At 45.8% G+C, this 144,179-nt stretch overlaps 1 protein-coding gene across 1 annotated transcript; it reads left to right on the forward strand.

Moving 5' to 3' along the window:
* The first annotated feature begins 1,093 nt into the window (after positions 1–1,093).
* Positions 1,094–107,171, forward strand: LOC147711541 (glutathione peroxidase 3-like). Its single transcript, XM_086922248.1, has 6 exons — positions 1,094–1,267; positions 1,641–1,811; positions 11,249–11,342; positions 39,102–39,232; positions 85,795–85,925; positions 106,870–107,171. Exons 3-6 carry the CDS (start codon positions 11,270–11,272, stop codon positions 106,958–106,960), a joined length of 426 nt encoding a protein of 141 aa, XP_086778374.1. The 5' UTR covers positions 1,094–1,267; positions 1,641–1,811; positions 11,249–11,269; the 3' UTR covers positions 106,961–107,171.
* Positions 107,172–144,179: the final 37,008 nt, after the last annotated feature.

The raw sequence follows: 144,179 nt of genomic DNA on the forward strand, positions 1-144,179 counted from the left end.
AACATGTCTCAAAGAGACAGCGCATATGCTATTTACGCTAGACCTAACAACTTCTAAGGGAAAGCCTGTATACTCTTTCCACACTCAAGTGTCTGGTTTACATCCTCTCATCTCAGGAATATCAGCAATACACTTCTGCCGCCTGGGGGAAGTAAAGTCCCCCATCCTATGCATATGCCCACAGCAGGGGCTTCAAAATGGAACCCACAAGCTGGTATCATATTGTCTCATTCAGGCACATATGTATGAACTTCACACTAACACATGCTGAGGATCACAGTACTAGTATTCCAGGTTCATCTGAGTAGCAGAACTGTGAGATGAATGGGCCTATAGGCTCACATTCATACAACATAGGTAAAAAGGCTTGTCACTGTAGTCATTACAAATGGTATGCTGCCACCAGGGCGGTAAACAGTGAAGCCAGTGGCAGCAGTTTATCTGTCACTATCCAGCCACACTTTAAGCACCCCTCCAGGTTTAGTGCACATCCTAAACCTATTGTCAGGCGGAGGCCTAGGCCTTCACCTACAAACTAGATTAGTATGCGGTGAAGCCAAAAATACAAAAAACAAGATTCTCGCACCTCTTGGAGGCAGGGCAGAGGACACGACTGTACATCAGGCAGGAGACATGTCCGTCCCAACAAACACAAATTACTTCACAAAAAATGGAATTCATTTCTCAGGCCCTGCCCTTTTACAATCTGAAAACATTAACAAATGGTCACTATTGTACTCCAAGATAATATGCAGCAACTCCTTTTGATCATACAGTGGTAGCTGAGATCGTGGAGCAAAATGTTTTGCAGGTGGAAATTAAACCACGATCCTGTGGGGGGTAAAATGGACGAAGGCAATGGTTTTAAGTGAAATTTGACAAAGGGGAGTCGCCCTTTGGACAAAGAGCCATTGGCACTGAAACAAGAGAAGTGCAGACCTGCACATGATCTGCAAATGCACACCCCCACCCAGCTGCCCTCCTCCCAAAGCCGCCATTGTGAAATGGATTTGCATAGCACTGCAGCCCGGGGATAACGGAGGCACCGAGGCAGAGAATCTGCTGAGCCCTAACAAAGAGGCGCACTTGAAAAGGAGCGGGCTTCGAGAGCAGGCCCCGGCGCTGCTCTGTGAATTATGAGCGGAGGCTAAAGTTAGCTGCGCGGGGTCTGTTTTCATTAATCAAAACAGAAGGCTGGGATGCAGATGATCGCCGGGTTCAGAACATAGGAAGGCGCCGAGAGATACAAACATAATTCTTTCGCAAGGTGAACGGGCACTGGGGCACCGGGGTGAGGGGCTCGTTTTAACCCTGAACTGCAGCTCTTCGAAAAGTTAGAACTAAACTTAAAGGAATGCATTCATACCCCGACGAATGGCAGGAATGTGTTAAATGGTGTCGATAGGAAAAGGAGAAACCCAAACAGAATTCAGGTTACAAAATCGGGCTGGAGTGTATTTTCTGTTAACAGATGTGTCGCAATAGAAATTAGATGTGTTTGTTGCCTGAACACTGTGAGAGCCAAAGACGACAAAGTGGACCCAGAATTATTTACTACTTATCCTAATTTCTTGCGTGGGTGGTTTCTGAGGGACACGCCATACACTGGCAGTGACAGCAGTGTCCTATGTCGTTGACAGGTTCTCATCCTCCTTGGGAGCGCGTGCTGGCGCGTGGCGGCGATGACGCGGTCCGTCCACGAGTTTACCGTCAAAGGCCTCCTGGGCCAAGATGTCTGCCTCGACAGGTACGGGGGCGTCGTGCTGCTGGTCACCAACCTGGCAACTTTCTGAGGGTCCACTCTGGAGCAGGTAAGAGACGGTTCTAAAACACAAGGCGGAATGAATGGCACATTAGTGTGAAAGCAAGTGGCGTTTACGTTATGGGCGATGCTCTTGTGGTTAAAGACGATAAAGATTTTTTTAGCTGATAGGTTTTTGTGTGTATACTATTTTATCTTTAACGACTGTAACCATTTCACCAAAACGAATCACTCTATTAGAATAGCTACATGAGATGTAATGGTAACGTTGAAACTCGCACTGCCTTTTGGGTAGGGATGCTGGAAGCTCAGGCCACAACTGTTATTGAGTTAAATATCACAAATACACGCCCCCCGCCACCGATTATCAACCTTTTCCTAGGAATAAGATTAATAGATAACAAATAATAGTGCTGAGAACTGCATAGTAGTCACCCTCGTTATGTGAGTGACAGAGTTATGATTAGCATGCATAAAAAAGCACAATCAAAAGAAAGAAGAGGGGTAATTTTACTGAGACGGGGCCTCATGTGGAGTACTGTGTCCCAGCTTCATGGTCTCTCATGGATTTCAGAGGAGGAGCACAGCAGTTGGTACACAACGAGGCGTTCCTAGGAGCTCGGGGCAGCACAATCAAATATTGGCCTTGCCTCCTCAGGGGAAACAACCATTACATCGCAACTTTTACAACGCACTTCTATTACAACGCAACTTTTACAATGCTGGATCAATTACATCGCATGCCTTTACAACGCATGACATTACATAGCAGATTCTATTACAACGCATGTTATTACAACGTAAGTATAGGTAAGTATATAATTTTTTTTAATTTTATTTAATAATATTTAATTAATTTAATTAATATTAATAATAAATAAATATATTAATTTATGTTTTTTATATTATAAATTAAATATATTAATTTAAGTAATTTTTAAAAATAAGTATGAGTATAGGAGTATATGTTTTGGGGTACTGAGGTATATGTTTTGGGGTATAGGGGTATTTTTAGGTTTTAGGGCTGGGTTTGGGTTTTGGGGTATAGGGGTATTTTTAGGTTTTAGGGCTGGGTTTGGGTTTTGGGGTACAGGGGTATTTTTAGGTTTCAGGGTTGGGTTTGGGTTTTGGGGTACAGGGGTATTTTTAGGTTTTAGGGCCGGGTTTGGGTTTTGGGGTACAGGGGTATTTTTAGGTTTCAGGGCTGGGTTTGGGTTTTGGGGTACAGGGGTATTTTTAGGTTTTAGGGCTGGGTTTGGGTTTTGGGGTACAGGGGTATTTTTAGGTTTCAGGGCTGGGTTTGGGTTTTGGGGTACAGGGGTATTTTTAGGTTTTAGGGCTGGGTTTGGGTTTTGGGGTACAGGGGTATTTTTAGGTTTCAGGGCTGGGTTTGGGTTTTGGGGTACAGGGGTATTTTTAGGTTTCAGGGCTGAGTTTGGGTTTTGGGGTACAGGGGTATTTTTAGGTTTCAGGGCTGGGTTTGGGTTTTGGGGTACAGGGGTATTTTTTGGTTTCAGGGCTGGGTTTGGGTTTTGGGGTACAGGGGTATTTTTAGGTTTCTGGGCTGGGTTTGGGTTTTGGGGTACAGGGGTATTTTTAGGTTTCAGGGCTGGGTTTGGGTTTTGGGGTACAGGGGTATTTTTAGGTTTAAGGGCTGGGTTTGGGTTTTGGGGTACAGGTGTATTTTTAGGTTTTAGGGCTGGGTTTGGGTTTTGGGGTACAGGGGTATTTTTAGGTTTAAGGGCTGGGTTTGGGTTTTGGGGTACAGGTGTATTTTTAGGTTTTAGGGCTGGGTTTGGGTTTTGGGGTACAGGGGTATTTTTTGGGTTTAGTTTTAAAATAAATCTTTTAATTTAATTAAAAAAATTAATTTTAATAATGTTATTATTTTTAAAAAATAGTTCTTTATTATTAATAGTTCTTTTTAAATTAAACTTAAAGTAATATATGTACAAAATAATTATTTAAAAATAATTTAATGTATTTAATAAATTAAATTTAAATGAATTACATTTTTTTAAAAAGTAATATACTTACCTATACTTACATTGTAATGGCATGCATTGTAATAGCATCTGCTATGTAATGTCATGCGTTGTAACGCCATGCGATGTAATGGATCCTGCGTTGTACAAAATGCGTTGTAACAGAGTGCGTTGTAATATTTCGCGTTGTAACGTCATAGATCCCTCCTCAGATATATGACTGTAGCTAGACTATGGGGGCCGAGTATCGGCTCTATGCTGGAGTCTCACCAGTCAGATATGCTTGGTAGCAGTGTACTTACTTGCAGAGAGCTACATGAAGTCATAATGGTTCACACACAAATCATTCAAAACACAACAATGGGAAATGAACTGCAAGAATTACTGTAGTACATAAGCCTTCAAGAGTCAATATGGCTAGTATACAAAAAGAGAAATGGCAACCCACCTACAAATAAAACCCGCTCTAAAAATAGACTTGTAAATCTAATACAGAAACACACAAACGTAATACAATGGAAATATATATATATATATATATATATATTTCTTTTGTTTTTTAAAGCATATAGACACGTTCTCAAAACAGTAATTCAAGCAAAAATCTATATAGCACGTCTCACCCCCACAAACAAACTAAAAATGTGTAACTCCAAACAAACTACAAGCACACCACTAGTATACTGCAAACCATCCTAGGAAACATTAAAACCTTTAAAATACATATGTAATCAGCCTTACGCAGCACCAGAATCCATCAAATGAGCATCACCTCAAACTGCTCAACTAATTATCACAACTTAATGCTACCTTAAATGATACATATAGATCAGATATATGAATTTACAGGTTGACCAGGCCATCTGTTCCTGTACACACAGTATATTTACACGTCATTCACCAGATATAATAATGAGAGAAAAAACATATTTCACAGATTCAATTTCAACTTTTGTTTAGTGTCTGAATTGCTGTAGCACAGGTGCCGATGCACATTTCGGTCTAAAGTGGTCAGCTGACCACACACCTTCTTCAGGGCGCACAAAGATGTTTCAACAATGACTAAAAACAGAGAAAAGGGGAGGGGTGGCAGCCTAACAGTTCTATAAAAATACAAAGAAAACCCATATTATTAAAATACTCTTCACGTTTATGTAAATACCTCTTCTAAATCAAACATACAAAACAATGAAAAGGACAAAGGAGAACACCGCATGGAAACACTTACAGACCCAAATTGTGCTCTCAGGAATCAAGTGCATTAAAAACCAGTGTCCACTACCGGACACATCAGATCAATTCCAACACCTCTTTTAACGGTTCTATTGTGTCTTAGGATGGTATGCAAGGTATGAGTGGAATGTGGGTAGTTTGAGTATGTGAAGTTATACATTTTTTCTTTGTTGGGGGAGATGGTCTACATATATTTATGTTTGAATTACTGTTTTGAAAACTATTCTATATGCTTTAAAAACAAAAGAAAGATAGATTTTTCCATTGTATAAAGTTTGTGTGTTTCTGTATTTGATTTACAACTCTATTTTTAGAGCGTGTTTTTGTAGGTGGGATGCCATTTCTCTTTTTGCTTAGTTTTTCCTTCTCCCTCTCCAAAATCAGTTCCTTTTTAGGGAACCCCTTTACTTATATTATGTCTGGTATAATCAGGGTGGGGCTGTCCTGTGTGCCTAGAGACGAAAAGCACATTTAGGAGCATATTTACAAGATAAGAATGCAGCACAGCGCTGCAAGCCACCTTGCTGCGCTGAACTGCGTCACTGGGGAAAGTGCCGGGATGTATCGTATTTACAACAATATGACAAATCCCTGTGCTTTCCTCTGTGCTGGTGCACAATAGGCTGCGTAGCACCAAAGCAGGCCCCCTTGCACCGCAGGATGATTATTTTTGTGCAGGAAGGGACACCTTCCTGCACAAAAACAATCATTGATGGCGTTTTCCTCCTTCTGTGTGGGCAGCAGAATGCAGCACATATAGAAAGAGGACAAAAAGTGGAGAAAAAAAGGTATTTGTCCCTGTTACTTACACCACTTTGACGCCTCCCATGGGGAGGCATTCAAATCTGACGCGTTCCCAGGTTTACGAAATCTTGAAAATCTGAGAATGTGTAAGAATCCATGGGTGTTGCTTGGGAATGCCCCTTTCACACAGAGTAATGCATGAACGGGAGCCCTACTTACAAGGCCATGGAAAGCCACACAGGGTGGCTTTGAGTGGCCTTGTAAATATGGACCAGCACATTGCGCCATCAGAGCTTAAAAAAAGTGACACTCTGGTAGCGCAAGGGACTTGTAAATAAGCCCCCTTTTTTTGCAATTTTTATTGCACAGACCTGGCCCAAGTGATTTGAGTGCTTTACAACAGATCCAGACTACACTACATATTTATTTCATTGCTTTAGGCACTCTGGGATATGGCAATTTGACCAGAATCACAAGATGATGAGCCAAAGCTGGAATTCTCACCTAGTCACAAAGTCAGCACCTCAATCCACCTCTCCACCCATGTGAAGCATATAGTAATGAATGCATCTATTATTGTTATATAGCACCAAACACAGTTAGTAGAATGAAACGTGTTTCTCACAAGGGCCCTCAGGTACTAAAGGTTTGAGTGAGCACTCATGCATTTACCTATCATTTTAAAGGCAGACTGGACTAGTGCTAAATTGTGTTGCATCACACAAGCATCCCTGCTTACTTTCATGAATGAGGGGCAAGGAGCTTAACTTTGATGCGATTCACGTTTTGTCCGACTCTATTCATATTTCTTCAGGGGTGTGACACAGACAAAAACTAAGCATTGGGAATGTGAGTAGGTCTGATTATAAATTAAGGGGCCTTTTGTGTCATTGATGGGTTTAGGCAGTCAATAAGTCATCATGCATGCACTCTGTCATTCATCTTTGCAGTCATTCCTCTTATTATCCATCAAGTAACTCATTCTACCATTCTCCCTCTCACACCTCAATAAAACACTCTCAAACTAGCAATATATGCAAAATAAATTCAAATAATATAAGAATGGGAAAAAAGCATGCTGCTGTCTAATCACAGTGGTAATATGGACATAATAACATAACTAATCATAGCAGCTTGTGTCCATCTTGCAATAGTATTGTACATAGTTTATTGTTGTAAAGTTCCATCATGGGCGCCCTGTTTGAAAACAAAGTGTTGGCCACCATGGCATAGTAAAATAATGATACACAATGGACAACAGCCTTCCATAATGGTCGTCTGGTTCAGGGAAAGTGAAAACGCAGGACCTGGCGCACTGCAGATAAAAAATGTAAATAAAAAAAGGAGAAGCAGATAATTTAAAGCGAAACTATAGAACAAGAAAACTGAAAAATAAAAGAATGATTAACCTGCCCTAGTGCTGTAGCACACTAATATTAAGATGGTTGTGCGCATGATCTGAAAATAACAGGTGAATGAATCCAGGCACAATGGATTCCGTATTTCAGTGACTTGTCCAGCCGGACAGTGGTCAGCAAGTATATTTCATAACAAAAATTAGAAAGAATATCCTTCAACAGTCTCACGGTGTGGGGCACAAGCCTGTACCTCAATTACACATAGACACTTTGTCACTTCTTATGAAATATACTTGCTGACCACTGTCCGGCTGGACAAGTCACTGAAATACGGAATCCATTGTGTCTGTATTCATTCATTTGATTCATCCTGTGTTGCATGGGACCGCTGTTGTTTTAAAAAAATTGCTCCCTGAGGTCCTTTGCTGATTCACTTGGGGTCCCTTGTTGTTTTGAAACATGATCTGAAAATGACATAATTCACAGAACAAGACAGCCAATTACTGATGTGGGCTGAACCATTACCGGATACAGTACACTGTCATAGATGGAAGCAGAGTGTGAATGGCACTCATACAGACCAAAAGCTGATGCGAGCTGACCGAAAAGCCCTCTGTGTCTATATGGATGTATGTATTTAACTTTTTTTTAATTATAAGAATCTGGCAGACTGCTAAGCCTGTCAGGCCTTGCAGAGAGATTCTAGCAAGAAACATTACAGGGCAGTTCTACCCATTGGGTTTGGCAAATGTGGCAACCAATTGCTAAGACCTTTTGTACAAAGGTGAGCTGTGAGATATCATGTTACAAAATACCTGACTGCAGGCTTTAAAACAGTGCAAAAACAACAAGCCCATAAAGACCTACGGGCTTTAAGATATGTGCTACATGGTAAACACAAATTGGTAAGGCCAATAAGTCTCACTTTTGGAACCTTCGGGCTTTGCTAATCATTTGAAAATGCTGTCCTGCATCACCAAAGGACAAAAACAAAGAAGATAAATAGTGTGATGACAATGCTATGTAAACGCTTGCATGCATGGTGTTTTATGCACAAACAAGCATCACCATGCACATGTTCAACTATTAAATCACGTGGGCACAGATTTGAGATTGTTTGTAAATATAAAAAAAATGAAATCGAAGTTGCACTAAAGCCTTTTTCAAGGAGGATGGACCAGCAGCAATTAGATGCCTGGCCCTCCCAGAAAAATAATATGTTACAAAAAAAGACGGAAGGTGTCAGGGGCAATGGACGAGCAGGTGACGGTTTGAATAAAACAAAAGTAAAGTTGGGAAGAGGGGAGTAGCAGCACGTGAGGGAGACAATACCAGACATGGTGGGGGTGGAGCACAGGAAAGGCAGAGCAACATAGGAGGCTACAGGAGAATTCCACGAGGGGGAGAGCAACATTTAGTATGTGGAAAGGGTGAGAAGTACAGAGGGAAAGAGCTAGAAAATACAAGAACTATTTTGGAGTGCTCAACCAATAAAGAAAAAAACGGCTCCCTAAAAGTGAGCAGTGGAAGGCTTCAAGTCAGCCAATCAAAAGGATAGTAAAGAAGTTATGCTCCAGTGGAGGGATAAATACAAGAAGAGGAAGTCAAGCCATTGAATAGGAAGCAAACAAATGAAAGTGATATTAAAGCCAACCAATGGTAAACAATGGGCGGGGCTCTAAGTTCACAATTGGTCTTTCCCAATTAGCCAATTTATGTTGTCTAGTAGGTGAGACATCATAAATCAGGCCTTCTGCCTTTGTCATACATTTTCACAAATGACCAGACCAGACCAGACATATGGCATCGGGAATACCTTTCCCCAGTGAACCAAGCAGATATATAACTGTTATCATATGGTTGTCATCATAACAGACTCAGACTCGGGCCTAATGTATTGAGTATACACAGTTACAGTTTGCAAAGCAAAATTCCAACTCTCCTAGTAGGGTCTAACAAGGATTCTCACTATGTAAATCTTCTATACCCAAGGCCACTGGAATTATGCGGTAGGAGAGGGCTAAATTATGTGGCAGGGTTGACTAAATTATGTGCAAAGCCACTGGAATTATGCAATTGGGCAGCTGCAGTGATTTTCACATAATTGTGGATTTGCCACTTTTGGCACATAATCCATCACCTGTTGCATAATCTGCAGATTTTAATTAAAAAAATAATTTGTTTCTATCTCAAACTGATCAAAGCTACTAAAAACCATGGACGTGTTTTGTAGAGAAGTGAAAGGTCCTTTCCAAGGTTTGACTGGTCACCTTTCTGTTTCTTATTCCTATATTTAGGCGTTAAACTGATAGCAAAGAGATGCAACCTATGCCTAGAGAGAGTTAACAACTGTGAAAATGACAAAATAATGAAATAATACTATGACTCATTATGCTGCATAATTTGCCTTTTCTTGCCGCATAATTTAGGCACCCCCTGCCACATAATTTGGCCGTCCCATACCCCTTAATTCCAGTGGCCCTGATTATGTAGCAAGAAAAGGCAAATTATGCAGCATAATGCAGCACATTTCCTGATACGATTCCTTCATTATTTTGTCATGTTTACACTTGTTAACACTGTCTGGGAATAGGTTGCACCTCAGTTTGATACACAAGCACAGAAATAAGCAATAGAAAGGTGACCAGTCAACCTTTGTTAAGGACCTTCCAGTGCACGGCAACACGTGCCGCTGCGAATTTAGCAACTTTTGAACATTTGAGCTGGAAACAATTTTTTGCAATAATATCAACAGATTATGCAGCAGATGATGGATTATGCCTCACAATCGCATAATTGCAGTGGCCTTGTCCATACCCATGGTTTTTCCAGAAGGGGTAACCATTACCAAACACATTGTCTGCCAAAATACTTATCTGTAGGCTTTAATAGAGTAATACCAATCCACCCCTAATTGTATATTGACTTTAACATACGCTTTTCACAATAAATCTATCAGACCTATTGCCTTTATCATAATAGATCATAGCAAACAACCAGACCTAAAAAATTATCACAGAGTAAATCTTCTATATCCATGGATTGTCACAGAGGGTAATCAGTATCAAAACCATTGCCTACTACAGTAATCTGTGAGATTTCATGTAACAAAATAATTCTCTGCAGGCTTCCATGCAGAGTAATACCATTCCACCCTTAAATAGATTGATGTTAACATATGCTTTTCACAATAAATATGCCTGGCATACTGCCATTATCATAACATTTCGTAATAAACAGATCAAGCCTATGGGCATAATCTTTGACTTTTCACAACAACAATCTCTGCCCTGCTGTATAAATAGAAGGTTTACCACAAGCCAAAACATGCAGTGTAAGCACTGATTTTATTTGAAGCAACTAACGTTGGCCAAATCAGACCTTGTACTGAGGAACGAACATATGAGTGGAGCCTAAGCAGCTCTCAGTAGTGCTCTGAAAGCTCTTTTTTGTAGAACGCATAAGTTTTGGTAACAACTGTTAGCTATTTCCCCACGTGCTTGCCACATAGATATTTCACTAAATTGTTAGAATGAATGTGGGTCTTCAAAGAACATCCATTGTACTTAGATAGAGAACATTTTTTCGTAGGTTTCCATTTTTAACCCCTTCAGTGCTGATGACGAGCCCAGGCTCGTCATGCAGCACGGTGCTCGTGTGCTTATGACGAGCCTGGGCTCGTCATGAGCCGTGGAACGCTCACAGGCGGGGCTAATTCCCCCGCTGTGCTGAGCGTTCCATTGCGCGGGCGGGTTCATGATGAGCCCAGGCTCGTCATGAGCACACGAGCACCGTGCTGCATGACGAGCCTGGGCTCGTTACGAGCACAGCGGCGCCGTGCGTGGCCCCCCTCCCCCCCGCACCGCGTGGAAATTAGCCCCGCAGTGAAAGGGTTAAACTCTGTTGAAAAATATATTTGCATCACTGATGGGCAGGAATCAAAACAACAACAGCACATCATCCAATGCAAGTCAAGTTTTTTTTACTAGAATTCAACCAAACCCATGTTTCTTTGGGATCGTAACTTTGCAGAAGGGCGTAGCAAATTGACATTACTAATCTGCATCACTTTTATGCTTTGAATAACTTTCAGATACTAAGACGGCATTTGTTATTTTCAGAGATGTTAACTCTGTAAAATAAATGCACTCTTTTATCTTTGCCAGTTTCCTTTGCTGAATAGACTGATGACCACCTTCAAGGATGCTTCCTTCTCAGTTCTAGGCTTTCCTTGCAACCAGTTTGGACTCCAGTCACCAGGTACGTGGGTGAAAATGTGCAGTTATCTCACACACAGAGATTAACAAAATGACCCATACAGATTTTGTACTTATGTTATTTTAAATTGGAGAGCGCAGCTAATCACCAGTGAGGGTATCAAGGCATATAATAGGGCACACCTGAGTGGGGAGGAGGAGATCCTGCCTGTTTCGTCTGGAAAAGCCATGTCTTGAGGTTTCTTTAGAAGTCCATGAGGGAGGGAAAGCTTCTGAGGTGTTTCTGGAAGGTGCTCCAGGTCCTGTCTGTGAGGTATAAGAAGGAATGTCCTCTGCTTCTGGTCTAATTGATGCGAGGGAGGTGTACTCTTGCCTGGGACGCAGATCGAAGGGGTCTGGTGGGTTGGTAGAAATTGAGGCGGTGGTTGAGGTAATCTGGACCATTGTTTTGGAGAGCTTTTAAAGCGTGGGTGAGTAGCTTGAACTTACAACTTTCCTGGACTGGGAGCCAGTGGAGATTGCTGAGGAGTGGAGAGAAGTGGTTATTTCACTGGGTGTTCAAGATAAGTCTGGCAGCAGCGTTCTGGGTGGTTTGGAATCAGCATAGGACATGGGCAGGTATTCTGATCATTTTCGTAATCTTAGTTTACTTGTGATAGGAGACTGGGGGACCGTCGTCAGGTGTTCAGTGAGATCTACTTGAAAAACTTGCATAGCATTCGCAGGATGTGGAGGCATGTTGAGAAGTCAGCATTGATCTGTCTGCCCATGGTGAGTTTGGTGTCTGTGTTTCTTTGCATGGTCCATAGGGGTGGGTGGGTGGCGGTCCAAATTCAGAGGGCCATCAAGAGGCACCCCCGGGGGATAGTTGGTGCTGAAGATTATGTCTTCAGTTTGGTCAGTGTTGAGCTGGTGACAGTTGTTTTTCATCCGAGCAACAAAGTTGCTCATCCAGTTAGCGAAGTTTGCATTGGCGGTGCTGGTTGAGTCAGTAAGGGAGGGGATGAAATGTGTGTCATCGGCAGAGTATGCTATGTTGATGCTGTGGGCTTTAACAATGTCCGCAAGAGGTGTCATGTAGATGTTGAAGAGTGTTGGGTTGAGCGACGATCCTTGAGGGACTCCGCCGATGAGCTTTTTGGGTTGTGAGGTGTGGGCAGTGAGTCTAACTCATTGAGTTCTGTTCATATTGAAGGAGGATACCTACTTGAGGGCCGGTCCACAGATACCCAGGTGCTGAAGCTTTCTGATGAGTGACTTGTGGGAGACCATATCAAAAACTGCAGAGAGGTCGAGGAGGATGAGTGCGGCCATTTCTCTTCCGTCAGAAATGCTTCTTATATCATCAGTGGTCACAATGAGGGCTGTCTCTGTGCTGTGGGTTGTGCAAAAGAATGTTTGAGAGCTGTCAAGGAGTAGATGGAGTTCTAGGTGGCTTGAGAGTTGAGTATTGATGGCATTTTCAATTACTTTAGCTGGAAAAGGCAGGCGATTGACGGGTCTGTAGCTGTTGAGGGTTTTAGGGTCCGCTGTTGGTTTCTTCAATAGGGCGTTGACGTCTGAATTTTTCCAGCAAGACAGTAAGGTGGCAGTGGTTATGGAGTTGTGGATGATAACTGTGAGCATGGGGGAGATGGTGGTTCTTCCAAGGTTTTATATGAAGTAGGGGCATGATCTGAGGGGGCTCCTGAGTGGACGGTATTTGTCAGGGGGTGGTTTCTTCATTGGAGTGGGGCTTCCAGTTGCTTACCTGCTGTTTGGCGATGAAGGAGGTGTTCAGCTGGTCTGGGGAGTTCGTGTCAATAAGCTGTGAGTCTAATGGGTTCTAGATCTTGGCAATCTTCTTCGTAAAAGTTTTTAGAAGTTGTTACTGAGTGCTTGAGAAGGGATGCTTTTGTTGTTGACACCTGCGGTACTGGAGAACTCATTGACAATGGTGAAGGGTTCTTAGCCATTGTTGGAGCTGGCTTGGAGTCCGGGAGTTAGGGACTTTTTCAGATAAGCCACACTTGACTAATACTGGCAGGGATTGCATTGTATAGGTAGGTACTGTGAGGGTAACCCACCCTTGACTAAGACTATGGCAAGGAAGTTATTGTGCAGATAGGGCATACTTGACCAAGACCAAGGCAGGAATCGCAGTCATTGATTAATACTATTGCAGGGATGGTATAGTTTGGGTAGGACACTCAACTAATACCATGGCAGGGGTGTTGTTGTACTCGTGGTCCAGACTAGATAAGCTGGCATTCTGCCAGTTCTGCACGGAGCTGAAAGGTAGGAGTCTTCACTCAAAGCTGAATAGACTGCCCAACCAACCCACACAGCATCCGTCCCAGCTGCAGTCTCTATTCCTCACAACAGCCCTCGTCATGTATGACAGCTTACCATCTTCATCCATGCCTCTTGTGCACACCACAAGTGTCTCCAATCACAAGGCCACATTGAATTAGTGTAGCTGCACACATAACCTTGTATGGCGCACTGTCAAGTACACTAGGAAGGAGCATGAAGTGTGGAGAGGAGGACTGAGCTGTGGTGTATCACTACTGAATTCAGATATTATCAAAAGAAATATCGTATTTCAAAAATGAAGTTTGCCTTTGAAAGGAGAACAATCTTCTGTACTTGTCTTTTACACTCATGCTTGAGATTTTGACGCATAATATTTAAAGATTTAAGTGTGTTTCAGCCATCCAGGTGGGTTTACCTACTCTCATTCAAAAGATGGTAGACCTGCGAATGAGTACATTCGTAGTAAGATAGTTCCACTGATGCACAGAAGCACTGTAAATATCCATTAAAATTATGTTGTTCCTGCAGAGAGTTCTGGTGTGTTGTCAATATTGGCTTTCCATTTATTCCAGATGCCTCCGTGTGTTGTACTGTCCTATTAACAGTATAACGCCCATGTAGAGACCAGTGTCACTTTGAACATATGGACTGCATAGCAAGTGCTTATGCAATTTCTAATTTTCACTTAAATAAAACATCTCTTGTCAAATGGTACCAATGTGTTCTTGTTGTGTGAGGTGTACGGTTTTCTCACACATAGCCGCGTGATTCCCTGATATGGACAAGTAATGCTCCTTACTCATGAGTACTGTGGTAGACTGAAACATTGGTATTTTGCGTTACATCCAGTTTAGAACTCAATCAAAACCGATGGCTTCGTAGCCATTATATTTGAAATAATGTGCTGTAAAATAGACTGTTTGCCCCCATTTTTTTCACAGTATCTTCAGTGGATACTCGTCAAAATATTCTTGGGGTCTGGCTCACCACACTTTTTTACTTGAGGCATTGCAGGGATGTTGTGGCAGTTTTTGCCAGTGCTGCTCTTGGTTCCTAGTCAGGTTCTACAAAGGTCCAGAAATTGACAGCTTGTTCGAAAGCCAGAAAATTAGCATTCATGCAAAAATAAATTGGAGCCTGATGTAAAAAGGACAGGGCCATGACTCAATGCACCCTGTCCCTTTTTTGCACTGTGTTGGGGCAGTGCAAAAGGGCTTTAAAAGCAGTGAAAAGATAAAAAATAATAAATAAAATGATAATAACTTTGTTATTATAATTTACATTTTGGTAGCTGCGGGCTGGGTTAGGGCGGGGCTAGGGTCACAGGAGGCGGAGTGGTGGGCACGCTCTAAGTGTACATGGCTCTCTTGGGCTGGAAAGTCATGCACACTTTGCATGTTCCCCACTAAGCTGCATTACACAGCCTAGTAAGAAAAATGCCCATAATATGGCCCATTGTGGGATAGTATTACTGAAATATTTTGACTTTTTTAAACTTGTTAGCACCATCTGGGCATTAGTTGTACCTCAGTAGTACTAGTAAAATACCCAAATATAGCAATTAGCAACAGAAAGGTGACCAGTTAACCTTTGCAAAGGACCTTCCATTGCGTTGCAACATGTATTGCTGTGGTTTAGTAACTTTTGAACTGTGAGCTAAGAGCACATTTTTGTTTGTTAAAATCTACAGATTATGTGGCAGATGATGGGATATGTGGCAAATGGGACAAATGTATAAGTATTTCCAATATCGCTGCGGCCTCACAATCACATAATTCCAGTGGCCCTGGCAAATGTTTGTTAATGGCCCTGAACCCGAACTATAGGTCCGAGCTGTAGGCAGGGGCCTTTAATGACTGGTATAGCCAGATGCAGAAGGGCTATCAGAAAAAAGGGAGAAACAGAAATACAAAGTATGGAATGTTGAAGCAGAAGGCTTGTACCAGACATTATTGGCCCGAAGAGGCTGTAATGTCTTCTGCGGCGCTCTCAACGTTCCAAAGATTTAATATAGGTTACAGAACTGGTTAGGTGATTCTGTCCTATGAATGGCTGCAAGAGGGTATAGATTGTTTTAGACCAGAAAGTATAAATCACCCATCACAGACCTCAAGCACTATGAGTTTGAGGGCTCTGAGGGCACTTTAGTAATTTAAGATCCACTGTATTTTATATAGATTCCTATCCACTTTCAGACATGTTTCACAGAGTTCCATTGTTTGCAGCAACCAAGCATGAATCCAAGGGTCTTTTGAATAAAAACCTAGAAGTGGATCTTGGGGGGCGTGGCTTAGGCGTCGCCTAAGATGGTGGCGTAGCGGCGAGGCTCCGGCACCGACCTCAGATTCCCGTCATCTTTCGGTGTTCTACCAGCAGCTTTTCAGCAGGGAATTGCTGCCTGATGCCTTTCCAGTTGCGGTGAGCCCAGCGCTCTAACTAATTACAGGATTTACTGCTTCTTTGGCGCTCCCTCAGATGCGACTCGGCTTCCCGGGTCCCGACCGCGATTTTGTCCACGGCACAGCGCGTCTCCGCCTCTGAGGCGACATTTCCTGACTTCACGGATTTCTGCACCAACGGAGCGCATAACTTCTACTTCTACGATGAGGTGAGCCCAGCGCCCTCATTTAATTCAGTTTGCCTGCATTTCTGGCTCTTTCATAGTCGCGACTCGGATTTCCGTATTCCGGCCGCCATTTTGTTCCCAGAAACGCCCGTCTTTGATAAATAAAGCGCTGAGATGCCGTTTTTTCACTCCTGCTTTCCTCCTGCACTGTGGATGATATGTTAACTATTTTTCTTCCTTCTTTGGTCATTCCTCCTTTGCCATGGTTCGCCCCATGATCTGGATGCCTCAATGACTTTCCTGCCATATTCGATTCCTCGCCATTTTGTTGGTTTTCCCCCTCTTTTTGGCTTCACTTCCTCTCAGGTTTTTCATTGACTTTTCTCTCACTTTTTGACCTGTGGTGGCCAATGCTTCATTAACTTCAATTCTCTGTATTCCTTCATGGGGAAACTTCGTAATTTGAAACTTTTCACTAAGGTACCTACGTGCTCAGATTCTGATTCTCCCTCACAGGATATGGAAGGGGGTGCGATGTCCAAGGCAAAGATGCATCCAGGAGCAATTTTTAAATCTCATAATGGGAGTAAAGCTACCGACTACCTCAGCATCTTCTAAACGCCTCAAGAAAGATCCTCCCTCCCCAGAAAGTTCCTCTTCCTCCTCTTCTATGGTAACTCTATGAGTGTCTACTTTGCAGAAACTATTGCCAATGCAAAAAACTCTACTAAGGCCCTCTTTAACATCGTTAAAGAGTTTACTAATCCCACTACTCTGTCCGCCCCAGTTTCCCCTTCCCAAGCATTTAGTGAAGATTTATCAGATTTTGCAAAAAAAATTGCCAACATCACGGCAACTATTCTTCAGAATGGTACAGAGATTACTGAAGTCCCTACCACCTTCTGCACAAATGCATTCACTACTTTTAAACCACTCACCAAGGAGCATGCCCTGAATCTATTTTTGAAATGTAAATCAGGCTCACCATTGGATCCAGCCCCGGCCCTGATTATGAATGAAATTGCCCCGTTAGCTATTAACCCCCTGCTTGAAATCTGGAACTCCTCCTTATATTCAGGTGTTGTCCCCTCCGCTTGGAAACACGCACTGCTAATTCCCATTAAAAAAAAGCAGGTGTCGATCTAACCTGCCTGAGCAATTACCGACCGATCTCACTCCTACCCAAGCCAGCCAATGTGCTCGAGAAGGCGGTACAAGAGCAGCTGTCCAACTACCTTGAGTCAAACTCGCTGTTTCATGACTCTCAATCAGGATTTAGACTGGACTTCAGTACCGAGTCAGCTCTACTTGAAGTGTCTGAGTCGATTAGGGAGTGCACGGATAGGGGAGAGGAGGCCATGTTGGTCCTCCTTGACCTATCCGCAGCATTTGACACCATCTCCCATGACATACTACTCACTCGCTTGCAAGAGGTAGGAGTCGGAGGGACTCCCCTCGCTTGGGTTCAATCTTTCCTCATGGACAGATTTCAACAGGTGATGCTGGGCTCCTTCCTTTCTACCAAGAAACCATTGATTTAGGGAGTTCCACAAGGTTCTGCCCTCAGCCCGCTCCTATTCAATGTGTATCTAAAACCACTGGCAAAAGTGGTGGAATCCTGGGGTGCAGAGTAATTTTTTACGCTGACGACACTCAGCTGGTGTTCTCCTTCAGGGATAACTCCGAAAATTCATTTCACAACTTTCGCCACTGCATGGTGAATATTGCCGCCTGGATGTCCTCTAACAATCTAAAACTTAAAACAGATAAGACGGAAGTCCTATTTGTTAATCAGAAATCTCCCATTTCTCCCAGTCTCTGGTGGCCTACTGAACTAAATCCTCCTCCGGTACCAGTCCAAGCTGACCGTAACTTAGGCTTCCAATTTGATACTGCCCTCTCCTGCAAGACCCAAATTAACAAAGTCACCACGTCTTGCTTTGGAAAGCTCCGTATGATAAAACAAATCATTCCTTTTTTGCCATTAGACTCACGCAAGACAGTAGTCCATGCCCTCATGACCGCTCATTTGGACTACGCCAATAGTCTGTATGTCGGAGCCCTGGCGTATCTCATAAATCAACTACAGACAGTTCAGAACTCAGCTGCCAGGTTGATTTGCAACATCCCCTACCGTCACTCCATCTCACCTCATTTGATCAAACTTCATTGGCTCCCAGTGAGATTCCGCATTCAATATAAATCTCTGACCCTGGCTTTTAGAGCTCTTAATGATCGAGGCCCTATCTACCTGAGACTTAGAATGAAGTTCTCACATGCACCCCGAAACCATCTCCGCCTTATGATCTGCCCCCGTTTTCGCCTCGTACGAACGGGAGGAAGGGCCTTTGCAGTAGCCACTTCCAGACTGTGGAATCACCTTCCTATTGAACTGATATTCCTGACTTCAGAGCCTCTGTTTCGGAAAAAACTCAAGACCTGGCTCTTTTCCCTAATCTAATCTGCCCACTCCCTCCTGCATCCCTCTGAACCTTTCGAGATAATGTCTTCAGCGCCGGGACACCTCCGTCGGAGGTAGCTGTGCGCTCTACAAACTACTAAATAAATAATAATAATCCTTGGACTCTCGTGTCCTAATCCTTGAACAATCAACGGAATCTGTGCAAAACTCCTGTTCTCGTATCTCTTCCATGGAAACTGAAATTCTTCAACTGAAAAAGGCAAACCGAGGATTTGGAAAACAGAAATCGCAGGAATAACCTACGCCTTTATGGACTTCCTGAACTTTCGGAGGGATCCAACCCTACTGCCTTTTTCCAGTCTTTTCTTCCCAAAATTTTGGATACACTTGCCTTATCTTCTAACAATATACAGAGAGCCCATCGCTTAGGCCCTAGAGTGTCATCTAAACCTTGTGGGGTCATCATGTTGTTTCTACAATCCACAGATCTCCTACAGGTTCTTTCAGCCGCTAAGCTCAAAAAACAACTTATCTGGGAGGGTCATCGTCTTTATCTGTCACAAGATAATGCTAAAGTCACTGCTGATCGCCGCAAGAAATTCCTGGAAATGCGTCCACAATTGAGAGCTCTTAACACTAGTGGTCTTCTTCACCCATGTCTCTTCAAAGTGACTTACAAAGAGAAAACTACTTCCTATGAAGATCCTGCCGTTCTACAAGAGTTTCTTCGAAGACATGGGGCGGATGTGATGGACACTTCCAGAGTCACCTGATTGGACCTGATGGCGTTCTAGACTTGTGCATCCTAATTTGTTGTTTGTTCTCCTGATTATTGTTTTACCCTTTCTCTTGCCCTACGTTTAGAAATGTTTTATCATATCCCTTTTCCTTTTTTCTCATACTATATTTTTTCTACCCCTTTCTTACAGACTTTTCCTCACCTATCCTATCCCGGTGTGGTCACATTGTTCCTGTATATTGTTTCTCTACCGTTTTATAAGCAGAGGTTTGGTTGCCTGTTCTCGCTGTTGTCGTCGTCGTCTTTTGACGCCGTCACCCCTGTTTCACGTTTGTTTTCGTAAGTATGTTTTTCAGTCGTCTGTTTTGGACTTGTACTGTCTCTGTGTTCTTTATCTCTTTCTATTCCCTTTCTTATGCATCATTTCTCTTTCCTTCTTTTCCTTTGGGCTTGTACTGTCTTTTTGCTCTCTTATCTATTTCTCTTCTTTTTTCTTCTCCTCGCTGACTTTCTTCCTCTTTATTTTTTCCCCTTTCTTCTCTCCTCTCTTTTTCCCTATTCTACTCTTCCTCCTTCTCTTCTCTTATCCTCTTCTTCATCAACAATGACTTTGCATTTTTCCTTGTTCTTCTTTCCCTTAGCATTTAGCGAGCATGTTGTTGCTAGTAGTTTTCTTTTGCCGTTTCATTCCGTGGTACTATTTGGAATGTTAAAGGATTAATTAATCCAATTAAAAGGCAACGGGTGTTATCGCACTTAGCCAGACTCAAAGCTGATGTTGCCCTCCTCCAGGAGTCTCACCTCTCGGAGGCAGAGGCTTTAAAGCTTAAACGTTGTTGGGTGGGTCATGTTTTTTGCCCTCCCACTGTTGACAAGAAAAATGGAGTTTTGATTTTGTTTCACAAAAAGTTAAATATTTCTTCTTTTTCTCATGAATGTGATGCTCATGGCCGTTGGGTTATTGTTAAACTCCTTATAGATAATATTCCTCTTTTTCTTTTTAATGTGTATGCTCATACCGGAATCGATAGATCCTTTTGGCCCTCTATCTCTGACAAACTAGCCTCCCTCTCTGGTGATTACATTCTCTTTGGTGGTGATTGTAATCAAAATATGGACCCCTTCCTTGACCGTCATTCGAAAGTTAAGTTTGTACCCTCTAAGATGCACTCCCAATTTCTCAAAACTACTCAGAATAACGCTTTAGTTGATAGCTGGAGACTTTGTAATCCTGACCTCAGAGAGTATAGTTTTTTCTCCCCACCCCACCAATCCCAATCCCTCATTGATCATATTTTCCTCAGTAAATCTCTATCCCAACATGCCATCCGTTCCGAAATAGGCTCCATTTTAATTTCTGATCACGCCCCTGTCCTAGTTGACATAGATCTCCTTCCCTTTTCTCCTCATTCCGGCAGATGGAGATTCAACAACACCTTACTTCTTGACCCCACTTTTTGTTCTGAATTTTCTACTTTTGCCACTGAATTCTTCCTTCTCAATCAAACCCCTGACTCAGCCTTTGTTATGGTTTGGGATTCCTTCAAAGCAGCCTCTAGGGGTTTTATCATCAACTTTGTGGCTCGAGAGAAAAAACTCAGAGAGACCAAGTAGGCTCAAATTCTCACTGATATTAAATGCTTAGAACTTGCATATCACTCTTCCAAATCGGAAGCTTCTCTTAAAGAACTTATTGATGCCAAAATTTTCTTCAACAAATTCACAACCAATGCTGCCTCTAACCTCCTATTAAAATGTAATTCTCAATATTATGGTGGTAGAAATAAAATGGGGAAACTTCTTGCTAACTATTTAAAAATTAGGAAGGAACGTACCAAAATCGAATCTATTAAAACTTCCTCCGGTGAATCTCGATTTAAAGACAAAGATATTCTTCACAAATTTGTCGATTTTTACAAAACTCTTTATACCACGGAACACGTCCCAACTTCAACAGACCTACTTTCATACTTTCATTCCCTCGCTTCTCCTCCATCGTCTCATGTTAATTTTACTTCTTTGGAACTGGACATCTCGCTTTTTGAACTTTCCCACGCTGTTTCTAAACTACGTCACGGTAAGGCTTCCGGTCCAGATGGATTCACTATCGAATTTTATAGTCATTTCGCTACTCTTCTCCTACCAAAGCTCTTACTCTTATTCCAATCTTTTCTTGCCTCGGGTTCCTCGAGTGGTTCCTTTCAACAGGCCTTAATATGCTTAATCCCTAAAGAAGACAAATACCATTCTTTATGCAAGAATTTTCGCCTGATCTCTCTGGTTAACACCGACTATAAGATACTAGCTAAGATTTTAGCTCTACGAATGGATCCCCCCTGCCTGATTTACTCGGCCCTGAACAATCGGGTTTTGTCAAGGGCCGTCTCTCCTCAGATAATTCTTGAGTCTTCTTTAATATTCTTAGCAAAGCTTCATCTTTGGACCTTCCTTTCGCCGCTATCTCCCTAGATGCGGAGAAAGCTTTTGACAGGATTGGATGGGACTTTATGTTCCAGGCTCTCCTTTGGGCTGGCTTCCCTCCCAAATTTATTTCTATTATCTCTTTACTATATTCAAACCCCCAAGCTTCCATTTTTGTTAAGGGTATGACCTCGGACTATTTCTCTCTCCACAGAGGTGTTCGTCAGGGCTGCCCATTATCCCCTCTACTATTTGTTTTAGCCTTGGAACCCTTTCTTACAAAAATTCGTCAAGATGATACAATATCTGGTTTCCATTTTGGTTCTCGTCAAGTTAAACTTTCGGTTTACGCTGATGACATCCTTTTTTACTGCCTCGACCCTCTCTCCTCTCTTCCTTCTTTTCTTCAGCAAGTTACTTTCTTTTCTGCTGTATCTGGTTACCGCCTTAACGCGGGTAAATGTGAAATCCTTCCTTTGAATCCTCTTTGTCAGAAACATCTTTTTTCCCAATCTGGCTTCTCTTGGCAACCGCCCAAGATTAAATATCTAGGAGTTTGGTTTGCCCTTCTCTTATCTGACACTCTTAAATTCAATTTTGATTATATTTCTAAGAAAATGGAAGTAGCTATTACTCGTTGGCACCCACTCTTTTTGTCTTGGTGGAGTCGTCTCAATTCTATAAAAATGATGCTTTCCCCTCTTCTTCTTTATACTATTTCTATGATTCCACTGCGCATTCCGGTTTTTTACTTCAAAAAAATTGACTCTTTATTATTAAAATTCCTATGGAATGGTAAACGTCCTCGTATTGCTCTTGCCTCGTTACAAAGGGATAAAGCTCAGGCTGGTGCCCATTTTCCTGACTTTAGAGAATATCACCGAGCTTTTTCTCTCAAACAATCGATTCGCTGGCTTTCTTCTGATCTTCCTTTTCATCCTCCAATCTAGTTAAACATGGAATCCTCCTTTGTTTCTCCCTTCAACTTTCATGAAATTTTATCCTTTACGTCCAACCCAACTCGACTTCATACTCCCATCATTTCTCATTCTCATAAACTTCTTCTCCCTTTCTTATCTTCGTCTGACCCTTCCCTTCTTTCCACTCATGAACAACCTATCTGGTATAACTCGCAACTTAAGATTCGCAATCGTACTTTTTATTGGTCAACCTGGCACTCTCGTGGATTACGTTGGATCTCTCAACTTCTTTCTCTCGATACTCCTCTTTCCTTCTCAGACCTTCAATCTTCATTCTCCTTACCTCCTAGGGCTCGCTTACATTATGATTTGCTTTATCCTGCCCTCACTCTTTACCTCCAATCATTATCACCTTCCAACGATATTCCTCCAGCTCACAAATCTACTTCTTCTCTTTTGGAGCCTCTCCCTCTGCATCTTCCCTTTATAATTCCTTTCGATATAGGATTGATAGATTAAAAACCAAAATTGAAGTTGCATGGGAATCTGATCTCTTTCAAGATTGGTCGGTTCTTCTCTGGGATAGAATTTGGGTTAAACTTCATAAGACCTTTAGAGCTGCTCATACTACCCAAACTCTTTATTTTATTTACAATAGAATTTTATTTACTCCACTTGCCTTATCAAATTTTTCACCAGACACTCCTCCTACTTGTTGGTCTTGTCCCTGTCCTGCTGCTGTCTTAAAACACATGTTCTTTGATTGCCCCCATGTTTCCAAATTTTGCCACTCAGTTTGGACTCAAATACAAAGGATTTTCTAATTTCAGGTCCCCTTTTCCCCCTCTCTTATTTTTCTAGGATCTCTTTCCCCTGATCTCCCTCAATCTCAACATCACTACCTACTCATTGACCTTTTGATAGCTGTTGCTTTTCACATTATCACGTCTAATAGGAAACAAGCTGCGCATGTTACCTATCACTCCTGGTGGAATGCAGTCTGTTTTCATCATCGTTTAGACACTAACTATGTCTCCCCCCTCTCCTTGGCAATTAAACGAGACCTAATTTGGCTTCCTTTGGTGAATTATCTCTCCTTCTCTGCTCCAGCAATCTCTTCCCTGGCTCCTGATTCAGTTGAGGTACGCAAACCACCTTGATTTCCCTATTGCCTTTTCCTTCAATTTTATTTTACAATGTTATTCTAATATGTATATGCTTTTTACCTATGTTTTAATTTGTTTATATAAGTTATCATGCTTGCTACACATGCCTTTTATGCGACATTATTATATTGCTTATTTCTCTTTTGTATATTTTATATTTGCTATTGTTCTCCCCTTATGATGTATATTATTGCCTTATCCATTTTCCTGTTTCTTCCTTTTCCCCATGACCTTTTATTTCTTCAATAAAATCAAACTTAAAAAAAAGAAGTGGATCTTGAAGATCTAAATACTTTGTAATCTTCATTTCCTTGGGAAAATACTGGAAAGGCAACTCAAGGCTTCACTAATGGTTTTTGGAACTGAAAATCACTTGTTGGTTCTTCAGACAAGATTTAAGACAGAATTCAAAAATAGCCAATAATGCACATTGCGTTATAGACAAAAGTGACTCCTGCTGTACAGAAATGAATCTTCAATGAATAGCCTACATAAAAACTGTAACTCTTCTATAGGGCAAATATTTGACCAAGCATGACTAAAACACAACACAGGTACTGTAGAAGATGTGGCCATATCACTGCTTGGAAATCATAAACGGCAAAGCACCCATCAAGAACAAAATCCTGACTGAAAACAACATGTAGCCATCCTGACAACACTCATCCTCAAATCAAAGTGCTCGCTCGCCAATGCCACCAAAGCCCTATCATGCTTTCTAAACTTCCCTACCCTGAATCTCTCTCTCCCATCCTCAAATTTGACCACATCCGCAATGGTCTGGTAGTCACGTCCCCTCAGCCCCCATTAACTGTCAATCATGGAATCCCCACTGTGCCTTGGGAGTGCCTTCCTTCCGCCTACTTTCCTGGCAGCACTGAACGATCAGACTCAGCATAACTGCAGTGAAAGCGTCCCTTACTCATTGAACAGGTATTGTGCCAGCATCTTCGGAGCTTTGGAGGCACATAGAGGCAAACAGCTACTGTCCAGGAAGGGAATGACTAGCTTGGCGTGTGATGTGATTCATTTTTTTGTTTAAATCTGTTTATATTGGTTTCTTGTTTCATTTTTACAAATGCAACCATTAACTGGTGTAAGAGACAACATTACAAAGTCAAATATGTTGCTTTTTGTTGGACATGCTCCCACTTTTCATGCATCCACATAACTACTTAAGAACTTTTCAAACATTTTATACATTTAACTGCTTTAGTGATGAGGAACCAGCAAGGGGTAGTGTATGGGAGATTAACTGGTGTAGAGCATGGTGGTGGACAGGGAGGAGAAGCCTCTTGTTGGTAAGTTGCCATGGGCTGCCCATTTGTATTAACAGTAACTTGTCATTTCTAGTTAACCCTTTGCATATCAGGAGGCGGGAGGGTATGGTAATGGGGCAAATTATTAATAACAGAAATAACATAGTCCAACTATACCGGCACCTGCCCATGCAGTCCGTGGATGTAAATGTGTCATGCCTCATGCCCACTGGAAGCCATTTGTATCCTTTGCCATGTGGAATGCACGAGGTCCACACCTGGTTCTGGATGTAACCCAGCTCGCATAAGTCATGCGGGGGGGGTCTACGGGGTCGCCTCCTCTCCCCCGCTTCCAGTACCTCCCACAGGACCCGACTCTCTCGGGAACTCACTCTGGAAGTCATGCATTATAGTGTCCCAGTTAGCTGCAATAAGGATTTTGCAGAGGCAGAGAGTTTCCCCTCTATGTAGGGTAAAACTTTCAACCTTAGCCCACACCAGTAGTGAGCATCTCCAGGCTAGTGCAGTAGGGAATTCAGGAGACTTCCACCACCTTGTGATTATGCAATTAGGCACCCATAACCCAAGTCTGGAAAACGTGGTTACCCTCAGTCACTTACTCCTAGGAAAAAGGTGTAATATGCCTTTCTCCCAGGTGTGGGTCATGGTGATTCCAGTGCCAGGGGCATAACACAGGCCACCCGCATCCCCGTGGTGCAGGGGTCCCCAAGCTGCAGGGGGCCCCCTAAGCACAGGACTCGGGCCTGAGAGCTCTAGATTAAATCCAGATGGGGGCCCCTCCGTGTACCTGGCAGGGGGCCCCCTCAACTTTCGTTACGCCACTGCTGGAACCCTAAATATTTGGTGAGACAACCACTGATCATCAGTGCCTGGTCAACACCAAAGCTATCAGTCAAGGCTTTCTATAAACAGAGTTTATCAAGAACCATCACTGAGAACTCTGGCATTGAGGCTGAAAGCAGTGCGCGTCTTATAGTGCATAAGTGGGCTAGACAGACTACATCTTCAAACGTTTACAGGTAGTGGAAAATGCAGCAGCTAAACTGGTGTGCACAAAGGGCAGATATAGTTCAGCAACCGAATGCCTGAGGCTACTTCACTGGCTGCCCATGCGTCAAAGAGCACAATTGAAGCTCTTAGGACATGCACACAGGGCACTCCACCACACTGGTCCCAGGATTCTGCAGAATAAAATTAAATTCTACACACCTCCTAGGTGCCTATGGTCACACCAGCAGGCGCTAGCTTAGACCAAGAGGATCAGAAAGGCCAGGGCAGGTGGACACACCTTTTCATACCTTGCAGCTCTCCTTTGGAACAAGCTTTCACTGGAATTACGGCTGATCAAAGATTACACTGCATTTAGGAAGAAACTAAAAACCCACTAATTCCCCAAAGACTGATGTCATCTACTGTAATAGCCCTAAACACCACGTGTCCTCTACTTCAGCTCTGTGATATCCCTATCGGATGAAGGTTGTGCTTTATCTATATCTATACTACTATTATAAAGAGAGAACTGTGTCCTTTGAGCCAGGTAAAATTGAAAAGTACACCACCAATCACAAACCCAATACAGCGTTGGAAAGGGGAGGTCAAGGAGATGGACATAGGCTATAGAGCAAACACAACAAGTGGAGGGTCCTAGGGGAAGCTTAACGACCAAAACTGCTACACCCCCTAACTAGCATATACAACAACAAAGAAAAAGCAGTCGTTCAAAGGACTAACTAAATTACGTATCCTAACATTAAAATGTGTTCAAAAGCAAATGTGAAATCTTGCCACGGGAACCTCCTCAATGTGAGAGAGTTCCCATCAGTCCACTCACGAGACCGCCCTTCATCATCTGAGCACTCTCAAACCTCGAGGGTACCGATACCCACAACAGATTGGCAGATGCTGTGAACCTAATCTGAGGTGGGTCTCTCGATGTCAATAGGCTTAGGATATGTAACAAGTGTCTATCAAGGAACTGAATAGCAGTGCTAACTAAAGTGAAAGTGCATCAGTGAAAAGGTGAAACGCTATAAAATTGGATAGTGACGGGGAAAAGAGCCATTTATTTTGCACCCCAACACTCCCAAATCAATAAAAAACAGTGCATAGCAGTTGTCATCCTCCTGACTATCTTGGGGATACAGCCCAGAGGGACGACCGGTGTACCGACGGGCAAGGCGGTGCTCCATGTACCTGAGCTGATGTCAGGTGATATAGTCTCACTTTTATATGTATAGCAGTAGCACTAATGGTCCTGAGGAAGCAGCAGGAGACCACCTGGCTCCGTCTGTCTGCAGAAACATGTCAACCTAACATCTTTGTTGGTAGTTATTTGTTACACTTCTATGCACTGTTTTTATTGATTTGGGAGTGTTGGCGTGCAAAATAAATGGCTATTTTCCCCATCACTATCCAATTTTATAGCGTTTCACCTTTTCACTGATGCACTTTCACTTTAGTTAGCACTGCTATTCAGTCCCTTGATAGACACTTGTTACATTTCCTAAGCCTATTGACATCGAGAGACCCACCTCAGATTAGGTTCACAGCATCTGCCAATCTGTTGTGGGTATCGGTTCCCTCGAGGTTTGAGAGTGCTCAGATGATGAAGGGCGGTCTCGTAAGTGGACTGATGGGAACTCGCTCACGTTGAGGAGGTTCCCGCGGCAAGATTTCACATTTGCTTTTGAACACATTTTTATGTTAGGATACATAATTTAGTTAGTCCTTTGACCGACTGCTATTTCTTTGTTGTCATAGGCTATAGAGCACCACAACATATACATTGGGGGGGGACTTTAGGGGAAAAGTAGTCCGTATGGGCGTATGCATACAGTGATTGCCCGCGGCGTACGGCGTCGTCACAACGCTTGAGAGAGTCGCAATGGCGTGTGGGCGTGACGTCACGTCAACGCAGCGTTCGCTGTCCGGACCGGAGCGCAGGAAGGAGCAAGGGACCCACATCCGACATGCGGGGAGGAGCGGCGGCGCGGGACCGACACACAACATTGGAGTGCCCAGCGCGGGGAGGAGCGGCGATGCTGGTGGGAGCGCTGAAAGGAGCAAGGGACCCACACCCGACATGCGGGGAGGAGCGGCAGCGCGGGGCCGAGACCCAACATTGGAGTGACCAGCGTGGGGAGAAGCGGCAAAGCAGGTGGGGAAGGAGCGGCAATGCTACAGCCGACATACGGGGAGGTAATTTGACTTATTGGCAGAAATACCTGGACACGGTGTGAGTGGGAAGGGGCCCCGAACGTACTCAGTAATCAAAGCTGGTTTTTGCTATAATACTGGCGCTCGGAGGCAGAGTTCAGGCACAAGTGGGAGGGACTCTATATTGCAAACCCAAGAGTAATTGGCAGCAAGCAGAGGAAGTGCCGGTGTGAGTGAGAAGGGGCCCCGAACGTACTCAGTAATCAAAGCTGGTTTTTGCTATAATACTGGCGCACGGAGGCAGAGTTCAGGCACCAGTGGGAGGGACTCTATATTGCAAACCCAAGAGTAATTGGCAGCAAGCAGAGGAAGTACCGGTGTGAGTGGGAAGGGGCCCCGAACGTACTCAGTAATCAAAGCTGGTTTTTGCTATAATACTGGCGCTCGGAGGCAGAGTTCAGGCACCAGTGGGAGGGACTCTATATTGCATGGGTCTCCAACAGGTCGATCGCGAGCTACCTGTAGCTCGCCAACAACCTAGCAGTAGCTCTCGGGCCAATGCCCCCTTTTGTATCCTGTCGTTGTCATTATGTTTATTTTTAGGCCTTTTGGCCTGTTATCTTTTCTTGCCGGTGTTACATCTGCTGTCACACTTCTGCCATTGGCTATTAAGGTAGCTAGGGCGGGGAGAAGGAGGTGATGTCAGATTGCCTATCCTCAAGACTTACAATGCGTTTTACAATTTGTACATCGCTGTGGCCTTGGAGCTGGCTGCATGAATCAATCAAACTGAGACTCACTCAGCCCTGCTGCGACCTCCTTGATACCACTTGGGTCACCGCATAAACATCACCCAGCAGTGCCCACACATGAATCGGAGGGCGGGTGCTTTGCCTGTTGGTTCTGGCAAGGCGCGCCTTTCACCCATGAACATGCAGAGTTTTTGGAGTGAACAATGGCAACAGCAGCTTAAATTTGCCGTTTTTAGTGCCAGCCGCTCCTATGCTCAAGTAGCACCTTTTCACACGTGGGACAGAGGAAGTCGTGATCTTTGGAGCTGCATGGACAAGTTGTTGGAAGATGCATGTTTTACTTTTTAGTCCACCCCAAGCACTGGCAGACAATGATTGCCACCCGTGGAAACAGGAGGAACACTGACCTGAGCCCTTATGTAGAAGGTGTAGGGTGCGTAGGGCACACTGTCGCCCCAGATAGTATAGTTTAGGGGCCCTCTCCCGACAGGCCTACATGTTGGAGAGGCTGGGGCACACACCTGTTGTATAATAGCGCCGTTCCTAGCAGCGCTGAGCTGTCTTTAAAAGAGTGCTGCTGCAGTTTAAATGACTCCTCTGCACTGGCAGGCAGCATGCAGTCTATGCACTCTCCGGAGCCCCAGGCCCAATCAATAGAGAAGTACATGCATCTTTGCCTAGCGTAAAGCCAGCAGCAGAGCACCAGCATTGACTGAGGTCACAGATGTACGAGTGATGCCTGCAGCCAGCAGTGTCCTTGACATGATACCACTCGACATGCAGGAGCATGCCCCTCCAGACAGAGAGCCTCTGCCCCTGTTGTACGCGCAATCCCAGAAGATCAGCACAGCATGCACCAGCAGTAAGACCAAGTTATGGTAAGTCTACAAATATTCACCTAGGTGCACTTTGTACAAAACCAAATAGGAAAGTCATATGCTTAGTTCACAACAAGTCTTAAGGCCATGGGGTGCAGCCTACATGTGTAATCTTTTTTTAATTACGCTTGGCCTGAGGTCACTGTGTAGTATTGCACAGAGAGGCATCTGCATTTATAAACTAACATTGTATACTTAAGAACAGCTCACTCACAGATAAAACAAATGACCTGTCAAATGTGGTAGTGAGAATGTTTGTCCAATTCAAACCTTCATTTGAGACTACTTGGGCTGAAAAAATGGTTATTATTTAATTACAATTGTGTAAAGTATGCATCTCAACATTCATTTATCCTATTTTTGTTAAAGAAAATAGACAGTGTCGCCCTCTACTAATATAATAATTTGGTAGCTCATGATGATTTTCACTGATCGGAAGTAGCTCCCACTACAGAAAAGGTTGGAGACCCCTGCTTGCAAACCCAAGAGCAATTGGCAGCAAGCAGAGGAAGTCCCGGTGGATGGAGGCTCTGCAAGTTGAGGGAGAGGGAGAAGCGGCAAAGCAGGTGGGGGAGGAGCGGCGATGCAGGTGAGTACTCTAGCAAAGCCTACCCGGACAACATCGGGACGGGCTGCTAGTAAATAAAGAAAGAAAGAAAGAATAAAAAAATTAAAATGTGCTCACCCACTGCATGTGCTGGCTCATCGTCTGTCCTCCTGCTTCAGTCCCTCAGCACTGGTTTGGTCTGCAGGCTGCTGCAGTTCTCCACACGAATCCGAACACTGCTCTCATGCTGCTGATAATGTTAGCAGCATGAGAGAAGCAGCAGGATTGTCTGGAGTGGGCTGCCTCAACTATTCCACAAGCACTGGGGACCCGTGTCTGTTCTCCTTCTGGCTGTCTTAAACAGCTAGGTGGAGAGGTTTATACTGTGCATGTCAGGCTGGCCATCGCAAGACAGCTGGTCAAAGCGGCATGCTCACTGTTAACGGGTGGAGTGAGCACCACTCACCTGCTGCCCATCAGCAGCAGTGGCCCACCCCCAAACACGTCTCAGACTGAGGAAAGGGAAAAATAAAATGGTGATAAATTCATTTTATTATCATTTTATTTTTCATCTTTTGCGGCGCTGGCAGCAGGGGTGCGACGCTTCTCTTACCTAATTGAGGTGCTGCCAATGAGTATTAATGAGACAAACAAATGGTAGCTAATGCTAAGATGGAGGTCTGAGAGGAGAAGGTGACCTCCATCTCGGCGTTCATGTTCACAGAATGTCTTGTCTTAAAAGGACATGCACCAACCATACGTAAATCACACTTGGCACGTCACATAATAAGAAGTCCAGGCTAAATTGCCAGTCTGTATACCCTCTAAACTGGAACATAAGCAATCCCAGGTGGCAGGAAAATCCAATTGTGAATCAATTGGCTGCGGTAAGATTAAACATCTCGCAATTCACACTGTAAAGGTGTGGAGCAGTTTCAAAGATACCCTCCAGTCACAACATAGCCACCTACTGTCCAGGAAATAAATATAAATAAACAGGATATTAGTACATTTCTTTGTTGGGCTGTGCACTCATTCCTCTGACTCAGAGTCAAAGGGCCAAGCAGCTGTAAAGATGCATGTGCTGCACAGCATGTAGGACACGATCAACTGAATACAACATAACCTGCCATCCCTTGCAGGAAGTATGCGTCCACTTAGAAAACACACGAGATGAGAGAGGCATTGTTATTGAGAAAAAGTTCATGGGGTTCAAATCTCACAATTAATGGAGGACAGTGATGACAGAAAAGGCCAGTCTCTGAGATAGTTGATTCTGTAGATTCTTTTATTCACAATTAAATACACAGCAGGCAACGCGTTTACACTTGCGGGCTTCTTCAGGGCAAGTAATTTGTGTTCACACTATTTCAAACGATATCCTAAAAACGATGGCCCAGTTCGATCAGCACTATTAAGTTTTTGTTCAGTTTCGGTTGTTGAGTCTTAAAGAGTTTTTCCACTGTATATTGGCCTATAATAACTTGTCCCCTTCAGGGAAATATGTGTTTTGCGTGCTTAATCACCAGCCTTTTCATGCGGCCATATGGGAGACTCCTGAGAGTTGCAGGAAAACTTGTTACATTTTACACCTGGCTAGACAGCATTGCTGCCTGCAAAACCTATTGTTAACAATTCATTAAAATATAGTTTAATTGAGCTGTGGCTACACCCAGAGAGGTATTTCTCGATTAGCTCATGCTAATGGCTGTTTGGTGCATCATTCCTTCTCCTATGGATTCCTTAAAATGAAATTCATGTGGGACTATTTCACATGTCAAAAGTGCACAGAACCATCGCACAATATATTATTTAGCTCAAAGATTCATTGTTTACAGAAAGCAATAATTTCTTTAGTTATTTCACTGCAGCCGGCATATGTTTTAATTTTTTCATTAGGACTCAGAATGCAAGCTAGGCATATTGCCTTTGCCAATGCTTCTTTAATATGTCCTGCCAGGATAATTTGATTTGTAAAACTATAAATTACTATAATGATATAGTATAATAATACTTTATATTTTAGACATACTCATAATATCTCTTTTGATCTCTTTTCGGTAAATGTGATCCAACTAGTACATCCAAACCTTGATAGAAATTCATGAGTAAAACTAGAGGTCGAAATATGGATATAATTCATAAAAACTGGCTATCTCAGGCGGTAAGATGCAACTCGGAAGTGCAGACACCCAGACACCTTTATATACTCTGTCTGCAGATGGAATAGGACCCTCCAATAGGCTTTCACAGGGAGTGCGCCTAAGCTTTGGAATTCCATCCCACCCACCATCAGAGCAACCATCCCAGAAAGCCTTCAATAGGGAAATGAAGAGGCTATTATTCCAGTTACATTTTTTAACATGACCTATCACCTTTAGAAACAAAGCGTACAGACGCTGAATTGTATTGAGTTGAAAAGTCTTGTATGTGTAGGAGCGGCTGGGCATGAAAGGGTCTCTTCTCAGGAACATTCAATTAGCCTATAACTGTATTACCTCATTTTGTAAATATTGCCAAAACATGTTAAGATCATTGTATTCTTACCAGTGACAAGAGCTCAACGTGCTCAACTCGCATATGTCATTGTTCTTTTTGTAACTACTATGAGGCTTTTTAAATTCCTAGACTGTAGTCACTTGTCCATATTTCTTGGCAATTACTTGAATGTCTGTAAAGTTGTCTGCCACTCATTGGGTGTAGTGCACACTGTATAAAACTACAAAATAAATAAAATAACTATCCAAGGGTCTCAGACTGTGGGATCCGTAGAAGACCATAATTGAGGTCAAATGATAGATCCAGATGCGCAGAGAAGAGATTAGTAAATCACACGCTATACCAGCTTCAACTGGGGTGCCACTGGTGCTGATTAATGGCCCTTCTTAAGTTTCATCTGTTACTGGCAAGTCACAACAAAAGGGCAGCAGCTAATAAATATGGCAGTACAAATATACCGAGACACAGTTGTGGGATGGAGGCCACTGGGTGCCAAAGAAGCTAAACACAGTGACAGAGAAAAAGAAATGATGAAAATGGGAAAACAACAAATGAGAGGCAAATTGAGTGAGACCGAGCAAGCAACATTGAAATAAAAGATGAAATGAGGCAGAATGGAATGAATGAATAACATAAGAATGGATAGAAGGGAAGAAATGGAAGAAGGAAAATAAGAAAATAAGGAAGGAAAATTAGAATGAAAGTAGGGTGGAAAGAAGCATGACAAAAGGAACAAGCAGTTACAATGCAATGGTCTCGTCTTTGTTAAAGTTAGAGCTATTGGCATTGCTCATGACATTATTTTTGTTTTTAAAACATATAAATAAATGGCATTGTCATTTACAATGCCAATAGCTTAATCTCTCGCAAATGCGAGACCTATTACATTTGCACCCACACACACACTGAGCCACACACAGAGCCACACACACCCACACACACATACAGAGCCACACGCATCCACACATACATGCAGAGCCACACACAGAGCCACACGCACCCACACACACAGAGCCACTCGCACCCACACAGACAGAGCCACACACACACAGACAGAGCCACACACACAGACAGAGCGACACACACACACACAGAGCCACACACACACACACACACAGACAGAGCCACACAGACAGAGACACACACACACACAGACAGAGCCACACACATAGACAGAGCCACAAACACAGTGCCACACAGACAGAGCCACACACACAGTGCCACACACACAGTGCCACACACACACACACATAGCCACACACACACAGAGCCACACACACACAGCCACACACACACAGCCACACACAGAGCCACACACACACACAGACAGAGCCACACACACAGAGCCACACACACACACAGACAGAGCCACACACAGAGCCACACACAGACATAGCCACACACACACACACAGAGCCACACACACACACACAGACAGAGCCACACACACACAGAGCCACACACACAGACAGAGCTACGCACATGGACATAGAGAGCCCCCCCCACACACACACCCACACACACAGACAGAGCCACACACACAGACAGAGCCACAGACACAGACAGCGCCACACACACAGAGCCACACACACACACAGAGCCACACACACACACAGACAGACCCCCCCCACACACACACAGAGCCACACACACACAGCTAGCCACACAAACAGAGAGCCACACACACACACACACACACAGAGCCACACACACACACACAGAGCCACACACACACACAGAGCCACACACAAGCAGGGAACAGAGGCACTAAAAATGAACACAAGCAGGGAACAGAGGCACTAAAAACGATCACAAGCAGGGAACAGAGGCACGGGAACAGAGGCACTAAAAACGATCACAAGCAGGGAACAGAGTCATTAAAAACGATCACAAAAAGGGAACTGAGGCACCAAAAACGATCACAACTAGGGAACAGAGGCACTAAAAACTATCACAAGCAAGGAACAGAGGCACTAAAAACGATCACAAGCAGGGAACAGAGGCACGGGAAAAGAGGCACTAAAAACGATCATAAGCAGGGATAAGGGCCCTGGTCCGACCGACCTCCCCGAATGACTCGAGTGGGTGCCGGGCCGGGGGTCGGCTCTCCCACGGGCCTCTGCCCCCTGCCCTGGGGTAGGGATCGCTCAAGTCCCCGGGGCGGCCCTCCTCTGGTTCCCTGTCTCCCCCGGTAGGGATGGGGTCACTCGACTCCCTCCCTTGGGCGCTGCCTTTCCTGGGACTCCTGCCCCGCCATTGTCTCGTTACACCTACCTGCGGTTGGTCCTTAGAAAATCCTCTTCTCCCACTACCAGCCAGGTGCCTACCCTCAAAAGTTTGTCTTGGTATCCCCGGTTCGTAAAGTGTACTTGCACCGATTGAGAATTCCCCGCTTGGTATTTTTTGTCTTCCGTTGGGCGGAGGGGAGCGTAGGGTGGTGTGGGGAGAGCCCAGGAGAAGGGAGGGGCCGAGAGTATGCAGCTGCGCTGAGGCAAGAGAGGGCGGGGGGGACAAATCACCCAAGCGGCAGGCCGCAGATTCTCCCGGAGGGGCCCAGAGTATGCAGCAGCGCTGAGGCGAGAGAGGGCAGGGGGGACAAATCACCCAAGCGACAGGCCGCAGATTCTCCCGGAAGGGCCGAGAGTATGCAGCAGCGCTGAGGCGAGAGAGGGCGGGGGGGGGGACAAATCAGCCAAGCGGCAGGCCGCAGATTCTCCCAGAGCAGGCCCATCCGTCAGAGCTGCGCGTCACGTCACGGGGTAGCTTCGGCCCCCTGGCGGTAGAGCCCACAGGCCTATTCTGAGGCTGCCTACATCTCCGGAAGGCAAGAGAGGAGCGCTCCACACCACCATGTTTCTCCGAGGTTCAGCAGAAATGCCTCGGAGAAACGCACCATCATTTTCGGACTGGGGGCGTGTTTTTCTTTCACTCCTCTTCCCATTGTCTGGAATGTAAAATTTCAGCCAATGGGAAGAGGAGAGATAGAAACTAAAAATCACACTCCTCAATCCCAAAAACACGGTGCTTAAATGGAAAGACGGCCGTCTTCTCCAATGGCTGGCCTACGTTTAGGAAACCAGCCAATGGAGAAGAGGGGCGGGTTTAAGCCCCCTACTCTAAAACCAAAAATCTCGCCAGTGAGACTGCGCAAGCGCAGCCTACGTAGGCCGAGACCTAACAAGGGAAGAACAAAAGAAAAAAGATGGACAAGGTAAAAAGAAGAACTGTGGAAAATCAAAAGAAATAATGGAAATAAGGAAAGAAATATGGATACAAGACAAAAGATGGAAAGAGGTGGGACGAAGGACAGAAGTAATCTTAGAAAGAAAAATAAAGAAGAGTAAAGAAGGAAATACTGGAAACATTAAGCTTTTTTTCTGAATTCTGTTAACATCATGCTGTAAAATGCAACAGTTTGAACTATTTTTCCCAAACTTTCCTCGGAGGAAAATTCCCACTTGCCTGCTTACAAAGGGTAGTGGGAACAAAGGGAGAGACAGGGAGATTGAAGAACACTCTCTTAGTCCCCGGTTTTTAGATACATAACAAAAGAAGAGAGGTTGTACGAGTCTCTAAAGCCACAGAGACGGAGCAAGTTTGCCAATCTAATTTGGATGGATAAGAAAGCCCTCACACACCGACCTGGTCAGTGTTATGCTTCATCATAGGGCCCCACCTTGGAGGCCGAGTGCCTCCTCGGTGTGCTACGACGCCAGGAGACTGCGGAGCTGGTTGTGTGATAGGGCGTGCAGTGAAGAATATCAAATAAAAAGTGTCTAAAGGGTATCTTGAAAAAATATTTATTAATAGATCCCTACGACACAGTTAAAAGGTTTTATGTGTCTGAATTTACAGCCAAAGGTAATGAATTGGTTTAATTCAGATTGTTAATCAGTCAACATGTTTCAGCCTTGTAAGTGGTTAAAGTTTACCTAGGCATTCATCAGGACTAGTGTAACCCCGGCGGTATGGACTCTCTAATCGTCCACCCTAACCTGAGGACGTGAAAGTGAAAAGAAAAATTAAGTGAAAAAAGTGCAAAAAGATAAACGAAGGGGAGGGCGAATAGCCCGAACCCAAAACACCTGATTTAGGATGTTATCTGCACTTAAAATATGGCGCTAACTGCACCGTGGGTCTCGGGAGGGGGGTGGAAGCGTACCTGGCACATCGCCCTCAACACTCGCCACCCGATTCAACACCTAGCTTCTCCTCAGAACCGGACCCCGACGAATCAAAGGATAGTGGTCATTCAATTTGCTCACTCGGTGTCCTCTGGTTCAAAGTGCGGAGTAGTTTATTTCTCTTGCTTCTCCCTTGTACCCACAGTTTACAATCACCTTTATTTAGCAATAGATTTGTTTGAAATGTTTAATCATTTCGAACTATATTGGATATGTTTGCTTCTGTATGTTAAATTATCAAAATATTTGGTCCGTAAATAGAAATATTTTGTAAGGTCAAGATGTGTTACTCGATTTTAGGCACTATGGAAGGGATTGTGTCTTTTAAAGGAGGTTATTACATCCTAAACATGGTGTAGAATCTAGATATGAAATTATATAAATGGCCAGTTTCATCAACAGTATATTATTTTGTATCGCAAGATATACAATGTTATTAATTTGTGGTTGGGGACCAGGGAGCCACAGATAATCATATGAGTGATCAACACTTTCAGACTTTTTCCTTGGCTCTTGCCATCGCAGATAAAACAAAGCAATCTCATAGGTGGAAGTTCAAAGGGCCTGTCGGTGCTCAGTCATCAGCAGAGAGCTGGATGCCTAAATCCCCTTGACTCCGAAACTGGTCAAATGTAAATGTCCAGTATTTGTAAAGCCCGAACAATTACCCAAAGGTGTCAAGGCGTTGGGGGCCGTCGGGAAGATTAAGCGAGCTATTGCTCAGAGTCACATGGTGCTGGGCAGACCCCTGCCACCGGAGCTGGGGACTGAACCATGATCCCCAGCGTCCAGCGTTAGTCGCCCTGGCCACTGAGCCACACCTCTTCCAAGGAGTGAAGACCAGGATCAAGGAAGGTAGCATAGGTTGATCAAGGTAGCAACCAACACATTTTACGCAGTTGCACTAAAGATGTTTATGCCCAGCACAATTATGCGCATGCCACACCACTTTAATATTTGCTCAAACACATAAATATCCTTAAAATACAAATGGGAGTTCAAATAGTAAAAAATACAAAAATGTGCAATGCACAAGTAAAACCACAGGTTATACAAACGGTTTGCTGTTTGTGATCACTAAATAACAGTGAACTGCACTGCGCTGCAGCAGTGTGATTGGTCAGGAGAGCCTGGGTGGCGGGAGATTCCTGATCCTGAAAGACGAGAGCAGGACCAGAGACGTGGGACCCTGCAGGAAGGTAAGTGTTTTTTGTTTTTTATTGTGACCCATGCACCCCTCTACTCCTCCCGTGCCTACTAAGCCCACCTGCCACCTGCGAGGCATGCCAGCCATCACTGGTAGTTTGTGTGAGGGGGCAGGATGGGGCTGAAGAGCAGGGGAGGTGGGTACAACCCTCCTAAGTGCGCAAGGACTGCTTGGATGGCCCTTTTCGGCCACCCAAAACAGTCATGTGCACTCTCCCAGTTCTTAATGCAGGCTGCTTTACAGCCTGCTGGAGAGCATGCCCACCCCTACAGCCCCTGGCTGAGCGCCGTGACAGCACTCAGACCAATCACTACGCTGCATTGCAGAGTTATGATTGGTCAGGGAAGCCTTTGTGCCGGGTGCTTCCTGTTCCTGGAAGACAAGAGCAGGAGCAGAGACGCGGGACCCGGCGGGAAGGTAAGTGTTTTTTATATTTTTTTTTATTGTGACCTGCACGCCCCTCTACCCTGCGCCACATTGGCCTATCCCCACCACTCCCGCCCCAACACCCATGAGCTGTACCGCCCCCCACTGAACATTGCAATTAAGAACAACATGCAAATTACAATGTACCTTTTTGTTTAATGTAAATTAGTGCGTTGCATTCACAAAATAAGCTGTGCCTTCTATGTTAATGGAAAATATCTTTTAGAAACTGGCACAAAATGTACTAACCAGACGGACAAAAGTATTATGCTTTGCTCTCTAAAAGCCCCACTTTAAATACACTTGGAAATACTGAACTAATTGCTTCTTGTTCTATATTTCAGAAGAGGATGAAGAAACTCTAAGTGTTTTACAATATGTCAGACCAGGGCAAGGCTTTCTTCCGAATTTTCCACTGTTTGCGAAAGTTGACGTCAATGGACCCAAGGAACATCCACTCTACGCATATCTGAAGGTAAATAGGTCTGAAGTTAAAGAAAAAGCAAGAGAGGATAGTAAAACACCAGAGAGGGTGTGCAGATTTATTTATCCGCATTGTTGTAGTGAACGGTGACTTTCCACATTAAAATACATTATTGCTGCACCAAGGAGCAATTCTACCACAAACACCCCAGCAAAAAACTGAAAGTAATGCACATTGGTTACATGAGACCTCAATCAAATGTAACATTGTTACTGCAGGTCGTGTCCCAAATTTTCCTCTAAGATCTAAACACAGCATTCATACTGCCCCCTTATGGTAATTACAGGTTTTGTCTCACTGCTTGTAATGATAGTTTTTGTATTCCTGCCATATATAAGGGTCAAGGTCCACAAAATAACAAAGGCTCTGAGGTATTCATTCATATGTATGCTCCTATCTTTTTACCTAGAATACAGCAGTGTTCAAAGTAGGAAAATTATAGATACATTTCAGAAATGCTCAAGTCAACAGGAGGACTTTGTTGTCAATTTCAATTCAAAATTGACTTTTTTCGGATTCCAAAAATCCATAAAAGCACAATAAAATAACAAATATACAACGAAGTGATGAAATCCATATCAGAATAGATTAGACAGTTCATAGTAGTACCATTAACAATTCATCAATTGATTTAGCAAGGTTTTCGTACAGGGTTAAAAATGTCAGAGATTTGACATCATCTTACGGGCTCGGTGGCAATTTTCAAAAAAGTGCAAGTGCAGAAAACGAATTCATCATTATTTAAAGAAAGCAGCATCTGATAGGCTTTATCCAATGAAACAGGCCTCTGCTTTTAAAAAAAATGGAGTTAAAAACCACTTCACATATTTTAAATAATAATTACAGAGAAACAAAAAATGCAAATCAGTTTGTACACTCACCCCGTCACAAGGGCATGGTGTATGATCAAGATTGGGGTGATGGCCAAAAGGGAAACATAGCAGAAATGTAACAGTGCCCGCTCTCAAATGAAATAAAAGGCTCCTTTTCCAATAAGTCATGGGCAGAGTAAGATATATTGGTAAAGGATGCCTGTATAGTTCTATCCTCATATAACTTAATACGGAGAGTTTCTTCGATTGCATGCTAATTCTTCCAGTGTTATATAATGTGTAGAGTGTGTTTTTTAACTCGTTTTTATGGAATGTATCAGCAGTACTCGGGTTTAAAAAGAGACTGCCTTTGTTAATGCTGCAGAGACTCTGATAGACCCCCGAGAGCCAAGGGATATCCATTCCTCTTTCGCATTTAACACAATCGCGTATAATTTCTCTGGATAAGGACACGGATTGGTTCCTCCAAACTGATAACTAAAAAAGAGCAGGGCGAGCATTGATAAAATCATTAATAAAATGTTATTTAAGTTCCCTATGGCAGATGTATTTGGAAGTAGAAATTGGGACACCCAGCAGCTTTCTCCAAAACCTGTTTTCTTCCTGCTAGATGCAGTGGCTATTCGCAATGCCCCAGATCTCAACCCCATACGTGGCTACTGGGACACATTGCAGTTTAAAACATTTTAAATGGCTAGAATAGCACCTGCTTTCTTTGGCCGGGGAAGACTGAGGATGGAATTGATGGCCTTTGAGAACTTGTTCTTGGAGTGAACAAAATGCTCATTCCATGAGCCGTTTGCAGCAAAGACAATCCCAAGATAGGGAAAAGTGCCAGTGGACGTCAATTTGTCATTACCTACAGATATAGAATTGAGCTGGCGCTTTTCTGGCCCACACAACATAATAAAAGATTTTTTTAAATTAGCACGTAAATCCAGACTGTCCATATAATTAACAAAAGTCTTAACTAAGATACACATGGAATTTGGTGTGCGGCCTATAAGGACCGCATCATCTGCGTATAATAGTATCAGTAATATTTTACCATTAATTATGGGGACATCTGGGGTCGACGAATTCAGGGATTTGCTCAGTCCGTTAATATAAATAATAAAAAGCAGGGGTGCCAAAACACACCCCTGTCTAACTCCCCTGCCCAACCCGATAGCTCCTGAAACCTCACCCCCTCTGCCGATCCTAACCTGGGCCTTAAAATCTTTGTGGCGATGTGCCAAAAAATTTACCAATGCCTCATCCAGTCCGTAGGCCAGTAAAATGGACCAGAGCTTGGACCTATTAACTAAATCAAAAGCAGATGATAGGTCCTTAAAGGCCAAGTAAACTGGGGAGGTTCGGGCGGTAGTATATTTAGCAATGACCAGATTGAGATTTACTCAAAAATGACAGAGGGTCCCTGAATACAATAAATACCACGAGAGGGAGGCAGGGAACAAAATAGAACAAGAACGAACCTCTCCTAAGTATCACATCAATATCTCTGTAGTATATCCTTCATTGCATATATATCAACATTGTCCCACAGCAAAGATTATTTAGAAACATTATTCTTTTTTATTATTTACTGACATAAAAAATATTATCATAACAAGAAGACCTCATCAACATACTCATTCTATATGTACAATATTTTCAAATTTACAAATATAATATATACAGTAGCCCCCAAAGAAAGTAACAAAAAGTGTCATTCATTCATCTGATCATACCAAGCTTCCAAACATTCATCTAAAAACTACCAACCACAACTAAGCCGCAGTAAAGCAAATGAGACAAAACATCACAGTGAAAAATTACATAACTTTACACACACAACATAGCAGCAAAAAGAGGGTGCTGACGCGCGTTTCGGAAAAGGACCCGTGTCCACAGTTCCTTCGTCAGGGCGCAGTAGATACAATTCTTGGTTGACGTAACTTTTCCTTTAAATATCGCAATATAAATCAACAAAGTAGAATAACAACAAGGGGGCTCAATCTTGAAATTGAATCAAACATGATAATATCATCATGTGTTCCGCTAGAATCCAAAAATATATCGGCGGTAGACTTGCATCACACAGAATAGTTGTGCTAAGTACCCTGATTCTGAAAACCTGACCCTTGTAAGTAAAAGGGCAAAACTTAACGAAGTATCCAAGATGAGGTAAAGAGCGGAGGGAATGCCCCAGCAGAGTGCACAACAGCCGATTTCCTAATGTGCTATTAGAAAGCAAACAATCGTAGCAAAGGGTAATCACTTGAAGGTTGACTGACCGGGTCGAAAAATACACCTCTGTGGCATTTCATAAGCGCTAAATAAATAAAGTTAATCCCCGACTAGCAAGACATCCGCAGGCAGCACGAATAGCTGAATGAGATTTAAACACTGTTCAATGGTCCCAACCTTGCTACGAAAACCCAATTGGCATGGCTCTAAAATGCAGCTTTCTTCTGACCATTTTAGGATCCTATTGTATAAAACTCTGCCCAGTAGCTTTAGGGTATTATCGAGCAAGGAAATAGGCCTATGGTTAATAGGTTCCGATCTGTCCCCTTTTCTAAAATTTGGAACAAGGGGGCGTGGCCAAGATGGCAACCATGGTGGACGCAAGTCCGTGAGGCTCCCGGTCCAGGCCCCAGCTTTGACCCCAAAATAGCCTTTAATACCCCCCCTGACTACGCATTTTGAGGCCCCCAGTGCGGTAACCAGTGGGCCCTGCTCTCCGGTGCTGAGGGGTCCCCAGCGGCTGCCATGCGCGACACCAGGCCGGCATCAGCGCGGACGCTGCTTACACGCCGCCCATCCTGGGTGAGACAGACCCGGGGGAGACAGCGCCTGTCACGGCCAGTGGACGACATCGGGGGCGAAAGAGGCTGTGTGGGCTCGGCACGGAGGTCAGTTGCATCTCCGAGACATCTGCCCCAAACACGGAGGTGAGCGGTGGGGTGAGCGCTCCCGGCCGGTGCTGAGCAGACTGCGGGAGCGTGAAAATTGAGGCCCGGGCTTCGGGGCCTACCCCTGGTAGGGCAGACAAGGTGAGGGCGGCCGTCACCCAGAGAGCAGGAGCGAAAAGCGCCCAGAGGTGCCCCGGCACATTGTGGCTGGTGAGGAGAGAAGCAGAGAAGGTGTCTGAGGAGAGAGGTAGGCTGAGAGTGGGAGGCCCAGGTTCTGTGGCCTGTGCCTGAGAAGGTTGGCTGGAGGCGAAAGCAGCGCGGGGGCAGCAGTGGATATTGAGGCCAAGGCTCTGAGGCCCGCAGCTGGGGGAGCGCGAAAATCGAGGCCCGGGCTTCGGGGCCTGCCCCTGGTAGGGTGGACTAGGTGAGGGCGGCGGTCGCCCGGAGAGCAGGAGAGAAAGGCGCCCAGGGGTCTCCTGGATACGCCGGGGCCGGTGTGGAGCAAAGCAGAGACAGTGCCTGGGGAGAGAGGCCAGCCGAAAGAGGGCAACCCTGGTTTGGTGGCCAGTGCCGGTGAGGGTTGGCTGGAAGTGGAGCAGCGTGGTGGGCAGTAGTGGAAATTAAGACCCGGGCTTTGAGGCCTACAGCTGGAGGACTAGAGCAAGGTTGTTGCCGCGCTGCCTCAGGGCCTCACACAGCTCAGCTAGGGTGTTTCCTACCGCCCATTGTGGCCCATCGGGCGGACACGGTCACACAGAGGAGGCACCAGGGGTGTCCCTGAAGCGCCCAGTTTTGAGTAAAGAGGGGGCCCAGTGAATCCTTGGGGCCCGTCCATGCCTTGAGGCCCAGGCTTCGGGGCCTGCCAGTAGGGTCCCGCCTCAGGAAGACGACCGGGCGCACGCGGGCACTGCCGCGAGCCGCCAGAGAGCACCCCGCAAGGAAGGGTCCTGGCCCGGGAGCAGAGATTGGTGAGGTATGGACACTTGTTTCCCTTGATTGCCGAGCAGTGCGGAAGGTAGGGGCCGGAGAGCGGTGGACCTCCCCGAGGACCTAGATTGATTAGGGTGATAAGCGTGGCTCAAATCCACTGGAGTGACTTACAGCACTCACCTATAATTACCTTATAGGAAGTCAGCCGGACAGTGGAGAAGTAAAAACAAAAGTCTTTATTAGGCCAAACAACACTCATATGAGAGGGCCCTGTCCGACCTCACTCCTAGGAGTGCGAACGAGAGGACTGACTCTCTGCATCACAGCAATACATTATAATGCAATACAGCAAATGGGGTACGCCCCTTGTGGAAAACTACTGAGCCCCAGACCAGTGAACAATGCTCTCATACAGCAGGCATCTGCACCTGCGAGGGATACATTATTATCTCTGCTCAAGGCCAGGGAGCTAGGCTTCGGCGTCTCTGGGCATGAGAACATTGCAGATAACATAAACTGTTAGTTTCGGTCCCAGTGAGCCGAGAAACGAAAACTTCTGTCTTAGTATATTTCTGTATTCCTGCGGGAGGGGCATGAGCGAGCAGAGCCCGCAGGCACAGAGAGTTACACAAAATGGTGGCACACAGGCTAAGCTAAGAAACTTAATATGGTCACACATACATTCGAATATAAGTAATAGGTGAGTATATGAATTCAGCATAAGTGCGTTTACGTAAATGCATTAGTTAGTCATATGATGCTAACTCACACGTCATCATAGGGTAATTAGAGCATCGAAAAGTGAATTCTATCAGACCCTCCTTTTAGCATCATTGGCTAACTATAGCCTCATTTAATTGCCAAAGGTAGTGCCGACATACATTCTAGGGGCAGGCCTACATTACTTCATTCGAGAACATCTTCTGCAATAAACATTAACCAACTTGCTTCAGCAGGTATTTCAGTAATCATAGAAGTGGTATATTGACCATGTAACTTCTTTTTCGGACGTATATTTGCAGCACACATTGAACAACATGGGGGGAGGCAATATATGCAAAGGCAGCATGACAGAATTACACTCACTACTCCAACCAATCCCATCAGTATTTTCCAGCCCCAGGAAGAAAAGGCACCCCAGAGCCACCCTTGGAGAGACCATGTTCCATTATCTTGGTGCAGTTCAGTCGCTAATCTATGCAATTTTTGCACTGCCAAGTTAACAGTCGGGGCAGAGTCGGGGATATAAACGCAGCAAGATGACGCGACAGGCCCCGCCCCTATCTGCTAGTATGACATCAAGGACCATCCTATTCTGGATCGTAAATAATCTCATAGCCTGGACCTCAACAGAGATGTTAGTCGTAATGTCAGCCTCAACCAGAACCACCTTTTCCATTACCCTAGAAAGTCGTCTAATAGCTCTACTGTTGAATATAGGACCCCAGAAAGGAAGCAGACCCTTAGAAAAATCAGTCCATTGCTGATACGAGGTATCTGTCTGATCAACGTCCTCTACTTGAAGTTCCCTCCTTTTACGCTGCTCTCGAGGCTGCTCTTGAGGACTGGGAAATCGTCGATGAGTTCTATGATAATCAGAGGGGGCCACATATACAGGAGGAATCAGATAAGCCAGGTAGCACACCCCACCCCAACCCTCTGGCAACCATAAGTATCCATTTTCACCGCATACAAAATAGACACTGGGTGGGGCAATCAAGGAGGGGCTAACTGGCAGGCGTATTAATGCGGTCACATTACAAGAGCTATTTCCTACCTTGATGGGACCCCTTCCCTCTATACAGAAAAACGGAGGAGGACCCATCACAGCAAGGGGTATCAAAGACTTGGAGCTGCCGTTATTCTTAGGAGGGTGCCTATAAGACAAAGTGGCATTCAATTTCATAAAACTATCCCTAAGTCTATCAGTATCATTAGGTGTCAAGAATCGGCCCAACTTTTTCTCACATGTCTCTATAAAAGTCTGGTCAAAACGTCCGTCAGTGTATATTCGTCCAAGGGAAGCTGAAGGCAAAGGGCGTACTCGCATCGTCATTGTCCACCCCCTATTCTGTAGTCGGGGTGTTAGGGAATCTGGCTGTTGGAAATATTTGACTAGACCTATAAGGGTGTACCATCCCACACAACTATTTACCGGAGTCAAAGGAAGAGCAAGGAATCTATCTTTCTTATAAGCAGCAGAAGGCAAAAGCCCGCAAACCCAGCAATCTGTCATGTTGGTAGTGGCATGTGCATGATGCAAAGTCTTAATAAAAACATTATCTTTATAATTGGTGCGTATCATTCTTTCGCCATATTCAACAGTTAACATATTGTGTTCCGGAACAGCAGTAGGTGTGGGTGCAAATGAATGAACGGGATAATGTTTATCTAGGAAGAACAATATTCCAAGAGTCACCAAAAGGGCAATTAAAAATATGACGACCACCACAACTTTTCCCTTTCGGGAAAGGGCCAACCAGGGGGAATCAGGCTCACGTCTCGGGGGAGCTGCAAAAGGCTGCTCCTCATCAGGAATTGGCCGCCCAAAGGGATACATTCTGTATACTTTTTCAACACCAAAAATCAAAAATAAAATCAAACTATAACTAATAAAAAAAAAATAGTCCCAGACAATCCTCAACCGGCCGGAGGGGTTCTTCAACCCTTAAAAAGGGATCTTCTTCCCTGTGTCCTTCAAAGCCTCACAGGCAGGCTTTTACCGTTCATACCTATTCCCACGTCGTTTATCAACACTTTGAAATAAGGGAAACACTTAACTCGGGCCCCGCACCACTCTTTAGTCTCAAAGAACACAATCTTCGGCTAAACACCAGGGCTCTTACAAGTCCATCCCTACCACTAAATCTTCTTTTTCAGAATGTCCACTAAGCCCATCTTCCAGTATTTAGTCCATCACTTTCCAGCACTGTACTTATTTTCTCCGGGGCCGGAGATTGTAGCGAGTGCTCCCTGGCACTTCGGGATCAGAAAACAAAGCAGGTGTATCAGTGGCAGATGCTGAACTTTCCGATATCTCTTTGCTAGCAGCAAAAGGAGTGGTAGAGCTCACAGTATTTTCTATTCCGCTTTGCTCTTCTCCAATCAGTGAAGCATCCGAGAAAGGAACATATCTTGGAATATGTTCACACTCCTGATCAGCGATGCCATCTTGTACCCATTGATCATAGGGCAACGGGAGCGGGACCCTCTTCACATGAGAGGCATGGGTCCACGCCTTCCTGCCGTCGATCCGCAGTGCAGTGCGCGTGGTGAGGAGCACCTGACGAGGCTCAGACCACCTCGGTTCCAAACAGGACTTCCGCTGGTACCGTCGCACCACGACCCAATCCCCTGGGTGGATGGTGTGTCCAGGCCCCTCCGGCAACGGCTTCAGAGTGTCTGCTACCTGCTGATGAATAGAACGAAGATCTTTAGTCAAAGCATACAGATAATCTGTCAACAGAGGGTAAGGAACTTCTGAAAAGCATTTGGGTCGGGGCACTCCCCAGATATTGGCCGGACGGCCAAATACCACCTCGTGCGGAGAGACGCCCATTTTTGCATTTACAGTGACTCTTGTGGAAAGCAAAGCTAAGGGAAGTGCGTCTGGCCAACGGAGACCTGTACTCTCACATATCTTGGCCATTTTTAACTTGAGTGTGCCGTTAAACCGTTCCACCAGTCCTGCTGCCTGAGGGTGCAAGGCTGAGTGGAACTTCTGGGTGATGTGTAGACCCTTGCATATATTTTTCACTAATTCAGCATTAAAGGACGTGCCATTATCACTCCAGATCACCCTAGGTAATCCGAAGCGGGAGAAATACTCCTTTATCAACATTTTTGCAGTAGACATAGCCGTGCAGTCTTTCGTTGGGAACGCCTCCACCCACCTACTAAAGGCGCATACGACTACAAGGACGTACTTCAAGTTGTTGACTCTTTCCATTTCGATGTAATCCATCTGGATCACCTCAAAAGGGAAAGAGGGGGGTGCAAAATTTCCAGTTGGGACAGGGGTACCCTTTCCAGGATTGTGTCTCAAACACACCATACATTGACGAACCAAATTGGTGGCCATCTTAGAGATATTCTTATTGCTCCATACCGGGTCTAACAACTTACAAATGCCTTTCGCACTCACATGGGCAGGTCCGTGTGCCATCGTCACTACTGGAAGGACATACGCATTCGGTAACAGCCATCGTCTCTTATCTGTCACATCTGTCCAGCATTCATCCGCATCCAGTCGTCCCTGCCCATCCTTCCATGCTCTCAATTCCTCATCCGTCGCTTTGCCCTGTATGTTCTTGACACTCTGTACCGTGTCTGCGAACATATGAATATCTGGGACCCATCGTGCTGGCCCTGCCACAAACATTCGTGGTAATTTTTCTCTAGCAGTCTCTTTTGCTGTCTCGTCGGCAAAAGCGTTGCCTCGCCCGACATCGTCCACTATTGTCTTGTGTGCGCTACATTTTATCACAGCCAATCTTTTGGGTAAAGTCAGTGCTGTTAGTAGTCGTAATATCAGTGGGCCATGTTGGATGCGTTGTCCATGGGAGGTCAAGAATCCCCGTTCTGCCCAAAGTCGCCCATAATTATGAACCACGCCAAAGGCGTATTGGCTATCGGTGTAAATGTTGACATCCAACCCCTCACTCAACTCACATGCTCTCATTAAGGCGATAATCTCGGCAGCCTGGGCAGAATTGTAAGGTATTCTAGAAGTCTCTACCACCGTCTGTAATGTCGTTATTGCATATGCTGCTGTCGATGTCCCGTCTGGTAATTTAAAACAGGATCCATCAACATACAGTTCCCCGTCTCGTTCTTCCATGGGTCTGTCTGTCAGATCCACCCTCCCCTTTGTCTCCTCCTCAGTCCTATACAAGCAGTCATGTATGTCGTCATCATTTGTGTCACTATCTGTGGGGATAGGTAACAAGGTGGCGGGGTTCAATGTGGCACATCTTTTAATTGTCACATGGGGTGCAAAAAGGGTCATCTCATAACCCGTCAGACGAGCGCTTGTTAAATGCTGCGTCTGTGTCCTGTTCAATAGAATGTCCACAGCATGCGGTACCATTACTGTGAGGTCTGATCCCAGCACGAGCCCTGCAGATTGTCTTATAGAGACCGCAGCAGCCGCCGTTGCTCTCAGACAACTCGGCAGCGCTCTTGCCACATTGTCAAGCATTGCAGAGAAGTACGCACACGGTCTCTGCTTCCCCCCGAAACACTGAGTTAGGACAGACAACGCGCAACCTTCCGCCTCATGCACATAGAGAACAAAAGGCTTCTGGTAATCAGGTGTTCCAAGAACTGGCGCCGAACACAAAGACGTCTTTAGTAACTCAAAAGCTTCCTGACATGCGGGGGTCCAGGGTAGGGGTTCGCGCACTTCTTTGGTAGTCAGATACAATAGGGGTTTTGTTAGTAATGCATAGTTAGGTATCCACTGACGACAATACGATGTTATGCCTAGGAACGCGCGCACCTCTCGCTGCGTGTTAGGTACCTGCATGTTAGTGATCGCTTTTATGCGCTCCGGCGTCAATCTCCTCCCCACTTTCGAAAGGAGGTGACCGAGGTAGGTGACCTCCGTTCGACAGTATTGAAATTTCGGAAGGGACACCTTATGCCCCCTCTTAGCCAAGTGGTGTAACAATTTTACAGTAGCATCCCGACAACCCTGCTCGTCGTCCGAAGCTATTAGGATATCATCCACGTACTGCAACATTACGTTGCCCGGTGGAAGTTCCAAATCATCCAATTGTGCCTTCAGGGCCTGACTATATATACTAGGACTCTCAGTGTACCCCTGAGGAATTCTCTTGAAGCGGAAGCTACGGCCAGCCAATGAGAATCCGAAAAGATACCTGCTGTCTTCATGTACTGGGATACTGAAGAAGGCGTTTTTCAAATCTAGGACAGAGAAATATTTGGCCGAAGGTGGAATCATTGTCAATATCGTAGTGATGTCCGAGACCACCGGGTACTGTGGCTCCACTACTCTATTTACTTGGCGCAAATCAATCACGAATCTATAGACATCAGGAGTATTATCTGTGGCATCAGGTGATCGTCTTTTAAGTATAGGCAAAATAGGACTGTTACATATATTCGAATCAGTCTCTTCCACTACTCCAGACTGTATTAAATCTTGAATTATTTGTAACAAGGCCTTCTCACCCTCTCTAGGTATTTTGTATTGTGGAATTCTGGGCAATTTGGCTCCCACCTTCACTCTTATTGACACCGGGGCAATGTCCATTCTCCCCACATCATTATCACTGACAGCCCACAAGCTGTCGGGTATGCCTCGAAACTCAGGTGGCAGCGGGTCGTCTTTTGAAAAGCACTGTAGTGGGCGGGCAACATTGGGGCCTAGAGTAAGGTACACGCCATCCGGAGAACAATAGATAGTGGCATGCAATCTTTTCAATAAATCTAAACCCAACAAATTTTCACCACAATTTGATGTCAATAGAAACGGCGAATCAACAGTAAAAGGACCAATCGTTAACGTGAGAGGTTTAGAAATGGGGCTAATCACCGGAGTTCCCGCGAAACCCACGGATATGTTATTCTTGCCAGACAGAGCCGCCCCTGGGACCCGAGAACGAGCCACTGAACTTTTCATTGCACCCGTATCCACTAGAAATTTCTGTTGAGACCCTAGTAAGTCGGCTTCGACATAAGGTCCCCTCTGATCAACTTCCATAAGTACTGGTCCCATGCTCTGTCCTACGCTGTCCTAGTTGTGGGAAAACCCTGTCAAATCATCAACTGAGTAATCATCGTTATAGTACTGGGCACCATCGTTCTGTAACTGCTGCCTATTGGTATTATTGTCAAAATAATTTCCACCCGGCCTCCTGCCTCCATCCGATCGTACCACCTGTCTTTCATTATCCCCACCACCTCTTCCTCGTCCGCGCCCTACTCCAGCGCTCGCCTGAAGCAGCGGGCAATCCCTCCACCAGTGCCCCTCCTGCTTGCATTTCGCGCACTGATTCGGTCCCAGCCTGTCCCTGCTCTCACCTCTGCCAAATCCCCCTCCGCGGCTCAACCCCGCACCCCTTCCTCTGCCTCTCGCCACTTGCTGCAACAAAACCCTCGTCTTCAAATCTTTAGCCTTCTTCTCCTGCTTATCCTTGTTCTCATTTTCCCTGTGTTCGTAATATTGTGCCATACTTAGTATTCCCGAAGGAGAGGACGTCGTCCACGTGCTCTCCGACGCTTGCAGTCTGGCTGATATTTCAGGCAATAAGTTTGTGACAAACCTGTTGACGAAGAGCCGTAACCCCCCATCCTGTGACACATCCTGCCCACTAAAATCCATAAACGTTTCCTCAAACCTCGTAAAGAAATCAGAGACCGCCTCATCTTTCTTCTGCTTGCAAGCCGTCAACTTGTCCCAATCTACCTTTTTCGGGGGAATGAGGGAGTGCATATACTTTATTATGCGCCCCGGTAAAGCTAATATTTCAGCCTTCGGCTTCTCTCCTGGCTTACGCTCCTTGTCCCAATCCTTCAACTCTTGCCATGTACCACCCAGCTCCTCCGTATGATCCGTACCTTTCACTTGCCGCCACACATCAACCGGGACCAAAAGCCCGAAAAACAATTCAACATCAGCCAACGTCATCACAGTAGAAGACGCCGCTTCCGTAAGCTCTTTGTAATAGGCGGTCGGATTCTTTCTAGAATCCGGCAGCTGAGCCTTCAATGACAACACCTCACTTCTCTTCCATGGCGTGTACACCCATTGCTCCTGAAAGTGCGCATCAATTCTGTTCCTTGTAACGGCCCTCGTGACTGGGTCTAACAACTCGGGGACCTCAGGATGAAAAATAGGGTGCACCTCTCGCATTGGGTGGAGACCTGGGAAATGGGGCGTACCGGCAGAGGGTAATTCATTCCTGTATTGCAAAAGCGCGCGCAGACTACTCATCACTTCTTTGACCCCCGTGTTAGTTCTGTACGCTCCAGCCTGTATATCCCGCAAGACCGCCGGGGCCACACCTCCATATCCCTGCTCCCATAGCGGTATCAATACACCAGCCATGTGCCACAAAGCGTGCTGCTGCATTAACGGCTCAAAATCTTTCATGGTGGACCAGATATCTTCGAATGAATAAATATTATTCCTAGCCCATTGACATGCCTGGTTAGCCACCAAACTTTTTTCATCCAAACCTACAGTAGAACGTGTAAGCAGCTTCCGTACCTGTGAGAACAATCCGCTACCTGCGCCGCGACTCGGTGTTAGCATCTCCTGACTGGGGGTGGTGCTAGCTGAAACAGTAGGGAGTGCTAAAGAAAATGGCGAGGGGGCAGGTGAAGCGGGCTGGAGTAGAGAAACGAGGGGTGTCGAGGGCAGGGATTGTTGGGGGGCACTCGCTGAAGGACCTGGAATGGCGCTACTAGGGCCCGAAAGTGGCAAGGAGGGGTACAATGGCTGCGGGGCATAAGGGGGCGGGGGTCGGGCATTCAAAATGTCCTCCATCTCATCTGGGTCGTCTTCTCGTACTACGTAACTTTTATTTTCTTTCAACCTACAAAGTCTATCTGCGCGCTCCATGCGTAATGCATTCTCATTCCCCACCTGTTCCTTCGCTTTCTGTGCCATAGTCTGGGTGGACTTTTTATACTCCTCTTTCTCCTCTCGCATCTTACGTTTCCTGACCTCTTTCTGCCACATTCGCAAAGAGTCGAACATACTCTGGCGGCTACGCCTAGCAAACAGTTTGTCTTGCAAATAATCCAATTTAGCTTCATCAAAAGAACCCGTCAAAGGCCATTGTAAATCCACATTATCAGCAGTGTATCAATGCCACAAGGTACCAAACAAAATCGGGACCAGTCCATGTTTAACATACATATCAAAACTCGGTGTCCCTTCAGGAGGTGCGGGTTGACTCTCGGCCAATCTAGTATCTGAGGGTCGACAACAGCATCCAAAACATCGCAACTTGCTAATACACGGCATCTTTACTTTATCTCGAATCACAACTCAAATTCATTCACATACAAACATATAGACGAACCACGTACACATATACAAGATCTCCAAAACACGTGTTACCAACTGGGACAAGGCCCGTCGACCAAGTCCTGGGGAACCTGGACTCTACCGCAGACCGAACAGTACGCTAACTGTTCTGAGGACGGGGACCGGATCCGCTACCCGTGCGGCACTATGGATCGCTGCGCGCTTTACCGCGGGAAACCCGGATCACACCTCCACTGAATCACCACACTAGGAGTTCAGAGTAAGCGCGCCAGAGTCTACCCACGATGAGCCACGCCTTCACCACAGTACCATGCGGTCGGATCGCCACAAACAATTACCTCGAAATACGTCCCCAACCCCGTCAAGTCTGTCAGAGCACCAACTTGTACTCTGAGTTCCCCGGAGCACACTAGCCCCAGGAGCACACCGGCTCCTCAAACCATCGGAGACATTCTAGTCTCCCGGAACACTCCCGTTCCTGCAGCAATCACAGGTGGACCACTCACCTTCCGTATGCGGCACCGACCTCTACCGTTCTCCACCTCCGGCTGCCAGGACCAACACGGTCAGCTTCAAGTTCCGCCTTCTGGACCCCGGCGTAAGATCCGAACCGGGACCTCTCCCGATCAGCAGGGTGGGGCAGCGCTGCGAGAACCAAGCTCGGCATCAAATGGGATCCCGGGCCCACCGTGCCGACCAGCGGGTCCCCGGTCTTCTGCTACCCACTTACGGGTGAGAAGGATCCTTATCGCGGGGTCCCTATTCGGGCGCCATCTGATAAGCGTGGCTCAAATCCACTGGAGTGACTTACAGCACTCACCTATAATTACCTTATAGGAAGTCAGCCGGACAGTGGAGAAGTAAAAACAAAAGTCTTTATTAGGCCAAACAACACTCATATGAGAGGGCCCTGTCCGACCTCACTCCTAGGAGTGCGAACGAGAGGACTGACTCTCTGCATCACAGCAATACATTATAATGCAATACAGCAAATGGGGTACGCCCCTTGTGGAAAACTACTGAGCCCCAGACCAGTGAACAATGCTCTCATACAGCAAGCATCTGCACCTGCGAGGGATACATTATTATCTCTGCTCAAGGCCAGGGAGCTAGGCTTCGGCGTCTCTGGGCATGAGAACATTGCAGATAACATAAACTGTTAGTTTCGGTCCCAGTGAGCCGAGAAACGAAAACTGCTGTCTTAGTATATTTCTGTATTCCTGCGGGAGGGGCATGAGCGAGCAGAGCCCGCAGGCACAGAGAGTTACACAAAATGGTGGCACACAGGCTAAGCTAAGAAACTTAATATGGTCACACATACATTCGAATATAAGTAATAGGTGAGTATATGAATTCAGCATAAGTGCGTTTACGTAAATGCATTAGTTAGTCATATGATGCTAACTCACACGTCATCATAGGGTAATTAGAGCATCGAAAAGTGAATTCTATCAAGGGGCCCAGTAGACCAGGATTGTGTTTTCTCACGTTTGGAGCGGTACAGAGCTGGGTGATACTTGTGGAGGCGGCTGGCCTGCGGGGCGGGGTGAGTCCGGCGTCTCTGTGGACTGGTGACCCGTCCAATCATTCCAGGGGCAGTCCAACGGCGGGTCACCTGGGGAAAAGTGCTGGGCTCATCATGTCGACTGTGCCACGCAGAGGTAGCCGCACCATAACGGACATGCTGACGAAAGGGGGCCCTAAGGCGGAGAAAAGCCCATCGGGCCCGGCAGCAGCCAAAGACGCCGCAGGGCTGGAAGAGGAGGGAGCCCCAATAACTAAAGCATTCCTGGAATCTCTATTCAATTCTTTACGGGAGGACTTCCAAACTTTGCAATATGACATGGCGGGCGAGTATCGGGAGCTCCGCCAGGATGGGGACAGATTAGGAGAACGGGTGGCCACGGTCGAAGATGCTGACCAGACACAAAGTGAGGAAGTGGAACACCTACAGCAGGAAGTGCTACGCCTACAGGAACAGCAGGTGGACTTACAGGCCCACGCGGAAGACCTTGAAAATCGCTCCTGACAGAACAATATAAGGGTCCGGGGCGTGCCTCCCAAAGCGGAAGGGGAAAGTGTACCCATTATCTGCAAGGCCTTTTCAGAGAGATCCTCTGGGAAGGTGAGGACTTCACAATCCGCATTGATAGGGCACATAGGGTGGGCCTGGCACACAGAGCGCCTGCCACACCCCCAGATATCCTGGCGTTCTTGCCCGATTTCCCTCTGAAGTAACGCATCATGAAAGAGGCACGTCAGAAACAGCCCCTCCGCTATCAAGGACAACAAGTGGCCCTCTATCAGGACCTCTAAGCGATCACCTTACAAAAGAGGAGGGCCTTCAAAGTTGCTACCACGTTCCTTCATGACAAAGGGATCCCATATTCCTGGGGTTATCCCTTCCGACTTGTCTTTAAGTGGAATGGTGCCTTGCAGCAGCTCCAGTCACAGGAATCGACATGGCCGAGAATTCAACGAGAAGCAACGACGCCGGAGGTTCCTAACAAGAGAGATCCCCTCGTTCTTCGGGGGATGGATGGCAGCGCGTGCGGTCCAGACGGCCACCTAAGGTGTCCATCAGACCAGACCCGACGACTATGGCGCAGGAGCAGGCGATACAAAAGAGATGATGGACGGAGCGTTGGAGCCAATCAAACACTCACCCCCAGTCAAGTGATCTGGGTTTAATCCATCACCATTCTTTTGCTCACTCTGCCACCTCAGTTCAGACATGGCCATATGAAAATCAGTCTGACCCTGTGCCTCATGGGACCAGTCCAGCCCGAACTGCCAAGCCATGTCTTCCCTGGACTGGAAACAAGTTTCCTGGGACCGGTTTCGGATTCATAATCCTCATCAGCCAAGCTATCTTGAATCCAGTGGCAAAGTGAGCAAGGAACTCACGTCTGAGCATACCCTGCCAACTTAGGGCGAACAAAGCGATACAAAAGGGGATGATGGACGGAGCGTTGGAGCCAATCAAACACTCATCCCCAGTCAAGTGATCTGGGTTTAATCCATCACCATTCTTTAGCTCACTCTGCCACCCCTGTTCAGACATGGCATATGCAAATCAGTCTGACCCTGTGCCTCTTGGGACCAGTCCAGCCCGAACTGCCAAGCCATGTCTTCCAGGGACTGGAAACAAGCTTTCTGGGACCGGTTTCGGGTTCATAATCCTCATCAGCCAAGCTATCTTGAATCCAGTGGCAAAGTGAGCAAGGGACTCACGTCTTAGCATACCCTGACAACTTAGGGCGAACAAAGCGATACAAAAGGGGATGATGGACGGAGCGTTGGAGCCAATCAAACACTCACCCCCAGTCAAGTGATCTGGGTTTAATCCATCACCATTCTTTAGCTCACTCTGCCACCCCAGTTCAGACATGGCCATATGAAAATCAGTCTGACCCTGTGCCTCATGGGACCAGTCCAGCCCGAACTGCCAAGCCATGTCTTCCCTGGACTGGAAACAAGTTTCCTGGGACCGGTTTCGGATTCATAATCCTCATCAGCCAAGCTATCTTGAATCCAGTGGCAAAGTGAGCAAGGGACTCACGTCTTAGCATACCCTGACAACTTAGGGCGAACAAAGCGATACAAAAGGGGATGATGGACGGAGCGTTGGAGCCAATCAAACACTCACCCCCAGTCAAGTGATCTGGGTTTAATCCATCACCATTCTTTAGCTCACTCTGCCACCCCAGTTCAGACATGGCCATATGAAAATCAGTCTGACCCTGTGCCTCATGGGACCAGTCCAGCCCGAACTGCCAAGCCATGTCTTCCCTGGACTGGAAACAAGCTTCCTGGGACCGGTTTCAGATTCATAATCCTCATCGGCCAGGCTATCTTGAATCCAGTGGCAAAGTGAGCAAGGAACTCACGTCTGAGCATACCCTGCCAACTTAGGGCGAACAAAGCGATACAAAAGGGGATGATGGACGGAGCGTTGGAGCCAATCAAACACTCATCCCCAGTCAAGTGATCTGGGTTTAATCCATCACCATTCTTTAGCTCACTCTGCCACCCCAGTTCAGACTAGGCCATATGCAAATCAGTCTGTCCCTGTGCCTCATGGGACCAATCCAGCCCGAACTGCCAAGCCATGTCTTCCTGGGACTGGAAACAAGCTTCCTGGGACCGGTTTCGGGTTCATAATCCTCATCAGCCAAGCTATCTTGAATCCAGTGGCAAAGTGAGCAAGGAACTCACGTCTGAGCATACCCTGCCAACTTAGGGCGAACAAAGCGATACAAAAGGGGATGATGGACGGAGCGTTGGAGCCAATCAAACACTCATCCCCAGTCAAGTGATCTGGGTTTAATCCATCACCATTCTTTAGCTCACTCTGCCACCCCTGTTCAGACATGGCATATGCAAATCAGTCTGACCCTGTGCCTCTTGGGACCAGTCCAGCCCGAACTGCCAAGCCATGTCTTCCAGGGACTGGAAACAAGCTTTCTGGGACCGGTTTCGGGTTCATAATCCTCATCAGCCAAGCTATCTTGAATCCAGTGGCAAAGTGAGCAAGGGACTCACGTCTTAGCATACCCTGACAACTTAGGGCGAACAAAGCGATACAAAAGGGGATGATGGACGGAGCGTTGGAGCCAATCAAACACTCACCCCCAGTCAAGTGATCTGGGTTTAATCCATCACCATTCTTTAGCTCACTCTGCCACCCCAGTTCAGACATGGCCATATGAAAATCAGTCTGACCCTGTGCCTCATGGGACCAGTCCAGCCCGAACTGCCAAGCCATGTCTTCCCTGGACTGGAAACAAGTTTCCTGGGACCGGTTTCGGATTCATAATCCTCATCAGCCAAGCTATCTTGAATCCAGTGGCAAAGTGAGCAAGGGACTCACGTCTTAGCATACCCTGACAACTTAGGGCGAACAAAGCGATACAAAAGGGGATGATGGACGGAGCGTTGGAGCCAATCAAACACTCACCCCCAGTCAAGTGATCTGGGTTTAATCCATCACCATTCTTTAGCTCACTCTGCCACCCCAGTTCAGACATGGCCATATGAAAATCAGTCTGACCCTGTGCCTCATGGGACCAGTCCAGCCCGAACTGCCAAGCCATGTCTTCCCTGGAAACAAGCTTCCTGGGACCGGTTTCAGATTCATAATCCTCATCGGCCAGGCTATCTTGAATCCAGTGGCAAAGTGAGCAAGGAACTCACGTCTGAGCATACCCTGCCAACTTAGGGCGAACAAAGCGATACAAAAGGGGATGATGGACGGAGCGTTGGAGCCAATCAAACACTCATCCCCAGTCAAGTGATCTGGGTTTAATCCATCACCATTCTTTAGCTCACTCTGCCACCCCAGTTCAGACTAGGCCATATGCAAATCAGTCTGTCCCTGTGCCTCATGGGACCAATCCAGCCCGAACTGCCAAGCCATGTCTTCCTGGGACTGGAAACAAGCTTCCTGGGACCGGTTTCGGGTTCATAATCCTCATCAGCCAAGCTATCTTGAATCCAGTGGCAAAGTGAGCAAGGGACTCACGTCTGAGCATACCCTGCCAACTTAGGGCGAACAAAGCGATACAAAAGGGGATGATGGACGGAGCGTTGGAGCCAATCAAACACTCACCCCTAGTCAAGTGATCTGGGTTTAATCCATCACCATTCTTTAGCTCACTCTGCCACCCCAGTTCAGACATGGCCATATGCAAATCAGTCTGACCCTGTGCCTCATGGGACCAGTCCAGCCCGAACTGCCAAGCCATGTCTTCCCTGGACTGGAAACAAGCTTCCTGGGACTGGTTTCGGATTCATAATCCTCATCAGCCAGGTTATCTTGAATCCAGTGGCAAAGTGAGCAAGAAACTCACGTCTGAGCATACCCTGCCAACTTAGGGCGAACAAAGCGATACAAAAGGGGATGATGGACGGAGCGTTGGAGCCAATCAAACACTCATCCCCAGTCAAGTGATCTGGGTTTAATCCATCACCATTCTTTAGCTCACTCTGCCACCCCAGTTCAGACATGGCCATATGCAAATCAGTCTGACCCTGTGCCTCATGGGACCAGTCCAGCCCGAACTGCCAAGCCATGTCTTCCCTGGACTGGAAACAAGCTTCCTGGGACTGGTTTCGGATTCATAATCCTCATCAGCCAGGTTATCTTGAATCCAGTGGCAAAGTGAGCAAGGAACTCACGTCTGAGCATACCCTGCCAACTTAGGGCGAACAAAGTGATACAAAAGGGGATGATGGACGGAGCGTCGGAGCCAATCAAACATTCATCCCCAGTCAAGTGATCTGGGTTTAATCCATCACCATTCTTTAGCCCACTCTGCCACCCCAGTTCAAACATGGCCATATGCAAATCAGTCTGACCCTGTGCCTCATGGGACCAGTCCAGCCCGAACTGCCAAGCCATGTCTTCCCTGGACTAGAAACAAGCTTCCTGGGACCGGTTTCGGATTCATAATCCTCATCAGCTAGGCTATCTTGAATCCAGTGGCAAAGTGAGCAAGGGACTCATGTCTGAGCATACCCTGCCAACTTAGGGCGAACAAAGCGATACAAAAGGGGATAATGTACGGAGCGTTGGAGCCAATCAAACACTCACCCCCAGTCAAGTGATCTGGGTTTAATCCATCACCATTCTTTAGCCCACTCTGCCACCCCAGTTCAGACATGGCCATATGAAAATCAGTCTGACCCTGTGCCTCATGGGACCAGTCCAGCCCGAACTGCCAAGCCATGTCTTCCCTGGACTGGAAACAAGCTTCCTGGGACCGGTTTCAGATTCATAATCCTCATCGGCCAGGCTATCTTGAATCCAGTGGCAAAGTGAGCAAGGAACTCACGTCTGAGCATACCCTGCCAACTTAGGGCGAACAAAGCGATACAAAAGGGGATGATGGACGGAGCGTTGGAGCCAATCAAACACTCATCCCCAGTCAAGTAATCTGGGTTTAATCCATCACCATTCTTTAGCTCACTCTGCCACCCCAGTTCAGACTAGGCCATATGCAAATCAGTCTGTCCCTGTGCCTCATGGGACCAATCCAGCCCGAACTGCCAAGCCATGTCTTCCTGTGACTGGAAACAAGCTTCCTGGGACCGGTTTCGGGTTCATAATCCTCATCAGCCAAGCTATCTTGAATCCAGTGGCAAAGTGAGCAAGGGACTCACGTCTGAGCATACCCTGCCAACTTAGGGCGAACAAAGCGATACAAAAGGGGATGATGGACGGAGCGTTGGAGCCAATCAAACACTCACCCTTAGTCAAGTGATCTGGGTTTAATCCATCACCATTCTTTAGCTCACTCTGCCACCCCAGTTCAGACATGGCCATATGCAAATCAGTCTGACCCTGTGCCTCATGGGACCAGTCCAGCCCGAACTGCCAAGCCATGTCTTCCCTGGACTGGAAACAAGCTTCCTGGGACTGGTTTCGGATTCATAATCCTCATCAGCCAGGTTATCTTGAATCCAGTGGCAAAGTGAGCAAGAAACTCACGTCTGAGCATACCCTGCCAACTTAGGGCGAACAAAGCGATACAAAAGGGGATGATGGACGGAGCGTTGGAGCCAATCAAACACTCATCCCCAGTCAAGTGATCTGGGTTTAATCCATCACCATTCTTTAGCTCACTCTGCCACCCCAGTTCAGACATGGCCATATGCAAATCAGTCTGACCCTGTGCCTCATGGGACCAGTCCAGCCCGAACTGCCAAGCCATGTCTTCCCTGGACTGGAAACAAGCTTCCTGGGACTGGTTTCGGATTCATAATCCTCATCAGCCAGGTTATCTTGAATCCAGTGGCAAAGTGAGCAAGGAACTCACGTCTGAGCATACCCTGCCAACTTAGGGCGAACAAAGCGATACAAAAGGGGATGATGGACGGAGCGTTGGAGCCAATCAAACATTCATCCCCAGTCAAGTGATCTGGGTTTAATCCATCACCATTCTTTAGCCCACTCTGCCACCCCAGTTCAGACATGGCCATATGCAAATCAGTCAGACCCTGTGCTTCATGGGACCAGTCGGCAGCCATCCAAGAGGTGTCCAAGGACACGGCAGCACTGGAGTGATGCACCTCCTCACAAGGGGGGGGTTCTTCCTCTTAAAGCTCTACTATTGTGCGGGGCTGGATGGGGGGCATTGGGGTCGCCGGTGCCACGTTTCCCTCTACTGACTTATATTATTGGCCTGAACAAGGTAGTGACTGGTCCGGGACTATTTTGATCGCTTGGGGATCTCTGGTTGGGGTTAGGGAGGGTATGGGGTGGAGGGGGGGCGTTGGGGGGCAGGGGTTGACATGTGTTTTCAGGAGTAGTGCTGCAGGGCGGGGGGGGGGGGGGTTCCAGTTCCGAGTGTGGGTGGATGTGAGTGATGAGGTGCTCCCGAGGAATATTGGTAGCAGTGATTGGGGGAGGACTGCCATGGTGGCACGGCCCGGGGCGGAGAGAGGACAGGCGGTAAACGGAGTAATGTATAAGGATGCACAGCTTGAGAGGATGGTGATTGCCTATGCCAGTGACTCAATTGCGCCTCTTCACTGTGAATGTGCGGGGCCTTAACAATCCGGTGAAGCGCAGGTCGGTCCTGTCGCTCCTGGAGAATTTAATAGCAGATATTTGCCTCCTCCAAGAGATGCATCTGGTGCCCAAAGATTGCCATAGGTTGAAATCCCGCCACTTCCTAACGCAATTGTTCTCTTCTGCCCCCCCACGAAGACTGCAAGTGTTGCCATTTTGGTGTCCCAGCTCTTTAAGGGTAGGATCCTACAGAAGGGTGCTGAAATTAAGGGGCAGTTGCTTTCCTACAGGTTCTCGCTGGGGGATGACACTTTCACAGTTAGCTCTGTTTATGCACCTAATGAGGGGCAGGAGAACTTTTTTCACCAGGCGCTCAGCGAGATAGCCACGTCTCCAGACAGACACATAGTAGTGGGGGGGGCGACTTTAATTTAGTCTTTGATAACCTTTTGGACAGATCAGGGCAGCGCTTCTCACAGTCAGGCACCCTATCAGAGGGAGGGCACAGTAGGCTGGAAGAGTTGGGACTGACTGACCTCTGGCGGAGCCTCCATCCCGGGGTCGGGGATTACACGTACTATTCCAATGCTCACAAGACATACGCACGACTGGAGTACCTCTTGACATCCACTTCGCTTACGGCGCTGACGTCTCAGATAGACATAGGGGCGATGGCGCTTTCGGATCATACGCCGCTCACAGTAGTGTTTTCTTTCCCGCCTCTTACGCGCACTCCGCGCTGCTGGAGATTGCCCAACACCTTACTACACCGGAAGGAGGTTGTGGACAAAATCAGGGAGGCCATGAAGGACTATCTAGCACATAATCAACCCACTGACACCTCACTGGCCACGAGTGGGCAGCACTCAAGGCGGTCCTATGGGGCGAGTTTATAGCGCTTTCGGTGGTGGAAAACGCGGAGCAGGCACGCAAGAGGGAGGAGTTGACGGCACACACTCGTGAATTTGAAAGAATCCATCAGCGAACCGGGGCCCCGAGGGTTTGGAGGCAGCTGCGCCAGGCGCGCCAACAGCTGGCTGCCTTAGATCAAGGCCATGCCGAATTTGCGGCACTGCGGGTGCGTCACATGTATCACACAGTGAAGTAGTGTGGCTCACTGGTTAGAGGCGGCAGACCCGAGAGCAGAGGACGACCTGGGACCAGGGTTCGATTCCCGGCGCGGCCGGTTTCTGGACCAGGGTCAGCGGACTCGATAATTCTCTCGCCTCGGTGCCCACTCTGATCAGCGATCACACTCGGCAACTCTGGGCATTAGCTTGCCTCATCTTCACTAACGGCCCCACCAGACCGCCGGGATGCCTGGTCTCACCCTGGAGATACCCATTAAGGGACCATCTCTCAGGGAAGCCAGGAAGAGTTTCGCAGCGGTCGAAGCGCCTTGGGACCCTACGGGTAAGTAGTGCGCTATATAAATGCCAATACATACATACACGGGGGGGACAGTTGCGGGCGCCTGCTGGGTCGAGCGCTTAGGAAACGGCAGCAGAGACATGCAGTGCAAGAGATAACTACGCCGGAGGGAGGCAGGGTCACCGGGGACAGGGACAAGCGACCTCCTTTAGCGATTTCTACTCCTCGTTGTAAGCCGGAGCCAGGCTTGATCCCGCGGACAGTATGGCTTTCTTGCAGTCTGTCATGCTGCCGGCCCTGTCGGCGGAACAGTCGGAACTACTAGAAGGGGCGACACGCCCGGAGGAGGTGATTTCAGCAATATCACGCCTCAAATTAGCTAAAGCGCCGGGCCCGGACGGCTTCACCACAGTTTTGTATAAAACCTTTTGCTCCCAGCTTGCGCCCTTGCTCACCGCCCTTTTTAACTCATTCTCAGACCCCGGGGCTATCCCGATAGACCTGATGGATGCCACTATTTCGGTTATCCCTAAACCAGGGAAAGTCCACACGCAATGCGGAGCCTATCGGCCGATATCCCTCCTTAACGTGGATCTCAAACTCTACACCGGCATTCTTGCGGCCCGGATAGCTCCGCTTATGCCAGGAACTGGTCGATTCCGACCAGACGGGATTTATTCCGGAACGACAAACGGCGGATAACACTAAGAGAGCGCTCCACTTGATTGAACGGACCACGATATTGCCCGGTGAATTCATGATGCTGGCGATCGACTCCGAAAAGGCATTTGATCGGGTCCACTGGCCGTATTTGGAACAGGTGCTGCTAAAGGCAGGCCTAGGGGTCAAGTTCCGCACGTGGGTGCTGAATTGTTACACCTTCCCCACGGCTACAGTGACCGTTAATGGGTGCTCGTCACCCCATTTCCCCATAGAGCGCAGGACCCGGCAGGGGTGCCCGCTCTCCCCTTTACTTTTCGCAGGACTTGCGGACAGACCCCAGAGTAAAGGGGATCAAGTTTGGAGCGTACTTCCACACCATCAGTTTATTTGTTGATGACGTACTCCTCTCGCTGGCAGCTCCAAGGGAGTCTTTGCCGGCCAGTTTCGAGATTCTAGATGCGTTCGCGGGGGCATCTGGCTTTAAGGTTAACATGGCAAAGACGCTGGCGCTCGATCTTTCCCTGGACCATCAGACTCGCTCCGCCCTGGAAGAGAGATTTCCCTTCCGTTGGTCGATGGAGGCAGTCCCCTATCTGGGGATCCACCTGGCAGCAACTCTGCAGGATACGGTGCGTATCAATTATGCAGCTCTCCGCCACACCATCCGTACAGAATTGGGGCGATGGCGGCATTTACCACTTTCCTGGCTAGGGCGGGTGGCGGCGGTGAAGATGACTATTCTACCGCAGATCCTGTATACCTTCCAGGCTATTCCGCTTCGACCCCCGAGGCTGGATTTGCCAAACCCAGTCGGAACTCACACAGTTTATCTGGAATGGGAGGCGCCCTAGGTTGAAGCTGCGTCTGGCAATGCTCCCTCCCCAGAAGGGGGGACTGGGACAGCCTGACTTGATGCTATACTATCAGGCCGTGCAGCTTCGGACTCTGGTGGAATGGAGTAAGTGGGAGACGGAGCGGCACTGGGTCTTCCAGGACCAGGCGGTGGCAGGCCCCAGCAACAGGAAGTCCCCTTCCTCCGCAGACAGCATCGACCGCCTAACCTATACGCATCCTATATCACCAGAGTACCATTGGAGGTGTGGGATCAGACTAGCGTCTAGCATGACCGGACGTCCTTTCCGTCCCCATTGAAGCCCCTGTTGGAAAATCCAGACTTCGGACCCGGTAGGGATGTGCGAGCGTTTGCTCGGTGGCGCCCGGCAGGTTGTAGGTCCTTGTTCCATATATACTCTGGGGAGGGAGTGGCACCCTTCGAGAGCCTGCGTCAGGACCACGGTCTACCAGAAACTGAGCGCCTTCGTTACTTACAGGTACGGCATTGGGCACTTAACCCCCAGGTTCGGGAGAAGGCGGACCGGAAACTCAGCCGGTATGAGTACTGGCTCATCACGCGGACAAGCGACTCATTTCGGACTTCTACCGCATGCTATAGGAGCGATACTCCCGGGTCTATAACGTGGGGAGGGCGCGCTGGGAAAGGGAGTTGGGAAGGGGTTTGAGCAATAAGGAGTGGGAGGACATTTGCTATCGGGCCAGACACTCTGCCTATCATATGGGATTGACGGACACTTTCACTAAGTTGGTGACATACTGGTATTACACGCCTGAACGATTACACGAGATGGACCACACTAGCGACGCATCCTGCTGGCGGGGCTGCGGCGAGACAGGCACATTGACACACCTCCTGTGGGATTGTACACATATTCAAAGTTACTTGAAGTTAGTCCTCGATGAGATAGACGCTCACTTCGAAACGGAGGTTCCAAGATTCCCGGCCTATTTCCTCCTAGGGCTCCCCAACGCTATCAATTTCCCCTTGAGAGCGCACAGAGGCCGACTTATTGCAATAGCGCTGGGCGCCGCCACCCAAAACATTCTGGCCTTTTGCTTACCTCAAAGGTCCCTACTTTTCAAGGTTGGATATGCCGGCTTTGGTCTGTCCTGGGTATGGAAAAACTATCCTTGGTTAAAGCAAGGGAAGTGGCTAAGTATGCAGAGCTGTGGCAGCCCTTCTTGTCTTTGTTGGCCACGGAATTTAGGGAAGTGACGTGCCCCAGATACCTGCGGCTGCTGCGACTGTCACAACCAGATGCCTGATCTCGAGTTTCATAAGAGGATGAATGGTTGGTGTGGGGGAAAGGACCTGGAACGGGGATGGGGGGGTGGGTAGGCCGGGGGCTGGTAGGGGTTTGATGGGGTTGGGGATGGTGTTGTTCCTTTTTCTGGCTCTTCCGATAATGACCTTAAACCAGCTACACCACCGACTATATCAGGAGTCTTTTTGGAACTATGGACCTCTTAAAAAGCTTTGTTCGGAAGTTACCGCTGTAGGCCTGGGACTCATTGTTTACGCTTTGTATGCTGGATATTTTCTGCATTGTATGCAAGCCTTTTTCTTAATAAAAAGATTTAATACTAAAAATTGGAACAATAGTGCTCATTGCCCAGGTGCTCGGCAGCGGGGCAAAGGGCAAATTTTTAAAAACATTCAGGAGTGGGCCCAAAACTCTGGTTTCCATTTAATTAAATCTATGGGCAGCCCATCCTGGCCGGGAGCCTTATTACCAAGGCTCTGTTAAATTGCCTCTACCACCTCTGGCAAGATAATTTGCGGACAAGATAATTGGCTGGGTTCATACTGATCTGATCCTTGTAGGGGAGCGGCATACATTTTAGAAAAATAACTCTCCTGTGAGAAGTTAGCCTGGCATATGATGTCCACTAGTTCTAGTGGGCACCTTGCACCAGTCTAATCGACCCTTATTGATGGTGGTTGTAAAGTCAACCTTATAGAAAGCTATCCTAGTGGTATCATGGACCAGCAGTCATCAGGCTAAGACTTCAGAGAGCGTATTAAGTAAGTTGTTTTACCAATTATAATCCCTTGAGTACCAAATGAAAGGACATCACACAAGGTATATATCAAATCTATATGTATTTATTCTTAACCACAACCCCTCAGCACTCTTTATGAGGTCGGAGGTAAAAATACAAGTCACTTAGTTTATATACTATAAGTTGCACAGTATACGTTATGCCCTAGGGGCTCACAAACCATACACTAAAATAATGGTATAAGAACCACAAGAGGATTAGAAAGCAGGCCTGGAACCTGTGGAATCGCTGGGGCTACTCTAAACAACCAAAGGTTAGGAAGTAGGAGGCCCACGGAAGACGCATGCAGTGTCTAAACTTAGCCACGGGTTACCATTGACTTTCTATGGGAAATGTAGAAGTTACAAATATACAATTTAAGGTCACTTCCGGATGGACTACGATGGAACCCTTTTAAACTAGGACACTTTGAGAGTCAAGACCCATGGAACACCGGAGTACTAGTGTTACCTCACCCAGGGAAGCCGGGTGCATAGGTGTCTTTTTGTGTCGGGTTTCGTTGTCGTTTTCCATGGAGAGCTGCAAAGAAGTGCTGCAGGTGACCAGAGGAAAAGTGTCCGGGTTGATCCAAGGGTGGATCGAAGATCTGTAGAACCTGAAAGCAGAAAGGACAGAGTCTGGGTCACTTGCCAGTTACCAGGGCGGCGATAGAAAGATGCCACCAGATGTCAGGTGATTTCAGGTGAAGATGTGAAGTTTGTCTCTTCAGCCACGAGGACCACGAGGCGTCGACGACAACCAGGAGCTGGATTTGAGCTGTCCCACAAAGGATCTAGTTGCTGCAGTGTCAGTATCTGGACTGGACCCAACAAGCCTTGGCAAACGCAACCCATGCAGGATGCCGAGATTGGCTTCGGTGCAGACCAGCAAGGTCTGAGGAACTTTTGCTATGTAGGGAAGTTGGAACAAGCCTGGAGCAACCAGGAAAGCAAGTTAGATGTAAAGGAAAGTCTTTGGGGGGCTCATTAGCCAATGGACTAGGAACCGCAAAGACGCATCAAGTTGAAATGCAAAAGCGGGGCCCACGGGTCACTCGTGGAGACGGGGCCTCTGAGCTTCCGTCCAAATGGGGCTCGGGTTTGGGGCTTCAAGCACCCCAATGCACGACTTCGAGTTACCTCGTGAAGTGAGTGCAGCTTGCAAAATGCAGGATGTCCAGGAGTTCCTGTCCCACATCTCTCGTGTCCGCCATGGGTCTCAGCTTTGCTGTGAGCGAAGGTCGGGTCATAGATGTCTGGAATTCTGTGTCGCAGATTCTTAGGGATCCAGCAGGAGTCTCAAAAATGCAGACCGGCAAAGTTGCTGTTGGTGCCTGTTTGAACAGGGTGGTCACTCCTTGACCACAAGGGAGATGTCTTCCGTCTTCCAGTCTAAATGGAATGTCGAAGGTCCAGGATTTATGTTTCAAAGTTTTGTCCAAGGTAATCTAAAGTCCCAGTGAATGGGATCCTATACTTATACTACGTTTAGGGGCTGGACTACCCTTAAGGTCCCTCCTATGGGTGGACCTGGGAAGGGGATGGTTACACCCCTTTCCCTTTGTCCAGTTTCGCGCCAGAGCTGGGGCAGAGTGCCCCAGCAACCGGTTTGAACTGGGAAATGCATGGAGCACCTTGTGTGCCCCAGGCAGTGTCTGGAAAGCATTCTCTGAATGCAGCCCTCCCTTCCCCAATACACAAAAGCCTGTCTGGGGAGGTGCTGGACTTTGCAGAATTGGTGCAGTGCACACGGCCTGCTTCAGGTCATCAAATGCCTTTTGACAGCTGACTGTTCACTGAACTTTCTTAGGCATTTTCTTGGAAGTTAAGTCATTAAGGGGTGTCACTATGGAACCATACCCCTTGACAAATTTACTGTAATACCCAGTCAGGCCCAAGAAAGCTATGACCTGAGTCTGGGTGGTTGGAGTAGTCCAGTCCATTATGGTCTGGATCTTGCTCTGCAATGGTTGAACCTGGCCTCCACCTACAAGTTGGCCCAGGTATACAACCTGACTCTGCCCTATCTGGCACTTGGTAGCCTTGATAGTTAGGCCTGCCTTTTGCAGGGCCTCCAAAACATTTTTCAGGTGGATCAGGTGATCTTCCCAGGAGGAGCTAAAGACAGCAATATCATCTAGATAAGCTGCACAGTAGTCATCCAGGCCTGAGAGGACTTGGTTCACCATCCTTTGAAATGTGGCAGGTGCATTTTTCAGACCAAAGGGCATTACCACAAACTGATAATGTCCACTAGGGGTTGAAAATGCCGTCTTTGGCTTTGCATCATCAGCTAGCCTGATCTGCCAGTAGCCAGCTGTCAGGTCAAATGTGCTCATAAACTTGGCTGATGCCAATCTGTCTATGTGCTCACCTGCCCTGGGTATTGGATGGGCATCTGTCCTAGTGACAGCAATGACACCGCTGTAATCCACGCAAAACCTCATCTCTCTCTTACCATCTTGGGTGTGAGGTTTAGGCACAAGGACCACTGGACTGGCCCAAGGGCTTTCTGAGGGTTCAATGACTCCCAATTCCAACATCTTTTGGACCGCTGTCCTGATACAGTCCCTGCCAGATCGCGATTACCAGCAAAGATGCCCACCCTGCAGAGCGCATGTGCGAGGGGATCAGGCAATAGTCAAAAGCCTGACTTTCCCCGTAGAGCAGTGCTTCGCGCTCTAGTGTTTTTGGCCGTTGCGAGCCGTTGGCGGTCACTGTATCCTGTGCTCCGACCTTTCTCTCATGTTTGGATTTCTCTTCGCTGATACGTGACCCAGATACTTCCTGTATTTGAGCCCCTTCTGAGATGTTCAATCCTAAGGGGTTTCGCTGCTCTTTTAGTAGGGCTTTGGCAAATCCACACTTCGCCTCCACTCTTGTTGTTTGGGCGGACTCAAGGATTTCTCTCCCTTTTCCTAGTGCTGGCTATCCTCTCCACTGCTCCCTGGGAGTCACCAGCCTGTTGCTCCTGGTTCCGCCCGCCGACCGGACTTTGTGTTCCGTTGGCCGGCCGGACTTGGGTTGGGCAAGTGCTTGGTTGGTCCAGGGGCATTGTGGTAGTTGTGGTCCGCCTAGAGTCCTTCCTCTCCCCAGCATTTATCCTCCCTTGTTCTTTTTGGACTCCTACTGGTATCGGATACTGGCATGCGTCACAGTATTGAAGCTTGAAGACCTGATAAAGCGCTTTGCACAATTTTTCTATTAAATCTAAAGTGAACCACCTGTATGCTGATACTTATATTGTTATGTTTCAGACACTACAAACTTAAGAACCCATCATTAGGACTTTCTTACCTCTTCTGCTCAAGCAGTTCCCGAGAGGGTAAGAACCCACACCTTAGCTCAAGTATTAAGGTAGCATTGAATAGGCACACTGTATATATATATATCTGCCTTTCATTCATATAGGTATGCTAGAGTCGTTATTGTGGTGATTCAGTCCTATGAATCTCTTTGGAACAAGTCAGTCACCTGAATGGTATGAAACTTCAAGACACCCCTTAGGTAAACGCATTTAGAAACTAAAAATATTGTTATATGATTTTTCATGTTGCATGTTAACCCTAATTCTTTCTTTTAGCACCTGTTTCCGACCTGTTGGATTGTCCACTCCGTGGAGTCTTTTTCCCCCTTCCTTTCCTTGTTTTGTTCCCTCCTTTCCCTCCATATCACCGTTGTGCTGTAGAGTTTGATAGACACAAGAGGTGTAGGGGGGACGGGTTGGGCTTGCCTTCAGTTCCTGGCACTCCTGGTCTGGGAGAGGGTCACTCTCTTCCTCCTATCCTTCATCAGTCGAAATGTGCAAGCCCATGTCTGCCCTGTCAACATATGGTTTCAGTCTGTTGACATGAAGCACCCTGTGGGGGCTCCTGGGAGTTCCAAGGTCAACCAAATAGGTGACTTCTCCCTTTTGCTCAACAATAGTGTGGGGTCCACTCCACTTGTCTTGGAGAGCTGCTGGGGCCACAAGCTCCAACACCCACACTTTCTGTCCTGGCTGGTAAACAGTCAGCACAGCCTTTTGGTCATGCCAAGCCCTTTGCAATTCCTGACTTGCCTCAGGGTTTTTGGATGCCTTTTTCATGTACTCTGCCATTCGGGAGCGGAGACCAAGTACACAGTCCATAATGTCTTGCTTGGGAAGATTGAGAGGTAACTCCCATCCTTCCTTCACCAGACAAAGGTATCCTCTTACAGGATGTCCAAACAAAAGTTCAAAAGGGCTATAGCCAACCCCCTTCTGTGAGACTTCTCTATAAGCAAACAAAAGGCAGGGCAGCAGGATGTCCCATCTACGCCTGAGCTTATCAGGGAGACCCTTAATCATGCCCTTTAAGGTCTTGTTGAATCTTTCAACTAGACCATTGCATTGTGGGTGATAGGGTGTGGTGAACTTGTAGCTCACTCCACACTCCTTCCACATTGCAGTCAGGTATCCAGACATGAAGTTTGCACCTCTGTCTGAGACAACCTCCTTAGGGAAACCCACTCTTGAGAAAACTCTCAGAAGGGCTCTTGCCACAACAGGTGCTGTTGTGGTCCTAAGGGCAATAGCTTCTGGGTATCTGGTGGCATGATCCACTACCACCAGAATAAATCTGTACCCAGAAGCTATTTGAGGATCCATTGGTCCAACAATGTTAATCCCTACACGTTCAAAGGGAACCCCCACCACAGATAGTGGTATAAGGGGGGCCTTTGTGTTGCCACCTGATTTGCCACTGGCTTGGCAGGTGACACAGGAGCGACAAAACTCCTTGGTGTCTTCTGATATGTGAGGCCAGTGAAAGTGAGGGACAAGCCTGCCCAAGTCTTGTTCTGGCCAAGATGTCCTGCAAGGGGAACATCGTGGGCTAGTGTTAAAAAGAAAGTTTGCAAAAACAACAGGTGATGGACCGAATGAGGATCAATGTCACACATTCAACCCAGTCAAAAGATCTGGGTCCCAATCCATCGTTTTTTTGCACTCCACACCACCCTGGGTTAGACAATGGCGATATGCAAATCAGCTCTGACCCTGTGCCCCATGGGAACAGTCCAGTCCGAACTACAAAAGCCATGTCCTTCCCAAAACGGAATCAAGCATCCGAGGACCGGACCGGTTTCGAGGTAACACCTCTCATCAGCCCGGCTAGCTTGACTCCAGTGGTGTGGAGTGCCTGGGACCCACGTCTGGGCATCCCCAGTACACTTATCGCGAGTTTGCAAAAACAACAAGTGATGGACCGAATGTGGATCAATGTCACACATTCCCCCAGTCAAACGATCTGGGCCCAAATCCATCGTTTTTTTGCACTCCACACCACCCTGGGTTAGACAATGGCGATATGCAAATCAGCTCTGACCCTGTGCCCCATGGGAACAGTCCAGTCTGAACTACAAAAGCCATGTCCTTCCCAGAACGGAATCAAGCATCCGAGGACCGGACCGGTTTCGAGGTAACACCTCTCATCAGCCCGGCTAGCTTGACTCCAAGTGGTGTGGAGTGCCTGGGACCCACGTCTGGGCATCCCCAGCGCACTTAGGGCGGCAATTGCAAAAACAACAAGTGATGGACCGAATGTGGATCAATGTCACACATTCCCCCAGTCAAACGATCTGGGCCCAAATCCATCGTTTTTTTGCACTCCACACCACCCTGGGTTAGACAATGGCGATATGCAAATCAGCTCTGACCCTGTGCCCCATGGGAACAGTCCAGTCCGAACTACAAAAGCCATGTCCTTCCCAGAACGGAATCAAGCATCCGAGGACCGGACCGGTTTCGAGGTAACACCTCTCATCAGCCCGGCTAGCTTGACTCCAAGTGGTGTGGAGTGCCTGGGACCCACGTCTGGGCATCCCCAGTACACTTATAGCGAGTTTGCAAAAACAACAGGTGATGGACCGAATGAGGATCAATGTCACACATTCAACCCAGTCAAAAGATCTGGGTCCCAATCCATCGTTTTTTTGCACTCCACACCACCCTGGGTTAGACAATGGCGATATGCAAATCAGCTCTGACCCTGTGCCCCATGGGAACAGTCCAGTCCGAACTACAAAAGCCATGTCCTTCCCAGAACGGAATCAAGCATCCGAGGACCGGACCGGTTTCGAGGTAACACCTCTCATCAGCCCGGCTAGCTTGACTCCAGTGGTGTGGAGTGCCTTGGACCCACGTCTGGGCATCCCCAGTACACTTATAGCGAGTTTGCAAAAACAACAGGTGATGGACTGAATGAGGATCAATGTCACACATTCAACCCAGTCAAAAGATCTGGGTCCCAATCCATCGTTTTTTTGCACTCCACACCACCCTGGGTTAGACAATGGCGATATGCAAATCAGCTCTGACCCTGTGCCCCATGGGAACAGTCCAGTCCGAACTACAAAAGCCATGTCCTTCCAAGAACGGAATCAAGCATCCGAGGACCGGACCGGTTTCGAGGTAACACCTCTCATCAGCCCGGCTAGCTTGACTCCAGTGGTGTGGAGTGCCTGGGACCCACGTCTGGGCATCCCCGGTACACTTATAGCGAGTTTGCAAAAACAACAGGTGATGGACCGAATGAGGATCAATGTCACACATTCAACCCAATCAAAAGATCTGGGTCCCAATCCATCGTTTTTTTGCACTCCACACCACCCTGGGTTAGACAATGGCGATATGCAAATCAGCTCTGACCCTGTGCCCCATGGGAACAGTCCAGTCCGAACTACAAAAGCCATGTCCTTCCCAGAACGGAATCAAGCATCCGAGGACCGGACCGGTTTCGAGGTAACACCTCTCATCAGCCCGGCTAGCTTGACTCCAGTGGTGTGGAGTGCCTGGGACCCACGTCTGGGCATCCCCAGTACACTTATAGCGAGTTTGCAAAAACAACAGGTGATGGACCGAATGAGGATCAATGTCACACATTCAACCCAGTCAAAAGATCTGGGTCCCAATCCATCGTTTTTTTGCACTCCACACCACCCTGGGTTAGACAATGGCGATATGCAAATCAGCTCTGACCCTGTGCCCCATGGGAACAGTCCAGTCCGAACTACAAAAGCCATGTCCTTCCCAGAACGGAATCAAGCATCCGAGGACCGGACAGGTTTCGAGGTAACACCTCTCATCAGCCCGGCTAGCTTGACTCCAGTGGTGTGGAGTGCCTGGGACCCACGTCTGGGCATCCCCAGTACACTTATAGCGAGTTTGCAAAAACAACAGGTGATGGACCGAATGAGGATCAATGTCACACATTCAACCCAGTCAAAAGATCTGGGTCCCAATCCATCGTTTTTTTTGCACTCCACACCACCCTGGGTTAGACAATGGCGATATGCAAATCAGCTCTGACCCTGTGCCCCATGGGAACAGTCCAGTCCGAACTACAAAAGCCAGTGACATTGATCCACATTCGGTCCATCACTTGTTGTTTTTGCAATTGCCGCCCTAAGTGCGCTGGGGATGCCCAGACGTGGGTCCTAGGCACTCCACACCACTTGGAGTCAAGCTAGCCGGGCTGATGAGAGGTGTTACCTCGAAACCGGTCCGGTCCTCGGATGCTTGATTCCGTTCTGGGAAGGACATGGCTTTTGTAGTTCGGACTGGACTGTTCCCATGGGGCAACAGGGTCAGAGCTGATTTGCATATCGCCATTGTCTAACCCAGGGTGGTGTGGAGTGCAAAAAAACGATGGATTTGGGCCCAGATCGTTTGACTGGGGGAATGTGTGACATTGATCCACATTCGGTCCATCACTTGTTGTTTTTGCAATTGCCGCCCTAAGTGCGCTGGGGATGCCCAGACGTGGGTCCCAGGCACTCCACACCACTTGGAGTCAAGCTAGCCGGGCTGATGAGAGGTGTTACCTCGAAACCGGTCCGGTCCTCGGATGCTTGATTCCGTTCTGGGAAGGACATGGCTTTTGTAGTTCGGACTGGACTGTTCCCATGGGGCAACAGGGTCAGAGCTGATTTGCATATCGCCATTGTCTAACCCAGGGTGGTGTGGAGTGCAAAAAAACGATGGATTTGGGCCCAGATCGTTTGACTGGGGGAATGTGTGACATTGATCCACATTCGGTCCATCACTTGTTGTTTTTGCAATTGCCGCCCTAAGTGCGCTGGGGATGCCCAGACGTGGGTCCCAGGCACTCCACACCACTTGGAGTCAAGCTAGCCGGGCTGATGAGAGGTGTTACCTCGAAACCGGTCCGGTCCTCGGATGCTTGATTCCGTTCTGGGAAGGACATGGCTTTTGTAGTTCGGACTGGACTGTTCCCATGGGGCAACAGGGTCAGAGCTGATTTGCATATCGCCATTGTCTAACCCAGGGTGGTGTGGAGTGCAAAAAAACGATGGATTTGGGCCCAGATCGTTTGACTGGGGGAATGTGTGACATTGATCCACATTCGGTCCATCACTTGTTGTTTTTGCAAGTGTTAAAAAGAAGGCCCTAAATGCAAAAGGTATGACCAACCTCCTGGAAGCTCCAGGCTTGGGGTCTCTAGCCTCTGAATAGAGGAGCCCTTCATCCCAATAAGTTTTATGGGTCCTACTAGCATTCCCAGCAGCCTCAGCAGCAGCTTGTTGTCTATGGGGTTAGAGAGAAGGGCAGTCCAACTGCGCCTGCCTCAGATCTGCCCTGGAAGGCCCCCCTATCCCAAGAAACTCAACCTGATCAGGCTCAAGCTCTTCTAGGAAAGTTCCTTCCTGGGTCTCACAATCAGCTTCCTCAGAAGGCTGATCCTCTTCCTGAGGCAAGGGGAAGGCAGTGCCTAAACCCTACTGCTTCTTCTCCTGGTAGGCAACTGATTCATTATTCCAGAATCCAGTGCCTGTTCAGTGTTGCAATTGTTGACCTGTGACCTGGTCACAGCAAGTACATGTGCTGAGATTCCTAACATTTCTGCATGGGTTCTATACTCCACTTCAGACCAGGCTGAAGTCTCTAGGTCACTGCCAAGCAAACATTCTATAGGGAGGTCTGAGCTAACCACAACCTTCTTGAGGCCAGTTACCCCTCCCCAGGAAAAATTAACAACTGCCATACTGTGAGTGGTAGTGACATTGCTAGCATTGGTCACTAGGTAATTTTCACCTAGTATGATCTGTCCAGGGTTCACAAAGCTCGGTGTCACCATTGTGACACTAGCACATGTGTCCCTGTAGGCCTGAGCCACTTTATCATTAATTAAAGGAGTTTGCCTGTACTTGCCCAAGTTATTGGGACTCACAGTAGATGACATGATTATGTCCCCATCACAGATCAAAACAGCTTGAGATGGTATTCTAACTAGTCCATAATCCATCTCAGTTCCCAGGGTTAACCCTACTACACCCTTCTGTTGAGAACCACCACTTGGAGTTGAACTAGGGGGATCAGTCGCCTTAGGGGCAATGGTGGTTGGGACTGCCTCCTTTTTGGTACAATCACTGGTCCAATGAGTATTACTCTTACATACTTTGCACCAGGGTTTCTTTGGGCCTTCTTTCTTTTTAGATTGTTGGGAACCCCCACCATTAGAAACTTTTTAGGGACCTTGAGAAGACTTCTGGTCTTTTGCTTTCTCCCCACCTTTTTGGTCTTGCTTCTTCTGATCACCACCTTGGTTCTGTACCTTCTGCTTCACCCTGGTTCTGACCCATTTGTCTGCCTTCTTACCCAATTCTTGGGGAGAGGTCACATCGGAGTCAACCAGGTGTTGATGCAATAGCTGGTTTTGACAGTTAAGAATCTGTTCTCTCATAATAAGGTTATATGATCTTGCATAGTCACTTACTTTACTTCCCAGTAACCAACCTTCCAGGGCCTTAGCAGCACAATCTACAAAATCAGTCCAGTCCTGAGTCTGTGTCTTCTGGGTATCTCTGAACAGCAACCTGTACTGCTCAGTGGTTAGGCCAAACCCATCTATTAGAGCACTCTTGAGGACATTGTAGTTGCAGCATCCTCTTCTCTAACAGTGAGGAGCTTGTCTCTTCCCTTGTCTGCAAAGGAGAGCCACACGATTGCTGCCCACTGACTTTTGGGTACCTGCTGTACTTTGCAAGCCCTCTCCAAAGTAGTTGTCCATTTGTGGATGTCATCCCCAATCTGATAGGGAGGGACAATCTTGTTCAGGTTTCTATGGTCATGAGACCTTTCCCTACCACTTGGGTTGTTGCTGCCACCAGTGGGCTCTAGCCCACACAATTTCTTCTCTCTTTCAAGAGCCAGGGTCTCTTTGGCAAGGGCAATTTCATGCCTCTTGATCCTAAGCTTGACTTCTCTCATCCTAGCTTTATGCTTTCTTCTCTAAGGGGAAGTCATTCTACTTTGAGCAGAGGCATTGTACCCTACTGATGAGTCAGAATGCTCAGATCCACTGGAAAGGGATCTGGGCCTTCTAGGCACATCATTAGTCCCACGTGGAGGATTGGAGGGAGCCCTTCCTAGGCCATCTCCACCCTCAGGTAGTCCTGTGTTCAGGTTAGGCTCACTACCCTCATCCTGATCTACATCCTCATCATCTTCAGAGACCAGTGGGGCATCCCCATGGTGACTCTCTTCTGATGAAGGATGGCCCCCCTCCCTGCTACCATGTGCTTCTGGGTCTAATGCTTTTTCTAAGTCTTACTTAAACAAAGAGAATCCACACAGGGATGTGGTTGGAGTGGCCCCTACAGTGGTGGGGAGCACACAGTGTTCTTTTAATACCACTCGCACACCAAAAGGACCCTTGGTGTCATGCTTCATCATTGGGGTCTTCGCACCGCTCTACGGGATGCGGCGTGCTACTAACCGAAATACGTGCGAGCACTAAGATTTTGACTATGTGTGGTGTGAAGAAGGGGTTATGTCATTAAGTGAGTGGTGGGTTCGAAAAAGTGTGGGTAGTGAAAAATTAAAAAGGGCCTGGCACGTGAGGTCTAATACATTTTAATGGTCCTTCGTGCTGGCACTATTAAAAATTGGGGGTGTCGAGGTGTATTTGTATGTTAATGTACAACACCTCATGAGTGCGATCTCGACATGTTTCGAAGCAAGGCTTCTTCTTCAGGACGGGGGTGCACAGATCCCCACCTTACTTACCTCAAGATGTCCCTTTAACATCAATATTTAAACTTAATTAAGTTTAATTCGGCTATCCGAGGCTAATATGTACCTATATTTTATTTATTTAGATATATGCAATGTATACCTGTAATGAAAGGGAAAGAACACAAAGGAGAAACAAATGGCATTATAGTAGTGAAATATCTAAAAAAAAAATGTGAGGGCAACGCTGCCTAGACATAAATAGGTCATCCTATTCCTGTGAGGTGCCCTGTATAGGAAAAAAAAGAAACAGACACAAGACGTACACACAAATAACATAAAACACTTGCGCTATTAAAAGAAGCCGACCCAAATCAAATAGAGGAGTCCCTATAAAAAGTAAAACAAACTCAATGTGTCCTCACGCTTAAATGGCCAAAAACAAGGGAAGCAAACACAGCTCGTCCTCGTGCTGAACTGGCTGACGTAGGAAGGAGAATGGGGCGCCGCCAAGCGCTGAACTACAAAACAAAGGAGGATAGCACAGTGCGACCTCGCGCTACGATGACGGGATGCCTGTGGCCACAGACAGTTATAAAGAAGCTTTCCAGTAGCTCCAAAACCTCAAAGAGCTTCTCGAACAACAGCTAGAATATGGGAGGGAACCGTAACACTGATTAGCTTCAAAGGGAAAGTACTCAGAGTTGATCCAGATGAAGGAACGGACGTGGTCCTTGCAGGGAAGAAAGCCAAGCACCTGGGAACGGGAGCTGGCAGCTTATGAGCTATAGTGGTCACCTGACATTAGACCAAAGCAGCATGGGCCAGCATACAACTCAGCACCTTTCTCATTGGAATATGGGAGCTGTCGTTTTTCTATCATGCAACAGGGACAGGGTACAGGAAGCCTGGCGGCTAACAGTTCTACCCCCCCAAAGGTCTATTCACTGGTCTGGGTTTAGAGGGATGTAGTTCATGGAATCTCCTCACCAACAAGGGAGCATGTACATTTTCAGCTTGTTCCCAAGTCCTGTCTTTAGGGGCATATCCCACCCAATCTATAAGCTATTGTAGTTTACCCCTATGTCTTTGTGAATCAATAATGTGTCTGACTTCATACTCCAGTTCCCCTTCTATGATAACAGGAAGAGGCGGAGGCTCGGGCATGAAGGAGGAGTATATGTCTTGAGCAAAGAAGTATGAAAATCAGGATGTAATTGCATGTCTGGTGGAAGACCTAATTTGACTACAACTGGGTTAACTACATGTATTATTGTAAATGGACCTACGCATCTGGGATGTAATTTTCGGGGTCCGGATAGACAGAGGTTTTTGGTGGGTAACCATAATGATCCCCTACCTTATATTCTGGAGCAGGACGTCTGTGTTTATCAGCTTGAGACTTCATGTATTCTTTGGCTTCAAGTAGTTCTTGTTTGGCCTGTTCCCATATGGACAAGAGTTGAGTATGGTGTTCTGCGACTGCTGGAACATCAGAGAGAGAGAGGAAGATGAAGAGGGAGAAATTCAGGTTGTTACTCCTTAGTAAAATAAAAGGGCGATATTTTGGAAGCCGAATGTGTAGTGTTATTATAGGCAAATTTTGTCAAGGGGAGGGCTTGGAGCCAATCACTAGTGGTAATGCTCATTAACCCCTTCCGTGCTCCCGTCGGCTATTGGCCGACGAGAGCACTCCCTCCCCAGTGCTGCTGTCGGCCATCGGCAGACGAAGCCCCACCCCCCGCGGTTAAGGCGTTAAATAAACATCGGAGAAACTGTATGAGAGTCTGGTTTGTTCTCTCCATTTGCCTATCCATTTGTGGATGATAGGCTGAAGAAAGGCGATGATCTATGTGAAGCGCCTTACATATCCCTTGCCAGAATTTGGACATGTACTGTGGGCCCCTATCTGAGACAATTACAGATGGCAATCCATGTGAGGGTACTATGTTTTCAATGAATACCATTGTGAGTTCTTTGGCTTTTGGCAGTTTCTTAAGGGGGATGAAATGTGCCATTTTGAACAGCATGTCCACCACAACCAATATAGTGGTGAAGCTTCGTGTTGCTAGTAGGTCAGTGATGAAATCCATGCTGAATCATGATAACCAGGGAATACTGTGAACAGGCAAAGGCTGTAAAAGGCCACTAGGAGCACAATGCAAGGATTTTTGACGTACACAAGTAGGACAGACTTGACAGAGCTAGTGATGTCTTGGGTCATTCCTTTCCACCAGAACCACCTGTAACGACCGGGTTCTAGACCAGATGGGATCAGCTCCTGAGAGCCCCTCCAACCCAGCCGGAACGTAACCACCTCCCTCCTCAGGACCATCTATCCAGGCACCTGGGTACCTACCTGAGGATGGGGAACTCGCAATATACAAGCTCATATCATCAAAAACACCACTAAATCTATAGGGATACTAAGAATACTCACTGATTACTAAGGACATCCATGCCCTACACCACACTCATACCTCATAGTCTCGCGACCACATGGGTCCAGACTAATCTACCCTGGGGCAGTTCTGATTATCTACCATTACACACTGACTACCCTCAGTGCTCACTCAAGCCGCAATCTTGCGGGTATACACACTGCTCACCCTCAGTGCTCACTCGACACGCAATCCGGCGTGTCTACACACTAGGCTGCAGCCCTAGTGCTCTCTCTCTTTATCTGGCCCACAATCCGGCGGACCTAAACACCGTATCCCCCCGGTGCTCACTCACTTACAATCCGATCTGCAATCCGGCAGATCTACACACTGGCCACAATCAGTGCTCTCACTAACGCCACTTACCAATGACGACCACTTTCCTATGAATACCTTCAGCTCTCTCTCTATGTTGGGAAGTCTCTCTCACTATTCACTAGGGGTTCGCTACTACAATAATATTATGGGATGGCCGAATCACTTAGTGTCAATAATTCCCTAGCTCAAGGGCTCCTCTCTCTCCCTAATTATTCAGACTTACCGGATCAGGGGCAGCATCTGTTCTGGCTGTAACATCTGACTAGAAGAAAAAGGTTACCTGTGCTTGAAGAAGAATAGACACACACTGTGTGCCAGAGTTATTCCCTGATTTAAACGCTCCTATTTCCTTTTGATCCATCAGTTGCTAAAGGCTAGCTTTATCATAAGAATAAAACATGCACACTAGTTCACTAAGAACTGGGGTATCTTTATTACAATAATGATGAAATACACATACACAGATCTGCGGGGTCTCTATAACTAACAGGAACTTTTAACACACCGCTGAAAGAAAAGGATTAGACATACAGTATGAGGACAAGGTTATCTGCGGGGTCTCTTGATTAACAGGAACTTTAACACACCACTGAAAGAAAAGGATTAGGCATACAGTATAAGGACAAGGTTAATATTTATAAAGTAAGGAACGAGGTCACCTTGGGAGTATGAAGTCTTGCTCTAGCTGTCATCTGGGCTCCTCTCTCGTCTGTGCCTTAGCTCGTCTTAGATTCTCTCCTGCACTCTTGGACACACGTCTGCGCTGATCACTTTGCACTGGATTTCTCTCCCCTACGGACTCTCTCCACCTTCCAACTTCAATCTAATGGTTCCTGCCGCTCTGATAACGGTTTGTTCCACTAGCTTTTTCACTCTGTGTAAATGTCTCTGTGCCAATGTCCAATTAACTCCAGCTGCTCCCACATATTAATCCACGATATAACTTCAGTCTCTTCTAAAAGGCATTACATCAGACTCCAGCTATTCACAACTCCTCCTGATAAGTAACTGCTTCTGACTGCTTCCTTCAGTTCCAGCTCACTGACTGTCTGTTTGTCTTCTCTCTGTTCCAAGCATCTTCTGTCTCTTCTCCTCCTGCAGCTCCACTTCTCCAACTCTACCAACACTCTCCGCTCCTCCAATTCAACTCAACTGCTTCTACCACTCCAGCTCAACTCGACTACTTCTTCAGCTCAGCTCTTTCTAGCTCGAACTCTTTCTGCAACTCCAACAACTAACTGACTCCGCCTCTGCACTTCACTAATATAAAATGCTGTTTCCTCATGGAAAGTTCCAGCCATCAGCCCGCCGCCCATCAGATCCCTGCACCACTCCGCGTCAAGGACACACACCCAGCCGGCCGGCCTTTTGTTGTGTCTTCCACACAGAGAATAATACAGCCTACCGATAAGGGCTGGCCCAGACCGGTTCTCTCCAAGTGAACAACAGCTTTAACTATAAACATTACCTTTCCCCTTAAAGCATCTCAGCTCTATCAAAATGGAGTCTCTCTAGTTCTGGGCCTTGTAGGCCTGAGAAGGATGAAATAACCCTTAGCTCTATCAGAGTACCTACACAAGCAATACTAATGTGTAATATAAAGTCAGGACCACAGGATCCAACCTCTACTATAGGCAAAATAATGAAAGACAAAGCCAATAGGCAATAGATGGATTAGAGTAAGGGATCTATCATCATATAAAGCAGCTATCCTCTTCTAGGTCTGGAAGAAAGGGCTTCAAAGGGAAGAATACATATAATAGATGTGAGCAAGTTTAAAGTCTTTATCACTCCGAAATAGAGCCAAAAAGCCTGTCAAGACACCACCTCTGGCACGTTTGCAGTGTCTTTTCTCCCCCAGGGTATCCTGCAAACGGTAGAGTATGACACCACTTCATAATCAGATCACAGGTTTCCTCCGAGGGAATAAACAGATGATTGTCATGATAAAATAGATTGTTCACTATTTTATTCAGAGGATCTGTCAACCACTCATCACGATCAAGAGTGGCAAAAGCATAACCTAGTTGTGAGGAAAAGGAGTCAGACTCAGCTCTATGACAGTAACCAGCAGCTATGATCTTATTTTCTGGTATAATGGGCACAGGGTCTCGACTATGTATTTATGGTCTTTTCCCAAGCGAGACAGAGCGTCAACTTTCCCTTGTTTCACTCCAGGGCGGAAGTTGATAAAGTCATATTCACAAGAAAAGGAGACCCACCTCATCTGTCTTGATGATATGAGGAGATCCCAATAGGTAATGGTGCCATTCCTGGAATGCCATTTTATTGGCCAGGAGTTCTCTTTCTCCAATGGTGTAATTCTTTTCTGCCTGTGAAAGGGTCTTAGAAAAGTATGCTACTGGATAGAGGGTTCCTGATTTCTGGTCATGTTGTCATAAAACCCCACCCACGACGTACTGAGACGCATCGGCTTCGACATAATAGGGCTGGGATTCATCTGCATGTCGTATGATGGGTACGGAAGTAAAGCTGTTCTTAAGTGCTTGGAAAGCCTGTTTAGCTGCACCATCCTACTCAAACACCACTCCCTTTCTTAAGAGTCTTGTGATAGGAGTAATGAGGTCAGAGAAACGATTGATGAACCTCTTATAAAAATTGGCAAATCCTAAAAAGGATTGCACCTCTTTGACTGTTGTAGGACTGGCCCAATTGGTTATGGCTGACACCTTGGCAGGATCCATATGGATCCCTTCAGGGGAAATAACAAAAACCAAAAAGTCTACTTTCCGAGTACGAAAGAGACATTTATTCAATTTGGCAAATAGATGGTTGTCTTGCAACCGTTGTAGTATCAGTTTTACATGTTCTACATGTTCCTGTTCCTTTTGGAGTAAATGAATATATTGTCTATGTAGACAATGGCGAATATGTCCAGGTACTCTCGTAGGATTTTATTTACGAAAAATTGAAAAGCAGCTGGGGCACAGCACAGGCCAAAAGGCATTACGCAATACTCATATAATCCAAACTTGGTGTGGAAGGCCATCTTCCACTCATCTCCTTCCCTGACTCTAATCAAGTGATAAGCCACCCTTAGATCGAGTTTAGTGAAGATCTTGGCCTTACGCACCTGGTCTAAGAGATTGAAGATTAGTGAAAGAGGGTATTTGTTCTTTATAGTTACCTTGTTCAGGGCATGATAATCCAGGCACGCTCTTAGGCCTCCTTCCCATTTGGGGATAAAGAAAATAGGGGAGTAGACAGGGGAAGTTGAATGACGTATAAACCCTTTCTGCAGCAGGTCCTGTGGGTACTCATAGAGCTATTTAGTCTCAGGCTCAGTGAGGGCATACACCCTACTAACAGGCAAATCTGCACCAGGGACCAAATCAATCCTACAATCATCGGACTGGTGTGGTGGCAATGCCACAGCTTTCACTCTATCAAAGACCTCTGCAAAGTCAAGATACTCGGAGGGTAGGATGGAGGTGTTACTCGAAAGGGCATAACATAAAGGAGATTGCCAATAAGTGATTTCTTGGTAACAATGCATCATGCAATAAGGAGACCGTAGCATTACTTTCCTAGAGACCCAATCAATGTGCGGATTATGTAGCTGTAGCCACGGAACTCCAAGAATGGCACCAACATTTGGGGCATCAATTTGGTCAAACGTGACAACTTCTGAATGCCCATTGTCACACATCATAATAAGGTCAGGGGATTAGTAGGTTAACAAGCCAGAGGACTATTCTCTCCCGTCAACCGCCCTTATTTTTTCAGGGTGTGTTTTCGGAAGGAATTCTATCTCAAGTGCCTTGGACACTGAAATATCCCGAAAGTTTTCCGTCACCCCAGAATCCAACAGGATGGAAATGGACTTTCAATGCTGGGACGGCAAGATGAATAAGACTGTAATGGTGAAATGTTTAGGCACAGGAGCCAGAATATTTGCCAGGAAGTGTTAGATCTGTAAGAGAGAAGGACCTGGAAGAGCGACCTCTGTACTCTCCAAGTCATTTAGTTTTCTGATTGCATAGCTGACCCAGTTCTGACTGCAGTGGTTTTCAATGCCGATTTAGGTTTAACAGGACACTCCCAGGCGAAATGACCTCCCTTGCCACAATAAAGGCAGAGATTCAGTTTCCTGGGATTTTCGCATTCTTCACTGGATACCAGGCCCCTAACACCACCTATCTGCATGGGCTCACTAGTGCCCCTTGCATCTTTCTTCTCACTTCTGGCAAGGAAAAGGCGAGAGTACTCTCCCTTGGTCTTTTCCCCCTTCCTTTCAGTCCGTCAATGGTCTAACCTGACTACCAGATCCATGAACGATGGGCAGTTCTCTGGTGGTTCCACTATCTGGAACAGGATGTCCTTAAGCTCATCTTTCAACCCCCTGTAGAACAAGCAAGTTATCTTTTCCTCAGGCAAGTGAGTTTCAGTGACTAATCAACTGAAGGTGGTGATGTAGGTTAACAGATCCTTTGAACCCTATGTGAGACTCAACAGTTCATTGTCACGAAAGGGAAAAAGACACGCTGCTCGTCAGCAGCAGGACCCACAAAACAAAAATGCGGTAGCGCAGCCTAGCGCTTTGAAGTCAAGTGTCCCGTTCTCAGCAAATATGCCCCCAGGAAGAAAAACAAACACAGCGCGTCCTCGCGCTCAAAAGGTGGGAGAAAGTAAAGCTAACAGCGCGTCCTCGCACTTCAATACGGGAGAAGGGAATTGAAAGCAGCGCTTCCTCTTGCTTAAGGGCAGGAAAAGGAAAGAGCAGGAACACTAATAGCCACGCAGAATTCTACAACAAAGCTTCCAAGCAGTTCCAGGATCCCAGAAGGCTCGTGAACAGAAGGAACCAGAAACGCTGGCTTGCACAAGAGATTAACTCAGGGCGGATCCAAACAAGGGGAAGGGCGTGGTCCTAACAGGAAAGAAAGCAAAGCACCTGAGAACGGGGCAGCTTATAAGCCATATTGATCACATGATATTAGCCTGGTACAGCATTGGAAAGCATACAACCCAGTACCTTTCTCAATGCATTATGGGAGTGGTAGTTTTCGATCGTGAAACAGAGATAAGGTACAGGAAGCCTGGCGGTTAACAAACGACGGTTGTAGCGTCACAAAAGAAATTTGCGAACATTTAGTTAAATAAATAGAACAGGTCTTTCACTGTCAAATAGTATGCTTTAATCAAAAACAAAAACAATTGCTTTTGCCTTTGAATGTTAACTTAGAGAACGTGAAAGACGAGATGTGCCAAAAAGTGTAAGAATTAATTTCAGCCAAAAGATGGGATGATTCAAGGTTCACCAAACACTTTATTGGTGGATTTCAATGTGGTTGAACGAACTACTAGATCTGCCATCCTGCGTCTAGGGAAATTACTGCTTTTCCTTGCAGACAATGCGGAAAAAAACAGATCAAGGAATCAATGAAAGCCTCACATGTCATTATGTACGAGGTATATCTTTATATGTAATGTGAACTAACATATTCAAGGTGGTTTGAATTCTAAGGGGTTTAATAATCTATTCAATCTTCCTAGGAGATTTAATAGGTCCAGAGAACCAAAATAAAAACCCCAGCTTTGGCCTACGGCTATCAATGAGGCGTGTTAGATAGCAGGTCGATTACACTTTTTATATTTAATTAGAAAAAGTACCTAAAACTATGGCTTGTATTTTCTGTTTCTTTCTAGGAATCCTGCCCTTTTGTGAACCCCATCATTGGTGATACAGACAGGCTGCACTGGTCCCCTTTGAAAGTGAGTGACGTGCGCTGGAACTTTGAGAAATTTCTGGTTGATGCAGACGGCATTCCCATAAGGAGGTGAGGAACACCCCAAGGCAATAAGCTGATGGGCATTGCTTAAACATTTTTCTGCAAGTTGGCTCGGGCATTAAAAACAACACAACGTCTATTCCACACTTTGTGAAATGTTGTTAAAGCAGATTCTATTATGATTTAGTGCTTGGCGTCTAGGAATCTGTACCTATAATTTAACCTGTTTGGCAACCTACGTCTCCAGCACCACTTACACCACATGTGCCAGACTGGTTTTAATACCCATTTCTGAAAAGCTCTAACTTTGTTCTTTCTTCCCACTAAACCCTTCAAAACTGGATATGCAGTGTTACAGAAACGTTTGCATACACGTTCTTTATTTAGGTGTGGTTTTAAAGAGCAATAAATGGGGTAGGTTCAATGCATATGCTTATGAACACCCACAAAGGTAATATTTTGGTGGAGATTATTAGTTGAAGTGGATGGTGTTGGACCTGGCCCTTTTTGGCTGGTTCACCCCAAAACTTTTTGCTTTTTCCTAGCCTATTTCTGTAACCTGGTGTTGGTGATTTTAGGTCTCTGCGCACTTTTTCACTGTGGTTCAGTGTAAAGTGTGTGCGCTCTCTTTGTGTGTAGTGAGAGTGACCTGCCCTCCCATAGGAATGCATGGGGAATATGTGTGACCATGGTAGTTCCGTATGTGTGGGGAGTGCAAGGTCCAATTTACGTATGTGCGAACTCGTGAGATTGAATGCTGCACAATGATGTATGCGGCATGAATGTGTCTAGTGTCGAAGTGCCACTTCTAGAAGTTGGCATATTTGTGTAAATTGCGTCTGGCGTGTGATTGGCTGGAGCTGGCTGGTGAGCCTGGCTCCAAGAGTCTGGATGGGTCTGCCCCGGTGGTGAGTGGAGAGATTAGCTTGCTGATGTGAGGGAGGTGTGCACCTGGGACCTGAATAGGGCTGGGCTTTCCCCACACAATGCTGGCTCCTCCCCCTGTGGTGCCACTGATGGCCCTAGCCTGGCCAGTGAAAGGCGTTCCCCATAACCAGTTGTAGCTTGTTCTCACACTGCCTGCACCCTGCTAGACAAAGGATTTTGGGTATAAAAAGGGTGCTGTGACACTCTGAAAATGTTCTTGTTTCTGACTGGAATCTACCAGGGGCGTGCTGCTGCTTGGGCCCAGGGGAAGGCTTGCCTCCCTGGGACCTGCCCAGCCCCTGGATGCTTTGAACTGCTGGAGGAATTCCTGTGACCCCTCTGTCTTGCCTGGGGGACTAGAAGACTTTATTTTTGCCTCTAGCGCTTTGGAGCACTTTATTTTTGCCACTAGCGCTTTGGAGCTCTTATTTTTTTCCCCCAGCGCTTGGGAGCGCTTTACTCAGGGGCTGCTGGGGGCCTGCAGCGCAGAGAGGCTGCGTGAGGATCCCCCTTCTGGAGGTAATTCGCGGTGCGGGTCCCCACCCCGCTGAGCCTGACCCTTATTGCCCTTTTACTGTGTTATTTATTTAATTTACGGGAGCCCACCCCGTATCACGGAGAGAATTCACCGCCGCAGCCCCGGAGTGTGCGCAGCCCCCGCCGGGCCGCCTCGCTGCCTGCGACGACCCGGAAGTGGTTAGCCGGCCGGCCAATCACAGTGCGGCCTGGCCGGAAGTCCCGCCCGCCCACGCCGCCGAGAAGGGGAAGCGGCCCGTGTGAAGAGGGCGGCGGCAGCAGCGCTGCAGGGCTCCCATGCGAAGAGGAGAGCCCTGCAGGAGCAGGGCAGCCGCAAGGCTCTCCAGGGTGAAAGAGAGCCCCACCCGCGCCAAAGAGAGGAGTGCTGGAGCCTCCAGGCTCCGTGGTGAAGCCCCAGTCCCGAGTGAGAGGGACCAGGCAAAGAGAGGAGCAGTCCCTCCAACGAGCGACCGGTGAGAGTCCTGGGAGTTCCGGGCGTGTGTTGGTTCCGGTGTAAGGCACAGCGTCATGAGTGCTCCGAGGGGCATGATTGTTTTAGGAGCCAGAGTGCTCCGACGGGCATAGTTGATGTCTCGAGCCCGAAGGCTCCAACGAGGCCCACAGTGATTTTAGGGTCCCCACGAGGGGCTTGGGGGCATGTGTTGCTTAAAGCCCCTATCGCTCCACATTGGGACAAAATTACTTTGGGGGCACTTTGTATTTGTTTAGAGAGCCTGTGTGGCTCTAACTGGGCGCACAATTCATTCAGGAGCTTGAGTGCTCCTTGTGGCATATTTTTATGTCCAGAGCCTGTGTGGCCACAGCATTTGGCGCAGTGTCCGTCCAGGGCTAGTGAGAGCCCATGCCACAGTTGTGACTGTCCCAGCTGCCCAGCAAGTAGTGGGCGGCTGCACCGTTTAGGCGCAATGTGAAAGAGAGAGTCCCTGAGAGGGACAGAGATGGCACAGAGGTGCCAGGCCTTCTACAGCTGTGCAGCACTTAGTGCCAGCTGCAACGTTTAGGCCCTGTTACTGTTCTCAGCTGCACAGCAGGTAGTGGGCAGCGGCAACGTTTAGGTTTGCGCCGGTGGCGCGCCCCTGACTGGTGCAGCATTGGCAGCGCGCCCTGACATTCTGGACACAGGGCTTTTTGAGTCCCTTTCTTGAGATGGCCAGTTGGCCAGGGGGCTGGTATGTGATTATTGCGTAAGGTGATTTTACTATGTTTATGATAGTAATTGCCTAAGGTGATGTTTGCGCAATATGATTATGAGGTTATTTTACCTATGTAGGTTTATGTTAGTGAGAGTTTACTTCACTGTGAGTTACATCCCTAAATGTGAGTTATGCTTAGGGGGAGAGTCTAATTTGTTTAGACTAGTGAGAGATTGCCTACTGTAGTTATACTGTTTAGGCCTAAATGTGATTATGCGTAATGTGCTTTGCCTTTATGCTTGTGTTAGACTTCTAAAGGTGCTCATGCTTAGAAGTTTGCTTTGCCTAGTAGGTTATCAGTGGTTACTGGTTGTGACCTATAATTGTTATTTTGTGCTACACTTATTTTAAGTTCTAGAAGTGCTATTTCTGCTAAGTGTTGATTCTGACAGTGGCCCATGTGGCCCTGTCCTGGTGTAAATAATCCTGTGTGAATTTTGCCTGTGCCAGTTGGCACAATGTATATTGTGTGATTACTATCTGATGTGTTTTGACAATACAAAAGTTATTTTTATATAACCTTGTGTGGAGTTCCTTTTGTGGTGTGCCTAGGATGTTGTTGCTGTTGTGTATGTGCGCAAATGCTTTACACATTGCCTCCGGGATAAGACTGTCTGCTCGTGCCAAGCTACCAAGGGGGTGAGCAGGGGTGATCTTGGCGTGTGACTCCCTTGCCCTGACTAGAATGGTGGTTTCTGCCTGGCTTTGGCGTAAGCCTTAGCCAACCAAAAATAGCCAGTTATAACAGATGGCATTCCTCTTCAAGTAATAATGACACTATTCCATATTAGGTCTAGTTTGGTATTAATAATTTAAACCTGAGCTCCACCGTTGGTAGCTGTAGCACAGACAGGCTTAACTTAGAAGCAATATATAACGCATGTATAAGTTAAAAAACGGTTAAAAGTTAGAAACACAATACAATAAAAATCCCTCTCCAGTTAATTAAAATAGAGAAAATTTGAATGAGCAAATAGATACTAAAACAACAATTATCGGATGTAGGTAACTGGAGACATGATTTTTCAAAGTTTTCAGTATTTCTAGCGCCAATAAGATCAAAGTGCCAACTGAGGGTATCTGGTCTTGCTAGACCAGTGCAAACTCAAAAGTTAAGGCCAACCACGATAGAGAGCACGTTGGCTACAGGGACCAGGTTTGTCCAAGTGGAAGGTTTACCTTCTGACTTAGTCTATTTTCTGGAGCAAGTCCTCATCGACGAGGTCATCGGCGGGTCGGGTGCCAGCTGGATTAGAAGAGGGACTCATCGACGAGGGCTGGCTATGGCGCAGGACTTCAGTGGAAGCCTCTACGTTGGCCAGAAGTTCGAGGCTCCTGGCGTCAAAGCTGAGAAAATTCTGAGCGGGCAAAGTCGAAAGCTCAGGACCAGAAAGATGGTGGAAGGGTACTACTCAGCATTGGATTAGGACTCAATGTCCCAGAAGCCACCAGGAGGGTCCAGGGCAAATCCAGTTGGATCTGGTCAGCTGGGCTCAGCTGAGTCTTGGGCTTGGGCTTGTTGCAGTTTTTGTATTCCTTGAGTTTAAGAGGAGGTTAGTCAACTATCCTTGGAGTACACTCTTCGGTCTGGGTACAAGTGGGAAACAGGTCCAGCCCTTGAGGTTTCTCTCCACAGGTTCAACAGCATTCCTTGTTCTATCCTCCGCATGTCCAGAGGTGTTCTGAAGAAGGTACAGATGGGTACCATTGTTATGTCTGGCATTAACTTGTGGGTGGGGGAAACTCCTTGGCCCAATAGGGAAAAAATTCCCAGGGGCAACCCTACCCACTGTGACATAATTTCCTAGGGGTTTGACCTTAAGCAATCCCACATTCCACTGCCATAATGCAACATGGCAGAACCTTTCTTTCCCTGGTAAGAGCTCTGAGCACACTTCTGAGGGTTGTCTAGGGAAATGAAGAGTTCCCTCTGCAAACCAGTTCTGGAACAGGTTTTCCCCAACTGGTATTCGTGCCACTCTAGCTACCGGGACAACAAAAGGGGTAGCTTTGAGTTACATCTGCCTTTGACATGGGATGCCCCTTTGAAGCTTGTACAGTTGCTGGGCATATCTTCCAGGCCATCCTGTCAAGAGGAGTTCAAACCTCCTCCAAGCATAGGCCCTTTGGTTCCCTTAACTTAGAGCTATTCACATCTGCTTACAGTGATTCAGCAGGCTGCCAAGTGACAGTTGGAGTTTAACTCTGAAAAGGCTAACAGAGGCTTTAGGCAGGAAAATGACAACTTTCTAAAAGTGGCATTTTAAAAATAGTAATTTAAAATTCAACTTGAACATTAGATTAGATTTTAAGTCACTATTATTTTGAGTCTTTGAGCCAGGGTTCTAGTTATTCCCAAACTGAATCTATTTGTTATAAGGTGCTATAATGTAACACAGTGCTTTTGTGTGGGAGAGCTTAAAACACCACAGTGATAAACGTCTTTGGAGATTTTTCACTGCCAGGACATGTAAAACTTGAATGTTATGTTATGTTAGCTTGGATTTGTATAGCGGATAATCACCGGCAGGTCTCTTAGCGCTTTAAGAAAGTGGCCAAACACACCAATAGTAACAAACACAACACTTGGAGGAGTTTTATCTGGGTTTAATACACATGTCCTACTTTTTAAATGGGTTTTATATTGGTTTAATACACATGTCCTACTTTTTAAATGTCAACCACCCTGCACTATGGGCGTTTTGGCCTTCTTTAGGGGAGACTTATAAGTATTAAAAAGAAAGGATTAGTCCTAACAAAAGCTTTATTTTGCCAGGTCAGTTTAGCAGTTTAAATAACGCAGATTCAAGGTTCAGTCGCACACCTGAAGACATGCTTTGCCTTGTCACTTTAGTGGTGAGACAATCACTACTGCAGTACACTGTTGGAGGGATTCTGCTTGGAAGCAGAACTGTGCCTTGGGATAACAGGATGTCAGAATGTAGGGACTGAATCTCTCTACATCATCAGTAACTTTAGGCCCAACTCCAATGAGCTCACAGTGCCTCACCCGAACTCCTAACCTTTGCAGAGTAGCAGGTGATGTTGGCAAACCTGGCACACGAAGCTCTATTCCCTAAAGGAACCGTGGAGACAGATCATCACCTTTCGTTTCTCACTCATGCATGTCCATAGTACACTAAAGAAACACGCAAAGGAAGTTTACAATGTATTTATTGAAACTATTGTAGTCTATTTTGAAGCAGGTGGGCTGCAATAACTAAACAAATTGAACTGAGCAATGTAATCAGCATTACTGGCATTCTGTATACAATGAATAACCCAACAATGGCAAGTAATATATCTGTCTAGGCCTACCCTCACTATGTGACTATGTGGCTTTCACCTTGTGGATACCCTGCTGGGGTTATCTCACAGGGGAATACCAGGACGGGTTCCCAAGGCAAGCGCCTTGATGCCTACGGGTGATACGTGCGCTATATAAATCGCAATACATTTACAGGGAAATATTAGTGATGTCTGGGATGCGATAACTAAACGAATTGAACTGAGCAATATAATCAGCATTACTGGCATTCTGAATACAATGAACAACCCAACCATGGCAAGTAATGTATCTGTCTAGGCCTACCCTCACTATGTGAGCACAGGGAATATTAGTGATCTCTGGGATGAACAACAGCCCCCATACATGGTGTGTATAGTTAGGTGGTCCGCATCATAAGTGTAAACTGAATTTACACAAGGGTGCTGCCTCCGTTAAAGCACCAGACTCTCTGCTGAAATGTTCTGCTTTGCCCCCCAAGGGGGCGTGAAACACTTTATATGATAAGAGCTACTGCGTTAGAAACCCGCCACTGTGCTACCGAGTTAGGTCTTAAAACATTAGTAGATGTTGCTGACCGTGCACAACAAAACAATACACCATGTTGCTTGACCTTGTACAAAATGTTCAGACTAAATCCCAAGAAGAGTCACTGGATAACAAATTACATGTACAGCATATTTCTAAAATAACAATGTTACAAAAACAAATGTATGTGTGGCTGTTCAAAGCAGTGTCAGCGTAAATCACCAAATACGCAAAACTAAGGGAGAACCAAAGTGGGCCTAAAAGGGAAATCACTACAAAATGTGACATTTAACTTACAGCCCCTGGGTACACTGGGTACCATATACTATTGAATGACAGGTAAGTTACTTGTGCTAATTAGGACTTTTAACCAATTCAACAAGTCTTATGGGATATGTACTGGGCCCTGGTTATAAGGGTCTCAGTGTACAGTGCCCAAAAACCAACCGCACCAGTCCAAACAAATGGAGGTGGTCATTCAAAAAGAGACATTTTCTTACACCTATTCATCCAAATAGAAGATCAATTGGTTAATGCAACAGCTAATTAATATGTGCTATCAGGGTCACAGTTTTAAATCTAAAATGACAAATTTGCCCTTTCACTCATCTGATAAAAATAGATAAACTGACCCACTTGGTGCTTCACACCAAAAAATGGCCAGTGTTTTATTTTCTTCACTCTTCCCATACGCATGACATGGTGCCACATTTCAATGACCAGAGCTTCCTTGTATTCTTGCTTTGTCTAATTTGGCTCCAGGCACCAGTGACAAAAGCACAACATTCGCTAGATCTTTATTGGCTGACTGTATTGCTGTGTCTGCCGCATTTAGCAGGTCATTTTTCTGAGGCACTCGAAGACCCAAGTGATCCTATGCATGGCATCTGTTCTGGCAAGATGCGTCTTTCCAAGGCAGGCTCTAACTAAGTAAACTCTGCTGGCAACAGCTTTCGTAGTGTGACTGCCACTTAAAGATACACACCCATCTTATTGCCCAAATTGTTTTTTTGCCCCTCTAGCCCTGTACTTTGTAATTGCTGCTCATAAGAACTCGTGTACATAATACGAAGTCCCACTCACCTCATATGAACTATTGGAATGGGGGATGTGAAAAGAAGAGGAAAAGTATTCCAAAAATAGGGATAATAATCTTCTTCAATGGTGGCGGGGTCAACTTTTAAACTACATCCCTAGGCATTTATTCTAAAGGCTTTTTTGTATTCTTCTTTTACAAAATCAATGTTCTCAATTTTAAGAGGTGAGTCTATCCTTTACTGCTAACCTAAAGTAAAAATTGCATGCTGTGTAATCATGCAGTCTTGTTGTTTTAGAAGCACATCATGATTTCAGTTATTCATACTATTAGAATGATAACATAACTCTACCGTCTTATGTTTTGCAAAGAGTGTCTGCTTATTAACAACAATTAATTTCAAAGGATCAAGTGAAGCCTTGTAAAGCAATATGAATTGAATACAATACAAAACATTGACCAGTGCTCAGCCAAGCCTCAAGTGCAAAAACTAAATCCATCACCTAGTTACCTCGATGAGGTCTATCATACACCCAAGTCTGTTTAGAAATGAGTAAGATAGATTAATGCTGAGACCTGGCTTACACTCGCGCCCACACAAGATACACACTAATTTGGGGAAAGGGGGAAGGGCGCTAGAGAGCTGGCAAGCAAGATGGCCGCTCTTGCGTGAGGCTTCTGCAGCCTGGTATCACTATAGCTGTCAAAAAGTCACACCCCTGTCCAGCCTGATATGCAGTGAGTCAGAATAACCAGCCTGTATGCTGATGGTGGGTGGCTGGTGGCGAGGATCAAGCGTGTAAAGCTACCGAGCGGTAAGATGCGCTTGAAGATAGCGGCACCAACAGACCAACCTGTGGAGACGAGGAGATGGGGGGGCTAAGCGGAGAGCCCAATGTAGCTGACTACTGCCTGGGTGGTTCAACTCCATCCAGTAGTTACAAAGCCGTGCTGCGGATCGAAGGAGCAGGTTGGGATGACGGTGGACCCATCTGTGAGGTGAGGCTTGCAAGTCCGTGGCACCGCTGTACTCAGCCCTATGTTTCCCGGCCCCTGATGTACGAGAAGATACGCCGTTCGCGGATCTCCTGCCCACATCTGGGGTGAACAGGGGCGCCAGCGCCAGTTACCTGCGGGGCCCTGACCCTTAGTGGACATTGCCTGGACTAAGACGCTCTCGCTGACTTCAGCAGCGGACCTGCAGTGAGTGAGGTCGCGCTCCCAAGGGCCGACGTGGGGAGAGAAGGCAGCAGCGGTGGAGGATGAGCTGCACGGGCCCCCCATACCAGTGCTCGATGTAAGTGCACCACCGTGGCCGGCTCAATGGAAACAGCCCATTGACCACACAGCAGACACGCTGCGGGCCCCGGCATTACAACATAAGGCTTCGCTGTATTAGAGTCACGCAGGCCTCTTCACTGATAGTCTGGCCAAAAGGAAAGCAATACCAGGCTAAGCACAGGTGCCAAAGCTGGGACGTGAGCAATTGGTCCCTCTGGGATTATACCCACTGCTGCAGAGGGCCCCGGCACTGCACATCGACAGTTTCCTATCTGCCTTACTCCTCGCCCGAGCAGCCTCCACCACGGTGGTCTGGGCAACTAGCTGCCTTGAGCTTTGTTCCTGCTACCACGACTCATCTGTTACAATGGGTAGAACTGAAGATAGGCAAGCCAAACTGCCCTTTGAATAACGTAAGTCTGTGTGAGCCCCAGCCGGGGATACAGATCCCAACATGACGGAGGGTCCTCGACTGACATCACAGTTGGCAGACAGGTACATGAAATCCCTCTTACTGACCATGCGTCAAAGTCTCACATCAATCGAGGCCAAAATGAACCCCATGAGTATGTGCATGGATTTTATCATGCAGCGTCTATAGAAACACGACTGTTGCATAAGTGAGGCTCAGTACAGAATATCGCCCCTGGAGGATGAGTCCACAATGAGAGGAGAGAGTATGCAAAACATGGAGAGGCTCCTGAAATGTATTTCTGCAAAAAACAAAGATTTGGAGGAGACTGTCGCGCAGAAATAACATTAGAATTTTAGGAATCCCTAAATCCACAGCAACCGGACGCATGGAGGATTATGTGGAGCGCCTGTGGTTGGGCCTGTTCAAGCCACATCCCTCTCCAAACTATTGGTGTTGGAAAGAGCTCACAGCTTTCTCTCTGCCAGACCTCCCGTAGGTGCCTCGCCTAGGCCTATAATTGCTCACCTTCTCAACTACAAAGACCAAGTTACAATCCTGCAGCTGTCAAGGCAAAAACGTGACTTACTCTACGAGGGCAACTCGGACCCCATTTATCCAGATTTCACAATGGCACAGCAAGAAGTTTGTTGCAGTGAAATAAAAGCTTCAACAAGTCAACATACCCTTAACTATGTTATATCCAGTCAAACTCCGCATCTCCTACCAGGAAACAAATCATATCTTTAATGTACCTCAGCAGGCACAGGATAAATGACCCGCAGCACATCTTCAATTGCGGGGGCTGAATGCAGCCCCAGATCGCAATCTCCACTATCGGAAGTGAGTTAGAGTGGAACTCCACAGCTTCAACACCATCACGTTCTTAGTTCCTGTCATTCAGCATCCTTCACCACCAGTGGGCCATCACCTGGCAGAACTGCTCATAATGTTACACTTTGTATCCTTCAATCGTTGCCTTCTTTCCCATTTGAAACACTGCTGAAACCAGAACTGTTGCCGACCGCCATCCTACTCCCGAGCACCCTCATATAAACTAGGTGAACTGCCTGGCTCTCCGACATATATCCCCAGCGGGAATTCCTTGCCCAATGTTATGGTTTGTGTTTTTACTCTCTTCGACTTTCTTTATCTACACTGATGTCTATTCTGGTCTGTCCATTACAGTATCTCCTCCTCTTCCCTCCCTCCACTTCCATAGTCAAATTTTCTTTTCTTCTAGCAATGCAGTCTCTTCTGAACAAGTTTCCTTTTGTTTCTAGTATTGTTGGGCTCTATGGGGGCAGCCATTTGCCTACAGGTTTGGGCCGTGGGTGTGGGTGAGGGAAGGGGGAGGAGTTGTTCGTGGTTACAGTGGTACAGCACACAGTTGGCCAAAGATATGCCAATGCATTACTGTATACAAACACCAGACTTCATTCTTTACGATACACATAACCATCACGCGGACGTCACCAACCAAGTAGAAACATATGCTCACCTAGGCCTGACCCCAGCCCTACTTATTCCCTTTTGACATGGAATGTGCGCAGACTATGGGACCCTCGCAAATGTAGGCACATACTTGGCTACCTAGATAGACAAAATATCCAAATACAGCCCACTGCCTTGCTAGATGATAGCTTTCGTGAAGAGATAGGGCAAGAAATTTGTGATTTTTTTCCCAGGAACCTAGATACTGTCCCTACCCTAGCTTGCGTCTGGGAGGCCTTCAAAGTTACTATACGGGGATTATGCATTGCCAAAGGGTGGGTAATCCTGCGGGATATTTGGGGATCGCTACAGAAACTACATCAAAATGATGAAGGACATAGACACACACATCGCAGAGATCCCAAATGCCCAAAGACAGGTGCAACTACAGGAATTAACAACAGACTACCTAGCCACGGCGGAACTTGAATCTCTCTTCCACTCCAAGTATCATCGGGCTCACGGGTTTGAGGAGGGGGAACGACCGGGGAAAGCGCTAGCTGAGGTGGTGTGGATTCCCCAGATTCTCCAACAATATTTTTGGGTTGGTGGAGACGGCAGGCACCTTACAAACAGATTCTAGAGAAATACTTTGCACTTCCACAGATTACTACCCACACCTTTATGGCACACGAAAAACGCGTCAAATTGACTTGGCATCCTTCTTCGAGGACACTGCCCGAGGTTGACTCAGTGATCCCCACAGGGAGTTTCTCTCTGCAGATATCAAGGAGGAGGTGCTCCTTCGCGGTCATAATGCAACAATGCTCCGGCGAAACCCAAGGCCCCGCGGGACTGCCGGCAGACTTCAATAAGTGTTACGCTGAAACGTTGATTCCCATTTTGAAACAGGTGTGTGAGGAAACTAAACAGACGGGCACTCTCCCGTTGACCATGCGGAAACCAATGATTATCTTGCTCCTCAAGCCGGGAAAAGATGCTATGGCATGCACAGCTTAGAAGCCCTTGTCTTTAATTAAAAGCGATGCAAAAATACTAGCTAAAGTACTGGCCAATAGGCTAAGCTTGCTGATAGAGGGCCGAGTTCTGCATGTCCAACCAGGATTCATACCTGGTAGAGCCACTTCTCATAATTTACGCACTATATTTGCATTGCTGCAGGATATTGACCCTGATTTGTCAATAGTAGCGGTCTTTTTAGATGCCGCCAAAGCCTTCGATTCGCTAGAGTGGGATTATATATTCGCTGTATTGCGTAGAATTTGCCTTCCATCTCCTTTCTTATCCTGGATCTCATTACTCTACAGTCAACCACAAGCCACAGTGCAAATCAATGGGCACTGTTCCGGCCCCTTCCCCATCTCGCATGGCACTCGGCAGGGATGCCCCCTCTCTCCCCTGCTCTGGACATGGAGTTATACTTTCTATGCACACAAGCTCACTATGCAATATACTGGTTTCAGCCACCTCCATTCATGCCCCACCTGCCCATCGAAGAAGGCTATATGGCTCCTTTACCTACTACCTTCTTCCTAGGGTCACCTGTCCCTGGAGAGGATACAACCCACTCCATGGTGGCATGCACTAACCGAGCATGGTATCGGCTTGTTAGGAAACTACACAAACCACTATTATACTTGCCACTACTCCCTCTTTCACCCAGTGGTTAATTTGTAAAAATGAAGTGCCAAGGACCTTCTCTGTAACCCTCTGCAGCTTGCACCACCCATACCCTGCCAGCACTGCCAATGGTAGCACCAACATAACACCTAACCCTCTCACACTCTTGCAAGTTTGAAATTCACACCATTTCAGGCCACAAAAAGCTATAATAACTAACCCCGGGCGTAGTGGGCATAGCAGGGCTAAACAGAAGTCCATGGAGTTGCAAACAAACTCAGTGGAACTCTGCTACGCTACGCCACCCGCCTCCACCCCCCTATATTAACAATTAATTCTACATGACTTAAAATTAAATTAAAACCACTTACCTGGCATGCGGCGTCCCCGGGCTGCCCTCCTCCCCGTCTGGGTAATTCTTTGAGAGAACTGCACATGCGTGCATGCCCACGCATACGCATTTATTGCGAGAAATGCACATGCACAGTTTTCTCAAAGAACTACCCAGTCCGTGAGCAAGAGGAGGAGGACAGCCTGGGGACGCCGCATGCCAGGTAGGTGGTTTTAATTTAATTTGAAGTCATGTAGAATTAATTGTTAATATAGGGGGGTGGAGGCGGGGGCTTGCCAACTCGGCTCCACTGTGGAGTGTGTGGAGATTTGCCTTCTCTATTTTCTCAGTGGAAAGTGGAGGAGGCAAATCTCCGCGGGCGGAGTGGAAGTTTCCGCTCCGGGTTAATAATAACGGCATGAGAGGCTGGTATTACTCATTTTAAATGTATATTGACTTACTAAACATGGTTGTTGTGCTCATCTCAAAACAGCGCCACCATGTGGTAGACTGTCACTAGAGCCGGTGCTGACAATTAAGTTCTGGTGCTGCGCACCGGAAACCACCAGCACAAATGGCACTGCTTTCACCTCATGCCGGTCCCTCATGAAGCCATATGTCACAACATGCTTCGCAGGAGAGGAATAAATATCTGGTGTGACCTCTACAATGAGGGAGTGTATAAAGATCGAGAAACATTGCTAAACTGAGGAGCCGCCACACCATTGGAGATCTTTCTCTACAACAGGATTAGACATTAAATCTGAGCTAATACCCGTGACTTTCCTCAGAAACCTCCCACATTTAATGTCCCACATGGGCAACGGGGCAAAAACATGCAGTATCTAACCTCTATAGTACCACTCTACTAGAGTGGCGAGGTGCACAGAATGGGGCTAGAGCGGGGTAGGATTTAAAATTAGACACTCCACTCGCAGATAAACGGTGGGTTCACAGCTGCACACAAACAGGCATTATAATAGCCAACAGCCTCCTCACATCACACATTTAAAATGTATACATTGGGTATACTATACACCAGCAAGACTGCACAGATATAAATTAAGATCAGATGACCGCTGTGACAGATGCCGACAGAACGGGTTGAGCTTCCTCCACCTGGCGTGGCAGTGTGAGTTGATACACAGGTATTGGGTAGAGGTGCTGTCCTCTTTATCTAAGATGGTCGGCTCACCCATTCCCGTCTCCCCGGTTACGCCATTATTAGGTTACACTGAGGAGTTTCAGACCGCACAAAGGAAAATCATTGTACTGGGACTGCGAATTGCAAAGTGAAGGGTGCCATGCAGATGGGGACAAGGGCGGGCCCCCGAAATTCAAAGAGTGGCTGACAGATCTCATATATTGTAACGAGCAGCTAACAAATTATGCAGAATTGTTGCCAACGACGTCCCATACAAGGGACTTCTGGGACCCCCTGCTGACTTATTTGCGCAAATACCCACATTGACAGATGCATTATAGGATCAGTTGGATTTTCCCACTTCTATTTGCACTATAAAGTGCACATGGCACATGCCACTTCATATCATGAGAGGCCACCTGATAGCTGATACCTGATACCTAACAATTGCAAGTTAAACCCCTGGATAATGCGCAATGAGTCAGTATGCAAATGTCCAAATGTTGATATTCCAAGACTCCGATATACTGGAATAGGGCTTGTTTTTTGATTTTTTTTTTGTGTATGCATAAGCAAATGTAACCAATAATCAACAAGCTGTAAATGTACTGCTGTGTTTTGTTGGAACAATCAATAAAAACATTAAAAATTTAAAACATACAGACCAATTTAAGTTGCAAGGACACGCTCACAAGCTCTTCAGGGTGCAGAAGTATGTTTGTTTTTTTAATATCATTTTAACCCCTTCGCTGCTAGGCCTTTTCCCTCCCTGTGCTATGTCTTTTTTTGGCTATTTGGGGTAGTTCGCGATTAGGCCCCTGTAACTTTTTGACCACATAAGGTATCCACACCAAATTTTCGTCCTTTTTTCCAACATCATGGGGATTCTAAAGGTACTGAGGGTTTGTGGATTCCCCTGGAGAGGACCCAGAAATTAGCCAAAATACAGCTACATTTTGGTTTTCTTGGAAAAATTGGAAAAAAGGGCTACAGATGAAAGCGTCTATTTTTTTCCCCTGCAAATGGTATCAAAAAAGCGGTTGTGGTGCTGAAATCGCCATCTTCCCAGCTTTCAGGGAGAAGCAGACTTTTGTCAGAAAACCAAACATTTTTATACAGTTTTGGCATTTTTCTGGGACATAGCCTATTTTTGCTCTTTTTTGTGCTTTCAGCCTCTTTCCAGTTAATGGTATAAATGGGTATAAAATCAATAATTTATCCTGGAAAGGTATACATTTTAGAAAAGTGGTCAAAATTCTGAATTCAGCAAGGGGTCATTTGTGTACATCCTTCTAGGTTTCTTTATAGAAACTAACCTTTGAATGTAGGAAAAAATGAAAATTAGTTGAAAAAAACAGCCATTTGTGTCAATGTTTTTACCAGTAACTTCTTATAATTATGGCAGCTCTATTAAAGCAATATACAGTTACATCCGCTGGACCTTTCTAGTAGATATTTAGGACTTGTAGGTTCACCAAGACCCGACGAACCCAGAGCCAATAACTGAGCAGCGTCTCGCAATGGTTTTTTATTATGTACCGGGTATGTAGCAATTCATTTGGGAAAATATATACATGGAATAATTGGTATGAAAGACACCTATGTATTTCTGAAATTGGAACAAAATATAGAGTTTAGAAACAGTAGATATTTGCATATTTCCGAAATTGGAGTACCCATACTAGCATGAGAATTATAGGTCATTTTTCAAAATGACTTCTTTTACACATTGTCAGGAAGAAATACATAGAAAGTCAACAGGTAATAACATTTGCTCTACAAGTCTGTGTTACCCTTTGTCTTCCGATAAAAATGGTACTGCACTTGTGTAGGTAGGCTTAGTGCCCGCAACAGGAAATGGCTCAAAACGCAACGTGGACACATTATTTTTAAAGTGAAAACTGACCCTTTTTTTGTAAAGTGCCTAGCTGTAGTTTTTGAACCCTAGCTCTGCCGGCACCTAGGGAAACCTAGCAAACCTATAGATTTTTGGAAACTAGACACCCAGGGGAATCTAGGAAGGGATGATTTGACTGGCTCTTACCGGGTTCTATGACCCAGAATCCGTTGCAAACCTACATTTTTTTTTAGAAAAAACACATTTTCCTCACATTTCTGTGGTGGAAAGTTCTGGAATCTGTGTAGATCCACAAAATCCCCCCACCCCGTGTTGATCAAAGTATTCTGAGAAAAATTGTACCTCACTTGTGTGGTTAGGCCTAGTGCCCACGACAGGAAACGGCCCAAAACACAACGTGGACGCACCACATTTCCACAGTGAAAACTGACCCTTTTTTACAAAGTGCCTAGCTGCAGATTTTGAACCATAGCTCTGCTGGCACCTAGGGAAACATAGCAAACCTATACATTTTTGAAAACTTGTCACCCAGGGAAATCCAGGATTGGGTGTCTTGACTGGCTCTCACCGGGTTCCGTTACCCAGGATTCCTTTGCAAACCGAAAAATGTGTCCAAAAAAACACATATTACTCACATTTCTGTGGTGGAAAGTTCTGGAATCTGCGTGGATCCACACAATTCCTCCCACCCTGCGTTCCCCAAAGTCTACTGAGAAAAATGGTACCTTACTGGTGTGGGTAGGCCTAGTGCCCGGGATAGGAAATGACCCCAAACGCAACATGGACACACCACATTTTCACAGTGAAAAGGGACCCTTTTTTTTACAAAGTGTCTAGCTCCAGATTTGGAACCCTAGCTATGCCGGCACCTAGGGAAACCTAGCAAACCTATACATTATTGAAAACTAGACACCCAGGGGAATCCAGGATGGGGTGACTTGACTGGCTCTCACCAGGTTCTGTTACCCAGAATCCCTTGCAAACCTAAAAATGTGTCCCAAAAAAAACCAAATTTTTCTCACATATCTGTGGTAAAAAGTTCTGGAATCTGCGTGAATCCACAAAATTCCACCCACCCCGCGTTCCCTAAAGTCTTCTGAGAAAAATGGTACCTCATTTGTGTGGGTACCCATAGTGCCTGCGACAGGAAACGGCCCCAAAGGCAACTTGGATACAAAACATTTTCACTGTGAAAACAGACCCTTTTTTTGCAAATTGCCTTGCTGAAGATTTTAAACCCTAGCTCTGCCGGCACTTAGGGAAACCTAGCAAACCTATACATTTTTGGAAACTAGACACCGAGGGGAATCCAGGATGGGGTGACAGTCTACTAGCAATAGTCTTATTCCAGAGGGAGAAATTCCTGTACCCTTTGACCTCGAGCAAGAACCATTCAATGGTGCCCCAGGATATAACCCAAGCATAGATTACATGCCATTATCTGCATATGCATTAGAACGCCGCACAGCAGAAACTATTAATACCCCCTTGCAATATCCCCTTCCCCCATTCCAGCAGACCTTATTGATAAGCTGGAACATTGTGGGAATTAGAAGTAAGCTAGGGGACCCTGACTGGGGTACTTTTGTCGACAGGCACAACATATGTTTATCCAGGAAACATGGGCACTAGAGCAAGTGAATAGGTGTGGCTACAAAAGCTATAGAGTTGCATTGATCAACTCGACTGCTGGGCACACTTCTGGTCGATTATTAGCTTTGGTTCACTACACCATATCTTATGTCGTTACCCCCCTCCATGTAAATAACCCCGTAGACCAAGAGATAATTATTGCCTGTTCCAACATACATCCCCTCATGATAATTAATATTTACAACAGGAGTAGCGCTTACAAACCGGAATCAAAAACACTGCAATTATTGGACAGTGTACTAGGTCATCACTCTAGCACTCACCATGTGCTTATAGCAGGGGACTTTAACCCCACATTTGGGCCGAATAGCCTGGCATGTGAACTATTCAGGGATGAGAATTTAATTTGAGGTTTCCTTGACCTGGTCTGCCCTACTAGGAGGTACATCTCCCGGACAGCACTCCAGGTTTGGACCTTACCCTATAGCATGGAATCCAGGCATGTAACTGGCATTCCCCTTCCGACAAACTGCTTGCACCAACACTTAGACAAGGCATCTACATTAGCACAATCGACTATAGTTTTCTGGATGTAGGATTATGGATTAAGCTAATCAATATGATTGTAGTGAAGTGAGAGAACGACCATAACTTTTTAGCACTAAATCTAAAAGTATCAATGACCCTCCGATGTTTGGCAGCTATCAAATATCCGTAAATATCAAACAAAGGGAAGGAGAAGCTAAGGGTAAAGAGGTTCCACTCAGCTCCCAAGCATTTGTCAACAAAAATCAAAGGTGAGTGGAATCTGTGATTTAGAGGATCCCTTTGAAATAAATCTGAGAGACCATCAACAAATGCTTTCGGTCGGTGGTATATGCTTTGGCACTAACATACTTGTATCATCATCGGTTTTCCTTACTCCAACCAGAAGGTGATCTCTTGTAATCAACGAGATTTTTTCGTGGTGATCCACAACAGACTGAGTAATCTAAAATTCCCCCTTGTCTAGTGCTCAAAATTTTAATAAGGGTTAGACAAGGATAAGGGTAAAAGGAAAATGTATGGGTGTAATGGACGTGTAATGTATCCATCGCATCTTGTAGTGAGGTCATGGTCTACATGTTTCAGCCTCTCTGCGCCCATAAAGGGTTGGCGGCTTTCGTCAGGATCATTCAAAAAGTTGTATTCGGAGGATGTCTTAATGTCAATTAGTCACAAGGAAAAACAAGAGGACCCCCCTCACTATGGAACCAGGGTGCGTACTATATATCAAAAACAGTTGGTCCAGTGGTGCATTCAATGTATGATCAATAATCAATACAAAACATGATAACAAATAACACTTTGAGGGTTTTTAGGGGATGTCAGAGGAAAAAACAAAGCTCTTAACACCAATTTTTATATCATCATCAATGTTATATTTTTGCAGAGACAGGTAAGTCCTTTTGTACACATAGTTTTCAAAAGAAAGTGCAAAGGTGTCCCAAGTGTATTGTGAGAACCGAAAGAGTAAAAAAAAGTACAGTTTAAGTGACAACAAGTGAATTATATACACGGTTTCTACAGGGGGTATTTTACAAGGGAAAGGGAAAAACGACCATTGGAGCAGTTATTATAACAACAAAAAATGTTACAGTGGCTGTCTAAAATCATAAGCACGGTTTGTATGGTTCATTTTCATAAGAGCGTCGACGGCGTTTCGACCCTGAACAGGATGAAGGGTCTCGTCAGGACTGGGGAGATGTGGGACATCTGGATATTTACATGCTCAGTAGCGTAGGACGAGTGCCAACCCTGCGTGTTTTAATCAAGATAAAATAACTTACAGTGGACCCGGCCGGGTACACTGTTACTGGTGCGGGGGGTGGCATTGGAATCTGCTCATTGGCCGGGTATGCAAGTGCAGGACTCGTACTGGGTAGATCATAGCGGAAGGTTTCCTACTATTGTTCAGCTGCAGTGATGGCAGACCGGGACAATGCCCGGGGAGGTAGCGCAATCACTACTCGTAGTCTCTCTCGATCCGACTGCGGTGGTATGAGATGTGGACTTTACTGATACTACCGTTCTCAACTGTGGTTATGGCTGTTTCCAAATTTCTGTACATAGCTTTGGCAACTAGAGCCAAAGCATGTAGCGCAGCCTAAACAGCCATGCCCTAAATGATCCCTACATGACCCTGATTTTTAGGCGATTTCAATTGTTTACTGTAATTTTTATGTAATTATATAGCTATTTATCGATGTTTTGTTTGAACATGTTTTTTTTTTTTTTTCTTTTTCTTTTTTTTCTTTTGTATTCCTCATATACCAATTTTTTGGGTGCTCTAGACGGAGATCCTCTCCCCCCCCCCCCCCCCCCCCCCCCTGGCATCTCGATGTTACGACCACAGAATTCGATGCCAGTGAAGGCAGGAAAAGATACCCCCCTCTAGTTTTTACTGCTTGCTTTATCCACCTCAGCCTCTGTGACTTGGCGACCCCCGGATTGGTTGAGGACTAAGCACCGACAGTACCCAGGTTAAATCATCGGAATACTCTCATCTGTTCCACCATGCCACAAGGAGCTCCCAGATCTTAGACTCTGAGGAATTATCACATGCTATATCAGACTCACTAATATATATAATATACCTTAAACATTCAGAAAAAGTGGGAGCATTTTCAGATTTCCATACTTTACATATTTCTCGTCTTGCCAATAACATCACATAGAAAATAAATTTAGTCTGCTGATTCGCGAGATGGTAATCCGTCTCCAGACCGAACAGAATCATTACCGGTGAGACCACAATCCGTGTTCCTAGCACATCCATCAAAAAACTCTAAATTTTTTTCCAAAACAGGTTAAGGCTAGGACATTCTACAAACATATGCAAGTCATCTGCCTCTAAAGATTTGCACCTTGGGCAGCTATATTGTAGGTTTGTGATCCTTGTCAGTCTTTTTGGGGAGAAATACACCCTGTACAGTGTGAACAGATGGTTTCGTTTAAGAGGAGCTGATTTTACTATTCCGTTCACCAGGCTAAAAGAATCCCCCCACAAGTCTACCAGTTTGTTACTATCCAGCCCCACAACATTTCCCCAGAGATTCTGAAGTTCCAAATCAGTAACTCCCTCTTTTTCCATCAATGTCTCATACCAAAAAGCGAGCTCTTTATCCCAACGCCCCTTTCTATTTACAAAATCAAATTTCGGGTTAGATGCACAATCCAATATTTCCGTAGACCACCAGCTTGACAGCTGGTAATATTTAAATCTTGTAAGGGTTCCTTCCGTAAACATGAAGAGGGAATCCCACCCCAATAACTGTTGATCATTTTGTAAATCTCTCCACTGCATTAACCCTGCTAATTTAAGAGGGGTTGACAGTTGGTCTCTAAGACATTCTGGGGTCCCTGGAGAGTCCCATATTGGGGCCTGAGAAGCATAGTATGGAATTTGTAATTTTTTCCTGAAGAAAACCCAATTCTTCAGAGCCGTGACTAAAACCTTTAGCCTGACCTTTTTATAAAATCTGGGGTCTCCAAACTTAAATAAGAAGTATTCGTGGCCTTGGGGGAGTTTGAACATGTTTAATTTTAGTATGTATTTTTGATAATGAGACTGGTGTTTCTACTGCAGACCTCAGAAAAGGTCTGTCAAAAATTAAAGGGTTTGTGATGTTGCTTATCTATGGGAAATAACTGATGATGTGTAACTTATACTGAACTTAGAGTTAATTCCCCTACAGTTCAACTGCTAGATTATATTTTTTGTTCATTATCTTCTACTGCTTCACTTCCAGGTATGATCTGAAGACATCCTTTGATGTCATTGAGAAGGACATCCACATGCTTGTTAACAAGTACAACTCATCAACAGACTTAGCCAACTAGACTGCAAGACACCCTGAACTGTCCTTACCCGAAGACTCAATGAAGAATCTCCAGTAAAAGCTGGGTACCAGCCGCTGGGGGTTTCTGACAAGGTGTGAGAATCTTATTCTGCATCGTCTTCAAAAAGGATTACTATGGACTACTTTAAAAATTAAAGCATCAAATGGGATGTTTTACTTCACAAAGCACTAAATAAAACAATATGACTCAATGAGATGTTCTAAACTTTTTTAACTTCTACGGATGTTTCTGCCTTTACTGTTCTAAATTATAAACTACAATAGAGAAATTGTTCACGAACTCCTTCGGGCATCGAAACCCCGCTCAAATATTATATTATTTTTCTGTGCAGCATTCACAAATTCCTTGGCCTCTTATGCTGAGGGACATTTGGTTTGGTTTTAATTTTCAGATGACACAAATAGCTAGATTCTTAGTGCACTAAAAGGTGTGTATTCAACCGTTTGGTAACTTGTTGGTGTGTCGGTGTGGGTGTGTCATACAGGCAAATTCTGTTGTGGGTGTCCTTGGGCAGCTGAGGCTTCTAATGTCAGGTTGTGGATTGGAAGGTTTGGGTACTGTCATCTAGATGTCAAAAGTGTTTCCGAACAATGAATGACACCGCTGGTCACCTGGGAAAAACCTCAGGAGAGAGGTGTAAGGCCGTGTAAACCTGATCGGAAACCAAGACATCATTCCAGGGGGTATATGGATGTAGGACAATCAAACAGAGTTTGTGTTTGGGTTTCTGACACAAACTATGTCGACTTTTTATTGTAATGTTAGATATAAAACTTTATAAATAAATAAAGACTGACTGAGCCAGACAAACACCATCTGTGTCAGGATCATGACACTAAGAGGACCGGTTCCCGAATGTGTAGCTATTTTAGAGCTAGTGGTTTCACAAGGCATTAGCATTGCATGTGTGTGTGTCATGGTCATATTTTCTCTGTCTGTGGTTTGTTGTCTGATAGATAAAATTAAACTGTACTCACTTGCGTCAGGTCAATGTTGAGCGGATTATGTGTGCTTTGTGTAATAAAATGCCTTGAAGAAGAAGACAGGATGCAGCCCTGCCTTCTTAAATTACATTTCAAAAATATTTCATACGAGTGAAATAGTAAGAAAAAAGTTTGATATACGGATCTGGGCCAGAATTTACAGTTCTTTCTTTAAAATAGTGAGAAGAAAGTTTGATATATGCACCATGGCCACGATAATGAGAGGTTTAGCTCACATCGTATGTTAGGTACTTTGCTGATCACAACACCACATGTTCACACATACCTTTGTAGCTGTTGCTCGACTTACCACCCACGAATCACATATCGGAAGTGGTCTCCGTCGGTTGTCTATGTAGTCATTGCTATAGGTCTGCAGGAGGAGCTAGCAAAATGGTCCTAAAAAGGTTTGTACAGCTGTATTTCCGACATTTTTTCATATTTTCAAACATTTATCTCAAATGTCAAAAATGTCCCATATTATTTTTTTGCTGCAGTTAATCGTTACTTTATACAGAATGAAGGTAGAACAGGTGAAAGCCCAATTGCAAGGACATTTTCCAAGAATATCAGCTCAAAATATACTGTGATGACCAACATTAGACGTTCTCTCTGGCATTGAACGTCTCTAAAAAGCAGGAGCTAAACAATGCAGCCAGCAAACGCATGGCTTTCTATTTCACGCATGCACCATACAGTTCTGCTTCAGAATTTGCCAGCTGAATGATATTCATCCAGTGTCATTTTATTTTCTGTACCCAAAAATTCAACCTAGATTTGTCTTCAGCCCTAATCAAGCTATGGGAGTCAAGGAGCAGGTGTGAGAATAATGAAGTCTTCAGTAAAATACTCCAAGTCTAAAGAGTGTATAGCATGAAGCCACACAGTGAGAGGAAAACAGCAATCTCAATAAATCTTAAGGGTCTCTGCTCTCTAACTAACAATCCAACACCTATTAATGCACAAAGTATTCAGGGTAACCAACGTCATCATCTTCAGTACATTTCCATCTTCCTCTTAGAAATTGCCAACATTCCACTCCTCTCCCACACTTTTAATTGGGTACATTCGATCAAACTTGAGCATCCATTCTTCACCATTTGAACTTGTCTAGCGTGTCTTCTTCTTGCCAAAAAGTTCCTCCAGTACCTTACTATTGTTACAAATAAACAGTGCCTTCTCACTAACTAAAGAAGCATCTACAGAGAAGAGAACATTTAAGCAAAACAATTCCCACGTGAAAGTTAAAGATTGAAAGTCAGAAGTTAAGTAAGGCCTCTGGTTACACTAAGTTAGCACAGTAGTTTTAGTGCACTTGACATTTGAATATATGTGCATGTACAGTTCTAATTTGACATATATGAATGAATATTATAGGGAATAAATCACGATTACATATGATTAAATGTTACATCTTAATACATTCAATTAACAATGAACAATAACTTCATTTTCTCTAGACATCTTTCACATTTATACTCACACATTAAATTAGTCTATTATTCTAATATGGAACAATTCAGACATACCTTGAAAACTCCATTGTTTATTAAAATGTTAGGCTACGTGATTATAGGAAATGCCAGTCTGCACAAACCAACGCATGTCTGAACATAGGAACTTCTGAAAGGACTAAATCGTAATTTGAATAATAGTACAGAAAATTACCCTGTCAATAGAAAAGACTCCGTATCAGACTACAAGAAACAGCATACACCCAAGGTATATGGTGATAAGTTATGCCTTCAGCCAACCGAAGAAGTCAATTCCATACACACATAGCAATCCCTTGCATCCATGATGTCGACATATTCATAAAGCAATCCAGTGTATGCTTTCAACGTAAAGCCTTCTGGATAAATCTGTATGTAAATTCGGATCGATCGTCTGGGTAAATGTTTCTAACAGCTACATGCTATGATTTGGGTTTAGACTTAGCCTTCTCGTCTACTGCATTACATGTAGGGGAATATAATCTTACAAGCACGGAAATTAATACTGCAACTATAACTAAGAATGAAATCCCAAATATGTATCTACATCTACAGTAATATGGGTCGTTTCCATAACTTCACTAAAGTCAGACCAGTGGATGGAGAATAGCAGCAACAGAGTCTTTTCTGTCAGGCTTCACCTGTGTAAATGCAAAACCACCTCTTGTGACATGCACAGGCGATATACATAAATCTTCATGAGACTGCTCTAGCCCTACTCCACGTTCTTCTCAGAGCAACCCTATTTTTATTCTTTGTCCACTCGGGCCTAGGTAATCTTCAATGACTGTAACAAAGTTCATTCAATGTCTCTCAAAACATAATGTCGAGGTTCAGTGATAACTAGCTCCAGTATGAAATGTTTCAGTTCTTCAACTAGCACAGGGAATTCCCTCGAATTCAGAAAGGGAAATTCAGCTACATCCAGGATAAGATATCTGAAAGCACTTAGTCTTGTCAAAAAGAACGTTTTAATGTAAGATAAAACTGTAGATCAAGTTCCAGAAGTTTCAACCGGATGTTCACTGTTATCCCAGAACTCCCAGAATTCTTTCTCTCTGTCATTCACAGCAAAGTATGTCCACTCAGGAGAAGAGTATCTCCAACAAGGCATCCTCGATCTCTTGGATCTCCTCAAAGCAGGCCCTTCTCCTTCATCAACACTCAAATCAAACTCTTCAGAAGTTTCAGGAATAGTTGAAAGTTCACTTTCAGCTGACAGCTTCAGTTGTCCCATTTCTTGCCTTCTGGGCCGAAGTTCTCGTGCTGCCACTCGTGGTTCCATAACACTAGGTCCTTTGCTAGGGTCTGACTCAGTTTCATTTACTACCACAAGACAGACTTCTCCAGCATCATAACCACCTGTCGACTCATCAAGACCCCCCCCCCCTCAGACCAATCAAGTGCTGTTTCGGACTCTGGTTGGACCCTTCCAGCTTGACCAACCTGCTCCTGTGGTCTCTCGACCACCACTGGTGCTTCTGGAAGGGGTGCTGTAATTTCTTAAAGGGGACACTGAACTCTACAGGTATGGGCTGAACGCACCCAGTTGGGGAGACATCAGCACTACACAACAGTTGTGGTGATAAGAATTACTTGGTTGGGACCAACCAACGAGGTTTCAGGCAACTCTTTCACACAAGTTTTTCACAAGGACCCAGTCTCCAGGATTAAGGCCATGGCATGGCTACTGATAAGACACAGAATGCACCACATCAGTCCATCCTTTGCAGTAATCAAGAATCATGTAATCTGTGATATTGACAAGCATATTTGCAGACACAACTGCCAATCGCAGGGTCCGCCCCATGATAATTTTGTGGGGCATCAATCCTGTTCTCCGATCAGGAACAATGCGAAGACTCATTAACACAAGGGGTAAAGCATCAGGCCATTTCAGAGAGGATGAAGCACACACTTTAGCCAATCTGGAAATCAGCATTCCATTGACTTGTTCCACAATGCCAGAAGCATCAGGCATATACCCGCAATGCAGACTCTGCTCCAGTTTCAATGCAGCGCACAACATTTTCAGGACCTCATTATTAAAATGAGTTCCTCTGTCTGACTCCAGAGAAGGCAGAAATCCAAACTAGGGGATGAGTTCCCTCAACGATAGCTTAGCTACATTGAGACTGTCATTTCTCCTAGTCTGGTATGCTTCCACCAGTGAAAAAATGCACACTACCACCAGGACATATCTTCGTCCATTGCACACAGTTTTTCTAGAAAGTCTAGCTGCATCTTCTAAAAGGGGCCTCCTGATCTCCGGATGTGACTCACCAAACTGCATTCCTTTTCCCTATATTATTCTGTTGGCAAATGACGCTCCTGTGACACAGAGCTTCTGCCATCAACCTGAACTTGGTATGGAACCACATCTGTCGAAACAACCTTACCATGGCATCTCTTCTCACGTGCAGTGGCCCGTGTTAATGCCTAGCCACAGGTAGTAACAAACTGTTAGGCAAAACAGGTCTACTATTTCCTCCAACCTAAATGTTGTCCTCTCTTTTAACACAACCTGCTTTTACACAGCTCTGCTGTTCTATCTCCGTCACTTCTTCTTGCAACCTATTACATTCCTCCCAAGTATCAGCAATTGTTAGCAAAAGGTTGTACTTGGTTTCATCTGCTCCCTCATTGTTACACTCCCCTTTAAAGGTACAAGAATTATGTGCACAGTATTTTGCGACTGCATTGGCATATCTGTTGCTAACGGTCACATAATCCTCTGCCTTGCAATGTGCGGAATATTTCAGAACCGCAACTTGTGCACGTAACTGCAAAGCCTCCACCAATTTTTGTACTTGATCTCATGTACAACACCAAAGCCATATTAACTATTGGTGCAAATCGGCACCTTCAGCTAGTCTGAAACACAGCATGCTCTGGTAAGGGCAATCAATTAGGATACCTGAGCAGAGAACACTCCATGGAGTCAGGCAGCTTCCACTAATCCTGAAACAGTAGACTGATTAGGCAGCTCTCATATTTCCCTCTTGGTCTTGCAAACATGAGCCATCCACAAACAGTGCATAATCAGATTCAGGAAGTGGCTCATCTTGTATATTTGGTCTTGGTTTCATGAACATTTCAGTAACATTGAGATAGTCATGTTGTACTTCATCAGAATCAACATCACAATCAGGAAGGGGCTATAGAGTAGCAGGGTTCAAAACAGCACAACAGTTTAATGTTACGTTTTCCGCCACAAGAACAACTTGTTCATACTTAGTGAGGCAGCTGTTAGCGAGATGCTGGGTATAAGTTCTGGTCACCAGATTTCAAAAGAATGTTGAACATAACCAGTCAATGGGTGATCCACCACGATGCTCTTGCACCATTCGATACAGACACCTGTGGCTGTCACAGATTTGAAACACCCAGACAACGCTGCAGCTACAGGATCTAATATAGCCGAAAAATTGACAACAGGCCTCTTGGAACCTCCATGATTCTGAGTTAGTACAGAGAGAGCGCAGCCCTGCATCTCACTGCAAAAAAGCGAAAACGCTTAATTGTAATCAGGCATTCCCAGCACCCAGGGAGGCAGAGGCTTTCTCTCAACTCTAGGAACACAAACAAACAGTAATTGTCCCAGGGCACCAGATCCAACACAACCTTCTGTGTCAGCCTTTGTAAGGGCTTAACTACTTGGGAAAAGTTGTGTATCCAATGGCTACTGTAGCCCACCATTCCCAGAAACATCCTGACCTCCTTCTGAGTCGTTGGCGGATTCATCTGCATGGCCGCTGAGATTCTTTCCTGCACAATCTTCCTTGCACCTCCAACATTGTAATATCCTAGATACAGGACCTCTGTCAAACAGTACAGCAACTTGTTCAGGGACACCTTATGTACATTTTCAGCCAAATGGTTAAGCAAGGCGATAGTATTAATCTTGCAAGTTTCTCTAGTGTTTGACGCAATCAGTACATAATCAATGTATTGGATCAACACTGAAATTCAGGGCATAACCAAAGACTCCAGATTTTTTTTCAAGATCTGGTTAAAGCTTGAAGGACTCTCCCTATACACTTGAGGAACTCAGCACCATGCCGAGACACGACTGCCGATCCGGAAAGCGAAGAGGAACTGGCTGTCCTCGTGCAACAGCACGGAGAAAAATGCCTGAGAAAGGTCAATGACAGTGAACCATTCAGCCTCACATGGAATCTGAAATAACATCACAGCTGGATTCGGTACCACAGGATGACCAAGAACTACAATGCTATTTATCTTTCTCAAATCCTGCACAATTCAGTACTTACAGCTTGGTTTATGCAGGCCCATAATGGGTAAGTTACAGGGACTCCTCATTATTTCTTTCAAAATCCCTTGCTGGATCATGTTCTCAATCACCGGAGTGATACCAGTAATCGTTTTGGGGGTAACATTGAAATGCAGAGTCCTTGGATTCTCAGCATTGGGCTTTACCTGAATCTGAACAGGCTGAACTTCCTTAGTTTCACTGAATCTCTGAAATCTAAGGTCAACTCATAAACAGTCATCATTGGAAACATTGTAACAGCTACATTCTGATTTACTATCTTGAAAGCAATGTCCTCATAATTCTATTGAAGCTCTATGCCCTTTGGCATGCAGTAAATTATGCAATTTACCTTGCACAACAGATCGCGTCCCAACAAACACAGAGGGCTGGAATCTCATACCACAAATTGATGATTTTCAGCAGGAGACCCTATTTTTACAGGTACTTCTTCTGTCGAGGGCCTAGACAATTGGAGCCAGATGTTCGATGGATAAGCAAGTCACTAGTTGGTTGCAAATTGTATAGCAAATGCAAAAACAACCATACTCTATGTACGACAAGTGTTCGCAAAATGAAAATATCAATGCCACCGTCTTGTGACTTGCTTAAAATTGTGACTGGATTTTGCGAGTCGCAATTAGGCAATCTCTAATTGAGAGTCAAAAATGACATGTACAAACGAGTTGCAAACTGCGATTAGTAGCAAAATAACCCACTTGCACATGTAATATACCGCCAATTCAAAACAGGTGGTAACAAGGCTCAAGCTATAAAAACAGCCCCAGATGCATCTGCGACTTCCGCAATGGTTGCTCTGTACGTGATAGCGAGGAGGATGAGCATACTGGCTGCTCAGCAGAGGAGGGGGAGACAGGAGAGGATATTCAGAGTCAACCTGACCATGCTTGAGAAGACAGAGGTAGAGATAAATGAACAATACAGGCTGAGTAGCAATGTGATCTTGTAACAGCCATCTTAAAGCCACACCTTGAAAGCAGTAGGCAGCACAGCAATATAATCCCCACCCATGTCCTGGTGTTGTGCTCCCTCCACCTACTAGCCAGGAGCAGTTACTGAAATGTGGACAGCTGGGCGGGAGGAGTGTTGCAGAGTGCGCTTTCGCATTTATTTCACAATTTCCTAGCTGCCATGCTCCGCTACATACACAAACACATACACATACACCTGCCCAGGAATGTTGTGGAAATGCAAACTGTGAAAATGCAATTCTACCGAATAGCCAGATTCCCACAGGTCATTGGGTGCATTGACGGGACCAATGTGCCCATATATCCCACATCCCGTCTGAAATACATATTCAGGAACCGTAAGAACACTCAATCCCTGAACATCCAAGTGTTCAGCAATACACACGAAAACATCACAGATATTGTGGCCAAATATCCAGGGAGCACACATGACTCCTACATGTTCAGGCACATTGGCATATACCAGCTGCTAGAAAGAGATTTTGATGAAAGTTACCTACTAGGTACTGAAATGTAATGTCAAAATGTTAAAGTATTTTCACAATTATCACTCCCTGTATGTTGTCTCACCGTTATACTTGCTTTACCAGGTGACAGTGCGTATACCCTCAGGCCATAGATCCTCAGACCTTACCTGTCACCCAGCAACCCACATGAAACGTGGTAAAACAGGGCACACAGGCGCACCAAGTGCCTTGACTGAGCGCACAATTGGCCTCATCTAATCTCGCTTCAGGTGCCTGTGGAAGTGTGGGGGAGCTTTGCCGTATGTGCCCGAGACTGCCTTCAAGATTATGGCAACCTGACCACACTTCCCAACATTGCCTGCGTAGAGGCTTACCCATTGAGGTCACCGGATCAGACTCGGAGGATGATGACCCTGGCCCTCCTGCTCAGCAGCCAATGGAGGAAAGCAGAGCAGCCGAGAGAAGGAGTCTCCAGTAACACAACACTCACACAAAATACCGCAACAAGTAATTGAATGCTCCAAATGTGCTCCTTTTAATGACAGGGTTCACAAACACATTGATGGACAACCTGTCTGTCAGCAATAGATATGTCCTTTGATAACAGCAAACAGTAAATGAACGGAACAAAACACAATGCCACACTGTCAGTGTGCCTTCATTTTTTTTAAGCACTTCCTGTTTTGGAGCTAGTACCATGTGTAGAGACAGGTGGGTGGCTGCTACTCCTGCACAGCCCAGGGGTATCTGATGCTGAAAGACTACTGAGGCTTGATACCTCACTGTCCAGTGCCTCAGCACTAGTATCACTGGCAATATGGGCTGCTCGAATAACCTCCACAGCTGAGTTAACCTGTGCCAGGCCTGTGATACATTGCCACTGTAGTGATCCATCTCGACCTGTAGGGCCACAGTGCCCCTGTAAAGAACTGTAGTTGCCTGTGCAAGCCTCCCTAAGGCTCTTGTCATGACCTCCAACCAGACGCCGCTGCTTGTCTCCCTGCGCCTTTGCAGGCTCCTGTCCTCAGCCAGCTCAGTGCACAGTTGAGTATTGGCACCTGTAAGGGCATCAATTTTAGAGTCCATGCGACCTGGTTTTCAGCCAATTGCTGTGTCAAGGTGTTGAATCCCTGTGCAAGTTTTTGGTCAATCAACCAGATCTGTTTCTGCTGAAGGCGCTGAACCTGCGGCATTACTACTCCAGCCCGCCACACACCACCTGGTCGATGGATGCCGCATTGGGGCAGAGATGCAAGTCTTGCCTGCCGGCGCCTATGTGCCTGTTGAGTGAAGTGCAACTGCTGGACATTAGTGACTGGATTGTGTCTAGGAGTGGGTGGCTGTTTGATCTCCTGCACCTCTTCTGCAGCTGCCTGTGGGGATGTTGTAAATAAAACAGCAATAATATTAAGCATTAGCTGAAGACATGCTATTGTGTCTTTCTGCTCGCTTTCCCGCTCGTACTTTAAATACGGCCAGACTCCATTTTGTTTTCTGGCCTCCATCTTGTGTGCCATACATTGCCATGTGCCCGACATGAGGCAAGTCCTACGTCTCTGCTAGTCACCTCTGAAGTTTGCCCAGCAACAAGCTATAAATAGTTCTTTCTGCGTCTAGCGCATGCTCAGTAGGAGTCACATCTGTCTTTGATTAGCGTGGATAGGAATGTGTATTTCGGCGGGTCTCAAGAACCGTTAACTCCACCCATGTATCACTCATGTTCAAGAAATGTCCATATATGGTTGTAAATCATGTCTTGAGTTGTATCCGCCTACTTATGAGCCCCTTCTTTGTGTATAAAAGGGGACTGTGTGTCCGAGTTCTTTGTGCTACCTTGTACAATACTGTAGAGTGTTGTGTGGGCTGTAGTACCACCTTTAAATGTTTATTAAACTATGTCTTTGTATTTCCAGTTTCCGTGCCAATTTCTTTGTGTAGTCTGAGGACTCTGTGCACAGAAGGGTGAACCCTTTGCATTCGCAGGCCTTGCTGAGGCCTGTACTCATCAATTGGCGCCCATCACGTGGGGTTCATCGGCGACTCGGATGCTCGAAGGATTGGTCGTGACAAAGGATTGAAACCTTGCTGGGGACGTGATCACTGCCAGCGGCGCCTTTAGTCCTGGCATCCCGAGGTGTTCTTCCTTCCCTTCCGATCTGACCATCTGGGTGGCGCCGGTCCTCGACTGAGACCTCTTCTGTCGGTTTGCTGTGTAGTGGCCGTTTGGGCGAATTTGGAACTTGGCAGTTGGAATCTGGACGCTCTTGATTGGTAACAACCGTTGTACGGTACTTGCTGCGAGCTTTTGGTAGTCTTGATTGGCAAGGCAGTTTTAGGATACGCTTGCTGTGACTAATTTGTTTGAAGTGACTAGTCATATGTTTGGTTTGAATTTGGGATATATGCGTTGCAACACATATAGGCAGGCAATGTGGAGATATTTCTCCTGAACTTTGGATTTGAGCGGCACAACGTTTTAAGTGCCATTTTGATTATAATATTGCATATTTTGCACTATTTTTGACATGCCTGTTTATGGCGCACTCCGTAAGTGGTGCTGCTGTTTTGGAAGTGACCGGTTAAGACTGGAGGAATCACAGAAGGCTCCCCCTAAACGGACTCCGAATAGGGATATGTATGTTAAATTTGGTCTTTCCCCTATAATGTACAGCACGTTATGGAGGAAATATACAAAAAAGGATCCTTAGTTACGGTGGCCTCTGTATGGATCGTTTGATTTGAGTATGTGGAGCAGTGTATGTGTAAGCGACGAGTGAGGCAAGACATGTTTGAATGCATACGTAGGTGGGTGAAAGAAGTGCGTGAGCAGGCGCTGATTGAGAAAGAGCAATGAAAGAGTGAGCGTGAGAGAGCGCAAGAGTCGAGAAAGCGTGAAGCAAAGGAATTAGAAGAAAAACAGGAAAAAGAATGTCGGTTGCATGTATCTGGCCAGTATGCTGTTCGACAGCCTCTTTATCCTGTCCTTAATAAACATGATGATAATTTTTTGTTATTAGATCGCTCTCCGCCCCCGTACGCTGGTCCGTCCGCTCCGAGGGGAGGAGGTCTGGATTCTGGATCGCCCGCAGAGAAGGTGGACACGCCGTCCATGTTATCGACCGATCGTATGGCTGACCTCCGAAAGATTGCTTATCGGGTTATCAAGGCTACTGTTTCTCTTTCTGAGCTAATGCAGGATCTTGAAGGATGGCAGGATAGAGAGAAATTATACTTTGCCGAGACTCTTTCTGATGAAGTTGTTACATCTTTTCGGAAATATTCCGATGTTCTTGAACCTGATGATGTGGTAGCTGATTATAAAGATTTGCGTAAAGGTCTTCTTCTTCCTTCTCAGGTGCCTGATGCGGTCCGACGGCTGTTTGCGTTGTGGGATGAGATGTTTCGGCTACGGGATGAGGCGCGAAAAAGGAAGGCGGAAGAGGAGAAAACGAATCCGAGCGGCGGCGGGAAGCAGTCATCCATCTTTCATTCAGATAAGATCAATGCAGTGCATGTTAAGCCGATGCGAGAGGCAGCGCCTTTGTACGTTCCTCCTAAAGGAGCGGGTACTAGTTCGGATAGAGGGTCTCCTGATGCTAAAGGGTATTTTATCTATAATTGGTTTTATACTCCTTGGAATAGAGCGGATGTTATGGCATTAAAAGCTGCATTACCTGATCCACGAAAGAATCCTGCCGCCTTTTATGAGGAAGTTGAGGGGGCCCTAAATTCCTGTACTATGACCCTGGCCGATATTGATTTATTTTTTGGACTTATATTACCCCCAGATATGTGGAGATCTGTGCGGAAAGTAGATGATCTTGTATTCTTTAAAGCCAAATGGACAGATCTTGAAGATGAGGATAGAGGCAGGTAGCCTGCGCAAAAACCACCCCAGACGATTTTAGATCTTCCTGCTGCCATTTTGACTAAGCTAAAAACGATTATTCCCCCTAAAAAGATTGATTGGACTATGTTAGCATCGTGTAAACAGAAGGTACATGAATCGGTCTCAGATTTCTTTACACGATTTGAGGAAACTTTTCATGATTTCAGCGGCCAGTCGCTTACGGACGACACGGGCCGACATCTTTTTGTTGATAAGTATGTTTTGAATTTATTGCCAGGAGTGGCAGCTCGATTGAAAGCGAGTGAAAGCTCCTGGACGACTTCGTCACCGGCATCCCTCCTGACGATGGCTCAGTATTATGAGCGTCAGGAACTAGAAGCAAAGGGTAATGAAGAAAAGAAATCTAAGGATTTAAAAATGAAGGTTATGTTAGCACAAGTGTATGGACTGCCTCGTAGAGGTACTAGAGATACAAAGGACTGCTTCTGACAAAGAACGGGAGCAATGGTCTAAAGATGGAGAATTGGATGATGAAGGTTGTTGGAGGAATAAGCAGATGGATAAGTGGAAGTTACCCACAGCCTTTGTACAACCTATGGTTCAAATGGAACATGGGCTAGCACATGTTGGAGCTTTGGCAATTGTGAAATTGCTTACGCAAGTTTGGGAGCATCCAGAGATTGCTAGCACGGCTAAGAGAGTTGTACAGACCTGCATGATTTGTCTTAAGTACAATCCAGGAAAAGGGACACGAACTCCAGCAGGAGGATTTGCAACACCTACTGTGACTTTTGAAGTATTGCAAATGGATTATATTCAGCTGGAACGCTGTAATAATCTAAACTATGTCCTGGTTGTGGTTTGTGCATTCAGCAAATGGATTGAAGCATACCCTACGAAGGACAATACTGCAATGACTACTGCCAAGGTGCTATTGAAGGAATTCTTTCCTCGATACGGTGTTTGCAAATTGTTGTGGAGTGACAACGGGCCTCATTTTGTAGCGGATGTTGTTAAGTATGTCCTGAAAGGATTGGGGATAACGCAGAGGTTTCATGCAGTGTTCCACCCGCAATCAGCAGGATTGGTGGAAAAGTACAATGGCACACTGAAACTCAAGCTAGCAAAAATACAGGCCTCTACCTCTCTGACTTGGCCAGATGCCTTGCCTTTGGCATTATTGTCTATCAGATCAGTACTGCATTCTCGGACGGGCCTTGCGCCATATGAGATAGTATTTGGGCGCCCAATGAACATATGGGGGGTGCCCAAACCAAGTTCAGTGTACAATGTACCTTGTGTTTTAATGAATGACTATTTGGCACAATTAACTGATAGTTTGGTTTCTATTCACCAACAGGTTCGAGAAGCACTCCCGGACCGGTCCACAGGAGAAGGCCATAATCTCCGGCCTGGTGACTTCGTCCTTGTGAAGTCCTTTGAGAGGCCGAACAGTCTGGAGCCGAGGTGGTGCGGTCCTGAACAAGTCCTTCTCGCCACAAGAACAGCTGTGCGGGTCACCAACCGGAAACATTGGATCCATTCCATTCATTGCTGGAAGGTGCAACCTGGCCTGGTGGAGCCTGCTGTATTGGCCGACCATCGAGAAATCCTGACTGCGGAGAGAGGCCATGTTGTGGTACCTGACAAATCTGAGGAGTTCTTCCCGGACCCGACAATCCCTGGATCAAGAAGATATAATCTGCGACCAAGGAAAGAACCTGCAATTGTGTGAGAAGTTGTCAGAACGGTCCCTCGGTCAGTGAAAAGGAGAGCCGATGAGGCAAGGGGGGGGTGGGGATCAGCCCTGCATTAGTGTAGTGACAACCGTCTTGGCCCGCTGGTGAAGAAATAAACGGCTACCTAGGGGGAAGAGTTCTGACAACACTTTAGTTTCAGGAAGATACTATTTGTACATTTGTTCAAATGGATAAGAAGAAGATTTTTTGTTCTGTAGGATTCATCGCTGCTGTAGCAGTTGTTGCTATAACCACGTGGTTTGTAGAGGATAAAGTTCCAGCCCGTGAATTATATGTTGTTTCTCTTCCAGTCCCAGATGAGCATTTCTTTTATACACTCCCATATCAAGAGTTGAAGCATCAACAGTCATATTTGAATAACACTTTCATTCAGATGCTGCACCATACCCACATTGCTACTAATGCCACGAACTGTTGGATATGTGGGATGATGCCGGCACACCAAAAGACAGGGGGAACACCATTCATACCTCTCCCTTTCTCTCATAATGGCTCTTGTCGCGCATGGTACACTTTACTTTTTGCTATGAGAAAACCTACAGTGGGTAGATTGCTTTTCAGACTGAATAAAGAATGCCATCAAGATAAGGAAGGCTATCCACAAGCCAACGGAACTATATGGGAGTGGGAAGAATATCGACCGGACAATGATTCAACGCCCTATATCTTTACGAACACTAGAGACACTGTCGGAAATGAGAAATTTGTGATATCAGTAGCCCAAGCACAAGCAGATTTATGTGTACTAAGTGTAGGCCATATTCCTGTAGGTGTTAGTGATTGTATTGTTGTATTGAATATTGATGGTTTGAACAACAGCACATTTCTCGCCTCCATAATACTTATTTTGTATGTGGAAATAGAGGTTATTATCGATTACCAGCTGGATGGTCTGGAGTATGTTATGTATCATTTTTACTACCACCTGTATTTTTTGCACCTGCATCGTATCATAAAGATTTGAAATTACTGAATAATGTGACTGTAAACAGATACAAACAAACTTTGTCTGTTGATGATATAGATCAGACAGACACTAGTTTGCAGCAATATATAGATTTCAATTTAGGATTGTTTTTCTTCGTGGGAGCTGCTCTGAATAGTAGAAAGATACGACGATTAACGAGAGTAGTAGAAGCTGTTACTAATCAAACTGCTGAAGCCCTTGGCAATCTCACCGAAGAGCTACAAATTACTAGGATTGTTGCATTACAAAACAGGATGGTGCTAGACGTGATGTTAACAGATAGAGGCGGGCTTGTAGAATTATTGGAAGTAGTTGTGTTTTCATCCCCGGCCATACTCCTTCTGTGTATAAAGCCATCAATAAATTACTTAAAATTGCAGCTGATAAACATGTTGAAAATGGGACTTGGACGTTCTCGGGTTGGTTCTGGACTCTGATCTCTACATGGGGTTGGAAAGTTCTCACTGGACTTTGTATAGTTATTGCAATCATATTTACGTGCTGTGTATGTATCCAATGTAGTTAAATGATATGTTCTTTATGTGTTTCATTTTGTGTGCCTAATAAACGATCCGTTGCTAAAGCTTTCCATCAGAAAACCATAACTAGAGAGATAGCTGAAATGATGAGCATCGATATAAACGATGAGTATTTAGATTATCCAAGAAAACCGAATGTCTTCAGCAAATGCTGAAAGGGTCGTCTGTTGTAAATAAAACAGAGATAGTATTAAGCATTAGCTGAAGACATGCTATTGTGTCTTTCTGCTTGTTTTCCCGCTCGTACTTTAAATACGGCCAGACTCCATTTTGTTTTCTGGCCTCCATCTTGTGTGCCATACATTGCCATGTGCCCGACATGAGGCGAGTCCTACCTCTCTGCTAGTCACCTCTGAAGTTTGCCCAGCAACAAGCTATAAATAGTTCTTTCTGCGTCTAGCGCATGCTCAGTAGGAGTCACATCTGTTTTTGATTAGCGTGGATAGGAATGTGTATTTCGGCGGGTCTCAAGAACCGTTAACTCCACCCATGTATCGATCATGTTCCAAGAAATGTCCATATATGGTTGTAAATCATGTCTTGAGTTGTATCCGCCTACTTATGAGCCCCTTCTTTGTGTATAAAAGGGGACTGTGTGTCCGAGTTCTTTGTGCTACCTTGTACAATACTGTAGAGTGTTGTGTGGGCTGTAGTACCACCTTTAAAGGTTTATTAAACTATGTCTTTGTATTTCCAGTTTCCGTGCCAATTTCTTTGTGTAGTCTGAGGACTCCGTGCACAGAAGGGCGAACCCTTTGCATTCGCAGGCCTTGCTGAGGCCTGTACTCATCAGGGAGCTGGAGAAAGACTGGCGCGGTTATGTGATGTACTTGGGAGACTCACAGGCACCGCGCTCTCCCCTTTCTCCATCTGGCCCTGGTCTTCTCCCTCATCTGAAGCTCCACCCTGTATCTCCACAGGTATATCTATGTGGCAAATTGGGAGACAAATTATACAAATGTGGACGTTCTGACCATAACACATCCAACAGACCATAACTTGTGCCACTATCTCTATCCTCTCTCCTCGCTTTGGATCCTTTTGACTTGCTCATCTGCTCCTTCTTTTTCCCGGTCCCACTTTCTTCACGGGTCAATGAAGGGTACAACTTTGCTCCATCTATCAAGTCTGATCTCTACCTATTCTGCTCTGAATTCCATCCAGCATCAATGTATGTGCTCACTGCCTTTTTCAGCTTTACCCTGATTTTTTTGCCTTTTCTCTGGCATGCGCCGCTCAAACCCATGTGTTGAGAGCTTCAAACTGTATAGGTTCTTGCTCACATTTTCAATGATTCTTACATCAAACGTATAGTAACTTGGAAACGCCAGTGCACCTTCTTTCTCTGTGTTCTTGTGCCATTGACTAAGTCAAATACATATGAAGCCCTACATTTATCGCCATATAATGACCTGCAATGTCCTCAGGTGGGGCCTCTTCTCCCTCTCTAACCGGTATCGTCACATCTCCCAATCACTAAATTACGTAATATTTTAAAACATTTCATTTTTCCAACATGTATACAACTAATAACAGTGTGGTTTTATACCGACCCACCAATCCCAGCACTGCACACTATGATGCCAATCTAGCTCCTTGCTGAGGCTCACCCACTTTTACAATTTCCCTGAAAACTCTCTTTCCACCATTACACACAAACACCTATAATACAAATAACAATCAATACAATTGTCTGCTTTACTACAGAAATCAAAAGAATGCAATCACCCCAAAAATATTTATATTCTAACACACATTCAAAATGAATCCTCGACCAGCGGGGAATCACCCTGGTCAGCACAATTTCCATCTGCGCAAAAGGTTCACAGTACTGATCATACCTCACTGTCACACATAAAGATAAAGCCACTATCTCAATTGGGTTGTTTACAATGCCTCACGACAAACCCCACAAAACCTTAGCAGACAAATTACAATACAGTGTCTTCTACACTTTTAATATCATCTCGGGACCTTAGGCCACGTGTACCACCACACTCATATTACATTCAAACAGCTCCGCTAGACATCACATCATTTTCATACAACCCACATGTTACGCATAAGCCATTGTGACACGCAACCCTATTAATACTAACTCCTCTGCTGCTCCCACCACACTCTTCAGATCCGCTGGAACTTCGCTGATCCTTTAAGTTGGGACATGGACTCTAGGGGCTGAGGTTTGGATCTAACCTAGTCTAGGAAAACTTTACAACCCCTTCTACTTTCAGAACAAACTATCCTCACTGTACAGTTATAATTGACATATATGAACAAACATTATAGGGAATAAACCACGATTACATGTGAATAAACATTGCATCTTAATACATTCAGGTAACTATGAATGAGAACTACATTTTCTCTAGGCATCTTTTACAATAGTATACACATCAAATGAGTCTATTATTGTAACATGAAACATTTTCAGAAATACCTTGAAACGCCATTGTTTATGAAAATGTTGGGCCCCACGGAATATAGAAAGTGTCAATCTGCACAAATCAACGCACATATATGATGTTCAAGAGTGGAACCAAAACTGCGCTTCTCCACTCCCTAAACCTCTTTCCCCAGTGCATCTTTTTCATACACATCCTATGCTACCATCTTCAGCAGCACAGCTCGTATTGCACAGCAGCTGACATGATTTTTCAGCACTAAAACAAGGGGGAATAACAAGAGAGAATGTTTCTCCTCGCATGCTATAACAGCATTAGGTAGCAAACTGTGGTGCCTCTGCATTCACTAGTGTGCTGCAGCATGTGCCCACCAGCCAAGCAAACAATGACATCTACACTTTTGGGAGTAGAGTCTATAGTTGACAAAACCATAATTCGCTCCCCTTTCCCTTCTTTTTCACAGTCAGAATTTATTGCGCCCTGATGAGATTCCAGGAAATCACTCACTGGAATCGAAACGCGTCGGCCAGTTAGAAAGGATTTATTGTGATCCATTTCCTCATACCAGCATCTTGCTGGTGGCAAAAAACTTACAAATTAACTTTGCTTCTTTTCTATCTTTCCCTTCCTTTTTTCATTATTCTTTGTGCTTTAATCGCTCCCCACAGTTGTAGAAAATGTATCGTTGTATGTTGCACATGTTTGAAATGTTCTGTTTGTTTTAGAATCATCACTTATTTTGTGTTTGACTGTTTTTTCAAGCAAAATTAGAAACACCTTTGTACAGTTTAAGAGTATGACACTCATGGTGTAAATATGTAATGCAGTAATGTGTCTTTATGTGTATTTAATTCATCTTTTTGAACTTTGATTAATTGAAAAGTCAATCTGGTAAAAATAAAAATACCTTGTTGAATACGACAGGTAGCATGTTCAGCTTTCCTCAAGTGTGGATACAAATGTAGGTGACGAGGCAATTTTTGGTATGGTTGTGTAAGATAAGGTCCAGCCTCCTCACCTGTCCCTAAGGGCCTGGCTCCTTTCGTTTTTCTTAATCTACTCAAGGTGGCATTGGGTTCAATTAGAACAGACGTCTCCAGTGAGTAACTAGTGAGCTATTGGTAGCTTTCCAGCTAAGTAGTGCCTGTGTGCAGCACAGACTAATAATATAGAATATTTAGCTTGGTTGAATTAATATATGTATGCCACAAATTAAAAAATGGGTACACAAAATGAAATTAGGTGTATTTTCAGAACACATAAGCTGATGTTCAAAGAAAAATGGCTGAATTTCCAAAATGTATTTAAAGGTATTATTTAAGGGATAAATCAAGTAGAGTTAGAAAGGCCTACTACTTTTATTAATTCCTACGTGCCAGGGGTACTACACCTTGGCTGTTTTGTATTACCCATGCAGAGGCGTCCAAAATTGATGACAATGTATATTTGACTTTTGACAACCTCTCTAATGCACTGATGTGATAACTGCTGACAATCTTAGATTGATGGTCACAACTACACTACTAATATTAGTAGCTCAGAATGATTTTCATTAAACATTAGTAGCTCTTAGTACTGATGAGTTTGGAGAACCCTCAATTAGACACAATTCAAGCAGAATAGTTCTTTATCTTAAACAGCCTTCACAGGAGTTTTAAAGCTAAACCCACAATAACACCTTGTAATATTCCAGCACGTTACCAACAGCGTCTCTAATCAAGAAAACAAATACTTAAGTCTGCAGGGTAAACTCATATGATAAATTTAGCTCTTCGAATCCCCGCTAATAAGGTGCTCTCTAAAAAGTTCAAGTTCCCAAGTACCTCCCCAGGGTTCTACTTTTTACAGAGTGAGACTTCTACCATCTTCCTTGTTCCTAGGATCACATACCCACATCTAATTCTCACTGCTCTTTAAGGCAACATCTACAGTCATCCGTTAACAGGATCTCTCACATCTCCCAACCGGTATACCCAGGGCTGCTGTAGGAATTTCAAAGTAGGTGAGGCAGGAAGATAATTAATTTTCCTGTCCTTCATCATGGTTCTTGGTCATGAACTGAAGCACGAGAAGAATATACCAGTTTTGGCATTGAATTTGAATTTGAATTTAAAAACATTTGTACAGCGCTCGTATACCCAGCGGTTTCATGGCGCTAGTGGTGAACAGTGGGCGGCAGCAGCTAAAAGATTAGGTCAGGTAGGCTTGCGTAAAAAAGGAAGGTTTTAAGATTCTTCCGAAACAGAAGGTAAGAAGGTGAGGTGCGTAGGGTAATCGGAAGGGAATTCCAAAAGGTTGGAGCCAGGACAGCGAATCTCGCTCCGCCCGCCTTCTGCTTTTTAAAGCGAGGGATGGTAAGGAGGGCCAAATGAGCCGAGCGAAGTTCTCTGCCTGGACAGTATGGCTTAATGAGAGAGCAGATGAATTCGGGGGCAGTGCCCGATCTAGCCTGGTATGTGAGGCAGCCGAATTTAAACAGGGCACGCTCTCTCACAGGGAGCCAGTGCAGTGTTTTGAGTAGTGGAGTGGCCCGATGATATTTGGGTAGGCCGTGGATCAGGCGGGCCGCCTGGTTCTGCACCAGTTGTAATCGATGGATCACGTACGCAGGGGCCCCATTATAGACTATGTTGCCATAGTCTATACGGGACAGTACCATGGCCAACATGATAATTTTTAAAGCTGAGGGAGAAAAGAAACTGGAAACTTTCCTAATTACTCTAAGGGAAAAGAAGCAGGAAGAAACCACGGAACTGACTTGTGAGTGGACAGTGAGCTGGGGATTAAGAAGGATTCCCAGGGTTTTTACTCTGGACACAGGAAGTGGAGGGACACCAAGGGAAGGGGGCCAAAAGGAAGGGGACCATGGACTGCAACCACCTCCGGTCAGGACCAGCTCGGTCTTGTCCGGGTTAAGTTTGAGGTGGCTGCAGTTCATCCAATCTTGAATGAACGTCATTACTGTTTGGACATTCAAGGCGGATGAGGGTGAGTGAGACAGATTGAAGAATAACTGGAGGTCACCCGCGTAATTGAACACGGTGACCTCCAGTTGCTGTAACATAAAAATGAGGGGAAAAATATAGAGGTTGAACAAAAGAGGGGAAAGTGATGAGCCCTGAGGGACCCCGCACTCTACCTTGCGAGAGGCCGCAGCAAAGACAGTCAAGTGGACCGCTTGAGTTCTCCCAGCGAGAAAGGACTCCAGCCAAGAGAAGGCTAAGCCTTCTATGCCCGCCGCCCTGTCACGGTTAAGGAGGATGGAGTGGTCCACCGTGTCAAAAGCGGCGGATAGGTCTAGGAGAATCAAGGCTTGCGGAAGGTTGATGTCAATACCTTCACGCAGCTTGTCCATGACTGAAATGACCACTTTCTCTGTAGAATGCAGGGGACGGAAGCCAGCTTGACAGGGGGAGAGGCAATGATTTGCCTCAATATGAGTGTTCAAAGTGGAGGTGATGTGGGTTTCAAGAACTTTTGCAAGGTAAGGGAGAAGTGAAATGGGGCGGTAATTGGAGGGGGAGGAAGAATCAGCGTTTTTTTAAAATTGGGATGACAACCGCCGATTTGTGTGGACTGGGGACAAAACCGTGTGCAAGTGAATCATTGAGGAGGGTCAAAGGGGGAGTGGGACAGGCTGAATAAACTTCCCTGAGGATACAAGCAGGGGCAAAGTCCAGGGGAGAGCCTGATTTGACCCGATGAAGCAGAGGAAGGAGGGTGTCAATGGTTAGTAATGGGAAGTTAGTCAGTTTAACAATGGTGGGGGGAGGGGAAGGGTTAACAAAAGTGGAGGAGGGCGGAGGAATGTTATGTTTAATTTTGACAACTTTGTCTATAAAAAACTCGTTAAGCGAGTCACAGAGGGACTGGGGAGGGGGGATAGTAACCGTGGCTCTAGTGGAGAAAATTTCCTTCGATTGGGACTCAGCGATCATAATCCTGTTGGTGTAGTATTCGGCTTTTGCTTCCAGAATGCATTTTTTGTAGGTTTGCAAAACAGACAGATAGATTGTCTTTTGGACAGGGTCGTAAGTTCTTCTCCAGACTCGTTCGGCCCTTCTTGCAGCTAGTTTTTTTTCTTTAAGGTCGGGAGTGAACCAACGATTGGCTGCGTGGGCCCGTTTAACTGAAAGCCGCTTTAGGGGGGCGAAATTCATCACCTGCCGCCGTGAGCCAGTTGTTAGTGGCGGCCAACTGAGGGGTGGCTGCAAGGCCGGATAGATCAGGGCTGGTTTTAGCCAGGGCTGAGCAGAAGGAAGGCATGTCTATTTTTCCCCATTTCTGAACCCAGGTGTTTTTGGGAAGGGGGGGGTTTGACCAGGGGCGCTAGGGCAAGGGAAAACGTAATGGTGGAATGGTCTGACCATGAGCATGGGGATATAATGGGGGGTGTGAATGGAACATTCTATGTCCAAATTTGGTCTAGCATATGGCCATGTACATGGGTGGGACTATGAATAAGCGGTACAAAATTCAAACTGTTCATAAGGCTGGTAAACTCCTTAGATTGAGGGCTTTCGGCAGGATCATTGGGCCAGAAATTGAGATCCCGTAAAACTAATACAGATGAATTGTTGACTACCAGGGTAGCCAAAAGGGTCTGGATATTGGGGAGAAATAAAGGAGTGGGTTGGGGAGGGCGATAAATAAGGACAAAAGTGAGGGGGGGCTTGGTGGGAAATAGAACGAGCTACAAGGTAATCAACATCAGGGATGGGGGGGAGGGGAGAACTTGAAATTTGAAATCAGTACGAGCTATTAGAGCCACTCCTCCACCCCGCTTGCCTTCTGGACGATCCGCTCGGATGGCGGAATATGTCGGTGGTAAGGCGGCAAGCACATTGGGCAGGGAGTCGGTCTTGAACCAGGTCTCGGTTAAGAAAAGGAGATCTGGTTCATTAGAGTCGATGTAGTCAAATAGTTCGTATTGATGATTTACTGCGGACCTAGTGTTTAGGAGGGCAGCCGAGGTGGTAAACAGAGGTGCAGGGGGGGCTGGGAGTGAAGAGAGAGTAGGGGGGGGTGTGGAGGATAGGGAGGCTAGATGAGACACTAACCCAGGGAGGGAATAGGGAGGGGAGCTGTATAGGCCAAGATGTTGTAGATAGGTAGTAGTAGAGGGGGTAATACTGCCGGGGACCCAATAAAGGCATAACTGAGACGGAGAATAGGAGATAAAACCAGCAGCATCTCGTGCCCCTGGCCCCGGCCGGCCGCGGACGGGCGCAGACGGGCTTAACTCAGGCGCCTCCGTCGCGCCCGCTGCGCTGCCTCATATTGCCTGTTTAAATAGGGGCGGAGCGGCGGGGGAGTGGCAGGGCTGTGATGGAAAGCTAAGCCCAAGCCAAGATGGCGCCCGCTGCCGCTGGGAGCCCGCGAGGACACGATCAGCCCCAGCCGGTAGCTCACCCCTGAAAGCACAAAGATGTCAGGACCTGCATAAATTTAAAAGTAAGTTAATGACAAGTTTAAAAACCGATCTTTGCCAGAGTGTCGCCTCCGCTCGCAATCAGCGGGGCGAGATGTAAAGGGAAACAGCAACTCTCCAAGTTTAGACCAATCAGCCCACTGCCACCGGGCCACTGGTCAGACACGAGGGGAGAGGAAGAACGCACTACTAAATAGGGGCGGAGCGGCGGGGGAGTGGCAGGGCATTGAAAATGGAATTCCTGCTGCCTTGAAGATGAATACTGCTTGGAGAAGCAATAAAGTGCCTCTTTAACAAAAAAGGGCTTCCTGTTTCTGAGGGTGCGATGCATCACGTCATCCGACATCTAATGCAAAAAGTAAATTTTCCAGTAAGAGGCTTGATGATATTCACTTTTTGGACCCCTCCACATTCTATTCTCTGATCCCAACCTGATGTGAAGTAACAAATGAGATCTCGAAAAGCTACTAAAGGGCACACCATTAAAAAGAAATGGGTCTGTCCATCCTATTGAGAAGTTCGGCACATTCCTCTCTTGCAGTATATAAGCAGAGATTATAGGGTGCTGGTAGGATATGTACACAACCTAAGGGTGAGATTAAATTTCATGTACGATTATATTGTGCCACATCCACGTTTTTGACTAGGGGGTCACAAAGGAACAGCGCCATCTGAACACCATGTTGGCCAACACAGGATCGACCTTTGCTCACTGGGGAAACAAACTTAGGCACTGCCCCTTTAACTAGCAGACCAAGGACAAACTGTGGCAAACAAGTCTTGTCTAGGATCCAAGGCACATGAAAAAAATACATCCCTTGGAGTCACCGTTGAGGACTTCCTCTTGGTCTGTCTACAGTGTTATCAAAGAAGATGGTACCAAGCAATGAGGAACAGGAATTTGGCTACTTCACTGGTGGGCATAAGGAGTATCGCACGGGGCTCCGTAGAGAGGGTGAATTCCCACAGTGATGGTCTATTCCCTTCAAGCACCTGTGCATAAGAAAATAAGGTTTCATTATTCCGTTGGAATAAGCATGCACCCCGTTTATAGGACTGAGACACCACAGGAAATTGTATGGATGTTAACTATTTCCAGAAGTTGGGCTCGCTCCTAGTACAGAAAGCGTCCATGCTGTGGATGGCACAGATGTAACTTTAGGTATCATCACTCCTCCAAATTGCACGGCTAACTTTCCAGGGCAATACCAGTCGTCTAGGAAGGATTTCCTTTGACTTGAATAACGTCCCTCAGTTTAAACTGATTTTGAAGGACTGAGGGAAACAGAACAGTCCTGTTTAGAGCACCTTCGGCACAAACCCTCTTAGAACTTACAGCTCATTTAAATGCAGAGTTGACAACCCTAGGTGCAGTTATCTCTGTGACTCATTAATCGAGCTAGAAGACAATAATTGAAAGAAGTATCAAAAGGGGATCCTTGCGACTAATTTGACATGGCACTCTAGCCCTCCCTTTGCATCATGTTGATTATCTATGCCTAAAGGCAGCGAGAACTCCTTATGTAACACTCTGTCAATGTGGCTAATGACTTCAATATATCAAAGGCCATTCCATCTCAACACAATCCTGAAATGTCCGATACAATTTCCCAGAAAGTGAACATCATGTAAAATTAAATCCCAGCCAGACTCCTAAACAATCAAGAAAGATTAAGAGAATGGTGGTTTTAACTGCAGGACATTTCATAAACCACTATATTGTACAATGAGCACCTCCTTTTGTAATTGCTATATTCAGCCCACCACCTTACATTTAGACAATTATGGTCGCTGTCACTTTCCGATTATATTATTACACCCCGAAGGCAGTGGCATCAACATCTTAATTCAAGTGGAATTCATAAAAAAGCTGTTTTTATTTTTAGGTGACGTCAACTGATACTTTGCAGCCCATGTCAGCACTATGAGTTGATTAAGAATAAAAAAAAAAAACGGGGAGTGACTCAGCGGTTTAAAAAATTTTGTTTGACTTATTTTTGAAAGACTTCAATCCCAACAGGCATTGGCAAAGCCAATAGCATTGGTGTCCGCCTGGTGCATGCGACCCTGCAAAAATTACACAAGAGGGAAATAGTGCAATTAAAGACTGGCAAGTGAACGCCCTGATCCAGGGATCTGAATGACTCCGACAAAGAGGAATTATATGCAGACAACATCCTGATCTTCTTAACAGACTCCAAGCTAATGGGCCCGAGAGCTTAACAAATCCTTATGATATCTGGTGAGACTACAGACTTACACCTCAAGGCGGCTAAATCCTTGGTGTTCCCAGCTAATTCCTACCCTCAAAACCTCGGATGGACAGCTGATGTTTCCTCATGCCTCAGTACTGTTCTGGGTTGGAGGTTCCCATCGGACCCCAAACTGATTCTGCTTCACCCAAGCGAAGGCCTAGGCAGAAACAGATACAAGTGGGCACTACTCCTGCTGGCGCTGATAAGGACTAAACTCAATGCACCCCAGCACAGGAAAGATGCACCTCCCCCATCGGCTGGAGAGTGGGAAAAGGGCCTGGATCACGGCATGGGTATGGAGAGGCTGGTATAGGTGGCCAAGGGCTGCAGCTGGAAATATGGCAATATCTGGCAGACATGGGCTGACTACCAGGCAATACTTGGAGCCGATATGTCCCATGGCTGACTCAGTAGATTAATAAATTAGAAAGTATGAGGAGCAAATGTAAAATGGAGCTCACTCCGAGGCTCCGGCCTAACAGGAGGCGGTTGGAGGAGAAGAGATGGCCTGGGAAGGGGGAGGGTGATTGGGGCATGGGGGGCACAATGCCTTGAACTTTGTTGGTTGTTTCAGCTGTTATGTACCGAAAAGTCTGCAGAATCTCCTTCACGGCTGGCTCAAAACATGAAGTAAAAATAATTCTAATGAACAAGTTCTTGCCTTAAATGGTCATGGCTCGTCTGTTTTCTCAATGCCCCTCTGACTACGTTTTTTATTGTTTTAACAACGTGAAGCTCAGGGTTGCCTGATATACCCTATTAAGTATTGTTTGTTTTCCTCCTAGTACACTATGGTATTAGCTAAATATGATATTCTTTGTTAACCCCTTTGCCATTTTCCCTTTACTATTTCCTTGCCTTACAAAATGTGAAGCACTCCGATACCCTTCGGGGTCATGTTCGCGCTATACAAAACTTTATAAATAAAGAAATTAAAACACCTGCAAAGATATTGCAGATTGCGGTCATAAATCAATATCAATAAAACATGTTTTTTTAAAGAGACTTGGCAACTGAAAAAGAGTAAAGCAATTCTCATACTGATTGCTAATCCAAAAGACCAGTGGGAAACAGCTTCACATCAACATTTCATCAATATGATACTGTTTGGTGGCTGTATTAGATCTTTTAGCTAATAATGCAACGTGTTAAATGTTTCTGTAAATTATATGAAAATAACAAAAACAGGATATACTGACATTCTGAATCATGTCCAAAAGCTAGAGTCAAGCACGAATAAAGATACACTCAGAGCATAGGTTGGAGTGACTTGCACTCCTAAGGATACATCTGAAACACTAAGGGGTCCATTAGATTAGCAGGTGGATCGCCCGCTAAAAACAACTGCCCCGCTCTGCATTTTCCCCCGGCCATGGTAACCCGGAAAGACCGTCCGCTGGTTTTCCGCCCGGTCGACTGCGACCTGGCGGAAAAGCAGCTAACATGGTGGCGTGTCTGGGAGACACCGCCATCTATATTAGCATTAGTGCGGGGTTGTGCCTTTCAGTGGCGGCGTTGCCGCCATGGAAAGGCATGCAGTGTTTGCCATTGGGGGTCCGTAACGGGTCCCCAGGGATTCGGGGGGGGTGGGGAGTGCACATGGGGGGGTACCTATGGTACCCCCAGCAGTTTCATGCACAACATGGCAGGCACCGCGCTGTGCCTGCCATACTTGTGCATGGAAGTGCACAACATGCCTTCCTGGCAGTCCGCCCGCCATCCTAATGACCCCCTAAGTTGGGTATAAGATTGCTGTGTATATATTAGTCTCTAAAGTCCTTTCTCTTGGTACTACTGTTCATCAGAGAAACACAGGACTAAAGTCTTTAATCCTTGAGCAGTGGCAATTCTAGTATCAAGGATCTAGGGAGGGTCCACAGTATAAACACACAAGAAGGGCTGTAGTAAATCACAGAGGGAAAATGGAGGAAAAGTCTATAGTCTTTCAAGACGGAGATAGTCAGCCCTGTTTTCTACTGTGGGAAGTTAAGTGCGCACTAACTTAATAAAGTACTTAGCCTAGTTCTTCAACTTGTCTGAAGGTCGAAGAAGATCTCAAAGAATTGACTCAGGGAAATACGTGGTCCAGAGTAGCTGTGCAGGAGGGACCGAGGAGGAAGACGTAGAGGGAGTGGATGCCATGAGAACCACAGTTTCGGATGGAGCTTAAGGAGACTTGAACACTTCTTTGTTCCGGCAGGATTCTTCAAGTGAGTGGGAAGGGTGAAGCTTGTTTGTCAAGGCGCGAGGCCATGCCATGATTTAGGTTGGAGTCTGTATACCCTCTTGAAGGATGTAGATAGATCATGTGTAGTATATGGGGCACTTGGTCATCTGGAAGGTTCTTAAATCATGGGGAAAACACGTTTGTACACTCTATTACCTTACACGATGAGCTCCCAAACCTTGTTGATCAGATCCAAATAACAGGAAACAAAGGTATATTTTTCGCTCAAATATGCATAGTGGAAAACAACACTAAGTCCCCAGTAACAGCGAGAAAAAGGCTTGCCATTAGCTCACGGCATTCTGATGGAAGCTTCCAGGGATGTAATGGAAAACCACCTCAAAGCCCTAGGAACAGCAAGAGTAGTTAATCCATTGGTTCACAGGATGTGGGGAACACTTGTAGGGGTTCAAGAGTAGGGGAGGCGAGTGCAGAGGAAGCATCGGTCATGAGGGGGCTGGGAAAGCACCAGTCATGACAGCGCTGGGGGAACACTACCCTTGAGGGATGCTGGGGGTCACATGGGTCATGAGGGTGCTAAGGGAATATAGTTATGAGGGAGAAAGCATCCGTCAAGAGGCAACTGGGGGGAACATTGGTTATGATGGTTGCTGGGAAAGCATCAGCCATGAGGGAACTGGGGGAATATAGTTATGAGGGATGCTGGGGAAGCATTAGTCATGAATATAATAGCTCGCATAGGGCAACATGGTAAGTAGACATAATATCGAGTTTTAAATATCTTTGTGCTATAAAATTGAGTTTTAAATGTCGAAAGTCAAAAATATTGTTGTTTATAATATCGATGTTAAGAATATCAATATAGTGTGTTGTACAAAATATCGTTAAACATATCGATTTTGAGTATGTTGTTATTAAATATAGCGATTTTGTAAATGTTGTGAAATTATCAATATAGTACATATTTGTAAATGTATTAATCATTTTCAATATATTGGACATGTTTTTTACATAGAAAAATTGTTTTAGGAACAGGATGTTGGGTTTGTAGGGGATAAGGGTGGGGAGTGTTGTAACATTTTTTTAAACTAATTTTATAAGTTTGAAAGTGATATTAAAGAAATGTTAAAATGTTTTTTAGGAGCAGAATGTGTGGGTTATAGGGGATAAGGGTGGGGAGTGTTTTAAAAAAATCTTTAAAAATGTACAATTAAAAAAATATATATTTTAGAAAAAATATTTTTTGTTTAGGAGTGGGATTTTGGGGTTATAGGGTATACGGGTGGGAGCGTTTTTTTTTTCTTTACTTCAAATAAAAAGTGTCATTTTTTTTTAGGATTGGGGTGTTGGGTTTATATGGGTTTACAGGTGATGAGGGGGTACTTTTTAAATAAAACACATTTACAATAAATTATATTAATTTTTTTATTAATTGTGAACATTTTTGAAATTTGCAGATACTTTTGTGGAGTAATGTTTACATTTTAAAACAAAATTAGAGAAAGTGAATATTTGAAATAAAAAAGAATTATGATTTGTTGTTTTCATATGATATTACAGTAGTGAAAAATACATACTGTAAATCCAAAAAATATTTAATGGACAGGTGTTTGTATTGAGATGTATTATTGTGCTTTTTAGAAAAAAAAATGTAGTTATATTTTTTAAGTTTAAGAAATGTAGGCTGGTTTCGGGAATTGGATAACATGCTGATTCGGTTTTTATGGGGGAGGGGGCGCTCTCGCTTGTCACTCTCTCACTCCTGAATTCCCTGTCTAGGATGGCGGTATGGGCGTCACGAACCTGTACGCCTACTACCTGGCCATCAAATTGATTGTGATTCATGACTGGTTTGCGGGGGGGTAGTCGGATCCCGCCTATCGGCTGGAACTCACGGTCCTTGACTTCTCGCGCCTACAAGGCTTCCTCTACGGTTCCCCGGTCCCCGGGACATACCCTCTGTCACCAGATCGGTCCTTATGGCCCGGCGCGCCGCACTTCGCTTGGTGCGATGGGAACGAAAATTGACCAGACAGATGCCCCTCTGGTGCGGCACCTGGTTGAGTGAGACCGTGGCCCTGCGGGGTTGTCGCCAATGGGAACTTGTGGGAATAACCCTACTTGGCGATGTGTGGGTGGGCAACCACATACGCGCCTTTGCTGACTTGTGGCAGATACACTCCCTTCTACCCTCCCAGTTCTACAAATATCTGTAACTCCGCCATGCTCTTCACACTCAGCTTCCCGCACCCACTTCCCTTCCAGAGTTTAGCCCCCTGGAGGCCCAGGTCATGATGGGGAATTTGGGGAGGGGGGGGGGGGGGGAGTCTCCCAGATTTACCGTACCCTGATCAATAATTCCCCTACATCCCTTGACCGCCTCAGATCGAAATGGGAGGAATGGGTGGGCCCTTTGGACGAGGTGGACTGGCGCAATGCCCTTATGGCGCCCAGAACCCTCACCACATCCTCGAAACTGCGCCTTGTCCAACTTTACTTCCTCCACACAGCGTACTTGTCGCCTACCCGTCTCTACCACGCAGGTGCTTGGCCCCGGCGTGTCCCCGTTGTGCTGATGTCCCCTCTGACTTTATTCACATGGTGTGGCGTTGTCCAGCCCTGGAGTCCTTTTGGAGGGGGGTCGAACCGGAACTGACGGATGTGCTGGGTTGGGTTGTCCCCCATGACCCGAGACATTTGCTCCTTGGAGTCTTTGACGGATTGGATGGCTCATGCACCGATTAGCAACTTTTGTGAAAGGCGCTTGCGGTGGCTAAGCGTGACATTGCAGCCCTATGGTCCTAGAGAGTGCTACCGACTCTGGCGAGATGGAGGAGGGGGGTGGATTGGTGTGGGACTCAAGAAGAATCAGTCTTTGAGGCATGTGGCTGCCCGGAGCTGTTTAATAAGATCTGGGGGAAATGGTTTGGCGTGATACCGCCGTGATGCATTTGACATTACGCCATGCCCACTGGGAATCACTGTCTCTTTCAATGCATGCTACTCCACTCAGTGATGTCATAGGAGGTAAACAGGACTGTCTTGAAGATATACGTGACCTTGTCTGTGTTTAAAATGTCAATAAAACTTGATTATCAAAAAAAAAAAATGTCATAACACACTTAACACATTGTTTATTTTGAAGATGTTTAATGTCGGAGTTAGAAATTATTAATGTTATAAAAATTAAAAAGTAGTTTTTATATATTTAATAATTTTATGTAACATTAATAATTTTAGTTTATTTTTTATTAAAAATATATATTTTTATCATGTAATTTATAAACACAAGGAAATGTATCAAAATAATGTAAAAAGTCTCATAACTTTGTTCTGGAAATGTTTTTATAATTGGGGATAGGTTAATATATATGTATAATGTCTATTATTTTCTATGTGTTTATGTAATTTCTTTGGGAATATTACATTTTATGAGTATATTGTTTTGCACTTTCCTTGAGTCAATATAGTTTAGGGTGGGAATAGTAAATTATATATGTTTAATGTCAAGTACCTTCCCTGAGTTAATACAGCTTGGAGTGGGAATAGTAAATTATATATGTTTAGTGTCCAGCACCTTCCCTGAGTTTATACAGTTTGGAGATGGAAAAGTAAATTATATATGTTTAGTGTACAGCACATTCCCTGAGTTATTACAGTTTGGAGTGGGAATAGTAAATTATATATGTTTAGTGTCCAGCACCTTCTCTTATTAGGTCTCTGCAGCCGCCATCTGGCTTTTCTCACGGCACCCTCACAGTCAGGCGCCATCTGGCTTTCCTTTTACTTGCTTTCCGAAGCCTCTCGCTCCGCCCCTCCCTCACCACAACTTTAAGGCAAATGAAAGCTGCCAACATTTCTTCTCAAATCACTTTAGAAATAGAGAATCACCAGGGCAGTGTTTGTTAAAGCTGGTTGCTTAATGACTCCTACACCCTTTAGTATTCCCACTTCAAGCCTATGTCTTAAATGTAAATTCCAACACAAGCTCCAGTGGCATTTCTCACAAGATTTTGTTTGTAGAGCTAAATGTCTCCAGTTAATAGCAGAACGGCATTGACTTCCGAGGTTGTAAGACACCGCAGTACAAAAACCTCTGCGCATTGCTGTTGAAAATGGTTTTCAATGAAGTTAACTTACCTCCAAACCATGATTGATGAATTGGTTTGAATATTAAGATATCAAGTTTGATGCCTATGGAATTTGGGCGATTTAGGATAACAGTAGCGGATAGCTTCTACTTCTCTCCATTTTAGGCTGTAAGCCATACCTTTCCAATCATTCGCCTGCATTAGCTATATGTACAGCACAAGGAGCTCCTATTGCCACAAAGGACTGTTGCCTCCAGAACCCTAAATAACTTTTAACTGGCACTAAAGCATACAATTAGAGAAGAGCCAGCTCACTCTCCGCGCTCTGTCAGTAATACACAGTGTCTTATAGTATGTGTACAATTCATGCTGAGCCACACAGTCACAATATAAAATGCAGAAATAAAATAATTTTTCCCTCATTAGTTTAGTAACCTGCTTCTATTTACAGTCCATGATTATGATAGTACTTTTAATACAGCTTTTAAGCATCCTAAAGGTGCCTTCAGCACAGCAAAGCTTCTTTACAGAATACAACATTTTGCATGTGAACGTGCACCAGTCTTGTCCTTATGTGATGCTGGAGGACACTATAGATCAGAGAGGTGCTGGCATGCTGGAAAATAATAGCATTATGTCCTGCCATACTGATGTATCTGAAACACCATCAGGTTGGGGCACATTAGAACAGATACAGGTGTCTCAAGTGTATGACTATCTCAGCCACAGTCCACTTGACCTTTCACAAGCATAAATCTTGCATGCAAGCTAGCAGCTTGATGATGGGTCAGTGGCCTTATCAAAAGGCCTTTTACAAACTTGAGTCAATAGAACGAACAACTATCACATAATCACTCAGAGCCACCACAGCATCACTCAGCACCACCACAGCATCACTCAGCACCACCACATAATCCGTCAGCACCACAACAGCATCCCTCAGCACCACCACAGCATCCCTCAGCACCACCACAGCATCACTCAGCACCACCACAGCATTACTCAGCACACAACAATATCGCTCAGGGCCACAACAGCATCACTCAGGGCCACAACAGCATCACTCAGGGCCACAACAGCATCACTCAGGGCCACCACAGCATCGCTCTCCACAGCCACAGCAACACTCAGAACCACCACAGCAACACTCAGCACCACCACAGCATCACTCAGCACCACCACAGCATCACTCAGCACCAATACAGCATCACTCAGCACCAATACAGCATCACTCAGCACCAACACAGCATCACTCATCACCAACACAGCATCACTCAGCACCACCACAGCATCACTCAGCACCACCACAGCTTCAATCAGCGACACCACATCATCACTCTGGGCCAACAATGTAACCCTAAACAACACCACAGGATCCCTCAACAACCCCACAGGAACACTCAGCACCACCACAACATCACTCAGGGACAAAACAATATCACTCAGCGCCACCACAAGATCAGTCAGCACCACAACATCAGTCGGCACCACCATAGAATCACTCAGCATCACCACAGCAACAATCAGGACCCGAACAGCAGCGCTCAGCACCACCACAACATCAGTCAGCACCACCACATCATCACTCAGGGCCACCACAGCATCACTCACCTTCACAACAGCATCACTCACCTTCACAACAGCCTCACTCACTACTACCACAGCATCACTCAGCAGCTGCACATCATCAATCAGCATCAACACACCATCAGTCAGCACCACCACAGCATCACTCATGGCCACCACAGAATCACTCGACGCCACCACAGCATCAGTCATCACCATCACACCGTCACTAACGATCACCACAGCATCACTCAGGACCACCACAGCATCACACAGAACCACCACAGCATCAGTCAGCACAACCACATCATCAGTCAGCACCACCACATCATCACTCAGCACCACCACAGCATCACTCAGCACCACCACAGGATCACTCACCTTCACCACAGGATCACTTAGCTTCACCACAGGATCACTCAGGGACACCACAGCATCATCAGGGACACAACAGTATCATTATGCGCTACCACAGCATCATTATGCGCTACCACAGCATACCTCTGCAGGGCCACAGCATCAAACAGCATCAGTCAGCACCACCACAGCATCAGTCAGCACTACCACAGCATCACTAAACGACACCACAACATCACTCAGTGCTTCTTATACTTTTTAATTACAACTTCTCAACATGCTGCACGGCAGCCACACTTCTCTACAACACAGCTTAGAAACATTGGCAAAGTCAATAGCTCTACCTAAACACTTATAAGCCCCCCCCCCTCCCCCGCAATGCACAGCCAATAGGTCTCGCCTTTGGGACATCAGAAATGTTTAGTTATCCAGCACAATATCCTTCATTAAACAACATCAAGTGTTGCCTGGCTAATCACTTATAAGGTCCCAAAAGTGAGACCTATTGGCTATGCCAATGCTTGTTTCTAGTTTGTAGTGGGAAGAGTAAATTATATATGTTCAGTGTCCAGCACCTTCCCTGATTTTTCTAGTTTGGAGTGGGAATAGTAAATTATATAGGTTTAGTGTCCAGCATCTTCACTGACTTTTTCTAGTTTAGAGTGAGACTAGAAAATTATATATGTTTAATGTCCAGCACCTTCTCTGACTTTTTCTAGTTTGGAGCTGGAATAGTAAACTATATATATTTAGTGTCCAGCACCTTACCTGACTTTTTCTAATTTGGAGTGGGAATAGTAAATTATATATGTTTAATGTCCAGCACCTTTCCTGAGTTAATACAGTTTGGAGTTGGAATAGTAAATGATATGTGTTTACTGTCCAGCACATTCACTGAGTTTTTCTAGTTTGGATTGGGAAAAGTAAATTACATATGTTTAGTGTTCAGCATCTTCTCGGAGTTAAAATAGCTTGGAGTGGGAATAGTAAATTATATATGTTTAGTGCCCAGCAGTTTTCCTGAGTTGATATAGTGTAGAGTGGGAATAGTAAAAAAATAGGGGATCATTAGGATGGCGGGTGGAGGCACAACCGCGGTGCTGGGGAAAAATGAACTTTTCCGCACTCCAGCAGTGGTTTTCACGCCCGCCATATTACAATGGCCAAACATTGCCCATTTTCCATCCCTCGCGGAGTGCCATGAACCACCAGAAATGTGCGCCTGCCACCACGGCGGAGGGAGCCAATAAAGACACACCGCCATTTCATAACGACGTCCCGTCCACCGTACAAATATCAATGCCCCAAACAGCCCATCACACCGCAACGGAGAATCCACCCACCCAGAGATGGCAGAAGCATGTCAGCGGAGCGCAAAACCAGACTCCCGGTCGCCTCCACTAGGTCCAGACCACAAAGGCTCCAGCTCTTCAAGCCTTTACGCTTCTGTACTTCATCCACTACAAGCAAAAAATGCACGATCGCAGACAACGCCGCAGGTACGCGAATATACAACTCCACACACAACCACAACACACAACTCCTGCGCTGATATATGGTTCCTATCCACATCCGACACTCGGGTGGGGACATGAACACATCCCCAAGTGTACCCACACATCCCCAAGTGTACCCACCATCCCTTCACATCCAGGTCGCCCCTCAACCGTGAAATCACAGCAATGCCCCGGTCACGTCACAGCAGTGGTGAAGACACTGGAAAACCTGCGTACAATTCAGAAAGGACCGGCACCAGGCATGGGCAGTCCACAAAGATTTACAGGGCTCCACCTCCACCCTTCACACACTACGCTTCCCACACCCATTTGGCAACATGCTGTGTGCTCCTCCTGTGCACCCCCTGCACAATTCATCTGCCAGGTGTAGCAAAACCTTGCACCTCACACACCAAAGGGCAAGGGAGCCTATCTGGAAAGGTGGGGGTGAAAAGGAACACCCTGCACAGAAGCTCATGGTCTGGACAACCCTTCTCCTCACACCTGCCTTCCACTCATGTGAAGCAAACTGAGTATAATTCCAAAATGGAGACTCACACTGCTTATGAACATCCACTGAACTGTTCACACTGTCTGTCAAGTCACTCACAAACACCCCACACTGACAATCTGCCACATACTCATACCATGGGGCAGCAGCAATGGAGGATGATAATTGGGCCAGCCAAAAGTGAAGTGGACAGAGTTGGAAAGCATGGAGGAAGCCACATAGCATCTGTACATCACATGCAAGAGAATGAAAATATCACCCCACCATTAGGCCATCAAAGCAGACATGGGTGGCACAGTGAGTGAAATTAAACCAAAGTGACCTCCATGCAACAACTCAGGGAGACATCAAAGCAAGCCATGCATAGGCACAGGAATTATAGGAAGTGTCTGAAGTCAAACCGTGATCAGCCACACATCTGTGTCAACTTACTTGATATGTGTATGTCATCAGCACAACACACGTCTCATTGTCACACTCCCTGACTATCAAACACAAGTATGATCTTCACACGTGCCCCTCCTCTACCCACCTCACACCTGCAACACTCAACACCTGTGTGAAACACGCAGAATGGTGCAAATGATGTCATGGGAGTTCAATGACAACCAATAACACTCCCTGGGGTGCATCCACAAACATCACACTCACACTCAGGGATGCCTGAACCAATGCTGACACAAAACCAATAGCCAAACACAAAGCTCACAAACAACATACACAGAAGTCCAACAAGCCCACACATGGTCAGACAAACAGTGGAAAGGAAACATGACCCTAGACAGAACAGTAATACACAACATTGTCACTCAGGGCCAATGCACAGACACCATACCTCAACACAAACAAGAAGTGCATCCTCAAAAGTCAACCATGAACACTAACTGGGATCAATGTGACAATCAGCTAACACAGATAGAGATACCACACCACTCAAATCAAAAGTAAGCTTTATTCGATTGTAGACAGGGAATCATAAAACCGCATATAATTACTACAACATTATATGTGTGTTACAAAAACAAATTCATTACATTAAAAAATGTTTAGCATTCCATGGGGAATAAGTCATTATTAAATTGTCAGTTCACCTCAAATTAATAAGTAATAACGATACTATACAAGAAACAGGTTCATATTAAATTCATTAGAATACATTTTTGTTATGCTCCCACTGTAATTTAAAAGAACATTTAGATAAGTACTTGTTTCCTTAAACTAAGAACCTTTTTCAGGCAAAAAGCCATCCAATAAACGCTGTGTACATTATCTAGATATTGCAATGCCAAAAGGGCGGCAACACTGACGTAACCCGAAAATTTTCAGCACAGGGAGCAGACACAATTTCCTCATGGAAGAATAACATTTACAAAAAAGGATGACATGGAGCAAAGTTTGTTCAGAAATGTTATCACAACGGCACAGCTGGAGGTTTTGAGACCAGTCATTTATGGTAGGAAAAGTGACTAGCCTATGGAAACTCCCCAACCGAAATCAGATTAGAAGGAACCTATTGTATGCCCCCGGGACATAAGTAAGAGAGGGTTGAATGTTAAAAGTAATTAAAATTGTCC

This window comes from Lissotriton vulgaris, chromosome 5, assembly GCF_964263255.1.
Source record: "Lissotriton vulgaris chromosome 5, aLisVul1.2, whole genome shotgun sequence".
NCBI lineage: Eukaryota > Metazoa > Chordata > Amphibia > Caudata > Salamandridae > Lissotriton > Lissotriton vulgaris.

Bases quoted from the DNA above. Each gene is read 5' to 3' on its own strand.
- LOC147711541 (XM_086922248.1), top strand. From the start codon at position 11,270: ATGACCACCTTCAAGGATGCTTCCTTCTCAGTTCTAGGCTTTCCTTGC. The intron at 39,233-85,794 runs GTAAATAGGTCT...GTTTCTTTCTAG, and splicing joins CACTCTACGCATATCTGAAG to GAATCCTGCCCTTTTGTGAA. The intron at 85,926-106,869 runs GTGAGGAACACC...CTTCACTTCCAG, and splicing joins GACGGCATTCCCATAAGGAG to GTATGATCTGAAGACATCCT.